General features: G+C 44.3%; 1 protein-coding gene and 1 long non-coding RNA gene across 4 annotated transcripts; one reads left to right on the top strand and one right to left on the bottom strand.

Moving 5' to 3' along the window:
- Positions 1–29865: 29865 nt before the first annotated feature.
- Positions 29866–103821, top strand: KCNJ16 (potassium inwardly rectifying channel subfamily J member 16). 3 transcript variants are annotated; one of them, XM_053297252.1, is made up of 3 exons: positions 72706–72865; positions 75069–75161; positions 101465–103821. In XM_053297252.1, exon 3 carries the CDS (start codon positions 101558–101560, stop codon positions 102815–102817), a length of 1260 nt encoding a protein of 419 aa, XP_053153227.1. In that variant the 5' UTR covers positions 72706–72865; positions 75069–75161; positions 101465–101557; the 3' UTR covers positions 102818–103821. The 3 variants fall into 3 exon arrangements, with proteins under 3 accessions (XP_053153229.1, XP_053153227.1, XP_053153228.1); XM_053297254.1 differs by lacking the exons at positions 72706–72865; positions 75069–75161 and adding an exon at positions 29866–29884; XM_053297253.1 differs by lacking the exon at positions 75069–75161 and having other exon boundaries at positions 72723–72865.
- A 21522-nt stretch (positions 103822–125343) lies between these two features.
- LOC128346061 (uncharacterized) lies at positions 125344–140635 on the bottom strand. The gene is made up of 2 exons (XR_008316759.1): positions 139906–140635; positions 125344–125464 (listed from the first exon to the last, which is right to left on the bottom strand). It is a non-coding gene; the product is annotated as an uncharacterized LOC128346061 (long non-coding RNA).
- Positions 140636–144179: the final 3544 nt, after the last annotated feature.

Below are 144179 nucleotides of genomic sequence, written 5' to 3'. Positions count from 1 at the left end.
TCAACTTTCACTCATCAGAACTTTGCAATTTTTCCATGGATTTGATTAAAAACGGACACAGTTGTTGAGGAGGCTATTCTGAGTGTAACAATGCTCCTTCTGGCATGAAGAGTAGAAGCAGAAATCTTTAAGAAGACACAGAAAGACTGGGGGAGCCGTCTGGTGAAATAACACTATGGAATGCAGTTTTACCTCTCTACCCATAATACACAGGCATTCTCATGCCTGTGTAATCCCCATATTGCAGATGTGGTGAGGTGGGGGTGGGGGAGAGATAAGGCTGAGATAATATTGGCTTATCTATAAGTACCCTTCTTTGTTGGCTTTCCATTTATTAATCCAGGATCAGAGCTGGTGTCATGCTGTTGCCATTGCACAAATGTAAGGAATGTCAGGGGCAGTGTTCTCTCTAACAGGGATTCCCAGATGTTGTTGACTACAACTCCCAGAACCCCCAGCTGTACTGGCTTTTGCTTGGGGATTCTGGGAGCTGTAGTCAACAACATCTGGGAATCCCTGTTAGAGGGAACACTGGGCAGGGGGCCTATAACTAAGGGTGTGCATTTTGGAATTTTCTTCTTTCGATTTGTATCCGAATCGAAACATCCCCATTTTGTTTTGTACCCAAATTTTCTGAGTCCGAATCAGCCCTGTTTTGTTTTGTAGCCAAATTTTCTGAATCCGAATCGATTTGGATTTTTTAAAAAGGTCCCAGGGCAAAAAGAGTGGGTGGTGGTGGTAGTGTCCAATGGGTGGAAGCAACCACGCAAATTTCAAAGGAATTAGGCAAAGGGCTGTTTTTGTGCGTGTGATTTTTTTTAAAAGTTTACACATCTTTAAGAATTTTCCCATAGGGAATAATGGGGATTCCAGCAAATGTATTGCTTCAAATCAAGGGGAAAGGGATGACCCAGAGCAGAGTGTGGTGGGTGGTAGTGCCCAATGGGGGCAAGGAAACTTCCAGAATTATTTCAAAGGAATTGGGCAAAGGGCTGATCTTTTGTGGTTTGTTGAAGTTTACGTGTCTTTAAGATTTCTCCCATAGGGAATAATGGAGGTTTCAGCAGCCCTATAATTCCACTTGGGGGGGGGTGCGTGAGGGGTTGTGTAGTGCACATAGGGTGCCAACCACCCCCATACCCACAAGCCTGTGGGGTACTGGGTTTTGTTTTTTCTGAGGTGTTCATTGTAGATTCTCTGGTAGCATATGAGATTTTCAGTGAAAAACATATGAGAGAATCTACTCTCATATGCTACCAGAGAATCTACACTCAGAACACCACAGAAACAGAAGGACCCAGTATCCCATGGGTTAGCAACCCTTCCCCTGGCCAATGTGGGGTCAGTAAAGAGTGGCAAGAAGCAAAAGAGCCAATGCGGAACAAGGAGGGAATTGTCAGCAGGTCAGCCCATGATTTAGGTCACCGATCAGAAGGCTGGAAGGGTGGGAAATTCAAAGAAATGTCAAACACAAAATGGAGACTGACTCAGAGATCACCACAAAATGGAGGTCCGAAACAACAAAACGTTTTGTAGCTGAAACAGGGACGTTTTGTTTTGTATACAAAACTTTTGGATCTGTAAAATTGGTGTTTTGTTTTGTCTACAAAACACCCGAAACAGGCTGTTTTGGGTACAAAACATTTTGTATCTGAAACGTTTTGCACATCCCTACCTATAACCTTATATTTTTCAGAGTCCGACCTCCCCCAATTCACTGAAAAATTGAAGATTTCCCTGAAATAGCTAAAAAACATTGGAACTGGAAGGAGTGGTCCCCGCCACCCATACTTATATTTTTTAACAGTCATTACTTATGAGCTTGGAGCCAAACCTCAACTTTTTCTGGATGTACAACTTCAAACTCCAGGTGAGAGTTTAATGTTTGAAGGCTCTCCCATGACGGGAAGGACTGTTCTACACAGTTTTCCCACACACCTAAAAATGTAGTTTGTGTCCAAGCATAGATTGGTAAAGTAAGGTTGGAGTGGGCTCTGGGGGCAAAAAACAATGCCCCCCTTCCTCTCCTTCCCCCCATCTCTTGAATATGTAGCACTCAAAAACAGTTACAAGTAAATCTTGCCAGAAGGGGTGGTAAGAAAATGCAAACCTTTTAAGTCCGATCCCAAGGATTCTTCCTTTTCTGGAGCCTCATGGCTAGGGCTCCGCCTAGCCATGGACTACATGGCTAGGTGTAGGAGGGCTTCTTCCTCTTCTCTTTCTGATTGGCTAGCTGGTCCTCGGGCTCAGCTCACCCCTCCCTCAACGGCCTGACCGACATGCTTAGCAGCCAAGAAAATGTTGGGCAGTACTTCCCTGGCTGCTGAGCCTTCCAATCACACTGAGGGAGGGGCTTGACTGAACATTCAGACAACCTATTCAGGAGATTGACGCCAAACATGAAGCCAAACAGAGAATGGGGAATGAATGGTAATTAGTGGTAATGGACTCAAAGTAGGGATATGGACTGGACCAAAAAGAAGATTAATGAATCTTTAAGGGAAGTGGAGTATTGGGGTTTTAAGTAGGGTTTTCATTTCTCCCTCTCAAAATTGGTAGGAATGGGTTTTTTTCAAGGAGGAAGAATGAAGAGGCTTTCCAGTTGGTACTATATGGATCTCTGATCCATCTAGTACCACAATTCAAGTTTGGGGGTGTATTATTTGATACTAAGCTGAGATGGACCCCACATATTGAATATATACTTAATAGATGTAAACCTTGACTGCAGTTACTATGAGGAATTTCTGGGAGCACTTGGGGAGCAGACCAGAAAACACTGTTACTGCTTTATCAGGCTCTTATTCAACCAGCCATAGAATATGGGAGCCAAGTTTATTTATCAGCATCTAAGACTGTTCTTTGGAAGTTAGATGTAATTCAGAATTAGGCTCTTTGTGTAGTGTGTGGTTCATTTGCTACTACTCCTTGTAATATAGTCCAGGGTATTGCTGAAGAGTGGCTGGGGGATCTCCAACGATTGTCTTAGGAGCTTTCTGTATGGGATAGGCTACGCAGGGACCCAGCAGGTTCTATTTATGGTCCTAACTGGGAGTTAGAAAATCCCCTCAGGGCCAGATTACCACATGTGCTGCAGGTTAAGCTCTGGTTGCCGTTGCACCCTCAGAGACTGGAGGTTGGTGAGGGAATTGGGGTGTGACCCTATCCTACTTGGTTGTGGCACACACCCCTCAGTGATCTCATTAGATGGCCCCAAGAGGGGCTCCAGCATTGAAAATAACTAAGGTTAGAGTATTAGAACATCCCTCAGTGGAACAATAATGGTGTAAGATATATATGGATGGTTACCGGACTGAACAAGGGGATAGAGTATCTGCTGCCTTTGTTATTCCCAATCTGAGTATTCAAAAGGGGTTCAGATTAACTGATGGATTCTGTATTATGTCAGCCGAGCTCATGACAATTCAATTAGCTCTTGAATGGGCTAAGGATGTGTACATGGAGAAAATTATGATTTTGTCTGACTCCTAGTCTGGCCTGTTGGTAATTGGGAATGGAGGACTGAAAAAGGAACCGGTGTAGTGGTTAGAGTGCTGGACTAGGACCGGGAAGACCCGAGTTCAAATCCCCATTCAGCCATGATACTAGCTGGGTGACTGTGGGCCAGTCTCTTCTCTCTCAGCCTAACCTACTTCACAGGGTTGTTGTGAGGAGAAACCTAAGTATGTAGTACATTGCTCTGGGCTCCTTGGAGGAAGAGCGGGATATAAATGTAAACATTAAATTAAATTAAATTAAAATTAAATTGTCCTTCCCCTCTGATTAGCAAGCACTCAGTAAGAAGCATGGATGCTTTGATTAAATTTCATAGGGCTCCTTCCCTGCAGGTAATGAAGAAGTGTATTCAGCAGCCAAGGAGGCTTTGGGAAGGGAGATTGTGGACTATGAATTTCTGCTTTCCCAATTTGAAGTAAAAAGCTAGACTGGAAGGTTTTTAAGGACAGAGTGGCAATGACAATGGGACACTGAACAAACTGTGTGAACACTTTATGTGATCTGTCTAAACTTCTCTGACCTAAGTCATCTTTGTGTACCTAACAGGGCACGCCAAGTGTCTATTTACTCTATGTGGCCTTTCAGAAACAGAAGACCATGTACTATGAGATTCTGGAAAATAAAAATCAGGAAATTAGAACAAGTCAAGTTTCTCAAGGCTTTGCAGCGGAAAGGTATCCGGGAAATGGTGACTCATGCAGTTTTTGGCAACTGGGAAATCCAGGATCAGGCTCTTTGTCTTCTGTGGAACTTTCTTCGAGACTCCCACTTATATGAAAGACTTTGAATAAAAGCTCTAGAACAGTATACAGCCTGTAGTAATTATGGCTCACTTGTGAGCTGCTACATTAGTCTCCTCTAAAAGGAGGAGGAGGGAATGAATGGCAGGTTAGGTGAATAGGTGGAAAGGAGAGAGCAAAAAGTGAGTTTTTGCCTGGATTGTGACCCTCAGCTCCCTGCATTTTTTCCCTGCATGCTCTGCGGTAACTACACCCCTGTCTCCAAGTTCAACAGCAAGAGGCAACAGGAGTCAACAAGAGGACATGCAGTGAAACAATACCTGTGAAATGATGCTTGTGTTTTGTGAACACTATCTAGTCCAGGAGTGGGTAGATGTAAGAATTCTGGGAACTCCCCCACCCCTTGCCAGAGCCTTGAGAGCTACCAGCATGAAACAGCAGCTCGGAGATGTGGAGTCAGTCACAAAATGGTGTCTTGGAGGAGATGGAGCCAATCACAGAAGGGTAATTTGTATAAAAATTTACACTGACAGAATAAGGGATTCTAACATCAAAACTCCGGAATTCCCAGGGAATTTTGCTGCAGGATGTGCTGCTTTGTGGGAGAAAAAACTGGAGAGAAATAATGGGAGAGAAACTCAAAGCAACCCTGATCACTCAGAGAGAGAGAAGAGAAGAGAAAGAGAGCTTTAAAATGGTGCACACATTGCGCCAGCCAGCCAGCCAGCAAATCAGATTGCAGTATTGGCTGGAAGGGAAGGGAGGGAGGAGCCAGCCCAAACTGTTGCAATAGCTACTGAACTACCCAATACTTGCCCCCGATCTAGCCTCTTTCATATTTTATACAAACATACATTGTTTATGCTTTCTCATATGAACCTCGTACACCTATTATGGATTAGCTGTATTTCTGTGTGAGATAGTGTTTAGTTTAAATTGTCTGCAAGAAACTATGGACAAACTAGTGGTATAGATAGCCCTAGGTATGGAATAATTGCTCCCACCTTGTGGGAATCATGTCAAGGCTATCAGTCTTCCTGAAATACAGAAGTAACTATATCAGTCTGTAGTGTGTAAATTATCCTTTAGTGAAATAGTTATCTTGAGAGATCAGAGAGGATATCAGTTGTAGTTATTTCTGCTTGCAAGGCTATCGTTCAGTATACTGCACCACAGGCATCAGAACAAAGAAGAAATATGAACTCTCTCATGTAGAGACAACATGGCAGGTAACATCTGACCAAGGGTGTTATGAATTGTTCCAGGAGATATGCAATTAAATCAGCCATTTGTGGAGTTGAGGCTGGTGTTCAAGCATGAGAGGTGCAGAGAAGACAAAAATGTGACAGACTTTTAGAAATAAAGCAAAATATTTTCTGATGGGATGGATAAACATCCAAGAAGGGGATGGGACTCTCCTAGCAGAGCAGAAACATGTTGAATGCATGGTTTTGTACAGGAACAAGTAAAGTGAATCAGTAGTATAGATTATATAGTTTTATAAAACCCCAAGCCAAGGAATGATACGTAAAAATCTCAGCAGACCCATAAGATGCCCATTTTATTTCTGTATGTGAGTAAAATGAGCTTGCCTTCACTTAGGCAAAAGAAAGACCTTGGAAAGGAGCTAATCACAGCAAACCAGTGGTGGTTTGCATAGAATTATATTAAAGTGCCAGAGTTACAAGACTAATATACTTCTAAACATGTTTCTTTTTATTAGACTTAGCACAAGGGCTTGTACAATTTCAATGATCTTTAATGGAGATTAGTCTAAATGGAAAATGTGTTTTTTATTTAAGCAACTAAAACCCAACAGGCACCACAGCACTGGGGATTATTGAAAGCACTGCTTTGGTGTTATGAGGCCAAAGGGTGAACAATTTATGCATTCTGTGAAGGGTAATAACCCCCCTTGAAATACAAGGCCTGGTGTGCCCATATGGTGGTTATGGAATGGAAATTGTAACTCAATTCCAACCTGCGTATTATTTACTCTGTATCATTAACACAAGTCTGACATAATTGACCATGAGAGACAATGTTTCAGTGGTATCCAGAATTAATGAAATGATAATCTGCCTCAATTATTTTATCTAATTTTCCCTACTCTGTTAGATTGTGCTTCTCAGATGGCAACTTTACACAAATAAGTTGCATCTTTTAATCACATTCCATCTGCCATGGGCGGGAGGCACTTCAGGACAGCCTGTGAAAAGTTGTCAGAAAGAAGTGAGCACAGGGAGAATGCTGACAGCCATTTGGAGGGAACACATGAGTTCCATATAGCTTGTACTAATGTATCTATGCAATTGTATTTGTATGTTTGGTTGGAATACAAAGTAATGCTTAGCAGAATTATTGTTATGATCTATGATCTATGTCTATGGTCCATTTTGTGGGTTTATGCTTGACTAACAAGCATAAGGTTGCCAGTTCGAATCCTGGCTGGTACTATATCAGGCAGCAGCGATATAGGAAGTTGCCGAAAGGCATCATCTGATACTGTGTGGGAGGAGGCAATGGTAAACTCCTCCTGTATTCTTCCAAAGAAAACCACAGGGCTCTGTGGGCACCAGAAGTCAAAATGAGCACACTTTACTTTAAAAACTCCTTACAACAGCAGACTCCTTTATGGGAATGAGGAAGCTTTTGACAGTATCGCCCCCTCAAGCCATCCAGCCTTTGAGATTGATGTTTCTCCCAGTGCCTAAAGGAGGTTCCAGTTTCTATCATGTCAGCCAACCTCAAGGGGATGCACTGGGTAACCCTCCCTTTAATAATTCAGGGTGCTTATCAGTATATCCATGCTATTTCTTAGTGTCACTCTGTGACAGATGTGTACAAACAATACAGCTATGTACTGATGTGTACTAACTGGACAACCTCTGCTGTTGAGGAATAGTGAAGAATTTCCTTTCTCACCAGTTTCTACTTGGTCCTCCCAGGTAACCAGCGAGTCCCATACTGCGCTTTTGGGTGTGTGGGTGGGCTGCCATTTTTGCCTTGCTCTGAGGCATCTGAGAGGAGGGAAGTTGCTTCAAGGCTCCACTGCTCCTCCATGCCAATCCAGCGTCCATCATTTTTCCATTCCTTTGCATGGTGCTGCAGCCAAAAGCATGGAGCAAGGCCATCCTTCCTCCCCACACACCACACTTAGAAATGCATAATACTTTGCATTGGATTTTAGGATTTGGTTGTAAGAGTCTCCAAGTAATATCTGCTAAAATTAGATCAAGGTGATCTTTGCTACTTGGGTTTCTCTTTCTCTAGGGTCATTATGTTAGGACAACTCACATAAACTCCTGGGAACATTGTCTTCATTGTAAAAACACATCATAAATATCTGAGTGAACAATAGGAAGCTTTGCCTGAAATTTTTAAAATGTTTTCCACTAGTGTTCCTCCTTGCTTGCGTATTAGATCTTTTATTTAACTATCCAGTATATACTGTGGTATCTAAATGTCTGTCCAAGTGTAATATATTCCTTTGTATACAAAAGCCCTATGAACTAATTCATAGAGGCTTATGGGACAGTCAAACAGATTTGCTAATCCAATCAAAGCTGAGCATTCAGGCTGATTTAGAAAAAGAAGTCCAAGAGTGCTTAAATCTGATGGTCTAGTCCAACCATTTATGGGTCTTATGTTACAACTAGATGCTATCCTTCCAAAACACAGGGTTATTTCCCACAATTGGTAAGAGCTTGTGGTATTTTGTGCATGGATTTTGATATTTGCTGCTTTTAAAAGGCTGTAAAAGGAAAATCAACTTGCAGTCATTTGTAGCAGATGCTATTGACCAGTTCCTTTGGAATCATAATGATCTTTCAAAAATGTTACTAATGAAGTGCTACAACGTATATGTATATTTCACAGTTTTGCATTTATTTTTCTTATCATTAGCAGGCGTGTAAGGATGAGCAATGTGTACAGCATGTGAAAATGAATTTATTTATGCAATAATAATAATAATAATAATAATAATAATATATGAATTTTACTTAAATTAAAATGTGGAGTTATTTGTCTTGTAATGAGGAAAATCATATTTCCCCTTATATCTGTTTTGTCTAGTTTGGACTGTTTGGTGGATCAGGTGAAATATGAGAGAATGAAACTGCTATACATGAAATTAATGAAGATGGAATAGATGCTTATTCTACTCTCTGCCTTAGATTAGCTCTCATAGATCTTTGTAAGAAGTAGTTGACACAATATTTGTGATTCAAACAAGCCGTTTAAGTACCAATAAGGGAACTGAGCATAGGGCTCAGACTTCCTTTAAAGATGTTTCCGCAGTCACTCTCACTCTGGTACTCACAAGCCGCTGTGGCTTGATTTGGCTTGCCAAACTCTCAGTTATGGTGCACCCTCCTTCTCCTCCCTTGGGAAAATCAAGTTCTAGGTTTCAGGTTCTTTTTTTTCTTTTTCTTTTTTGAACCCTAGTTAACATTAGCTACAGTTAGCATCAGTGTAAATATAATGCTGAATCAGGCCTAAGGACAATTGGGAAGAGGGAAATTTGCATCAGAGAACAAAGGAGGACTGATGCAAACTGAACTCCACATCCAGGCTGGATGGACCATGGTTCCGTGTTCCCTCCCCCTGCTCTTGAATCCACATTTGAACATTGGGGAGAGGGGCCTCTCTTCAGTCAGCGAGGCTACAGAGAGGCGGAGTAGCTGGCTGTGTGGGCTTCCTTCTTGACAGAATGTCAGCCTGCACAGCCGATTGGGCTGGAATGAGGGAGGAGCTTCCTCCCTCAACTTCAGTCCCGTTGGGTGCAAACTGCAGTGCCAACAGAAACTGAATTTGTGGCAGCAAAACTCCAATCTGACAGAAGGTTCAGAGTGGAGTTTGGCAAGGGAAATTGCAAGTTGGTTTCCCCACGAACTCCATTTCCTCAAGTTCAGATGTTCAGGCTAGGAAACCTCTGGTTTCCTATTTAGTCTGAACTTGGGCCCAGACTCTTCACCATGCTTAATTGATTCACAGCATTGTATCTGTCCTGGGCCTGTTTGGTTTTATTTATTTGTTTATGTAATTGATTGATTTTAGTTGTTTATAGAATGGGTTTTCAAACCAGAGGAGCTTTTCCCATTAAGATGTTCAGAACAAAAAAAAAATTGACTTCAGTTGAAAATGTAATTAAATATCCAAGTTCTATTTTTTTCTAGTCCAGTTCTTCACGTGCCCTGAGATAAAACCAATTATTTTACAAAACAAAGCTGAGACAAATTTAATTGGATTCACCCACTGGCTGATACATATCATTGGATTGCCCCAGTGAAGAGCTGGCTCCAGTTTCAGGAGAATGTATGAGTTTATGTTGGTATGTAGGTATGTATTTAAAAACAGAGTGTTCTAAAAATATAATCAGTACTAAATTGAGCATGTTCCTATTCCAAAAGGCATCTGAACCATAGAGAACTCTAATTGTTACAAAGATATTCCTTAATTAAAGAGTGTCTAGGTCAGGCCTGCTCAACATAGGCCACCCAACTGTTTTTGGAATACAACTTCCATATCCCTAGCCACAGTGGCCAATAGCCAGGGATCATGGGAGCTGTAGGCCAACATCTGCAGGAGGGCCAAGGCTGAGCAGCCCTGGTCTAGAGTATATCAATATTATTTAAATAAATGGATTCCATTAGTTTGGTTTTTTTAAAATGAAGCAGATGCTGGAACACTGCCATAAATTGCATGAACTAGAGATATGCAGTCTTTATAGCATCAACCAAAGACATTTATTGGAGTCATGAACAGGTTGTTTACAGCCTGATGATGTGCAATTAATTCTTGTACAGCCAGTTCTCTTTTAAAATGACACTTTTGAAGTGATCCTTCAGCAGGTGCTAATGAGGGTGTGTGAAATGTAGCCAGTAATGAAGCAGGAAGAAACAAGAACTATTAGGGTTGAAGATGCCACTGTGTTATGGGAGATGTTGTTTCTCTGTAGGCTGTATGCATGACTCTTCTGGCGTGGGGGGTTGGTATCTACACAACATGTCACTTCCAAACCAGACACAACCCCTCCTGCTTTGTACAACAGCCCACCAAGAGTTTGATAAACCTTCTTTGTGGTTTGCTTAGGTCTTCAGAAACAGGAGGATTGTCAAGCATCTGACAGGCCATCATAGATGATATGTAGGCTAGGTTCACCTTGGTGGACTATAGGCAGTGTTGGTCAGATCTAAACAATCCAGAAAACCTAATGTGCCTCAGGTGCTTGCTGTTTCCACATGCAGAGTTGAAATTTGGTTGCCATGGTTTTGAGATTACAACTGCTTGAAAAAGAATTGCCACAGTCTCTAAACTGCAGTGACTATATATCCACCTCCCATTCCCCATGGGGAACTGCTGGTTCATCAACCAGCATTTCTACATGATCACAGACAGGTTGCAAACCCACTGCAGGCAGTCATGTGCAGTCCAATAGGCATCATGGGTCAAAGTGATATAATAGGCCATACTGATAAATTACTAGTGATAAATGAGCAAACAGTGCTATCCAGTGTTAATTAGACAGAAACATTTGATTACACACAAGTTTGGAGACATGCAACAATGCCACTATTGTTGGTACTGTTGTTGTTACTAAGAAAAGTAAGTTACTTTTCTTAACACATCTCAGTGATTGGAATAGCAAGGGATTTAGACATCGCTGGACATGCACACGTCTTAATTATAACTAATCATCAGATTTGATTTTGATATTCTGATATTGTGGGCCATCTGAGATAGCTCCAAAAATTCCATATGTTTTGGACGTGAAGAAAAATATAAGGGAGCAATCATATTTCTCTACCATTATTGTGTGATTTTGTATTTTGCCATTGTTCTAATATATCATTCAACTCACAGTTCAGCCCACAGTTGTGATGCCAGTATAGTCCTGCTGAAAACAAACTGCAGTAAATGTGGGTTGATGGGCAAGATGGGATCACAATAAAGAAATCACACTACTCCTTCATGGGCCAAGATCTACATGGAATCACTCAAGGCACAGTTCCAGAGCTTTAGTCAAGTATATGAATTGGCTCTGCCTCACAAATGGGCATGGATAAAACTCAATGTTCAGTTCGGTCACAGGAGTGACCTGTGAATAGAGGAACAGAAAGTCAGCACTGGAAGCAGCCCTTTGGATCAGGCTATACATAAAGCCTCTTCTATGACACTCTGCATCCAAATCACAATTCCCTCAGGAGCTCCTTTTTGATTGTGCTTCATCTGTGATTACAGGGTATGAGAGCATGACAAAACAATATAAACTCAGCCTACTTCTCTGCTTTTGTGTTCATTTGCCATTGTTTTGATGCCTCATTCGGTTTTCTCTGAAAGAGTCCATTATTAATTTTTCTTTAACAGAGAAGAGCTGCATTTATAATGGTGTCACTGAGCCCCACTCCATCTCCAGCCATTCACTCTAAGGCACATGGGTTATAAATACAGCCAGAGGCAAGAGTGCAAAAGATGTTATGTAAGTTCAGTAAATGGAGCACTGAGAACTAACACTGTTTTTGAGGACAGTGAAATCAATGATAGCCTAGATGAAATCTGCTCCAAGTTTTGGGGCCTGATGGCACTGAACTTTCCAGCATTTTGGTAAATAATGACAAAGAAAATTCTTTCCAATTTCACTTTATAATCTTGTTTTTTTCTATAGTTATTCTAATTATTTCCCCTCTTATAGGGCTAATTCTTGGTATAGTTGACTTCAGAGCTTTGCATATTATTTAACCACTACCGACCAATAAACTACCAGCTGCAGTGTATTGCCTGTTCTCACTCTGTCAGTGTATCCACCTATTTATTTTTATATCATGACTGATATTTTTCATAACCTGAATACTAATATCCCTCTGAAAAATAAATAAAAATTAGTGTGAAGTGCTGTAAGGGGGGTTGTGGGGAGAGAGGGCTTAGCCCGTTGTCCCTGCAGATGATCAAACAGCAGCTCTGGGCAGCCAGATCGGCCACCCACATGACTGCCGGCTCCGTCATGGAGCCTGTGGGGGCTGCGGGGATCGGGGGCTGAGCGGCCCCCAGAAGTTCTAGGATGCCCCATGTGAGTGTGCGGGGCATCCTGGAGAGACCCCACGCCGTGCGCTCGGTCCGTTAGCCTTGGCTAAGGGGAGGCGTATTTATAAAGGCTAGCTTCCGGAAGCTGCGTGGCTCCCGTTGCAGCACACGGTCGCCCGAAAGCAGGCTAGGCTCCCTTCTCCTGCTTTTGGGTGATCGTGAGAATAGTCTCCATGTGAGGATTTCAGGGGTGTGCAGATATTTTGCTGGCAAAATGTTTCAACTCAAAATGAGCTATTTCTAGTGTTTTGAGCTTGAAACAGAACACTCTTGAAATAAAGAGCTTCTTTTGAATTCGGAGCAGAACAACCTCTGCGTTGATCAAAACGTTTCAATGTTCCAAGTACCATTTTGGAGGCCTGTTTTTCACGTGGTTTTCTGTTGCTGGCTTCTGATTGGCTTGAGATCTCTTTGCTTCTTGGATGGCTTGTTATCATACATATCAGATGTTGTCATGGGCAACTGTGATCCCATTGTCTGGGAGGAGGGAGGGAGAACACAAGAGGAGGGAATTTCAATATGTAGTCAAAGGAATTGGGAGGCAGAGAGAGAGCCCTTATACTGTGCCTCTCTTGAAGAAGAGGATACATCAAGACAGCAGGAAGGAAGGTTTGATTTTGTGGTTTATTTTCTGTGAGTGCAGCTGGTTCCATCCATAGGGAACAATGGAGAAACTTGAAACACCCCATTGTTCCCTATGGGTAGTTCCTAGGGACACCAAAGTGGGTTGTGTGGTGTTACCTACCACCCAACCCACAAAAGAAATGGGCAAATGGGCAATTTTAAACAAATTTTAACTTCTCCCCCCCAAACCTCCATAGGATCTTATGGGGTTGGTAGGTAGCACTCATCATGCCATACCCCATAACCCACTTTGGTGTCCCTAGGAGTTACATGGTGTTATTGTGTTATTGTTACATGGGCAACAATAGGATGTTTTGAGTTCCCCATTGTTCCCTATGGCTGAAACACTTGAAGCGTTTTGACTTGTGTCTTTGGGTGTGTTTTTGGAGACTGGAAAACAGCACTCTAAGGCAGTATGTTTAACCCTTTCTTCCCATGGCTTTCCCCCTAATGTAAATCCAGCCTCCTCTAAGCCATTCCATAGGAGAAAAAAAGACTGGTACAGTTTCTAAGGGTGTCTTTGGACATAGTGTGAAACCTCAGGTAGACAAACCTGTGGTTAATCTGTGAACCCCAGAATCATCCTGCAGATGATCATCCAGCCACTGTTTTGCAACCTCTGGTTTCTGAGCAGAGGGACCCCTCCCTCTTCCTGTCTGCTGAGGCTGCATCCCAGCAAACTCTGTACTGCTCACATTGCCTGGCAGGGAAAAGGCCTTTAAACCTTTCTCTTACACCACTTGCACCACTGCCTTTGCAAGAGCCCTGCAGCCATACAGTCTCAAACAAGTACAATTATTGGTACCGGGGGGATGGAGAGGGGCACTAGTTTTCTGTTATTCTGGGAAGTGATCATGATGACTTCCTAGGAAGGAGTATGTACATGAGGGTTTGATACACTGTGACAAAGATGCTCTTGGACTTGCAGACCTGAGCCAAGCAGTCCCGGAAGCCCCAACACACTCCTGCCCCCGTGTCAACTTGCTGACCAGGGATTAGCTCTTTCATGAGAGGGCTAGTCTACTGGAGAGGACCAGAGGCTTCATGAGCTTCATGTCTCCATTTGACTGCACTCTCATGAGGTACGCCATCCAACTCTAGGGAGCACCACTGATTAGGGGCTTGTGATATTTCTAGTTAATAATAGAACTCATACTTTGTACCATCCAATCTCCACTCAACTCTACAAGACTTCGAAGGAATCTGCTCCACTCCATGTGTCTGAGTGGTTTTGGGTGCATTGGGTTGGGAAAAACTGGGGATGGATCCCATGTCCACAGCCAGATGGGCTGATCTGGGACCAGCGCTGCAGCATATGTAAATCAGCCACTGCAGGGCACCTATTGTTTTCAGCTATCCCTGGCAAGGCTTGCAGCCAAGCTGGGGGGAAAAAAAGTAAAAATAAATCCACGAATATGTGATGTGGGGATACCAGACTGCTGGGGAGGGCACTTTGACTCTTGGTTTGTGGCAGTCGCTGGGACCAGGAAAGGTGGTGTTAGGGTACCCTTCCCAGGGGCTTGCAGGGATCTAGCAATCAGGTTGGGTAGCAACAGCCCTCTGGCCTGCATGCATGTCTCCATGACCGGTCACTCTTGTGAGAGAGGGGTCCTTGGGAGAAGGGGACGTACATCTATTGCATGTGTTGTTGTCACACTGGGCTTTTGAGAAGGCCCCTGTCCAAATATCACCCAGGATGGTTCTTCTCATGAGGTATGGCCGAGACTGCATGCTTGCATCCGAGGTGAAGGGCCTGGGCCCCCCTTCCCCTACAAACTTGTACCACAAAACACACACAGACACAATCACTTAACTCTAGGGGCTATCTTTTAACCCAAACTTTGGGTTATCCCTTTGATGATAGACTTTCCTTTGCCGGTGCACATAGTACCACACCAGTCTGGGGCAACTCCAAGCTGGAGGGCCAAGGCTGAACATTTGGATACATATACATATATGTGCAGACTTTGGGGGACCACTCTATAAAGTTGGCTGGAGCAGCACTGTCCATGAGAACCTTAATAATGCAGACACTGTTCAGGCATCCAGGGAAATCAATGCCCTGCTGACCAACTAGACTGCACAACACCACCTTAAAAAGGATGTTGTTGGGCAGCCGCACTTGATCAAGTGTGCTATTAATGAAAAGGTTCTTTTCTCATGTTCCCCCTCCCCTTCTGTGGATGGAAGCTGTCAAAACACCTTGTGTGGAAATGGCAGTTAAAGGTCCTTCATGCCAGGCAACGTGCCAAGGTGTGCATTGCAGGTTGCTGAAGTAATCCAAGCAAATGGACAGATGCAGACAGGAGATTTGTGGGGATATGTGTTGTCTCTTTCTTTATATGACCGCACAACAGGAAGGTTTTCATGGCCAGGGTTTCTGCAGGTTTGTGCACAGGGTCGGCACATTGGTAAGTGACGCAGTATCACTCCCCTGGCATGTGTGAACTTTTTTGGAAAACAACCGAGTTGCCCAGTTCCTGGTGTCACCAGGGCTCCATGTGCTTGTGCATATATTTTTGCAGTCCTTAATAGCTGTACAGCTCTCCTGCTATGCCCGTCTATACCCACATTCTTTTGGGGGAGTAGACAAAAGGGGGGAACCATAAGATGGAATGGAAAGCAGGCTTTCTCCATTGTGCTTCTCTCCCTTAAATGCATTAAAGCTTTGGACGAGGTGATACAGTGTCCCTGTTGCCATGCAGCAGTGGGAGGAGAAAGGAGATGGCAGGGGGTGGGGCATCAGCTCTGAGAGGCGGCCAGCGATAAATGCAGCCGTCCTAGAACTGACACATTTTGGGGCTGCTCTGAGATGGCCTCTTGTTGGTAGCAGGAGGAGCTTGCACATGAAACCCAGGTTGCAGCAGAGTCAGAATTCAGATGATACAATGCTGTCTTCAAACCTGAGGTTTCAGCAGCAAAACACACTACAAACTGAGGGTTCAAACGATGGTTTGGGGTCAAAAACCGACCTGAGTTGGGTGACGAAACCAAAGTTTCATGCATTCAGATTACTACAAACCCGAACTTCTGGCACGTTTGCCTCCAGTTTGGCGTTATGTCTGAAGGCAGCCTAATAGTGTGTTTTTTCTCCTGCTGAGTTAATAGCATTATTGGAGGGAGAGGCAATTTACATCAGGGAAAGGGTATGGGAGGAAAGAGTTAAACACTATTTTCCAGAGCAACAGTTCTTCAGCAGGGCCAATAATTAGCAAAAAACCCAAAACAAAACACCATAGGAGATCCAAATTGAGGATATTGCATATCATGCCTGGTTTGACACTCAGTATAAGGCAGCTCAGTATATGTTTTATAAAGGGAATGGAAATCAGGTTTTGAAGAAGTGTGTAAAGATGACAGTAGGGTCTAGATCATTAATCCTGGTGAGGAAGGGAGAACAGGGCAAGAAAAGAAAAGCCTCTTCTTACAGGGCAAGTGGAGAAAGTTAGACAAACAGCCAATTGCACAAATATCTGTTTCATTTCCAAGCAGTGTGTTATGCACATGCTGTGAAGCTCCAGCTTGCAAAATGACGAGGTTCATCTGTGAAACACCCCCCCCCCCATTTTCCTTTTCCCAATACGACTCCATGTTATTTTTATATCTTGCGTGCGTCGCCGTTAGTACTGCCTTTGTAGTGGTGCAGCCTCGTCTTTCCTACAGGCGAGATGTTGCCAGGGAGAGGCACCCGGCACGGTGTAGTAATTAAAGCCTTTGTAGATCATGCATATTTTAATTATGACTTGTTTTAATGTTGAAAGTATTGACTCAAGCTGCCCACATGAGACACAGCCACACATTCCATGAGGGCCAGCAGCGACGGCCAATGCATTCCTTTAGAGCTCCAAATATTAAACAGACATTCACTCATTTTGAACCTTGTCTGTTCTAAACATGTATAAATCAAGCTGTATAATGGAGGGGGGAAGGGGAATAACCCTCACATGTTGGAAAGTTGTACCAAAGTACTAAATCTGAGTGGCAAAAAGCAGTGACTGCAAATAGGAAAAAAAGAGTTAAACGTTTGCACAGAACATGAACACACCTTGTCTTTGTTAAGGGACCAGCAAGAACTTGCGTTCCATCAGTTTGGCCTCTGAGCTTCAACTCTATTCCCTGCAGGGACCCCAAAGTTCTCAGGTTTCAACCTGCACAATGGCAAAGTTCTAAGTTTGGTTGTGGTTTTTGTTAGTGAAAAGAGTGTTAAATAACACAGCAGTGCCTTAGACAAAACAAGGTGTGTAGACAGGATGGAAACGTCTCAATCTGAAAATTACCTGATAGAGGAAAAAATAATGGCTATTAAAAAAAAAAATAACAAAGTTCCAGGAATGGAAAATTCCCTCCCATGTTTCCTGCTCTCTCTCTCTTTTACTCACGTTGACCAAGGTAGGATTAGATTTCTGCTGCCAAAGGAAATACCATTTATATGCTTCTCTTTCTTAACGTTTGGTGAGGGAAGGGAACACATACATGTAGACCTTTCCTCATTCCCTTCTTTTGTTGTTTTCTTTCTGGTAGTGCTAGTCAAAGCCAAATGTTGGCCACCAGAGGCTGTCAAAAGTGATCTAAGGGCACCTCACCACACATGTCAGTATGTGAGCTCTCAAGATATGTATGAAGAGTACTTCTCTTGCCTTTATTGAATAAGAGGGTATCTGACAGGTAGTGGCGGCAGCAATGAACACAGGAGTGAATGCTAGGGGTGTGCATGGAACTGGCTGGCTCAGTTCGGTTTGAGTCTGGACTGGACTTGAACCGGACCAGGCCAGTTCAATCCGGCACCCCCTTGAAACACCCCCCTCCCTGTTTCGGTTCAGTCCTGGGGGGCGGGGGATTTGTGAACTTCTAAAAAAAATTTTTTTTTTACTTACCCACTTCGGGGTAGTTGTTGGAGGTGGTGGGTGGGGGGTCCGCAAAGGTTTCCCCTTCCCCCCACCGGCCTCCCTTGCAGCCCAAACCAGCCCATTCAGTTGGCTCTTTGGCTTGTTCAGGCCTTCTCCCTCCGACGAGGCAGCCATTTTGGAGGCTGCTGCGCCTGCAATTGGCATCTGTGTGGCCCAGGCTATGCAGAGGCCAATTGCACAGGTGCAGCAGCCTCCAAAATGGCCACCTCGCCGGAGGGGGGAAGCCCAAATGGAACTGGCTAAACGGGCTGGTTTGGACTGCAAAGGAGGCTGGCAGGTGGAGGGGGAACCTCCACGGGAATCTGGACCGCCTCCAAAAACTATCCCAAAGGGGTTAAGCTTTTTTAAAAAATAATTTATTTATTTTTTTAAATCTGCGAACCCCGCGGGCAATCAGGGGGTGTTCGGTCTGGGGTTGGACTGAACAGGGGTTGGTTCAGTTCGACCCCAAACCATCGAACCGAACAGGTTCAAGTTCAAACACGTCCAACGTCGAACCTGTTTGCACATCCCTAGTGAGGGCAGCTGGTGTCTGTTACTTGCATCTCTTTTGCCTTCCTTGCTAAGGAAACCAGAGACTGCAAAGTGGCACTAATATTTCAGCATTATAGGCCAGTAAAAAGGGGATGCCTAGTAGAAAATGGGTACTTGGAAGTACAGGAGGCTGATCCACTGAGGCAGTAGCGGATCTAAGAGTTGACTAAGGGAAAGTCAGGATCTGGATCCCTGTAGAAAAAGGGAGGAACTGCACTTGGTCTCTCCCTTCCCATTCCGGGAGCTGACAGGGAAGGCAGATTGAGACAACAATAGCATGAGGTAGGTGTCCTTGTCTCATTTGTAGGATGGGTTCTCATGATCGTGGGAATAGTGACTGAATGCTGGTTACCACATTGCAATGATCATGTGAACCTCTGCCACACTGGCAATCTCAGTTCTTTTCCTGGGGCAAAAAAAAGCAGCATCAGAAGTAGGATAGAAAAGCTTGGGATGTTCCAAACCAAAATCAACTTATCATGTGAACCCATGACTCTCACCTATCCTAGTTATCTACATGCCACATGCCTTTACCTGTGCATTGACCACAGACATCCCTGAATAGACTGAATGCTCTAGCATCCCAACCCTACTCCATTGAGCTCAAGCCTGGACACTTTCAGCTATGCTCTGCCTGGCAGCACATCATGTCACACTTAACCTGCAACTCCCACCCACACCATCACACCATCATGAGCAGACCAACACCACTCCCTAAAGCACCATGGCTCCACTCTGCTGACAGCTATGCCTACCAATCCCATGCACAATCAAGTGACTGCTAAAGATATCCACATCTGCAACATCCCCTCCACACCCCATGCCCCCCATCTTCTGCTTATGGCCACCCACATTCAAACATTCTGCACACAAAAAAACAGCTGCACTCCAGCGGGACATGCATGACCCCAAACCCTCACCTTTGCTCACATGCTCTACTCAGGCACACTGCAGCAACTTGTCAGTAGTTGCAACAACATGCCATCCCCTCCCCAGTCCCTGATACAGCAACACATCATCACAGCAAGCCCCAAGGAAGCACCCCCTCTCTTGCCCTAGGCATGGCCCCAAAGCACCAGTTGTATAGGCCCCTTAAGGGACGCAACTTGACAAGCAGTATCAGCAGCATCCTGGCATCCTGTGGGAGCCAGCTCACTATCTCCTTCCCACGGGAGAGAACTGTGAGCACAACACAGTCAACACCTGAAGGCCCCATGGCTCTACTGTTTGCATTACATTACTAGTACTATTGGTTGCTAGGAGTGTGTGAATCGATTCAGGTACAAAACCATTTGTATCCAGATCTACCTGTTTTGGGTGATTTGTGGACAAAACAAATCTCCCCTGTGCCAGCTGGCCAGATTTGTGTCCAAAACAAATCACCCAGATTTTGCACCTGAAAAAATTATAGATTCAGACCTCCATTTTCTGGTGATCTCTCTTGCTGTCTCCATTTTGTGAGAGTGTGCAGGGCATCCTGAGGAGACGCCTGAGAACGGGAGGTTTGTTTTAGCCACCCGGTGGGGGTCTCCTCATAAGTTGCCACAGCATGGAGATGCGCTGTGGTGACTCACAATCACCAAAATGGGGTTACTTAAGAAGGCAGCCAGCCAGCCACCATTCTGCCTTTCTGCCTCGTGGGAGAAGAGAGAGCGAGAGAGCCAGAGGAGCTTTGCTTTACCTTGCCTGCCTGCTGCCTAGAGTGGATTCTCTGTTTTTTGTTCCTGCTTTCCTGACTGAAGAAAAGAGAAGATAATTTTTTGCACACCCTTCCTGCTGCTGAGAGAATCACTGCCTGCGCCTGCTGTCTGTGCAAATCGATTTGGGTACAAAACTATTTGTACTTGAATCTACCTGTTTCGGGAGATTTGAGGACAAAACAAATCACCTCTGTGCTAGCTGGCCAGATTCAGACCCAAAATGAATCAGAGGTGATTCGATTTGGGTACAAATAGATTTTTAAAAATCAGTTAGTGTACATCCCTATTGGTTGCAGCCCTAAAGCGCACGTGGACACTGCCGCTGTATTTTTTGCACAGCTCCTAGTTGAGCTCCTGTTTTGCACACCTGTAATTGTCCATGAGTTGATGTATGTTACTGACTCTATGCTCCCCTCATTCCACAGCTTTACTGGTTGTTGCTACTGGTTATAGTAAGCTTGGCTTTGCTGCTGCCTGAAGGATGTACAATGGTAAGGCCTTAGGAACAGAGACAATCCACATCGAAGACGCTTAATACCCTGCTCCAAGCTACAATCTGGCTTTTTAGGCTGGCCTTGCATTACAGGACCCATGGATTTGCCAAGGGGTATTTCTTTTGCCCCATTTCTCCTCTGTATGTCCACCTGCTTCCCTCATATTCTGCTGTTCGTTACTTATGGCACCCCCACGGTCTCTTATCTTCCATTTATTATTTTCATTCACCTATTTATTCCTTCACTGCCTTCCTTTTGCTTGCCACTGGACAACCAACCAGTACTGTTAGGACACACATCAAAATACATATTAGTTATCATCCTACCCTACCCTACCCTGCCCTACCTCTCTTGAAGACTGGGGTGAGGAATGGAGCACACCATGTACTGTCGTGTGTGTGAGTAAGCAGAGTGTGATACGATTTCTGTCTCACCAGAGAGAAAATGATATGTTTAGCACCATATGCTTAGTGATACATTTTGTGGGAGAATTCAGATAATTCTGTTTCTAACTCAGTGAGTGCTAGTCCCATTAGAAGTGGATCTGGAATTTATTAAATGTAACTTCTATTGCTAGTTCTATTCCTTATTTCATGATGTGATTAAATGAATGAAGCTGGATAGGTAGATGAGTCATTGGCATATACACACTGGCAAATACCACTTTTCCGCCACTATCATGTCAGCTCAGTGTTGTCCAGCAGAACCTTTTCGAGTGGTTCGAGGCCTCCTAGGTGAGGACCCCAAAGACAATAAACCATCGGCAGCCCTCTGTGACCAATTCACATTACATTTTGGAAATAAAATTACTCATATCCATTCTGACTTGGATGCTAAGATTTTTGCGGCACTGGAACCGGATTTTGCCAGTGTACTGTCTGGCCTTGTTATGTTTGATGGTTTTCAGACTGTGTTGCCTGAGGAGGTGGACAGGCTACTTGGAAGGTTGAGGCCTACCACGTGCACCCTTGACTCTTGCCCTTCATGGTTGGTGAAGGCTTCTAGGGAGGGACTGGGTCCATGGATGGCTGGAGTGATGAATACCTCTCTAAAGCAGGGAGTGGTGCCCCCTCACCTGAAGAAGGCAATCATTAGGCCCCTCCTTTAAAAGCCCTCATTGGACCCAAATGACTTTAATAACTTTCGACCAGTTTCAAACCTTCTCTGCTTGGACAAGCATTGTGGCTTCTCAGCTCCAGGCAGTCCTGGATGAATCTGATCACTTGGATCCTTTCCAGTCTGGTTTCCAACCTGGGTGTGGGGCTGAAACTGCCTTGGTCACCCTAGTGGATGACCTACACCGGAAGATAGACAGAGGGAGTGTGACTCTGTTGATTCTTCCGGACCTCTCAGTGGCTTTCGATACCATCGGCCATGGTATCCTTCTGGGATGTCTCTCCGGGTTGGGACTTGGGGGCACAGTTATACAGTAGCTCCGCTCCTACCTGGAGGGTTGTACTCAGAAGATGGTGCTGGGGGATCCCTGCTCCACCCCTTGGACTTTGGCCTATGGAGTGCCACAGGGATCTGTACTGCCCCCTATGCTGTTTAACATCATCATCATCATCATCATCACATTTATATCCTGCTCTTCCTCCAAGGAGCTCAGCGGTGTACTACATACTTAAGTTTCTCTTTCACAACAACCCTGTGAAGTAGGTTAGGCTGAGAGAGAAGTGACTGGGCCAGAGTCACCCAGCAAGTCTCATGGCTGAATGGGTATTTGAACTCGGGTCTCCCCGGTCCTAGTCCAGCACTCTAACCACTACACCACGCTGGCTTTATTTACATGAAATGCCTGGGAAAGGTCATCTGAGGGTGTGGGCTGCAGTGCCATCAACATGCTGATGACACCCAGCTCTATCTATCTTTTAAGTCAACAAACTCCAGGGAGGCAGTGGATGCTCTGAACCGGGGCTTGGAGATTGTTCTGGACTGGATGGGGGCAAATAAGCTGAAACTTCATCCAGATAAGATGGAAGTGCTCTGAGCTGGTAGAACTGATCATCCAAGTAATGAGGTAAATCTGGTCTTGGATGGGATCACACTCCCTCTGAAAGACAAAGTCTGCAGCTTGGCGGTGCTTCTGGACCCGATGTTGTCCTTGGAAGCACATGTGGCGACGGTGTGCAGAAGCACCTTTTACCAACTACGAATGGTTAAAAAAACCTACGGCTATGCTCATGGGCGCAAGTCACTTCATGAGTATCACACCCATCTTGCGACAGGTTCATTGGTTACCAATTCCTTCCAGGCTAGATTCAGGGTGCTGGTATTGACCTTTAAAGTCCTACACGGCTTTGGGCCAGGTACCTGATGGACCGCATTAGCCCATATGAACCTGCCGGGACCCTCTGCTCATTATCTCAGGCCCTGCTCATGGCCCTGCCAATAACAAAGATCTGGTTGGTGGGGACTAGATACAGGGCCTTTTCAGTTGTGGCCCCTCGGCTTTGGAATGCCCTCCCTGAAGAGCTTCACCATGTTCCCTCCCTCAGTGTTCTTAAAAAACAACTAAAAACACATCTTTTAAAAGAGGCTTTTTATTTAATGCTCCTTCTGTGGTTATATCTGGTAGTTTCTTTAGTTTTTATAATTCTCAATTTTTAGCTTTTAGAATTTTTAATTTGAAATTTAATACTGATTGTGGTTTTTAACCTTACTTTTAACTTGTTTACATAATTTGGTTAATTTTATTGCTTTATTGTATATTGTATCTATTTTATTGTTGTGAGCTGCCCCGAGCAGTAGTGTACTGGAGGGGCAGTGTATAAATATTATTAAAAACAACAACAACAACAACAACAACTAGCTGAACCCGCACAGAGCATCTGTGCAGTAGTTTACTTACTTTTTGGAGGTTTTTTTGGGGAGAATTTGTTTGGTTGTTCAGTTGTTTCTTCAGTTTCCCTTGAGTCTCTGCTGAAGGTGATGCCACTCATTAAGTATCTTTTTGCCAGCCCAGACTCTTGCAAAGCTGCCAATTTTCAGGTTGAGGTGCTTCCTTCCTTTCTGACTGCCCTCCCGCACCATTGTACCTGCTGACACCGATGTTGCTCAGTCTTCTCTGTTCTGCCCTCTCCGTTATACGTCACTCAGTAGTTCTTTCTTGCCTCAGCCATGGCACCTATTTAAAGGAAAAGGCTGCTTTTTCGGCTTCCTAACAGCTCCACTCCCAATGTGGCCAGTTTTTGGGACAACACACTTCCCTCCTTTCTGGTCACCCCCAGCTCTCCGCCCTAAGGCTCTCCCAGAGCGGGTCAATTCCTTCCTTACAGTTGGCCCTCGGCACCTGCCTACCGGTGGAAGCACACTCCTTTCAAGCCTCTTTCAAGCACTTTCAAGCGCGGAAAGCCCTCCTTTCAACCCGGCCTCGGTACTTCGTTACCAAATCTTGCCTCCTCCGCAGCACTCACCCCCACAGAGCTCACTCCTCTCCCTCAGTCTGGCTCTCGAACGTCAGTTAAGTGACCGTTAGCTCTGAAAGGGGGTTATGCACTTCTCTCCTTTACAACTACCCTCATGCAGCTACTGTGCCCAGCCACGTTACTTGCTGCCACCAATGTCACCAAAATGCCCAAGCAATTGGGCCCCAAATCCTCCTGCCACTGCAGTGCTCACTTCAACTACCCTCATTCAGCTACTGTGCCCAGAAAAGTTACCTGCGGCTGCCGAAATGCCCGTCCGAATTTCTCACTGCCCACTCCTCTACCACTGCAGCGCTCACTCCTGGTCCTCCAAGCTAGCTGCTACTGCTGAAATGCCCACTCACAGCACTCACTCATCAAATGTCTGCCCCTGCCCACTCCTCTCCTTCAGTCCCAGGCGGAGTTCTCCCGCCCAGTGCCTGGAACTGGTCGAACTGGAACTGGAACTGGAGAGGAGAGCTGGTCTTGTGGTAGCAAGCATGACTTGTCCCCATAGCTAAGCAGGGTCTGCTCTGGTTGCATCTGAATGGGAGACTTGATGTGGGAGCACTGCAAGATATTCCCCTCAGGGGATGAAGCTGCTCTGGGAAGAGCAGAAGGTTTCAAGTTCCCTCCCTGACTTCTCCAAGATAGGGCTGAGAGAGATTCCTGCCTGCAACCTTGGAGAAGTCGCTGCCAGTCTGTGAAGACAATACTGAGCTAGATAGACCAATGGTCTGACTCAGTATATGGCAGTTTCCTATGTTCCTATCTTCCTATGAACTCTCGCTCACAGTGTGTCGCGAGAGTTCCGCTGCCAAAGCCTAGGCACTCATGGTCCCAAGTGAATTAAATATATAGATAATAAATGACATACAATCAAAAGTCAACAATAGCTAAACATGGCAGTGGTTAAAAAAGGGGACACTGAAGAAAGAAATGGAAGGTCTCATTTTTGCAGCCCAGGAACAATCACTACGAACAAATGTTATAAACCAAAAATTGATAAGACCAAGAAAGACAGTAAGTGTCGGTTATGCAAGGATGAGATGGTTGAGCACCTTGTATGTTGTTGTAAGAAAATTGCACAGACTGATGATAAGGAAAGACACAATGAGGCTCTTCACATGCTTAGTGTGAAGAGCTGTAAGTGGGGTTGCAGGGAGAGCGAGCTTAGCCCGCTCTCCCCGCAGACAATCCAAAGGGAGCCCTGGGTGGCCGGATCAGCCACCCACACAACTGCCGGCTCCGTCACAGAACCAGCGGGGGCTGTGGAGATCGAGGGCTGTGTGGCTCCCAGAAGTTCCAGGATGTCCTGTGCAAGTGCGTGGGGCATCCTGGAGAGACCCCCAAGCCTGGGAGGCTGCACAAAATTGCCCCAAAGTGAGCTAGGCTCCCTTATCCCACTTTTGGGCGATCGTGAGAATAGCCTCAATAAATTTGCTGTGATGATCCACTGGAATGTTTGCAAGAATTTTTTTATATTTTATTTAAAAAATTATAAAATATTTTATAAAATATTTCTAAATATATTAAAATATTTAAATAATTTATTTATATTTAATATGAATATAAAATATGTATAAAATATTTTATTTTATAAATATTTTATATTTTATAAAATATTTCATAATGTGTGTGTGTGTGTGTGTGTGTATATATGTGTGTGTGTGTGTGTGTGTGTGTGTGTGTGTGTGTCTTTCTTTCTTTCTAATAATCTTGTTTTAAAATTTTCTTGTGAGCCACCTTTGGATTTTCTTAATGAAAGGCGGGGTATAAATTTAACAATAAAATTAAATAAATAAATAAATTACAAACTGCCAGTAAGCAAGAATTGGTGGAATCATCCGATTGAGAAGGTCACAGAAAATGAGGAGGCAAAAATCCTTTGGGATTTTAGAATACAAACTGATAGGCATTTTGTGCACAATATGCCTGATCTGACAGTCCTCGAGAAGAATCAGGTTCTGATAATTGATATTGCAATCCCAGGGGATAGACTAGTCAACGAAAAACAATTGAAGAAAATAAATAATACAAGGTCCTTCAGATTGAAATTGAGCAGCTCTGGAAAAAGAAAATAGCAACGGGGTCAATAGTTGCTGGTGCCCTTGGTGCAGTACCAAAAGAACTTGAATACCATCTTGACACCTTGGGCATCGATAAAATTACAACATATCAACTACAGAAGGCCACACTATTCGGGGCAGCACAAATATTATGATGCTATCTTTAATTTTTCTTTAGTTATCCTAGACCCTTGGAAAGGGCCTGATAATTAAAGTACCAAATCCAGTCAATAACATCTGGTAGACTGCGTGTAAATAGCATAAATAATAATTAATATCATATGTGTGTGTGTGTGTGTGAGAGAGAGAGAGAGAGAGAGAGAGAGAGAGAGAATTCGGGGGTGAGAGGAATGATTATACTGATTTGACAGATCTTTGTTTTAATCATCTAGTGAAAAAATCCACATAGAACTAGAACAACTGGCATCATGGACTGATATGACTTCCGCAAGCTTCAAAAATCAAGCACATGTTGATCAATGATCTGGAAATGGGCTAGTTTCTTCTCAGAACCATGGCCCTCAAGGCTTTCAAATGAATGCAAGGAGACAAGTGACGGGAAAGAGCTGAGATGGCTATACCTTCCACTACTCCTCTCACTTGCCTCTGCTGATCTGAACACCTGAAAAGAGCTCATGTCTGAAAACGCTCTCTCACCATAGGATAATTGAGCAAGCCACCCTGAAGTAAGTGGGTAATGGGTATGTGTAACCAGTGATTAACAATAATCAGTGGCTAGCTAAATTCTATGCACAAATGTGTGTAATGAAACCCCAGTGGACCTAGTGGCCTTTCCTTTTAAAGGCAAGTCACTTCATGAGGAGGTGAGTTAGAACAAAGACTGGGTTGAGCATGATTAACTCTTTTTCCCACAGAGGAGGAATGCCATAGGGAGGTGCTTGGTAGCAGACAAGTGGTAGGCAGAGAAAGGGTGAAGTACACAAGACACCCTTCTGCTTTCCTGCTCTAGCCACCCCCCCCTGAAGTGACTTTAAACAAGACTGCCCATGTTTAGTTATGCCGCCAGTATCACAACACCACACAGAAGCACATTTGAAAAGACTGAGAGCAATCCATGCTTTTACCTCCTCCTAATAACTCAGAAAAAGTATGTACAAAAGGGTATTGACATCGAACTAATCTGTGTTTTGCAATATGCCTTGAATGTACACCTTAGTGAACATTTCAGATCTCCCATATGTCAGGATATGTATCTGAGGGATATGGTGTTCCTCTTCTGAACCAACTTGCCTCCTAACTAGCAGTGATCAACATGTAGCTAGTTCCATCCAATGCCCAATGCCCAACAGAAACCTAGCCCCTTGCTCTTGCTTGCTCTGGAAATTTCCACCCAAACCGAAGACTGAGAGAGAAACAAAAGACTGGCAGAAATAGGGGGTTTTATTGCCTTTATCCCTAAGCAACATTTCAATAAGAACATTTCAAACCTGCCTTGATTGCAAATAGTTGTACTCTGAATGGGATTTTTAATCCAGGAAATCTTTCTTGCCAGTGTTGCTGAAATTCTAGCCCGAATGTGCTTCAGTCCTTTTGTGTATTTTTCATCACACATTGATGGGGCAGGCATGGCAGCAGACAGACTGACTGCTGATCACCTGATTTTCAAGTCCCTACCTAAGCAGATTCCTGCGGGTGGATTATAGCTGCAAATTGGGGTAAATGTTTAACTGGGATTTCTGGAGTTTGTGGCTTTGGATTTGCCGTCTTCCTTACCCAACCCTTGTTTTTCTTTTCAGTGTCATGACTGCTGGGAGCAGGGAGCAGGGGAACAACGGTAAGTGGCTTTATATTCAATACTGCTATTACTTCTATAAACGGGCTGCAAGCAACAATGTTATTCTGCGTGATTTCTTGGTGGTGGAATTGCAGAACATCCAAACAGTGTCAATGCTATCTCAGGAAAGGAAGATAAATGACTTGGAAAATAAAAAGAACATGCACACCTGATTGGCATTAAAGGTTTTGAGGATGTAAGTGATTTGATCTTGGCCTCTATAGTAATTGGCACTTTTGGCCAAGATGATCAAAGAGTCCCTAAACTGAGATCTTTTGCCATGATGAGTAGGATTTGCTGTGACTGTAATCTTGCTCTTAGGGGAGAGTCATTAGGTAAAACAAACTATTGAAATTCTAGCTATTGATATATATGCCTCTTTACAGCATAGGATTGGTTCTAAAGGCATGTATTGTCTCCACAAATACATATCATTGGAGTAATTCATTTGAGAACTATTCAGATATCAAATCCACATGGGTTTTGAAAGATCCATAATCGGAAGCAAGCAGGAAATCTAATCTAATGGAGGAAAGCAATCATAGAGAAATTGATGTGTTGCTAAAACAAGGCTCCATGCAAGATGGATCCTAATGGCAATGTAACATTTTCCAGATGTGCCCTCTGTAGGTATTTTTCCACAGTGGAAAAATGTTCCATTGCAGTGGGCCCCTAAGTGTGTGTGTGTGTGTGTGTGTGTGTGTGTGTGTGTTGCTGTTGGGCTGAAGGTTGGCTAACTAATGATTCCCCAGGTGTGTCTTAGGGGACATAAGGAATGAAACCCTCCCTGAAAAAGGCTTGTTTGGAGAAATATGGGGACCACAACCTGAGGAGAAATTGTAACAAAAGAGAATTCATACTTAACCACTATTAAGTTAACCTTTTAAACTCTGGTGTCTCTGCTCTTCTTGTTTCATATTAATGTTAGATTGCAAATAATGTGGACAGATGTAGGCATCTGCCACTTTTGTGACTGCTAGAATCTTGTACATTATTGATGCTAAGGTATGTGTTAAAAAGTAGCAGTAATGACATGAATATAAGAAAATAAGGATTTCTGGATCAGACCAGGTCCATCTAATCCCTCTCTTTCTCCCAGTGGCTATCTAGATGTCTCTGTTGCTTATAATGAGTTTATTAATTGTTTTAAAATCAGTAGACAACATCCAGACTAATTACGCATGTGTGTAGTGGTGCTGCATGCATGCTATAGGGGAGAGACAATTTTCTGCATCCTCCCTATTCCTCTGAAGCAGACTATGACTCCTGAAAATATGTCTCTGAGAGTCATGCAGCCCTCAAGGACATCTTTTTGGGAATCACAGTGGATGGAAAAATATTGCTCCCACCCCAGATGAGCACAGTTATAGCTGCACCAGTGCTTAGGGGTGTGCATGGACTGTTTTTTAACTGTTTGGTCCAAATTTGGACAAAACTGTGGGTGCATGAACCAGTTTTGGTGGTTCAGGGGTGAGAGGGGTGAGGGCAGCACTGGGTGTTTTGTGTGTGAGAAGCATCTTTCAGAGTAAATGAGAAGGTCATTACCAGGTACTGAAGCTGCCTGTGGCAGCAGCACGGCTCTACCCCTAGCAGCTTATCTAATGGCATGGCTCTAGTCCTCAACTGGCCTCAAAACCATGCTGACCATGCAAATAGCCTTTGCACATGCATGGAGGCCAGGAGAGTGCCTGAGCTCCACCACCACCCCCCCTCCCACTGTGCTGTTGCCACTGGGATGCTGGGGGGAACACCGCCTAACTCCCATAGGCAGCTTTAGCACCTGGTAAGGATTTTCTCATTTACTTTGAAAGATGCCTCTCGTCGCCCTCCGGCGTCACCCTCACCCCTTTCACCACCAAACTGCTGAACTGGTTCACTTCAGACTGTGTTCGGTTCAATATCTGACCAGGCTCTCTTTCTGAAGGGCAGATGGATCCAAGATGAAACCACTGAAAATGCCCTGGTTCGTGGCAGACCGGTTCTAGAGCAAACCACTTCTGCACATTCCTAAAGGTAAATTTGTGTGCTTTAAGTGTGATGTCAAGTCGATTTTGACTCCTGGCCCTGTGACTCCTGGCACAGAGCCCTGTGGTTTTTCTTTGGTAGAATACAGGAGGGGTTTGCCATTGCCTCCTCCCATGCAATATGAGATGATGCCTTTCAGCATCTTCCTATATCACTGCTGCCCAATATAGTACCAGTGGGGATTCAAAGCAGCAACCTTCTGCTTGTTAGTCAAGCATGTCCCCACTGCACTGCTTAAGGTGCCTCCAGAGGTGTATCTAGGGAAAATAGCGCCTATGGCAAGCTCTGAAACTGAGCCTCTGTCCAAGCATTAAACACCCATCTTTCAGATAACTTTACCATAATATCTGCTAAAAAATACAAGTCAAGCTCATTAATCTTTTAATATTTCAAAAACTATTTAGCAGTGGATGTAGCCAGAGCAAAAAATGCTGGAAAACTACAGATTTCAGTATGCTGGGGCTCATGAAATACTCAAATACTATGTGGAGGTGTACTTGGAAAACTAAACAGAAGTGCCTTTCTAATTCTCTACTATGCATTGTAGCATCACTATTACATAAGTTTTAAAAATAAATGAAGAATGTGACTTTTCCCAGATACTCTGAAAATAATTAAAGGATATGCAGAGTAAATTGTGTCACTGCTTGTAATATATTTTAGTATTTCAGAAAATGAGAGAAAGAGAGCAAGAGATTTCCAGTGGGCATTAATACTAAGGGTTTCACACTGATTCAAAGACAAACTCACCATTAATAATCATATTATTAAGACATCACATTTAACTCACTTATCACAAGAAGCAAAGCAAGAGCAAATGAATACAATCCTAGCTCATAAGCTTCAGCTCAGTATTCACAAGCCCTGATTCTCTGTACACATAGTGCCAAACTGTATGTGTACAGTGACTTATATTCTATTAAATCTTTTTTAAAAAATTACCTATAGCCCCATCAGGAGGCATCCTAAAGGCTGGGGGTGGCGCCTGCAAAGGTTCCCCCTCCCCCTGCCAGCCTCTTAATTCACTGCCACAGCCCGTCCTGGGCTGATTTTAGGGCCTGTTCAGGCCTGCAAAGATCAGCATGGTGTCCATTTTGGAGTCCACCACGCATGCTCAAATGGCCTCTGTGAGGCCAGGCAAGGCCTAGGGCCTTGCAGGGACCATTTGAGCATGTGCGGAAGCCATTTTTAAAATAATATTTTGTTTTTAAAAATAGCCACCAAAAACAAAATGGCTGCCATGCATTCTCAAATGGCTTCTGTGAGGCATGGCATGACCTAGGGCCTAGGGACTTACAGAGGCCATTTGAGCATGCATGGTGGCCATTTTGTTTTCGGTAGCCATTTAAAAAAAATTTTAAAAAATGGTGCCCCCATTCAGGTGGCGCCCAGGGGAAGTGCCCTGCCTGCCCAACTCTAGGTATGCCTCTGGGTGCCTCTGCACATCCCTATCAGTGCTTCATTTGTCTGGATGTTGACCAGTGATTTTATTGTAATTACTCAGCCATCCTGAGTTCTTTGATAAAGAGCATCCTGAGTTCTTTGAAGCCTGCTAACTGAGCAAAAGAGACACCTTTTAAAGTGGTGATTCGCTTATATTTAGCAGGGGGAAAGCAACTGGCCCTATCCATCCCCAGCACAGCATCCCTCTAGTGGCTGTTGCTTGTATCTGCCTTATGTTTATTTTTAGATTGTAAGCCGTTTGGGGACAGGGGGCCATCTTATTTATGTTTTATTCATTTTTATATGTAAACCGCTTTGAGAACTTTGGTTGAAGAGTTGTATATAAATATAAGTAGTAGTAGTAGTAGTAGGCCATCATTTTTTACCTAAAAATGTAAAGAGCCAGTGTAGTATATTGATTAGAGTGTTCAGCTAGGACTGGGGAGCCCCGTGTTCAAATCCCCATTTAGCTATGAAACCCACTGGGTGGCTCTGGACCAGTTGCTTTTATCTCAGCCTAACCTGCCTCACAGGAATGTTGTAAGGATAAACATAACCATGTACAGCACTCTGGGCTCCTCAGAAGAAAAAGTAGGATATAAATAAATAAATAAATAAATAAATGAAATAATCTTGAGACCCTAGGGTTCAGATCCATGGCAATGTTACTTTTGAATAGGTGTGTTAGTTCCATATCAATTTCATTCCCAAATGATGCCCAAGAAACTATTCAGAAGCACCATATGTATCTTAAAAACACAGTCCCTAAAATCAGTATAACTAATAAAGAGCAGCATCTGAAGGGGCTGGTGGCTATGATTAAATAGCTGTAGGCAGAACAATGCCTCTGGAATGGGATTTCATGTTAGCCTGTTTGCCGGGAGTATATTTAGAAGTCAGGATGCTCATGATTTGATGAACAGTTGCTGTCTCATGTGACAGATGGCTTGCAAAATGATCTCTAGCAAGGCTATATAAGGTCAGATACTAAAAGTCCTTTCTCGCATTCAATAACACTGACATAAATGCTGTATTTGTGGAATGGTGTTTGCAAGACTGAGGCATCAAAATTTTCAAAATTTTATGTCATTTAATGTTTTAATTGGTTTATAGCCATGTCTTTTCCACACCTTGATAAAGGTGTTCTATCTTGTGGGGGTGCTGAGGACTAGATAAAAATGCTTTATGAGCTAGATCTGGCATATGGGTGAGCCACCAGTTGGCTGTTCCTGATGTGAAGGCAGTCCATATGCAGAAGTCAGTTTCTGTGGGTGGATTGTCTTCCCTGGGTTTGGATGGGAATCTGCCATGTCTTTTCATTCTCTGGTGAAGAACATCTCCCACAGTGTGCTCAGGGGATGGTTATGAAAGAAAACTCTCAATTTTATTTTACTTATTTATTTCAACTTTGTCTTTACATCAGATGAAGCTCTCCTGACAATCCTCAGTCTCAGCTAAAACAATTTTCTTTCAATAATAATTGAAATGACCTTTTCCCAAGAGAAAAGTATAATTATTGAACAAAAATGTCATTATCTCAGAAAGGAGACTCTGTCAGATAATTTCTGAACAGCATGTTACTTGAGATGCACCCAGAATCCTAACAACTGGTGAAATTATTGACTGATGGTGGGGGAAAAAACTACAGTGGTCCCTCGACTTACGAACTACTCGACATAAGTATTTTTCGAGTTACAAACGGCAGTTTTAGATCCGGTTTTACATGCGGTTTTTTCGACTTACAAATTTTTAGATGGGGTTTCCTCAACTTACGAATTTTACATGCGGTTTCCTTGACTTGCCTGCCTGTTTACTGCCTGTTTATTCTTGAAAAGAAATGTTCCTGTGCAGTTTGCAAGCCTTACTGGGGGTCTGGGTCTTTTTTCTAGGCTCCGGAACGCATTAATCCGTTCCCAATGCATTCCTATGGGAAACCGCTTTTCGACTTACGAACTTTTCGACTTACAAATGTGCATTCGGAACGGATTAATTTCGTAAGTAGAGGGACCACTGAATTTAAAAATTTACCTCCCCCAAAATGAAAATGAAATATTCTGCATGTACCCACCCACCCCAATCTCCTAGTATCTTATTCATTTCTTCCATGTAATTTCACAATAATGATAGTTCACTGACTGTCCCCCTTTAATATTAACTTGCTATACCTGTTTAAAAGCCAGTAAAAGAAAATGCAGTGGTTGCTGGTTCTAAATAATTGCAGGTACCCACAAATTTGACCTATTCTCAACTTAGACAGCAGATAGCATGGAGAGTCTGCATATCCTGAAATGAAAAGCATGGCACTTGGAGTAAGAGCCTGTACATCTGTAGCAGAGCCTGATCAGTTATTCTTTTAGTGGATTCATTTTTCATTATTCATGGTGAAAGTATTTTATTTACAATTATGTCTGATTCCAAACATGTTTGTTTCTTTTTCTTTTTCTTTTGGTAAGATGATTAATTATGAAAGAAGATTTTTTCCAAGTCCTACAATGTACTTAAGAACATACAATCCATAGTCAAAACATCAGGCCTATTAAAAGTGTGAGAGACTAGCACATGGTAATATCTTCTGATGACTATTTTAGGTTCTACTTGGGTAGAAAAGTTTTTTTTTTAAAGGTATGTCATCATTATCATAGGAATCATATACAATCTTGCCTTGCTCATTTCAGTTTAGCAACATGGTATGGGGGTGAAGGAGGGGAGTGGTGGAGACTGGCTCACATGTTCCACAGCATTAGAAGTGCAGAATAGGAGCTGCGTCCATGCAAGAGACTGCTGTAGAGCTCAGCCAGAGCATTGTTGAGCAGCCAAACACTCGCAGATGGGGAGGAGGGAGTGATTTTCACTGATCTCCCCTCCCCTCTAAAAGAGCTATTTCGCTGCTAGGAATATGTCCTTGCAGGCTGTACAACTTCAGCACTTTTAGAAGGAGGGGAGATCAGTTAAAATCTTTACCCACTCTGCATGTGTTTGGTCAGAGGTGCTCTTACCCCCGGACCTTGAGGCCATGGTCTGTGGCCTACAAGGTTGGGTGGGGGGGGGGCTCCAAATGGCCAGGGAGCCTCCTGTAGCCACCCTGTGCCTGCCCCGCTGCCCCCCCCCACAATGCTGTACCTCTGTGTTTTATCCCCATAATTTAAGCTGCCATGTGCATGGCCGAGGGGTGGCAGCTGGGGGTGCGCCGAGCAGGCCTCGCCTCCCCCCCTCCGCGGTGGTGGCAGAGCAATCTCTGCACCTGTCTGTTCAGCCCAGCAGCTCTTGATAACTGCGAGACACTCCAGCTTATCTGCACAATTGAAATAGATCATCGCGAGCCCGTGACATCACGGGCTTGCAACAATCTATTTCAACTGTGCAGGTGCGCTGGAGCACCTCACAATTATCAAGAGCTGATGGGCCGGATGGACAGGCTCAGTGGCCGATCCATCTGCTGTTGGTGTGGGGGGGGGGGCGAGGCCTGCTCAGCTCACCCCCCGGCTGCCACCCCTGGCTGCCACCCCTCAGCTGCACACATGTTGAATAAGATGGTCATCACATTTGGAACAGGCGCTCAAAGACCTACTAGCCTCCGATTACTTGTAGGATATTCGGGAAGTAATCATGTGTGAGAAGCAATTCCAGTTGTTCAGCATGGGCAATGGACCTCCTCCAGTCTAGATAAAATTCCCGATCACTGATGTTCAAGATCCCAGTCAGTCGGGATCCCATGCCGACTGACTGGGATTACTGCTAGCCCATGACTCACTTCTTGGTCCTCAGCCTGATATTTCCACTGGCCAGATAATGCATTTTGGGGAGAGCACACATTTCCAGAATTTTTGCTGGAAGCTTCTCCACCTTACTTCTGATTGTGAGAACCTGTCCACAAAGTGTATTAAAGTAATCCAGTTGAGATGTAGCAATGATATGGATAACCATGGTCAGGTCTCATTAGGCAGAAATTAGAATTCACCTTCTACCTGCAGGTTCACATGTGCTCACTGGAAATTTCACATGACTGTGTCACCATAGGACAAATATTGGGGGTGGAGGAAAGAGCTTGTGATTGTGAGAATCAGCCCTAGGGGTGATTTCATTAAAAGTTTGAAGACTCACTTTTCATTAAGAGTTTGAACAAAATACTATCTTTCCAAGTCCCTTCTGAAAAGCAAGATTATCTTCTTGCTAGGCCCTTTCTCCCAAATGTATGCAACCCAGAACAGTGTGTACCACAAAGAGAGAGGAGGTATGTCACACAACATAAAGGTGCTTACAGAGCAAAATGCTCCAGGCAGCTCAGAGAAGTGAACACAGCTGTCCAGCACATGATGAATGGAAAATTTCTTCCTGACCCCAAATACTGCAAACAGGGCAACCAGTTATGAGGCCATATCCCCTGCAACATCTCTCAGAGCAGCTTGTCAAACACGTTTCACACTCGGCTTGTAACAAGGCTATGGCAAATGGAAAATAGGAAAATTAAACACAGATTAGATAGATCCAACTGCTTTGTGTAATCTAGTCTCCTTGACTGGATATATTTATCTTACTATAACAATCATATCCAGACTCATGTGCACAATTTAATAAGGCCAATTCATACAAACAGAATTCATATTTTGGTTTGGGCAATGCTTCAAATTGGCAAACCCCATTCTAAATCTTTTCATTGCTTCTTATCTGTGACCTTTAATTGCTAAGTGTAAGAAATCTCCAGTCATTTGACAGATTTATACTTGGGCAAATTCTGGGCAAAAATTAGTTAAAACATTTATGATTTTAAAAAATAACATTTATAGTATGTGGACACTACCCGAAGACTAGGAAAATCTATTCTTCCTAAATTCTGGTTGAATGAGGAGAATTTCTAAGACTAATTCCAGAACTGGAGCATATACAGTTTGCATCACCTTTCAGTTATCTTCAGTTTATGTCGTCTACACTACCCTATATGTTACTGTTGTGGAGCTCTGTGCATTGAGAAAACATGGTGAATGTAATCTCAATATTATACTGTATTGAGATCCTTTTTGTGTAGAGTTTTGCTGATGATGTAGATATATATTTCTGTCCATCAGTAAGACACCAGAGAAAAATAATATTGATGCATCATACATGGATGACATCAATCTCACTTTTCCCCCTAGTGTTTTATCAAGGTCCATATGTGTTCTGGAAATGTAGATGCAGGGAAGGACACAAATAAATGGATGGAATGGGAAACTGTGCCACACACTGCATGCACAGTGTACAAAACTTGGAAATAAAAACATAGAACAAGGTAGGATTCCTAATGTATCAGTTCTGCTTAAAAACAAGATTGGGAATTCATAATTCCAAAATCTGGAGAGAAATCAGATGAGACTTTTAGAGGCACTGAAGTATCCATCCATGTAGAGTTAGGTGTGCTTAAACCAAATGATGGTGTATTTTAATCTGTGTTGGATTTATGCCATGAATTTGGACCATGGCTGGTCAAAGTGGTTGACCTCTCACACCAGCCCTAAGATGCTTAGATACAACTCCATTAGCTGTTATGTTAATTCAGTGCTCTTGAGCTCCAGTCTTAAGGGTGAAGAAGAGACAACAGAAAGCACTTTTATTGGGGGAAACAAAGCCTCCCCCTCCCATCTGTTTAATATTATGGATAGAATCATACATTTTAAAATGACCATAGCCAAGGATGAAATAATGTTCAAGATTCATAGTTGTTCATTGGTTTTTTCAGCATTTGAGAAGCATTCTTTTTTAAATTGCAAAGGGCTTACTTTTTTAAGCTGTAAAAGGATCTGCATCATAATGAATGTGCCTATGTTCTATTTATCTTTATTCATGGCCTGCTGTTGTGGTGCTGAAAGGATAGCGCCTACTCTAAAAACAACTATCAGGGCTTTAAAAACACACACACTTCATTAGGCTCAAGAGTAACTAAGCATTCTGTTCATTTGCCTATGAAGTAACTTGAACCTGTGGTCTAATTCCCAAAGGGTGCATATGTTCTTTTACATGTTCCTATGCCCAGGTATCATTTGGAGGATATTCAAGGCCATAGCCTTGCCCGATGTGTAGTAATTTTGTGAAGAGAACAGTGTTATCTATAAACCCAGAAGGCCTCAGCTCCCATTTCATTTTTTTAAAAATGCCACAAAAGTAGATTGTTCCAGAAACAAAAATATAATAAAACTATATCGATTCTAAAGGATTCTAATCTATAGATTAGAATCTATATTGATTCTAAAGTAGGACTAAATGTAGTAAAACTATATAGATTCTAAAGGCCAGTCTATCTATTCAGAACAATCATGCAATGCAGACTTCTTAAGTTTCCAGTCATGGTAATTTTTGAATGGGTGTGGTTTATTTGTTTCTTTTTTTTCTGTTTTCTTTTACACAGGGAGCATTTAAATATGCACTCTTGAGTGTCTGGTATGTTGCTAATGATTAGCTTTTCCCATTAATTTCAATAGGACTACTCATGAGTAATTTTGTCTGGATGGCAATTGCTGTAATCTATCTGCACTGATTACAATTAGTACTGCATTCTACCCTACTAATGGCTGACATGATGAGGAAAATGACTCAGAAGCAGTCCCACTGAAATTAAAAGGACAAATTAGGTAATGCCTGACTTCTCCTTTTAATTTCGATGGGACTATTTTGAGTCATTTCCCTCATTGTGTCAGCTAAGTGTTTTATGACCCATTGATTTCAAGGGAAGAACAAAAGGCATGGCTGAATTGTGCCCTAATATTTTACTGAAGATTCAAATTAAAAGAAGAGGGCAGCATGGATGGAAAATAAGCCAAAAGGTTATTCAGATAAGCCCATAATGAAACTCAGACTGAGATGTGATTTTAAAAATAGCACGTAACAAAAAGAAATTCAAGTAAAATGAAAAGTTATAGTTTGCCTGTGTAATTAATATGTACACAGAGCCTCAATAGTGGCCAGATATATTCATGCTATTGAACTTTCTTTCCAGATCTGTTGCACAGAAATAGCCTATTATGAAAAGCTTCCATCTCAATGAACACACAGAATGCTCCATCTAGTCCCTCCATCTACTTTTGGTATTCTCATTGTTGACACTGACTCCACTGATACTATACTACCCTCTTTCTCCTTTATGGCTTGATTACCTAGTCTTTGAACACAAAACTGAACTGATAATATGTGGGTATTAATATAGTGGTTCTGTAGTTCTTTCTTTCCTAGGTATTAATCTTTGCTATATCCAATAGACTGATAAATGGCTTGTATAAAATTAATGTCAACACCTACATTTAGCATGGAAATCTGTTTTATATAGACCAAATTAGATTTTATTGGTGAATGTCATTTCCCCCCTTCACCATACACAGGCTTCACCTATTCTTCTTTGAATGATTGATTTAAAAATGGCATAGATAGAGCAAGCAATAAAAGCTGCATTATTTCTAAGACTGATGCAACTGAATAAAAAAAGGAGGTGTGAGCTGGGAGTGTTTCTTTGTTTTATTTGTTTTTTTAAAAAAGATGTCTAACCAGTCCCTGGACAGGGCGGTTTGTGCACATTATATAATTATCACATCAAACACATTTGATTCCAGTTCTTCCTCCAGGCAGTTCATGATGGTCAACCCATTGTATCCACATTTATTTATTTATTTATTTTATTTTTGCATTTATATACCGCCTTTCATTAAAAAGATAACCCCAAGGCGGTTTACAAAAGTTAAAAACATACAATAAAACACATAAGTGTGTTGCAAGATTGTTTGTTGTTGTTGTTGTTGTTTTATTTTTACACTTATATCCCATTCTTCCTCCAAGGAGTTCAGAGCAGTGTACATGGTGGTTTTTTTTTTTAATCCTCACAACAACCCTGTGAGGTAGGTTTGGCTGAGAGATACATGACTGGCCCAGAGTCACCTAGTGAGTTTCATGATTGAATGGGGATTCAAACTCAGGTCTTCCCAGTTCTAGTCCAGCACTCTAACCATTATGCTATGCTGGCTCTATTTATGGTTAGGCTGGGGCATATCCAATAAGATGCCAAATGAGCTTCATGGCTGAACAAGGCTCAAGAATAGGTCTCCTTGATACAAGTCCAATACTACTCACTAAGGCTAATCACACACTCCTGTAGGAGCAGGGAGCATGGCACAGTAGAGAAGGCAGGGTTTCACCAACCTTCCCCCCAGATAATCTTCTGCTGAATCTTCGATGTGTCACCATGCACCCAGACAATTCGTGCTGCTCCGTGCAATGCGGATCAGTGGAAGATCCATCCCGACCCATTATCCCAGCATCCACATATCCCACAATGCACTGCACAATAAGCACAGTGCATTGGGGTAGACCTCCTAACACTCTAGCCACCCATCTCTGTGTGTGTGTTCTCACTTGCACCCTCAACTGTGGCTAAAGGCCAGTGTAAAAAGCTGGGTCAGGTGGGCAGGCAGGCAGTGCCAGGATCTATGCAGATCCTGGTACTTCACATGCACAGCTTAACCCAGGCTGGGATGCCCTAGCCTTAGGCTGTGTGTATGAATAACCTTACTGTATCACACTGTCCCTTAACAATTGTGGAATTTGGGATCCAGGCGGTTTATGCCATCTTTCTGGTCACCACAAACTTACTGAATATATCTGAATAAACAGACATGGGTGCCCCCGTATTCCTTCTACTTCTTTGTAGCCTACTTTCCAGTAGGCGTATGAGATCACCCGGCATTCCATGTATGTGTCTGTCCGTCTGTCTGTGTGTCCGTCCCCCCGTCAACTTAGCAATGCCTGAACCAATATGAACCCAAACAGGTAAAGTTGCAGGGACACATAGGGGCACCTCAGTGGTGTAGTTTGTGATGATGTCATCTACCCCAATTCAAGATGGCAGATGTGTAAAAGTTTGAGGCACAAGTGGGCTAACTTGTGGACTATCTAACCCATTTGAGCCAAATTTGGTGCAGTTGTAGTGAGTGACACACAGGGACACCTCAATGGCGCCATTTGTGATTATGTCCTCCACCCCATTTTAAGATTGCAGGCATGTGAACATTTGAGCTGCAATTGGGCTAACTTGTGGACCACCTAACCAATCTGAACCAAATTTGCTGCAGGTGTAGGGACACATAGGGATAGCTCAAAGGCATAGTTTGTAATGATGCCATCCACACTGATTCAAGATGTCAGACATGTGAACATCTGAGGTGCAAGTGGGAACCAAACTGGACCAAAGTTATAGGGACACATAGGGACACCTCAAATGCATAGTTTGTGATGATGCCATCCACTCCAATTCAAGATGGCAGATCATGAACATCTGAGACACAAATGGGCTAACTTGCGAATTGCCTAACCGATCTGGACGAAATCTAGTCCTCTTGTAGGGATAGTGAAAGGAAAGTAGGCAGATTAGTTCTTACTAGAACAACTTGTTAATTTCCATATACTTTCTCGCTTCCAAGAGTGTACAGTTCTGATAGGCTGGGAGTGGAGTCAGCTTGTCTTCGCCTATGATATTTAGCCCAAAGTTGTGATATTTAGCCCATACAGTATGCACATTGTGTTGACAATGTGGATATGTGCAGAGAGGGTGTGGTGGGCCAAAGGGGTCCCCCCCGCTTCACTGACCACTCCTTGCATGCCAAATTGCAACATCTGCACTGTGCAGCCTCATCCCTTCACCTTCCCCTATTGTCACTCAGCAGAACCTTTTAGTAAACACAAGAGCTGTCATGTCATGTCATGTCATTCATTCATTCATTCATTCAATCAATTTCTATACCACCCTTCCAAAAATGGCTCAGGGCAGTTTACACAGAGAAATAACAAATAAATAAGATGGATCCCTATCCCCAAAGGGCTCACAATCTAAAAAGAAATGTAAGATAGACACCAGCAACAGTCTCTGGAAGTACTGTGCTGGGGGTGGATAGGGCCAGTTTTGTCCAGTCCTCTAGCTGGCCGCAAAGCAGCAGTGGCAGAGCTTATGGATGGTTGCACTGGCAATGTGGGAAGCAGAGGGTTGCAGACAGGAGGGGAGCTCCAGAATGGGATAGGGATGCGGGCATTACAGGGTGGGGAGAGCTGTAGCTGCTTATGTGTTATTAGAGCCTGTATTTACAATTGTGCGTGTAAGAAATACAAAACAGATTTATTTGAATATGTTAAATTTTAAGCTACATTCAAGAATATTAATACAGTTTTTTCTGGCAGTGAGATATATCACTACACCTATGACCCTAACAAAATTAAACACTAACTCTGAACTGACCCTTGGCAACCTCTTGGTGAATACCTCTGGTTTAAACCTATAATCAACTAAATATGTTATCCCCTTTCTCATCTAAACTGCAAGTTACGAGAGAACGTGAACCTGATAACATTTTGCAGGCTTACATATGGTTTTCCCATGTCATGCCTGCTGGCTAAATCCTAGCACATTGAACTCTGACAACCTCATTCACTTCCTGTTGTAGTTGGTGGACGCCAGTTCTGCTCATATTCAGCTCTTCTGTCTGACTAAATGAAGTCAAACCTTTGCTTTAACTTCTCTGGCTCCAACCCTCATGTCCTCATAGTGACTAGTTCACAGTTTACTCATTCATCATATAGCTTTCCTCTGGGAAGTTTAAGGCAGTGTGCACAGAGTTATGTTATTGCCATTCCTAATTAATTGCATGTTATTGTTGCTTTACTGTAACATTGCAAGCTGCCTTGTAAAACATTTTGTGCCTAAAAGCAGAGGTATGAAATCTTTTAAATAAATCGTAAGGGTTCCCAGGCGCACCTACTTATTCAGGCATTGACCAGATCCAGACCTGCTTGGCTTCAACCAAGTTGCTGCATCATGTGCCTGCTGTGATTTAGAACACAAGTTGGTGGCGAGTAGGCATGGTGCAGTGAAGTGGACTCACACAGCCCTTGCCTACAAACCTAGTATGTCATGGTAGCAAGGGTATGAGAATGGACTATGACAGCCGCACACCTCAATCTGCCCCACCTGCCTCAAAGAAGATTCTCCCTGGGGAACTCCCATGAATGCCATGCTGAGTAGGACCACAGCAGCCTTGAAAATCTGGAGCATCACCCAATGTGTGTTGGTCTTTTCTTCTGTTTTATTATTGACTTAATGGTGTATTTTATGATCTTTGATTGTGTTTATGGATTTTGTCATTCCTAGTCACTTTGTGCCAACATTTTAGGAAAGGCAGGATAAAAACCCGTTAAATAATTCTGTGTAGTATTCAGACCAGTCTTGGGCTGTTAATACAGTTGTGATAGCATGAGACTGTTGTCCATGGTCACTGCGTGAAGATTAGTTTCCAGCTGTAGTGCAACATGTTGTTTCACAATGCTGCTCCTGCCCTGGCTCCCAATGCAGTGCCAGGGCAGGCAGGGCACGCAGGCATGCTTGTCAGGTCACGTGTCAGGTGACCAATCTGAGGGGTGTGGTGTAGTGATGTGCCCGAACTGGTTCGGAGGTCATGCTGGAGGCATCCGAACTGGTTCAGATCCGAGCCGGTCCAGCGGCCCGGCACGGAGGGGGGTTGTAGCTTTAAGGGCGGGGGGTAGTACTTCCCCCCCCCCCGCGCCGCTCTTCCCCCTCCGGTGCTGTGGTTTTTGGTAAAGTTTCTGGGGCGGCAGCGTTCCTCCCTGCCGGCCCTGCCCCTGTCATTAGCCTGCCAGAGCCTAATTAAGTAACACGCATGCACCCGTTCCGGCATGCGTGTGCACCGCATACGTCACACGATGACGTGTGATGTATGCGGAGTGTGTGCGTGGCAGCGGCGGGTGCGCACGCGCGCCGGAACGGGCACATGCGTGTTACTTACTTAGGCTCTGGCAGGCTAACAACGGGGGCAGGGCCGGCAGGGAGGAACGCTGCCGCCCCAGAAACTTTACCAAAAACCACAGCGCCGGAGGGGGAAGAGCGGCGGGGGGGGGGTAAGTACTACCCCCCACCCTTAAAGCTACAACCCCCCCGTGCCAAACCGGACCGGTTCGGAGCCATGCACATCCCTAGTGTGGTGTCTGCTCTTTAAAGGCCAGCTCCGACCCCAGCATGCAGCATTCCAGCGGAAGTGCAGCACTCATCCACCTGGTCATTTTCACAGAGGGATCAGCTGGTTACCTTTGGGGCCAAGTAGGGGAGTTGTTTGGTTTGGTTTTTTTGTTCTCACTTGATTGGCTGTACTTCAACTTTTTCACGTACTTCTCACTCAATACTTTGTGGCCCTTGATGAATCCAGGGCGGCTGTCAGTAACTAGTGTAGCCCAGTCATACTGGCAGATAAGTGCAGGTATCTAAGTTAAACTGTTGATGTTCAGCTGATGATATGACTGACTTTAAAGGGAATTTCAGGGAACAGCCTGTCAGGGTTTTGCTGCCTAGGCGTGTCTGGGAATAGAATACTCTTTGGGATTTGTTCAGCTCACCTACTCAGAGCTCTGAGGCTCGGGCAGTTTTCTCTCAGTGCAGTAAACTGTGTGGCTTTAAAGAGGTTTAGCAGTGCTAGTAGCTTCTAGCCCAGTTGTTTACCTCATGAAGGTGAGGTCAGTCTTTGTGTTAGAGGCTGGCTACCTGGGGGAGGGTTGGCATCCACATTCTAGTTATGTATTCCTGCTACTGATGTTGTAACGGTAAAGTAAAGTGTGCCGTCGAGTCAGTGCCGACTCCTGGCGACCACAAGGCCATGTGGTTGTCTTTGGTAGAATACAGGAGGGGTTTACTATTGCCATCTCCCACACAGTATGAGATAATGCCTTTCAGCATCCTCCTGTATCACCACTGCCTGATATAGATGTTTCCCATAGTCTGGGAAACGTACCAGCCGGAATTCAAACCAGCAACCCCTGGCTTGCTAGTCAAGTCATTTCCCACTGCGCCATTAGGTGGCTATTGATGTCGTAGCAGCACTGTTAATAAAGTCTGGCCCAAGTTCAGTTCATTTCTTGTGTCCCCTCTCTTATTGGATCTGGGTGCAACCTCTTGCACAAGCCCACAAATGGGGAACCCCTTGCTCAACATGCATCCAGGTAGAACACCACAGTCGCAAAAAGTCCCTCCATGAGCACTACTGTTGGTGCTTCCAAATAGATATAATGTAGATTTATTCAAACCAGAATAGTCCTGTCATTTCTGTGGCTTAAAAATTGAACACACAACATGCAAGAGAATGTGTAAATTGGCTCTACTTGTGGTTGGTATGTTATTTGGCTCAGTGTATTGCTGCTCAGATTGTCAGATTATTCACAGTTCCATTTTTATGGCTGCTGTTTTACTGCCTTTTTACTGCTGCTTTTATTACTGATTTTACTCAATTAAGCGGCTGCCTGTTTTAATGCAGTGTTTTGAGAAACCATGTTTGTATTCTGCATGAGGACTTTGGGGGTGTGATTTTGTGGCATAATGCTACTGCTCTTTGCTGACTAGATTGTTAGGTTTTCTATGGATTTTGTATTTTAATTTAATACAAATATATTTTGGTTTTGAAGGGCCCCTTCCCCAACTTTGCCCCATTGGAGCGCGTGCAATCAAAGTTTTTAAAAGCAGCCCTTCACTCCAAGCTGTGTTCAAGTTCCGGCCCACCATCCCAAACCCAAGCCGCTGAACTCTGAGTTGGTGAGTTGAGCCATCTCCTGAGCAGGGGCCATTCCCAGCACTCTGGGCTGCCAAAACCCTGAAGGGCTGTTCTCCCCCCCTCCAACCCCAAGTGTGAAATACCGTATCAGGTGCCTCACCCAGAGACTCCTGGAAGTCCCCGAGTTGATCACATGCACTGTGATCAACTTATCATTTATGCACTGTGATCAACTTCTCATTTATCAACTTAAATGTTATTGCACCAGAACGGTATGGCAAACTCCCCGAACTTCCTCATCAGTGAAGGACTCAGGTACTCTGGTACTCTGCCTTCCTGATCTGCAAACTCCCCGAACTTCCTCATCAGTGAAGGACTCAGGTACTCTGCCTCCCCTGTAGCATACCTTACACAACTGGAAATTCCAAAGCACAAGAGGGCCTTCATGCTGGTGTGTTGCCATGTTCTTCCCTCAGCCGTGCTTGAAGGACAATATAGGAAGATCCCACTCTTGGAATGTCAATGCCCTTGTTGCAACTCTGGGCAAGTAGAAACAACAGAGCATGTCCTTCTTCAGTGTTTATATTACAGGGAAATTTGCTCTACCTTCATTCTACCATTATTACGTAAATATCTTGATCATGCGGACTAATTTTACACCTCTCTACTGCTTTCTGATAACAACCCCACCACCACTTACAGGGTTGCCAGGTTCTACACAGCAGCAGTTAAAATCTGGGAAATGATGACCTCTTGTTTGTGCCCAGCACCCAACCTTATAGACGAAATCCAGCACACAGAGCGCTTCCTACAGTTTTACAATCCTACAGCCACTTGGCTTTTTACCTTGCCTTAAATTGATAAAACTCTTACTATGTCTATATGATTTTCTATGTCTTTTACTGCCTCGATGCTTTTCATATAACCTTTTAAGGCATTTCTGCTTTTCTCTTTTATGCTTTTATGTTGTTTTTTAAAATGATGCTTTTTATAAACCTTTTATAAATATTAGTACCCATTTCTTACCATTATCAAATCAAATATCTTTATTTCGGTCAGCGACCAGCATGAGATTAAAACAAATGTAGAAGAGAAGACAATCAAACTTCTACTACAAACAATAAAACCAAACAAATTTTAAAAAGTCCTCCTGAAGAACCATTATTAACTACTATCTTTTTTCATATGCTTGTATTGTGTTACTTACTCCTAGACTTCTAATATCTACTTGTATGTATGTGCAATATGTAAGTGCAACCACCCCTTATACTTTATGCTGGTCTATGACTGTAATAAAGATTCTGTTTGATTTGATGGTTTGGTTTTGATACTGCACAACACTTGTGTACCTGCAGGCAGAGAGGTGTCCCAAACATAGTGAGGCGGGACTCACGATTGGTGAGACCTGCCATAACAGGGTTTGTGGGGAGAGCGGGCTTAGCCCACTCTCCCTGCAGACGATCCCTGCTGCAGCCCTGGGCAGCCAGATCAGCCACCCACATGACGGTTTTGGACATTCAAGGAGAAGGCATGCTTCAGGAACCCATCTCCCCTTCATCCCCATCTTCATACCTTACTTTGCAGGCAAGTACCACACTTTTTTCTTTCCTTTCTTCCTCTTTATTTCTCAACCTTCCCACTTCCCTTCCCTTTCTCTTCAGCTGCCCATTTGAGTCCCTATTCCAGTTTACTTCAGATTTTTCCTGATCTAGTTTAGCAGTTGACACTTACAGTATCTCTGCTGCATTTCTTGAGAATCTCACTTTTACAAGAGAGTATATGGGCAACATGTTCCACCTGGTGGGTTTATGGTAAAGTTTATGAAGAGTTATGCAAACACCTTTTCTGGTTTTACAAGGCAATGGAGGAATTATGAACGTTAGGCATGAAGATTCCAGCAAGGATGAACAAATAGTTCCAATTCATGTTGTCATTCCCCAACAATGTAGTTTGTTGAAAAACATTTTTTTCAAGAGTAACAAAAGTGTTGCTTTTTTATCAAGCTGTTCTAAAAATTAAAAGATGGGGACAAACATTTTTTTAAAATAGGTTTTCTATGGCGCTAAAAAGTCTTTGAAATAGTTTGCTCTCCCCCACCATTGTTTTTCTTAGAGTAATTTTGTCTTCTTAGGGGAAATAATAATGTTATTGGTAGGAATATGTGAACCAGTTCGAACTTGAACCGGTTTGAATTTGAACCAGGGTGGTTCGATGGTTGGAATTTGAACCAAACTAGCCATCAGGTTCGAGCTGCAGGTTCGAATAAGAACCAAACTGGGGGTGGTACGATTCGAACCAGTTTGAACTGGTTTGAACCTCCAAAAGTGGGTGGGGTGGTAGCTGGCACCCATGGGTACCTGCCACCCAAACCCCAATCGGACACTCATATGATTTTTTATGAATTTTAGAATTTTATTTTTCTTCTTCTCTCATAGGGTATAATCGGACTTGAACCATCCCATTATTCCCTCTTGTGGAGCACCCTTGGGTGCCAACAATCACCCAAACCCCGAAGCAATTGGACACTCCTACGATTTTTAATGAATATTTGAAATATTTTCAATTATTTTTCTCATAGGGTATAATGGGACCCGAACCAGCCCATATCCCCTATTGTGGAGCACCTAAGGGCACAAAAGTGGGGTAGCTGGTAGAAACCCAGGGATGCCTACCACCCACAAAACCCCAAGGCAATCGGACACTCCTCTGATTATTGGTGAATTTTTAAAGTATTTTGGAATTCCTCATAGGGAATAATGAAGATTGCAGCAAATGTATAGCTTCACGTCAGGGGCAAATGGGTGTCCTAGAGTGGAGTGTGGTGGGTGGTAGTTCTGAAGGAGGGCCAGGAAGCTATCAGAATTATTTGAAAGGAATTGGGCAAAAGGCTGATTTTTAAGTGATTTTTGAAGTTTATGTGTCTTTAAGGTTAGCAAATGAGATTGGATTCATGGTTTGTCATTGAAAATATTATATGCTACCAAAGAATCTACACTCAGAACACTTCAGAAACAACAAAACCCAGTAATCCATGGGTTAGCAACCCATGCGGGTGGTTGGCACCCTCTGTGCACTACACCACCACCCACTCTGGGCCACCCTAGCACCCCACAATTGGCTTTAAGGTTTTTCTCCATAGGGAAGAATGGAAGTTTCAGCAGCTCCATAACTGCATTTGGGGGGTGCTGGGGTGGTCCAGAGTGAGGGTAAGTCCCATTATACCCTATGAGAGAAAAATAAAAATAAAATTCAAACATTCATAAAAAATCATACGAGTGTCCGATTGGGGTTTGGGTGGCAGGTACCCATGGGTGCCAGCTACCACCCCACCCACTTTTGGAGGTTCGAACCAGTTCTAACCAGTTCAAAACGGTTCAAATTCGAACTGAACCGGGGGGGTTGAGCAAAACCAAAACTGAACCACCCCTTCCTGGTTCAAACCCGGTTCAAATTCAAACCGAACCAGGCAAACCGGTTTTGTGCACATCCCTAGTTATTGGTGCTAATTTTAGTTCCCTTAGTATCACATCCCACACTCTCTCAGAATAAGCTAAGCACTATGAGGACTGCAGGAAACTTTAACTGCATACCTTTAGATATGGCCTATTCCTGTCTGCATTAGAAAATATTGTGCCAGTATCGAAGTTAGTTTCTTCATTAGGTGACTGCGATTAGGCTAAATACACATACCGACATCAAGGCTAATGAAGTGGAGTGGCAATTTCTGTCAACCTCTCCTTCCCTCTGAAGCTGACTGTGACTTCAGAAAATATATCCTGCATAACTCTCAGGGACATATTTTCACCGGGATGCAGCACACTGCATGTGTGCTTCCATTAGGGATGTGCACGAACCTGTTCAGAGGCCCTTTTATGGGCCTCCAAACAGTTTCAAAAACAGGGCCGGTTTGAAGTTTGACGGAGGGGGCCACTTTAAGGGTGGGGGAAGGTGCACTTACCCCTCCCGCCACTTTCCCCCCGCTGGCACTCGTTGCTGTTAAAAGCCTTCAGGATGGCAGCGTGCCTCCCTGCCGCCTTGTTGCCCTCCTAGGCCATAAATGACCGGAAGTACCGGGTGCGCATGCGCCCATCGCATGCATGTACCTGTCTGCCATGCATGCACACACACACGATGGGCGCATGCGCACCCGGTACTTCCAACCACTTCCGGCTGAGGAGGGCAACGGGGTGGCAGGGAGCCATGCTGCCACCCTAAAGGCTTTTAACAGCAATGCGTGTTGGTAGGGGGAAAGCAGTGGGAGGTGTAAGTGCACCCTCCCCCGCTCTTAAAGCAGCACCCCCGCCACCTTCAAACCGCCCAGCCGCGGTTCCGTGCACATCCCTAGCTTCAGTTGCTGCTTGTGTGCTTCATTACTCAGGATGTTTATCAGTCACTAGGTGCTCATGCCCCAATACATATATTAAGCTTTAGAGTGTCAGAGGTCTCTTCATCAGCTTGCTGCAGCATACTTACACTATGAGCCCTTTCTTGCAAGCAGAGAAAGGGCTCCGATGGGTTGAGGGGAGGAAGCCTCGAAAAGCTTGTCTCCCCCGCAGACAAGCAGGTCCTTGCATCTGGGCAGGCAGATCACTTGCCCAGACGATCGCCGATGCTGTTGGTTGCTCCAGGGGTTTGGGTGTCAGGATGTGTGCATCACCCTGAGTTGCCTCACCCCCCACTGCTCCAGTAATGCACTGTGTGAGTGTGTGGTGCATTGTGGGGATCACTCCTTCCCTCCCTGAGTCTGCTAGTGCCATAGCTGACAGACTAGCGCTCTCTCCCTTAACCTCATTTTAAAGGGAGATGTCATAGGTGGGTTTATCGCCATGGTGCCGCTGGGATCGGCCCGATCCCGGAGGTTCACACATGTATCTAAATCCGGGCTGGGCTCCCTTAGCCCGGTTTTGCATGCATGTGTGAATAGCCTCTATTACTCTTCTGGAATTTGTTTCATTATTTCCGTTGTGCAGAAGGGAAGATGCAGCTGACTCCCTCAAGGCTATTGTTCACCTGAGATTTGAATCTAATCTGCTAAACATGCAGGTACTCTTAAACTCTACCACTGTAAAGAACAGTTTTTACATGACTAATTTCTGAGTGTTTCCAGACATGTGATGTTTGCTTTACAATTTGTAGGGGGGAGGGATTCAACCTAATAGCAAAATAGAAGGAAAAGTCTGCCTGAGTCTATCACACCAGTGAGAGAGGTAATACATTTCTATATGCAGCACCGGGTAACATTCAGTTTTTCTCTTCTTGAATTATATTTTGTGTTTCTGTGTATTCAGTGGCTGCAGCTTCAAGGCTATTTGAATTAGCAATGTGTTGTGTTGATGTAAAATACTTACCCTTTGCAAATCAAAGTTTTCTTGGGTTGTAACTTAACAATTTTTGTTACCTGGCATTTGGGAAGGCTGTACTGTCTTATATGTCTTAAATATATGCAGTATATTTCCTCCTCACCTAGTCCTTAGGAAAGGAAGGGAGCAACAAAGATGTAAAAACTGCAGTTGAACTCTTCTATCAGGTTATGGGAAGTGTTAGCCGATGGAAGATCTCCTACTTTGTACCAGTGATGTTTAACTCTTGACAGTTGTTGAGTAAAACTTATACTTACCCCCTTCCCCTCCCCTCCACAAATGTATCTATTGAATGATGACAGGTATCCCATTATTTGTGACTTATCTGGTGTTTATTATGAAAACTCACCAAGTGTTTTGTGCAAGGTGGCACAAAAGTGGCATTATGAAAACTGCAGGGTGTTGTTCCCACCAGTTTTCCACCACACTGGGCATGAGATTGAACTTGCTTCTAGCATTTAATGTATTTATCTCTTCTTGGCTTTCCCTCAGGTCTGGCATGTTTTTTAAAACTGTTATGTGCTGTAGTGAAAAACAAAGTGATCTCTTATGAAATAACATAATGCCTACATGAATAAATAGAAAGAGTGGCATTCATCAGCTTGAATTCCATCTGATGAATGTATAAATGAATGAATGCATACAAAAATACAAGCATACATACATAAAAGTGTCCACTTGGACCTGAAGGACTAACAGTCCAGACTAATTGTGGCATATGTTTTTCCTAATGGAATATTATGACAGGTCTAATGACCTGCATGAAGGAAATAAACACCCAGTAAATTTGTCCGCTACCCATATTTGGCCCCTTTGGTGAATTGTGACATCAGAAAATATTTCCTGTACAGCTTGCACAGATTTTTTGATTATATCTTTGGCTTGTCCACACATGGTGCTGGAATTCCAAGGTGGTAGAGGGGACTGTACTACAATAGACTGCATATGTGGGTGGGGGGTGGGGGAGTTATGTTTTTGAGTGATCCCCTATGAGAAAAACTCCTACACACCAAAACTAAGCACAACAGAAAGAGGTTTGAGCCAGAACCTTTATTTCTGTCATTCAGGTTTTCTATTTGCAGGGAGATCCCCCCCACCACATTGTGGAATGCATTCAGAAGGTGGTATCTCCCACCAACAGCTTGGGATTGGGCAAACCATTCTAACACCCTTACAGTTTTGGTCTGCTACCTTTAAAAGACCTGGAGGGTATTCTCACGATCACTGGAAAGCAAGCTAAGGCAGCTTAGCCCGCTTTCCAGTCATCGTGAGAACCAGTGGGCTCGCAGGCGAGCCTGGTGTTTCCCTGGTGGCTAGCCTGCCAAAGTAGCCCTCCCCTTAGCCCAGGTTAGCGGAGCAAGCACTCCGCTAACCCAGGGTTCCTGACCGTGTATTTCCGCACCGTGGCTCCTCAGCATGGCAACACATGAGGAGACCCCCAGCCGGGAGGCTGCAAGCAGCTCAGCGCTTGCGCGGGGCATCCTGGAACTTCCGGGGGCCACATGGTCCCCGATCCCCGCAGCCCCTGCCGGCTCCATGATGGAGCCGCAGTCATGTATGTGGGCAGCCGCTCCGGCCACCTGGGTTGCTGCCTTGATTGTCTGCGAGGAGAGCGGGCTAAGATAGCTCTCCCCGCAGAACCCCCTCTGGCAGGTCTCACTGATCGTGAGACTCGCCTCCTGGCTTAAATGCAAAGCATTTAAGCCAGGAGCATCTAACCATTCATTTAAACTAAATTCATTTAAACTAAACAAAGCATCTAACCATTCATTTAAACTAAAGTTGCCAACTAGGAATAGAGGACATGCAACTATGCTGATCCATGAGCCGGTTCAAGTCGAACTGTCCCCCAGTTTGGTTTGAGGTTGAACCGGGCTGAACTGGTTCGATTCAGTTCATAGGATATGCATGTAAAGGGGAATCCAGTGAGGAACATAGGAACATAGGAAGCTACCATATACTGAGTCAGACCATAGGTCTATCTAGCTCAGCATTGTCAACTCAGACTGGCAGCGGTTTCTCCAAAGTTGTAGGCAGGACTCTCTCTCTCAGCCCTATCTTGGAGATGCCAGGGAGAGAACTTGGAATCCTTCTGATGCTCTTCCCAGAGTGGCTCCATCCCCTGAGGGGAATATCTTACAGTGCTCACATTTCTAGTCTCCCATTCATATGCAACCAGGGTGGACCCTGCTTAGCTAAGGGGACAAGTCATGCTTGCTACCACAAGACCAGCTCTCCTCTCCCCTTTGCAAACAAAGGGGGGAATCCTGTCTTTAAAATACTTCTAATGGTGACTTGCGGGGCGGGGAGGCAGCAAGATGGCATCTCATCATTTCTGGCGGCTCCTCCAAACTCCAGACCGAGTCCAGCACTCCAGTGCAGCCTGATTCTGGCCTCCAGGCATGTGCAGATTCCATCTGCGTGACCTCCAGGCAGGGCCAGATTAAGCTAGTGCGGGGCCTGTAGCAAAAAAGGGGCCCTAAATTTTTTAAAATGCACATAAATATTAAAACATAAATTATTTACTTGCATAGTAAAGTAATTAAATTTTTTCATTTGCTGTATTTGGGAGTATGGGAGACCAAGTCACAAACTCACACTTACTACAACAACAGCGTACATTTATATACCGTTTTTCAATCAAAATTCTCAAAGTGGTTTACATAGAAAAGCAAAGAGTGGCTAGATGATTCTCTCTGTCTCCAAAGGGCTCACACTCTAAAAAGAAAAATGTGGTAGGCACCAGCAACAGCCACTGGACAAATGCTGTGCTGGGCCTTCTCTTAAAAGGCACATTTAGCAGGAAAAGGGATGTTTTATCTAATCTGGATCAAATAAAACAGGTAAAGTTTTAACTTTAATTCCCAGTTGGAAGCCGGGTGTGCGGGGCCTTCAAAAACGCAGGGCCCGTTGCAAATGCTACATTTGCTACTATGCCGCCATAGCCTCCAGGCATGCACGGAGGTCAGACATGGGCCATGCTGGAGCGCCAGAACCAGTCCAGAGTTTGCAGGAGCTGCCACCGCCACCACCACAGGTGGTTAGGTGCACCCTCACTACCCCACAGCCACCATTCGAAGTATTTAAAGGCAGGGTTCCCCCCTTTGCTTGTAAAGAGGAATCCTCATTGGATTCCCCTTTACAAGCATTCCTCTCGAAATGAATCGAACTGGTTCTGAACCAGTTCTTTTGGAAGTGCGGTTGGTTTGATTCGGTTTGATTTGGAACTGAGTTTGGTGGACTGGTACCCCTTTTTGTGAGGTTGGTCCAGTTTGAGTTCAAAGCAGTCCAACCAGCCTGGTTCTATCTGAACTAGGTTTAAATAGAACCATTCCTGCACATCCCTACCCAGCACAGCATTCCTTCCATAGTAGATGCTGGTGTTACTCTTGCGTTTCTTTTTAGATTGTGAGCCCTTTGGGGACAGGTAAGCATCTTATTATTTATTTTTATATGAAAACCACTGTGAAACCTTCTCTTGAAAAGTGATCTATACAAGTTTGTGGTCATAGAGAGAACATCAAGCGAGTGGGAGACCGTGCATGCACCACTGTGCCAGCATTCAAAGGGGCTGGCTCGGTAGCTAGCTGGCTGCCCTGCCTCAAGCCAAGAGCTGAAGTTGCTGGCCTGGCTGGGGAGAGCAGGCTGGGTGACCCCGTGGAAGAGGAGGACAGAGGACTGTGTGTGTGGAAAACCTGACCAGGAGATGAATTTGTGGTTAAGAAGCAGGGACCTGGATAACTCTTCACCTAGACAGCAGACTGAGCAGACATACAGCTCACCTGGTCATCAGCTTCACAGTGGTAAGCTCAGCTGTATTTATTCTCAAATTATCCATTTTTTTAATGAAAACATGCATATATAATACCAATAAACATCTGCAAATGTTATGCAAAGTGGAGACTTTTGAGGAGACTATTTCTGTCAAAAGCATCTTCTATCTCCACTTTTTTGGTGATGACCTTTTTCACCATTTGGACCTGGCAACCCTAATTTAATCCATCTTGTAGTTTATGGAATGCTTTTAAAAGTTTAGATAATTATGGATACATTGTTCCCCATGTGACTTCCTTTCACACCTGGACTATACTTCTCCTGCTTTCGTTCTCAATTAGAATCAAGCTCATTCATATATTTTTTTCAGAGATTTGTCTAGTTCTTTTTAAAACCACATGTTGTTGGCCATCCCTTTGTCCCATGCTAAAATCTGTTTCAGAACTCAATGTGATGTGTAAGAAAACAAATTATACGTGTTTGTTTTTGATTTGCTTTATAGTTGTGTGACAAGATACTCCATACTTTTTCTGTTATGTGAAAGAATACTAGACAGCTGTTCTCTATTCATTCTTTTTCTCCAGACAGCTCATGAATAAATATTGTTTTAAGTGCAGTATTTCGGTTGTCGCTCATTTCATTTATGTGGGTCCAGGAGGGTCATGTGGTTGCCAAAGCAAGAATCCAACATGGAATCAGAATCCTTTTTGCAACCTGAGGAATGCAGTTCAACAAGCGTTGCAAAAACTCAAAGTATTTTTATTACGATGAAAAATAGCATCTCCATGGTAGCGGCCTGTGATTTATAGTGTCCGTCTTGACCAGGGCAATGCTGTTTTTACAAGGGTGGCAATTGTTTAATGGGAGTTAAATAAAATGTCAGATGAAACAATTTATAATGAATATAATGGTGAAATAATATGTAATGGTTTGATTTTAAATGGAGCTGGACTATTTAACAGCTGGGGCTGTGGGTAACAGCCATGAACTCTATGCACTGTTTATAGAAATGGGATTAGTGGGCTTTGAAGGAGTGAAGTCCCAATTCTGCAGTGAATCAGAACTCAGTCTCACAGCCTCAGGTGTTCAGCCTGTTCACTACCATTCTGCTCTAGCCAAATGAAGTGGGGTGTGGGTGGGGACTCTATAAGCAGATCAGCCAGAGCTGCAAGAGCACCTTGAACATCAATAGGCTATGTACGGTCATAAGAGCACATCATGCCCTTGAAGAATATCTGGAAACTGCAGCTAGTGCAAAATGCGGCACTAGCATTTTCTTGTGTTTAAATTTTTGGTGTAAACCGCATTGGGATTGCTTTAATGAAAGGCGGTAACAATCAATCAATCAGTCAATCAATCAATCAATCAATCAATGTGATCTGAGCCGACCTGACCCCCTATGCTAGGTGATGTTGACTCTATGCTGTGGCCAGTCCTGCTTCTTTCATCTGAGCAACAAAAAGACTTTCTTTTGTCGTCTCCACAGACTTGCCCTGCAACACCTAGCCTTTGCCAGTGTTGCACCTTATTTCACTCTTTGGACCTTGCCCCTATTAACTCACCAGAAACGTGTTCTGACATGACTGCTGAATATTATATTAACTTGTTATAGGAAAGGTTCATGGACAGGTTTTCAGCTTAATCCAACTTCTGGGAGAGGGCTGGAGTATGTAACTCTGAATCAATGTTTTGCTTCACAGGCCTTCCTATTATTTCAGAGTAAGGATTTGTTGCATGAAGAATTGTTGTGGACTTTTCCCTTAGGTAAAAAATTTCCGTCACAGCAACTTGGTCAGTTTCACTATGCCTCTGAGTGACAGCACAGAGATTTATCTTACTCAAGGATTATTGTGAACCATCACAGAGAATTTGGATTCTCTGCTATGGGAATGTTCTGTGATCACTAATAAAAACAATTTTTGTCCCAGGCTGGAACTGATCTGAATGTATGTACCAGAAATGCATGTTACATTACATACATTTCTGTATGTTATGAGGCACGATCATAGTTAGTTGACGCAGACAACTAACATCTATAATCTTAGATTTGATCAAGGGAGGTGGAGACCCGTTGCCTATGATTCCCGGTCCTCTGACCAGCTTTTCAGCCAGCCACAGGACTGAATATCAGGAGCAAGCATGGCTCCTCTGCCTGACTTTTGGCAGAACAAAAAATTGTGAGAACAAATCCATAGAAGTGCATGAATTCACACATAACCAAACATGATTGCTTAAAGTAGGTTCAAGCTGAGGAATCCAGCTGCGCATATATTGTGTTTTGGAATTGTAGACTCACATAGGTCACTTTCACTTGAGCACTCTTATATGTATGGTGGATTTTGTTTTGTTTTTTCTTTCATTTGAGTGATCCCATGTATTTGTATTTACAGAATTTTTAAAATAATTTTGATAAGGTATTGAAATGAGTGATTGGCTGACATGCCCCATAACGTTACGAGGGCAGAACAGGAGGTCTGTCCTTGCAAGAAGCCAGTAAACTAACTGCATGCTAACTAACTGTAAACCTAACTGCACCGGGCTGTTGTGAAGAGAAACTGAAGTATGCAGTACACCACTCTGGGCTCCTTGTAGGAAGAGTGGGATATAAAATGTAAAACAATAATAAAATAATAATGCAAGGCTTGTCTGGCAACACAGCTTTTGGGGGCCGGGGAAGCCATTTTTGCTTCTCCCCCCTCCTTGCAAAAGTTCTTTTTTTCCATCCAGGAGAGACTTGTGAGAGATTGCTCCTGCTTTTCATGCAACAAGTGCCAGGCCCTTCAGATCTCCATGGCTGGCGTCATCCTTGGCTGCCCCATGGCTCCTGCCTCTCCTCCTCTCTCAGAGTCCTCAGAGGGCCAGCCTATCTGAAATCTCCTCTTGCAAGATCATGGCTTCTGAGATGCACACACACTCTCTCTCCCATCCTGTTGAGTTGATGTTCTTTTGCACAGACCCCAGCCCAGCATGAGCCCGCAGCTCAAAAAAATAAAATAAAATAAAGCTATGGCCCCCTGCTGTTGCAGTAGTTGCGGTATGCTTAAACTGGCCATGGCACCAGCAAGGACATTCATATGTCCTAAATCACACAGCTCTAAGAAAATGTAAGCTCTAAGAGAAGGGAATATGTTGCACAGATGCAATGTTATGCAAAGAAAACTTAGATTGCTCAGCCCCCTGTGAAAAAGGTCATGGGCTGGATCCTAAGTGGTCCAAGTGCAATGGCTTTCATGGAAGCAATCTTCTCTCCTGCCTCGCCACTGCCTGTCTTTCAACTCCCTGACCCCTCTGAAAAGCCAGCCTTGAGGGTCAGAAGGGCCTCAGGCATGTTAAAGGGTGCAACATAGGAAGCTGCTGATGGAGAGGATAATACCTGGAAACTGGGCACAGGTACCTTCCGCAAGCAGTGCTCCTCTCACAGAATGTGCTTGCACCCAGCTTTGGGGGATTTCCTCCTCTCACTGCAGCTTCCTGCACTGCATTCCACAATTTTTTTTGAAGTGCTTTTCGGGGGCTCAAGTTACTGCAATAGGGGAAGGGAAGTTTGTTTGCATGAGAGCATCTTAGGATCCAACCCAGTAACTTGATTACAAATATTTATTTAGTTCAACAGGTACATCTAGGTTTTGATGATTTACTTTCATCAGCTTATATACATTTGTTTTCATTGGCACTGGGAGCATTAAAGTAAAATCATTGAATCCTTGAATTCTGGGTGTTCTGTCCTTCCAACCCCTGACACTAACCCAGGTATTTTAGCAAAAAAGAGAACATTTGGCCCCTTCTGAAGAACATTGGACCCCTTCTATAGCCCATGGTCTTTACCAGACCATTTCTAGCAGAGTAACTTGTGTCATCCAAATTATAGTGTGCTGTAGACAGAGAGTGAAGCCTAAAAATGAGGTTAGTAAGGTGCAGCAGGGAAGTAACTTGCCCAGGGATCAAGAGGTTGCTGGTTTAAATCACTGCTGGTATGTTTCCCAGACTATGGGAAACTCTTATATCAGGCAGCAGTGATATAGGAAGGTGCTGAAAGGCATCATCTCATACTGTGTGGGAGGAGGCAATGGTAAACCCCTCCTGTACCCTACCAAGAAAACCACTTGGCTCTGTGGTTGCCAGGAGTCGACGCCGACTTGACGGCACAACTTTACTTTAAGAAAGATCTATGTCTTATTAGATTCAAACATACATTTGATCTCCCCAGTGATGACATGAAGCTGCCTTCTGCCTTTCTTTCAAATCAGTTTCCCCCTACAATCCATGTGTCTCTGTGGTGTGCATTTTCCCTCCTTTATTAACAGGAGGGTCCCCTGGGCCTTGCAATAAAACTTCAGCTCTGCCCAGACAAACTGTGCTCTTTCCTTGGACTCTTGGACTGTGCTCTTTCAATTAAGAAAATGAAGAATTGATTTGGACAATGGCACAACTTGCTTCTTTGTTCCTGAGTAGGAAGTGGGCTTGGATGTTAGTGAGGACTTCATAAACAGCTCAGAGTGTGTGTGAGGAAGAATGTCCTCCAAATGGAGTTCTGTAATCTGTAGGTAAGAACAAAGAGATCTGAGCATTTCATTTGGAAAACACTGCAAGACTCAATGGCTGTCATTGGGTCAGAAGTACCAATAAGCGTTAAGGCGTTGTTTGATTTCTCTTGTTGACACTCCTGCTGTTGCACTTCAAGCTGGTCTGTGTATGGAGATAGCAATGTCAGCGTTTTAAAAAAATGTTTGTGCTAACAATGAGCTGCAAGATAACTTCATCCATTTAGTATTTGCTGGGAGCGAAGATTCCTCTTTTCTTTTTTCCTCAGGATGCTTTGTGACGTCACTGGCCTCAATTTGTTTTTCACCACTCCTAACATTGCTGGCTCCCTTCCAAACTGTTGTCTGTTATCTCGGCTTCCTGCACTGAGTGTAAACTCAATAAACATGACAGTTGTCCGCTGCTGCAGCAAAATAAAAGCACTGCCAGCTCTTGTTATACTGTCTGCTTAATCCTTCCATGGGAATAGACCACTTGATATACTTGACATATTCCACATGTGAAGAACATCAACCTCTTTCAGGTTCTGCCAGTGGTATAGAGTTACTTATTCAGCTGGACATGCACTTAAACCTCATTGCTTCTAATGCCCACATACTGAATTCCTAATTACCATTTTTTTGGTCAAAAATAGCTGTCAATATGCATTTATTTCAGCCGTGAATGATTTAAATCCCAAATGAATTTTTCTACATTTCTAGTGGTGTCACATTACTGTCACGGCACAGAAAACAGAAATAAGTATTAAATTGTGTTACGTATCTGTAAGGCTGGGCCTGGATTAGCCAATGTTGCCTCCATTTCTAATGGGTTGGGCTGTATTTAGCTTCTCTTTGCTATTGGCCTTTGTTTCTGATAACCCCAAAGGTATCAGGACATCTGGATGTTTCATGGCTAGGACAAGCTTGAACTTTCCCTGCCTTGTGTCCAATACCAAAAAGCCATCTCAGTCGCCTGATGTTCTCTTTCCTAGATAACATTGAACACTGGGGTCAATTTTAGGCTTCCTTGGTGTAACATCCTTGGCATTAGGGTCTTTGGAGGTCCATTCTTCAGTCCTGGAACCAGAGAGAACCAAATGCCACTCTGCGCCAAATGCTGAAGAGACAGAAAAAATCCTGGTTTTCTAACCTAGAAATGACTGCCTTGTGCTATGGATTATTCTGTGGCCAGTCAAGCTATAAATCTTTGCCTCTCTTGTCAGCTAAGAGAAGCTGGAGACAAAATAACGCTTTTCATTTATCTGATTGCAGTTTGTGTACTTTGATATAATAAACCTAATGTCTTGGTTAAATAAATCTGCATGTTCTGATTGTGAGGTGAAGGGTTGCACTAAGCTTATCCCACCCATATGAATAACTTTTAGCTTTTTGGCCAAGGGACTAAGAAATATGACATTGAGGCTGTTCACACGTGCAGCCAAGAGTAGGCCAGGGCATCGAAGCCCACTTTTGCCAATGCATGTGACCCTATAGCAGCCAGGGGGCTGCTGATGGCACCGTGGTGGCAAACCCACCTGTGGAGCCTGCTGCTTAAACAGGGTTGAGTGAGTGCTCCCTTAGCCCCATTTTTGTAATCGTGTGTAGTGCCGGCTGCTCATAGCTGGCGCTGCAACATAGATGGGCACTCGCCCAGTGCAGTGGGGATCCCTGTGCATGAGCACAGTGCATTGTGGGAGTTCCACGGGCCAGCATGGCACATCCCAGGTCCCTAACCTCTGTGCTGTCAGGGGCAGCTGCAATCATCCGGATGTGCAATCAGCGCACCAAGGAACAATGGAGGAATCATCTGTGGGGAAGGTATGTTTGAGCAGCACACTGCCAAGCCCTTCTCACAGATCATGAGAAAGGGCTCGTTGTCCTTTCGAGGTGAGGCTTTGTACTTGGAAACTGGCACAATGATACGTCGGTGCCAAGTCTCTTAACTGAAGCATCTATCCCTGTCACTGGTGGCTGCTACTGACTTCTAGAGTACTTTAGTATGAATTTAGGCCCACTGTTAAAGTTAGTGCAATTAGATCCCTGTCTGGTCCTTTTTTATCAAGTGAACCCTTGGGGTGCTGAGGGAAGGAAAAGAAGAAGGAATTTCGGGGACATCACAAAGATCCTCAGGGACATCACAGATCTGTTGCTGCTTTTGAATGATTTTTATTTTTAATTTTTATTCTTTTTACATTTATATCCTGCTCAAGGAGCTCATGCTTATTTTTATCATCACAACAACCCTATGAGGTAGGTTAGGCTGAGAGATACATGACTGGCCCAGAGTCACTCAGTGAGTTTCATGGTTGAATGGGGATTCAAACCCGAGTCTTCCCAGTCCTAGTCCAACACAGTAACCACTATGCTATATTGTGGAACATCATTCTATGCACCCACACTGGTGAGGTTGCATAGATTGATGTTCTGCAGGATCACCAAGCAAATGTGTTGTTGTTGTTGTTGTTGTTGTTTAAATAATAATAATGAGAAAAGCAAATCATGTACTTGGCCAGTCAAGAAGTTGGCCTTCTGCAAAGCTGAAACAAAAGAAGAAAAAACTGAGATAAATTCAGAGAGGATCAGAGAAAGACCCAGAAGTAAGTGGTATGAATGAGACATGGAAAAAATTTGGAAGGAACCAAGAGGAATCCTATTAAAGTAGCCCTATGCAGATGTCCCCCATTGTTTCTTTGAATTATTTTTATCGCACTTATATGTGGCTGATATATGACCTCATAACTCCTCTACTTTACTCCACTTAATCCCATAGTTAAGCCCGCCATCTGGGAAAGGCCCAGGTGGAAGATTTTGGTGTTCAGTGGTTGAGAACCACTGCTCTAGAGTACGTATCTGTTCCTTCAGATATCTTTGTAGGACTTCTAAAGTTCAGACTTGCACTTGTTTGAATTGTGCCTGGAATCATATAGTCAGCCAGTGCAGAGCTTCTATGGTTCTATATAATCTCTGCAAGCAGACTCCAACAGGTGCCTTGCAGCCACATTTTGCTTCCACTGAGGTTTTCAAACACATCCGGCACATAATCCCTTCACTCAGGGATGATCAGAAGGGCTTTTGTGGAAGTTGTGTTTGCACATGTGAAAGAGCCCCAAGAATGCTTGTGACCTGGTTGTTGGACAGGTTTAGGTTTCAAAGGACCCACCCACATTTTGAATGACAGCTTTATGTTTCAGTGTTGGATCCATGCACAGTAGGTGAATGTCATAATCTCAGTATGACAAAGAGTTGCCATCTAGAGACTTTCATAGAGGACATGCAAATATTTTGGGGTCCAAAAAGCTAGCTTTCTTTCTTTCTTTCTTTCTTTCTTTCTTTCTTTCTTTCTTTCTTTCTTTCTTTCTTTCTTTCTTTTTGCATGTGTTGTGGTGTCCAAAGTTCTGGGGAGTAGCTGGAACATTTTGTTTGCTCAGAACACTTGGCTCTCATGAGCATCTTTCCCTGCTCTCTCTCCTTCCCCTTCCTACTGACCATCCATCCCGTGGGAAAGCCAGAGTGGAGGTGCTGCTTCAGTGGCAGGTTGCAGAACCACGTAATGCAGGAGCATGGATAGGTGGGCCCAACAGGTGCAGCTTCCTTCCTACATGTGGTGGCAGTGGCAGCGGCAGTGAGAAGTTAGCAGTTAGCTAACTCTACTCAGTAAGCAGTTAGCTAACTAACTTTACTCAATTAGCAGCTAGCCCACTAACAATAAAAAGGCACCTTTTAAAGTGATGAATCTTTTCTGTTTATTATGGGGGAGAGCAACTGGCCCTATCCAAGCCCAGCACAGTTGGGCATGTGCGAGCCGGCTCGACATCGAAGAGGTAGGCTCGAGGGGGGTTGGGGCAAGCCAAACCAGGCCTGGTTGGGCTCAAACTGGCTCAAAACTTATTGGTAAGGTCCAGTAACAATCTAGTAAGGATTCCTCTTTACCAGTAAGGGGATGAACCAAAGTTATAGTGAGTTGGGGTGGGAGGGGAGTGATTTTTTTAACCTTACAAATATAACTAGTTGTACACCACCTAGAGCCCCTGGATGGGGTGGTTTGTAACTGTAATAAAATACATAAATAATAAATATATAATATCAATAATCATATGCGGAGTGGAGACTTCTGGGGAGACTTTTTTTTTTTTTTTTTTGTAAAAAGCATCTTCTATTTCCACCTTTTTGTTGATGGATATTGACTTTCCCCCCCATCTGGACCAGGCAACCCTAAAATTCCCAAGCATGTCAAGGAGTGCAGCCCAATCTTTTCAAAATAAAATCAAGCACCATTTCAACAATCTGAAAACTGTATAGGCCAGACGCCCTTCATGCTTTATATTACCCTGGAGAGTTACGCTTCAATTCTCAAAGGTATTTCTCTGGCATGAATGTCACTCACTTCTGTGGAGTTTGCTCCAGCACAACATTTTTAAACTGTTAATGTGTAATACACCTTATAGACTGTAAAACATTAGATTGTAATACATTAACTTCACAAAGGTCAATTGTATCTACAAGGAAGGCCAAGATAAGTTGTTTTCCAAAACATTCTTCAGGAGTTGCTTAATGGCAATAAAACTACTTCGAGGCCACTTTGGGCAGTTTTTACTTGTGCATGTTGTTATTTCTAATGTTTTATTTAGATATCTCAGTTAACGTCTTTGTGATAAGATCTGCTCATTCATTTCATCATGTTTGCCTTTGAGGAATAAAATGAGGCTCTGACTGACATAACAACACTATAAAGTGAACTTATTCCAAACCAAAATTAATAAGGGGTGGAACAGCTGACTTGGCAACAGACTGAAATGCACATCAGCCTCCTATTTGCTAACTAGTCAACAATTCTAAAAAAAAAAGGCTCAAAAAAGACATTATTACTTTTAGACATTAGTTAACATGACTTTTTTGTTGTTGTTGTTGTTACACTCAGATCCTGCCCTTTCTCAGTGGAGCTCAGGGCTGTGTGTATGTGTTTATCTCAGGTTTCCTCACAACAGCCCCGTGAAGAAGGTTAGGCTGAGTGATAGTGAAAGGCTCAAGGTCACTCTATGAATGTCATGCTGAGAAGGGACTGGAACCCATGTCCTCCTCTTCCCTCTTCCCCTCCTCCAGTGTTTTATCTCTCTGGCCTGCTGCATGGCCAGCCACTTTTTCCGGCTGCCCACCGCTTTCTTCCCCCCATGCCACTCCCCCCCCGCTTTTGGTTTCCCTGCCCCCCCTCGCTGCTTTCGCTGTCTTTCCCCACCCCCCGCTGCTGCTTTCTCTCATTACCCACCCACCTGCCTATCCGTTCACTGGCCTTTCCGTTGGCCTTGTGTTCCCCACCACCATTGTTTTCCTCTCCCCCTCCCCTCGCTCACGAACTCTCAAGAGAGCTGACACGCATGGGATTAGTGATGGGAACATCTTAGAGAATCATATATATAGATACTGTTATGATTGTTACAACAAAAGCTTCAGCTCACAAAACACTCTGAGGCCATTCACACGATTGTAGAAAATCAGGCTAGCCCGATTTTCTACAATTGTGAGAACCACCGGGCTCGGCTGAGAGGCCGGTGTTTCATGAGCGGCCTACCCCTTAAACCGGGTTTGCAGAGCGAGTGCTCTGCAACCCCGGGTTTTTTTAATCATGAGTAGCTGCGGTGCACCTCCGCGCCATGGTTACTCATGAGTAGACCCTCGGTGGGAGGCTGAAAAGCAGCCTCCCGGCTCGGGGGTCTCCCCAGTGTGTCCTGCGTGCTTGCGCAGGGCATACTGGAGCTTCTGGGGGCCGTGTGGTCCCTGAACTCCCCAGCCCCCGCCAGCTCTGTCATGGAGCCGGCAATTGTGTGGGCAGCCAATACGGCCGCCCAGGGCTCCCACCCTGCTCGTTTGTGGGGAGAGTGGGCTTAGGCCGCTGTCTTCCCTTCCCTTCCCAAACCAGGTCTCACTGATCATGAGACTTGGCTCAATGATACCATATGGTATCCGATTGGCCATAGTATTGTTATGTTTATATAATACTGAAGTCTACTGTGAGGAGGAGAAGCAGCAGTTGGATACAATGGCTAACTCACATTGTACAAACAGTGGGATAGGTTTATATGAGTACAGTATTTGCCTTTTTATCCACCAATCTAGTACAAGAAATAAGGAATTGCTCTATATTGATTCAGCCTTTCCTCTCCTCAACCTTATCCCCATTCTCCATTATCTAGGGTGGGAGATGGTTTTGACAAGTCAGTTAAAGGGAGTATGGCTCTGCTACTCAGTGACTTTCCAGAGTTTCCCTGCATTTATCTCATTGGAGGTGGTTATCCCATCTCCATCATGCCAAGTTTTGAATTCATCCCAGAACTTGGCTCTTTTCAACTGGCTCAAAGGCTGCACAATTCTGTTTTTTAGAGCAGTTCTTTACATTCAAACAATACATTTTGAGAGGCTATAAAAAATCAGCTCTAAAGAAAAATATTATTGAAAGAAGGAAAAGTATAATTAAAACCTGTGTGAGCTTCACGCTGCAACAGGGAACCAAAGTCAAGGCTGCCAGTTTGCCCAAAATGACCATTCTCCATATAAACATAATGGCCTTGGGCCATTTGGGGGCCACCACTGGGTCCCATCCTTTTACCACTGGGCTCTACCCTGTACCAGATTTCCACCCCCACCACACACACACATACTTTTCATGGGTTTGCAGTCTTGTGGAATCACTCTGTCCCACCCCAGAACTCTCTGGTCTTTGGATGCATCAACTCTGGCAGCCTTGGCCAAAGTGCAATCAAAAAGGCAAAATATGGACTCAAAGAGTGGCAAAGTTTTTCAAACAGTTACTCACTTACTCAAGATTTTGGATAATATCCTAAGAAAAAGTTCCATTCACACAAGGCTGAGTTGCGTTTTGCCTATTCCTCCTTCCTACTGCAGCCTCACCACGTGCTGATGTTTCTCACAGGGTACAAGGGCTACCAGCCACCTAATGGTGCAGCGGGGAAGCCTAGGGAGCAAGAGGTTGCTGGTTCGAATCTCTGCTGGTATGTTTCCCAGACTATGGGAAACACCTATATGAGGTGTTTATATCCCTATATCCCACCTATGGGAAACACCCAGACTATGGGAGACACCAGACTATGGGAAACACCTATATCGGGTGGGCAGCAGTGATATAGGAAGATGCTGAAAGGCATCATCTCATACTGTGCGGGAGACAGAAATGGTAAACCCCTCCTGAATCCTTCCAAAGACAACCACAGGGCTCTGTGGTCACCAGGAGTTGACATTGACTCGGCGACACAACTTTACTTTTACTTTACAAGGGCTACAGAAGAAGGGGGATCAGCAAAAGCTCTTTACTGCATGAATGGAGCATCTCCATGTGCAGGTGTTGACCTTGAATATAACCTTTCATTCATTCTGACAGATGCTTATTTCTTTTCATGCTTGTACAGTAGACGTTAGGCTTCATACCAGGCTTTGAAACTTCACTTTTTTAGTAGGAATATTCATTACAGTCCTAACAGAATGAAACCAAGGGCTCAGTCCAATACTGTCTTCATACCCCATATTTACTCTCTTCTATAATGTTTTGGGTCTTAGTTTTTTTTTAAAAAAGACTTCTCTTTGTAAGCATATAGAGCATGCTGTGTTAAACATCATGTTAAAATACAATTGATTTTGTAGTACAGGCGGTATTTAATAATTAGTATCCAACTTATATAATATACCCTTTGCAGTAAAACAGTCAACTAGCTATAACTGAAACAGTTATGGTAGAAACACTGAAGAAATGTTACCCACAACACTCTTAACATAATCACCTGTAGCTCCGCATAACACTGAGGATAGACACAACACCACTGACATCACTCTCTATGGAAAATATTACAACTACACATGGCATATGAGACAGGAAGCCAAGAGAACAGAATCTGATCTTTAGGCATGGAACCTTGAAAGCTTTTGGCTTGCAGATTTGCAAACCCAAAAGGAAAACAGCTGAGGATTTTGAACAAACCTTCAACTGCACAGTGTTTGATGAGAAACGTTCTCCGCCATCTCAGATGGTGAAATGATAATGCATACTGTATAGGCTCTGCTGTACAAATTAACGTAAAAGGATTTATGAGAAGGAGAAGTTTGAAGCAAATCCTTATTTTAGTATCATGTGGACCACTCTTTACAATGAAATGGTTTAGCTTTAGCTAATATTCTGCAATATTATCTAGCTGATCATAGCTGCACCACGAATATACTTTTCTTTCCTTCTCTTGTGTTGAAGGGTGGTTGGAGCTAGACATTAGGCTCAATAAAGGCTGTCACCAAAAAGAGCATCTCCATGTTGAGTTCCTTCTCTCCACTTTCCCCATGTCACTGAAGCACACTTTCCCGATGTCAGCAAAGAATGATGACACCTTAAAAACTAACACATTTGCTGTGGCATAAGCTTTCATGAGTCATAGCCCGCTTCATCAGATGCATCTGATGATATTCGTGCCAAAATTGTTGCCACAAAATTCTGTGTTTTTGCTGAAACAGCTCCCCTCTGGAATGTATCCATGCCATTTCTCTGAGGTGGAATTCACTTCAATTCCACCAGCAGCAGCCAATTATTTGGAGCGGGGGAAGGGAAGTGCAAATGTAATGCTGTAACATCAACATGGTTGTTTGCCTAAACATTAGTTGGGAGGGGGTTTGTTTCCAGCAGCAACCCTTTGTGGAACATCTAGTTCCTTTACTGCATGATTTTTTTGTTTTTAGGAGAGAACTGTTTCTATTAAGAGAGCTTTTGAAAAATGGCAATCAATCAATTTCACTTAACTGGCTAGTGCTGGCCTTCTTGTGCTAGCCATATTTAGAGAATTGGGGGAAGAGGGAACATATCAGAAACCTGTCCAGGAACAAAGACTTACTACACCACATAAGAACAGCCCTATTGGATCCGGCCCAAGGCCCATCTAGACCAGCATCCAGTTTCACAAAGTGGCCCACCTGATGCCTTTGTAAGCCACAGGCAGGAGTTGAGGGCATGCCCTCCTTCCTGCTTTACTCCCCTGCAACTGGTACTCAGAGGGATCCTGCCTTTGAGGCTGGAGGTGGCCTATAGCCCTCCGACTAGCAGCCAATGATAGACCTCTCCTGTCTTTGGTAGAATACAGGAGAGGTTTACCATTGCCTCCTCCTGTGCTGTTTGAGATGATGCCTTTCAGTATCTTCCTATATTGCTGCTGCCCGATATAGGTGTTTCCCATATTCTGGGAAACATACCAGCGGGGATTTGAACCAGCAACCTCTGGCTTTAGTCAAGTCATTTCCTGCTGTGCCATTAGGTGGCTTGAATCAGACCATGGCCCATCTAAATCAGTATTGTTGACATTGACTGGTGGTAGCTCTGCAGGGTTTCAGATGGGGTATCTCCTAGCTTTGCCTAGAGATACTAGGGCCACTTTCAGATGTCACAAGAAACTTGAGGCTTCACCTCCTCTGATGGGTGAATTATTGGAACTGCAGTTCCTGGACCCAACTGTGGCTCTGATTCCTCCTCCAAATCTCTGATTGAACACTTGGTTGCAAGTAAGGTTCACTTACCTAACTGAGGGTCCAGAGGCTGCATCAATGTCATATGGTTTGTGAGAGAGGTTTCCTTTTTCCGAAACTGGAGTTAAGGAAGAAAGCTTCTCCAGCTGCTGGAATCCCATTGGCTGGCGCGGCTTTCCTTCATGGGTCGAAGGAAGACCACGCAACCAGTTACACCCACTTTGCAGACTCTCAGACTGCAAATCACAATCATCTGGGTGCACGCTGGGGACTCCAAGGGAAACTGCAGGTCTGTTGGGCCCACGGTTCGAAGATACATCCGTAGGCAACCCTGGGCTTGAACTTGTGGTACCTTCATGGAGAGCATGTGCTTTACCACTCAGTTATTGTCCCATCTACTACAGTCCTTTAAGCTTCCCCTCAAATCCTTGTTAATATTTTTAAACAAAACATTACTGCAGGATCCAGCATAGCTCCCTCCCGTTTTGCTTATCTCCTCACCCTGCAAAAACCAAACCAAACCCTGGTCCATGCCTTGCCTGTAACCTCTTTGCGCATCAGAAAATGATGCTCATCAGAATGAGCATCAGAAAATAGGGTAGGATGGAAGAGAGGGATCCATTCCGTGCACATCCCTAATCTGTTCATGTTAACTGTCATGTATTAGGGTTTATTTTGTCATGTGCCTGGGTTTATTTTGGCAGCAGGATTCCAGCATCTATGGTAAAATAGGCATGTGCAACTTCACACATGATAGATTGTTTGCACAGCTGTGCATGGGGTTCTGTCTACACCTGTACATGCTTGCATAAAGAAAGGGTTACAGAATTTAGCTAAAAGTTATTGCAACACTGTTTGCTCCATTCAACAAACACAGAATCCTTTTAGGAGAAAAACATTCATGATAACGTTTTAAAAATGTATTCAGAAATATTAAGAGGACAGATGGATGGAGAGTCAGATAAGGACAAGTGATTTCGTCATCAGTTCAGGACAGGTTGTTGAGGTTTTCCTCATTGTGAAAGTGTCTCATTGTGAAAGAAATTTTACATTTCTTTCCTGCCTGGGAAAGCCGAGTTCTACGTCTTGGAAAAATGTGTGTGTTATGCACGGTGCTAAAAGAACCAAAATGGAACACTGCGTCCATTGTGACAGTTTTGGATGGGGACAGCGGCAGCAAGACATTCAGGAAGAGATGTCAGAAGGACAGAATGGATAGGATGGAACACAGTAAATTGTTAGAATACAGATGGGATGGGCTGGAGGAATTCGTGTCGAGATGTTCCAGCCCTTTGTGTGAATGAGATGACCCAGCTGGAAGTTGGAAGCGACTCAAGGGGAAGATCAGCAGCCAAGAAGAATATTTTCCATGTGTGTCCCTTTCTGTATTAGTCCAGTACTGACAGTATACGTTTCTCTAGTACCATAAGTAATGCAAGTACTATTCTACTTGTATTAGTATAAGTAAAATATGTGGTATTAACATTGTTTGTTCTTTGGCTTAAACCATTTAATTTTCTGCTGCCCAAACTGCTCTGCCTAAGATTTTCATCTCTCACCTTGCTTTCTTTTTGAGCCTTGGCCATCTAAGCCCAGGGATGTCAACTGCTGTCTCATGGTCTGCAGCCCCACTTTTCAGTCCCCTTCACCTATTCCCTGTGCTAGGTGGGATCTAAATGGCACCACATCTCACCTGCAGACAGCCCTCTGAGCAGCAAATGAGAGGCATCTTGTTCCCTGCTTGTAGTGATGCCTGCTATGTGAAAAATGGTAATGCATGTTCCTTTTCCCTATTCCCCAAGGGATTTTGCTTGGGAAGCAAGGCTAGACAGTCCAAATGGAGCTTAAGAGAGTTGCTCTCTGTTTCTTCCCTGGGTCAAAGGTGCTTCTCCTGTCTGGATATTGAAGATCACCCAGAGACCCCTGCATCATAACAAAGGCCACTGAGATGATCTCCTCTTCCTCACTGAGAGAGGTGGCCTAGCTCCATGATAAGTAGCACTTCAAGCATAAACTGTTTGTCCAGCAATGTGGACTCTGGCAACAGGCTAGCTGATCCAAAGCTAGTGCTGTCTCTCCCACAGCTGACAGATGCCCTTCTCAGCAGGAAATGGGGAAAAGTCCCACAGCTGCATTTGCTGATGATAGACTTGGGAGTGGTGGCACAGGATACAGCCCAGAGATGTTCCATATCTATTAGTTCTTTGCCAGTCTGCTCCTTCTAGGCACTTTCCAGACTAGACCCTGCAACAGGGTCACAACACATCTCTGAAGTGTGCTTCCACACTTCCTCTGTCGTGATACCGCAGTCCCGACAAAAGCACCAGGGTGCTGTTCATGTGTCAGATGCCCTGTTTAGAATTTAATTGCTGCAACTTAGTGCTACAATGTCATTTATCTGGTGTAAAAAAACGTGTTTTTTTTCCTTCAGGCTGTTATTTTTCACGAGACTGCTCCCCCTTCAGGTTTTACGTTTTGAAAGCGATTTGCCTGAACGGAGCATTTTGCCGCTTTTTGAGCGGCTAGTCTGGAAAGCGCCCTAGAGGCCTTTGGGCTCTGCGGCGGGCCCCGCTTCTGGTCTAGGAGACTTAGTGAAGCCAGGCGTGGAAAAGGAAGGAGGAGGGAAAAGACACCCTGAGTAAGGTGGGAAGGGGACACTGAGATATCTGTGGGGCTCTGGGCTGTAAGCAGAGCAAGAGTACAGTATGCATGAATATCCTCTGCACTGCCCTCGTGTATAGTACTTTTCTGAGCAAGTGGGGTGACTCTGCTCCTTCCTTGCTTCCTCCCTCTCCTATGCAGTGAGCATCCATTTGGGGGCTGAATTCTTTCTGGCCAAGCTGCTGAGATGAATGCTGTCTTCACTTTGGAGGGGGCATCTTCTGCTCAAGCAGCTTGGCTGGGTAGAACCCAGATCCCCAGGTTTAAGAAGCTGGCCGTCATGGATCTATCCCAGGGCTGCACAGCTTTGGCCCTCTGACCTGTCTTTGGACTACAGCTCCCATAATCCTAAGCCACAGTGCCAATAGGATTTGTGGGAGTTGTAGGCCAACATCGGCAGGAGGACTGAAGTTGTGCAGCCCCAATCTATCCCTTACATAACACACCTCTAAGGATAAAACCCTGATGGTCCTCCCACACACCAACACAGAACTAGTTTGCCAGAGAACAGAGTTTGCTTTGTTTTCTCCCTGACCAGTGATCCTTTTCTTGCACCTGCATGTGGCGCAGTCTAGCAAGCAGGTGTGCATGGAGTCCTTGTGCTGCTCCATTTTAAACTGGCTTCTGTTGCCACGGCACAAGCAGTAGTTGCACCGCTGTTGGGGTGGGTTTTGGGGGGTGGTTTGGGTTTTAAAAAAACACCCCTATTGGTATACTGCCTCAAACACAAGTCTTTTGTGCAGGAACAGTGTCAGTGCAGCAGTATTCCACCTGTGCCATCTTTCAGGGCAGAATGGGGTCAGTCTGAGATGGAACCAAGCAGTGTTCTCTCTAATTTTTTTCCTCGGCAGGTGGAATGAGTTTTGTTCTGGGTGGCAGTATCAGGGCAGTGTGTGTGCATGTGCATTCAGAGTGAGAACTTCCAGATTCAACCTGAGCAGGATCTAAAATTAACTGAGCAGACATTTAAAAAAATGTGTGAGCCCATGCACATGCTCACGCCTTAGAGGGAACACTGGAACCTAGTGCTCATCGCTGAACATGATTGTTCAATGTTGTTAATTGGTTGTTTTTCTTATTTATTTCTACATGCCAACACTCTTAATAGAAGAGCATCTTCCCCTATTTTTCAGCCCTCCCAAAATTATTGCCAGAACAGGAGGGTGGCTGGTGCATTTTGCGGGGTGCACTTTCTCTTCTCAGAGATGCCCCCCTGCCTTGTCTCAGCCCTAGTTCATCTCATGTCCTCCATTATGGTGTATGAAGAATCCTTTAGATGAGCTCTAGGAAATTTTGACCAGAAGCAGTAGAAATTCTGGAACTCTTTTTATAAGCAGAGGCTCACAGAAAACACACCCAGATTACATTAATTGTCTGCCTCCTAGGTGGCTGGCATGCTGTATATTTTTAGAGTGCAGTGCCACATTTGTTTGTTTGTTTGTTTGTTTGTTTGCTTGCTTGCTTGCTTGCTTGCTTGCTTGCTTGCTTGCTTGCTTGCTTGTTTGTTTGAGGCACTTATATGCCACATCCTCTGTCAAGCTAATGCTTGAAGTGTTGCCCAAAATAAAAAACACAACTATAGACTCAATTAAAATTCAATCCATAGTGTGGTTTAAAAAAAAAAAAATCTAAAGCATACAGCCTTAAAAACTTAAACTAAAGGACCAGCAAAAATTAGAACAGACAAAATCAACCAGAACATCAGAACCAAATTTAGGGAGAAAGTCCCATTTTTTTAAAAAAGCTAAGAGCAAAGCCACAACAGTGATTCAGACTGACTGACCTTTTACATGCGCGCGCTCTCTCTCTCTCAAAAAACACACACAAACACACACACAAAAAACCACTTTTTGGAAGTCTCTCGCGCTTAATGCGGAAGTGCAACTCTGAATGACTGCCAGTTCTATTGTGAAGTGCTCGTTTGTCCTAAATACTCAATGAGTTGTGGGAGCCAAGGTTGCTTAGCACCCCATAGAATCAAGCCCTCAACACTGAAAGGCTAGCTGAACTGTAGCTTTCTGGGGTGGGGTGTGGAAATAAATAAGAAAATGAAGACGAACTCAGTTTTGTTCCAGCTCAGTAATTGCTGTGATTCTAGCTAGCAGGCAACCCTGTGCTGGTGGTGCAGCTGCCCTCTTGGCCAACAGACTGGTGAGTGGATTGGGGACCCCCCAGAGCTAAAGGCATAACAGCAAGTATTTAAGAGGTAGTTGGGTGGTTGTAACAGATATTTATATCCCGTGTGTGGATTTCCCCCTGATACACCCCCCGCCCAATAATGCAAAATTGGAGGCTGATGAAAACTAAAATTAGGATTATTATTTTTTGTTAAGTCTCACAACTGCTGCAATATTCTAGCTATATTTCATAAGCTCTGCACTGCAAAGGATGAGAGAGAGAGAGAGAGAGAGAGAGAGAGAGAGAGAGAGAGAGAGAGATGGATCTCAAGTGTTTGGCCAAAGTTTCCACCCTGGGTGCAAAGGATGATTGATTCAGTTTGAATATGAGAAAGATCAGCTTTTCAGCAAGCTAACCATACTGAGCTTCTCTGCAGAGCAGCTGAACTGTGGGCTTGGGAACCACACACTATTCTCCAGCAATTAACATGAGCTAAAAGACAAATTTCAAGATCGGATCATGACCACTCCCCCTTCCCTCCATATCCAGGCATGCATAGGTGTTCCAAAGGAGAAAGCAGCTTTGGTGTAACAGTGATCTGTAGAGCCACAAGACATGATTCTTGGGGTTCCGGGGCCAAAAAACAGTGCTGATGAGAGGGAGAAATCTGGACTGGAGAGGCATGAAAACTAGAGTTGCAGCAGTGCAGGCATAAGAGAAGTTGTTGAGAAAGATGGGAGACGATGTGACAAATGTTTGTAAGAGAGCTGTTGGGGAAGGGTAGATAGGAACAACAGGAGTTAAAAGAGTTGTGGTAGCAAGAGATTGTGTGTGAGGTGTAGGCCCAGGGATGATGGTCTGATCAGAATCCTGGATCTTCTGTGAGCAGAGTTTAGTGACTCTTCTGGCTCAGTTCAGGGGAGTAGCTAGGGGAGAGGGGACCCATGTTCATCCATCTCCCCCGTGGCCCTTTGGAGTGAGGGAGATAATGAAGAAAACTGGGAGGGGTGGAGCTAGGGGGCCCTCAGGAGCTGGGGGCCTGGGTTCTTTGAACTCATCCACTCAATTATAGCTACGCCCCTGGCCCAGTTAGCATTGCTGATCTTTTCATGATCTTATGGGCCAGACCAAAAGTACTTAGTGTTTCTTCCTCTTCTGATACCAGCTTCTTTTTCCTGTGAATTCCCTGTTATGAAGTAAGCCACTTATAAATTTGCAGCCTACAAACCCTGTCTTGGCTGTCCTTCTGTTCCAACTCTTCTTCTCTTCTTGGCCCCCCAAGCCTCTCCTTGGCTTCCCTAGTCTCACCTGTCCTGCTGCCCATTTCCCTTCACAGTTGCCTGACCTGCCAGCCTTCACTGACCTCAGTCTGCCTCATGGCCTCTGATCTTCATTTTGCTCTCTCAGCCAGACACCTTAGTTTACCTTCCCTCATTGGAAGGGACTTTCTCCATCATGTGGCACAGTGCCTTCGGTTACTCTTGAGGAAATTTTTAGCTAACATCTAGAAGTAGGTCTCTACTGGATAGTTTTTGCAAGACTGTTTCTAGTAAATATACTGAGAGCAGTGGCGCACTTACCCCTGGACTTTGGGCCCCAAGTCCAGGGACGCCACACCCCCTGGGAGCCCCAAATCCTCTTTAGTCTCTCCTGGGTGGAATGGTTTGTGCCCTCATGAACCTACATGTTGAAAAATGATGCTTAACTTGCAGCGGGGGTGGGGGTTGGGAGGCCTATTCACACGTGCACTTTTAGGTCCAGGCTTCAAAATTGCCTAGGTGCACCTTTGACTGTGAGTGCCTTGCATAATCAGCACCTCCTTAGTGCTTTCCTCCAAGTTGTTCGATGCTCTAGTTCTTAGTACTTCATAAAACAAGTACTAATTTGAGACTGATGTCCTTAGCATTATCAATTACTGTTCAGACAACCTATCTTATTTATTCTTTCTCTTTTCCTCGGTGCCTATGCACATCTGCTTGCTACACACACATCTCCAAATTGGGACTCTATGTGTGTGATATTGAAAGAGATGAATAGACAACTGTGGCGGGGGGGGGAGTTCAGATGTGAACTCTGGGAAGAACTAATTGCAGCTGGAATTTCCAAAACATGCAACTGGTGACTATTGACATTTTGGTAATAAGAACAGGCAAATAGAATTTATATTAATTCCAGCTTTAGATCCCACATTCTTTGGAGTCTTAGAGAAATTATATGAAATTTATCACAACTACAGGCGTATGCCAAAAAGAAGAAGAAGAAGAAGAAGAAGCTTCAGAAGTTACATAAATTTTAATGAAGAGTTTTCTAGGATCCAAAACTGAATGAAGTAAGTGATGTAAATATATTTTCTTCCAAATATATACCAGTGGTGCACATTAGAATAGAATCTATAGCATGTATGAATCTTGACAGGAAGGAACTTTTCTTGAGGTCAGTTTTGAAGCTACACACACACACACACACACACACACCAGGCTAAGGAAGCCCAGCCCGGTTTTTGGTCTGCATGTGTACTGCTGGGAACCATGTGGTTCCTGGCGACGGCACGGCAGCAAACCCACTTAGGGAGCCTGCCACTTAGCCCAGGTTTTGGCCAAGAGGGTGTCCAAAAAGCAGGTTAAATGCTTGTGTGTCAGTGCCGTTCGGCTTTGCACCACACCTACAAGTAGCTTCCCGGTTGGCATAGGGAGGCTCCCCATAATACACTGCGCACTCGCGCAGTGCATTAGGAAAGGTCTGGGGGCATCCCAGCCTTCAAACCTTGCTGCTCCCTCCCTGCTATCAGGAGAAGCCACCAATTGTCTGGGCAGATCCAACCACCCAGCAACATGGATGCGATCATTTGTGGGGGAGGTAAGCTTTTCACAGCTTCCTCCCTTCACCCCATCCGAGCCCATTCTCAAGCCATGAGAATGGGCTCATTGATTAGCAACCCTGAGTTGTTTTGACTTCTCCTCTCGTGTGGCTTATTTGCTGTGGGCTAATTTATTTAACTATACTGTAAGTTGTGGGTACCTTTTGTTTGTTCCTTTTGTTGCTCCTGCCCTTTCATCTGAGTACACAATAATCTGGATTATAGGAGTTAATGTGAATGCTACTGTGCAGTGTAAATATAAGATGCACGATCCCAGCCTTGAGAAAAGCATCAAATTAGATGATCTTTCAAATTCTCCACTGTAGTTTGGTGATTTTCTTACTGCATTTATGGGAGAAGAGTTTAGGGTTGTCAGAATGCAACAGCTGCACAAAACAGAAGAGCCGTGATCCACTTGCTGCTTTGTGTATGGACCTCCCCTCCTAACAAGTAGTCAGTGTTGATTTTGCCATCACTCCTTGGGGGAAGGGATTGACTCATCCTGTCCCCCGACCTTCAAACAGATTATCTGCATTATCAATGCCAAAAACACTAACCAACTTTCCAGTGAGTGTGAATGAGTTTATGATGCAGCAGGAATCCCTTCAAGTTAGATGTGAGGTTTTGTTTTCATTAGATGCAACATTATTTTGCTTGCGTGGGCTGCATCCATGTTAGATGAGGCCAACACTATGACAAATGTACCAAACGTCCTGGCCTGATCCCATCAGTCTGTGACTGTTTTGTTACATAATCAGGATGCATGGCTTAAAAAATCTATTTTCTTTCCAAAAATGCTTCCCCATATTATTTCTAAAATAATATCCATGTCTGGTATAGCTGAAATAAACATTTCCACAAATTTGGCGGAATTTCAAAAAATGATGTAAAATTTTAAAAACTGGAATATTTTCAAATGTTTCTTTTGAAATTTCATTTTGAGAAATGTATAACTTAAACCATGTGGATGACTTGTAAGGCAATAATGTTAGGTATTAATAAGTTGTCTAATTCAAAACATTTAGACGTAAGGCATGATCCAGTCTACGTTAGTCATGACTAAGCACTATTGAAATAAATGAGAAATAACTACTTAAGTTGTATTGATTTCAATTGGACTTAACCATGTTTAATTTAGTCTGGATCTTGCCCCTTGTCCGCCACCCCCCCCCCCAAACCCTCTCTAGATCCAACAGGATCCACATTTGGGAATGTTTGGGGCAGGGAAAGAAAGCACTTAAAATAGAACATCCAATTGAATTTTTATGAGCATATTCAACTTGGGAGAATTAACTTGAGAATCCTGTCCCAAATGTGTTTTATCTGCAGTCTATATAATTGGCAGTTGCCTTTTCTTGGCAGCTATACTTTGTGTGCTGCCCACCAGAATGGGATAGTGTAGTGATAGTTTATAACTACTATGTCTAAAGACATTCTTTTAGAATGTCAATAAAGTTATGTTCTGTGCCAGACCTTATTGTATTGTCTTGTATTGATGGTAGGGTTGCCAATTAGGGATTTCTATAGAGAACTAGTAACTATTTTGGGGGCCAAATTACTTCTTTCTTTCTTTCTTTCTTTCTTTCTTTCTTTCTTTCTTTCTTTCTTTCTTTCTTTCTTTCTTTCTTTTTTTCTTTTTCTTTTTCTTTTTCTTTTTCTTTTTCTTTTTCTTTTTCTTTTTTTTTGCATCAGGTGGAATAGAGGCTATTTGGGGGAACAAACAGCTTTCTCTTTTTTTTGGCATGTGTTGTGGTGTCTGATGTTCTGGGGAGCAGCGGGGACATTGCTCAGAACACTTTGCTCTCATAAGCAGCTTCTTTTCCTCTGTCTTCTTCCCCTTCCTACTGACCATCTATCCAATGGGAGGGTCAGAGTGGAGGTTCTGCTTCAGTGGCAGGTTGCAGAACCACGTGATGCAGGAGCACATATAGGTGGGTCCAGCAGCTGCAGCTTGCTTCCTTCATGTGGAGGCAGTGGCAATGAGAAGTTAGCAGTTAGCTAACTAACTTTACTCAGCAGTTACTCCTGATAACTGAGTAAAAAGGCACCTTTTAAAATGGTGAGTCTCTTCTATTGATCATGGGGAGAACAACTGGCCCTATCCAACCCCAGCACAGCATTCCTTCAGTGTTTCTTTTAGACTGTGAGCCCTTTGGGGACAGGGGAGCATTTTATTATGATTCATTTTTCTATGAAATGTTTGTAGTCATAGAGAACAGCAAGTGAATGGAAAATTGTGCATGCGCCACTGCACCAGCATGCAAAGAACCTGGCTGCCCTGCCTCTAGCCAAGAGGTGAAGCTAGGGAGAGCAGGCTGGGTGACCCATGGGGGAGAGGACTGTGTGTGTGGTAAACCTAACCAGGTGAGGAATTGATGGTTAAGCAGCATTAGCCTTGAGAACTCTGCACCTAGACAGCAGACTGAGAAGGCATTCAGCTCACCTGGTCAACAGCTTCACACTGGTGAGCTGTATTTATTCTCAAAGTATCCCATTTCTATCAAAATATGCATATATAATACCGATAAACATATGCAAATCTTACGCAAAGTGTAGACTATGGGAGCCTTTTTTTGGTGCAAAGCGTTCTCTATTTCCTTTACTCTTTGTGGTGATGGATGTCGACTTTTCTCACCATCTGGACCTGGCAACACTAACTGATGGACCCAAGATCATTACAGATAAGGCTTGTCCTGCTGACCTCTTGAAAGGCAGACTGCCTGAGTTAATCTAGGTAAACTGAGGAGAAGGCGAGGCAGAAACTCTCAGGGTTTGGCCAGCAATCTGGGTATTATCTTGACATAATTTGAAAGCTGGAGGAGGGAGATGCAAGCAAAAATAGCATCCAGTCCTCCACTCACAACCCCAAGTTGCAATGCTTAGAATGGCTGATCGCACAGATGACCCCCATCATGTGGAGAATCTTCATCTCTCTACTAAGAATGCAGACTGGAGCCTTTTACACATCATGGTGGACTTCCATATGCTTAGCCATTCTAATAATTGTGTGTGTGTGCATGAGATATCACCTTCATCAGCATCCTCAAGGCAATTACAACATGTACTGCAGCTCACAGCATTAAGTGTTTTTGAGCAATATTTTTGAGCAGTTTTTGAGCAATGTAACATGGGGAGGCTGTGCACACCAGCAGCCCTACCTAGGTTAGGGCAGCCCTACCTGGGTAGAGCTGCTCATGTGCAGCACTGGGACTGAGGCCGATCCCGGCGCTGCCTCCACAAACCTGAGTTTTTATCCAGGCTTTTACCTGGGTTAAAGGGCGCAAGTGTGCCCTTTACCCAGGTACAGGGTCATGTGTGTGCTTGGGCTGACTCATGGGGGAATCCCTTATTGCACCACACTCATACTGCTTGCTCAGTGTGTTTTGGGATTCCTGGAGACCGGGACTCATTTTCCTGTGGATTGTATGGGCATGCAAGTAACGCGTCCCGTACGTCACCCTAGATCATCTGAGGGGAAGTTATGCTCAGTCTTGCCTTCCCCCCCTCCAACCCCATGCTCTCCCCGCCCACAGTACATGGTTGTGTGCATGACCTTAGAATGTTCTCTGTTCCAGGCAAGTGCGTAAAATTATATATATCATAAACAGCTGAAATATCTGTCTGAAAAAGGTTTAAAGTGATCTCTTTTATCACACACACACCTCACCTGATATGACGGAGTTGCTTTCTCAGCTCAATAATATATACATTTTCTTATTTGTAACAAAACAATGTTTTATATAGTGTGTGTGTGTGTGTGTGTGTGTGTGTGTGTGTGTGTGTATCACACAAACACACACACACACACCCCAATGTTAGGAAACAGATGCCACTCAGCCTCTATACCAATCCACTGTTGATAACTTGTTGGTTAAAGTGGCAAAACCCCACTCTGTTAAAAGAGGAAAATGTAACATTTGGACTGTGTTAACATAAAGTGGTCTAACCTGATCCTGTCATTGTTGGTGATCTGCCTTTATCTATTATTGAAATGTATTAATAGATTACATCATGTCTTATTGAGACAAACTCTTCTACTATTGTCTGCCAGCAAGAATCGGAAGTGAGGATTGGGGTCTTCTGTGTTCCAAAACCTGAATGCAACCATAAGTCTCCTTGGGCAAAAAACATCTGGAGAGATAGACTAAAACTTTCTAAACGAGATCAAAGTGTAAATTTATTAATAAAAATCACTAGGAATGAGCAGAACCATTAGGTTCTGCTTCAAATAGTCTGGGCAGTGAGCATGAATCCATTCTGTTCTGTCACATGTCCACTCCAGGAAAACAAAAAGAGGCCTAATAGAATGATCTCCCACAAATAGCTTGCCCCCCACTCCTTTATTACATGACCCATGGTTGAATCAGAAATTAAAATAATCAGTTTTAAGCTTGCTTACTTGAAAATGTACTCCATCCAAGCCAACAGGACAGTAATGATTACCTTTCAAGCAGATGCCAAAAACAATAACAACAACAACAAAACCCCTTCTATACAAGAGCTTTATCCCACCAACAGCACAATGCTGCACTCTCCCCAGTGTTGGGGGGTGGGTTTTAATGGAAACTGAGCCCTGTGAAGCCTCAGCACCATCTTGGAAGGTGCACACAGAGTGCTAGGAAGTATAGCCCTTCCCACACTTTCCCCATAGAGCTGCCGAGGTCTACACTGCCCAGCACTGCATGCATGCTTTCCAAAATGGCACTGGGGCTCAACAGGGCTCCATTTCCTGTCAAGGAGACCCACCAATGCTGGCCAAAATATGCCTCTGCATGGTGCCATATTGCATCCTCTTCATCTTCAGCCAGTTTCTCACAGGCCTAATAAACAGCCGCACTTAGGGTTGATGGGGGCCACTACTGGTTACTGGGCCTTGCAATTACAAACCCTTAATTGCGAGAGGACTTATGTGAGGGGGAAATGTTTAGGATGGGAGGGTTAATGTAAAATAACATAATACATTTATATATAATTATATTTATATAATTTAATATATTAAATATAGTATATATCTTTCAAAAATCTAACATAATACAAAACTCATCCTCCCAGAAATGTGCTTTGCCTCATCTGTACCACCACCCCCACGCTCGTATCTTTTTTCCCTTGTGTTCTCACTGCTTCTTGACATATTAGAGTTCTTTGAGGAGCTGAAGTGAGGCTTAGCATGGCCCGGGGAAGCTTCCTTGGGCCAGATTCTCTCATCTGCCTGAAGCCTTTAGGCCCATTCACACATTACGCTCAACACTCATACAAGTGTACACAGGTACAGATCAGTACACGGGTACAGTCATTCACATGTTATGCTGAAGGCAGGTACAGAAGTACACTTCCTATCTGTACCATGGCATTTGAAGGCCCTATACCCAGGTTCACATTTAAAATGAACAAAGGTACAGTCATGCACACAAACACATGTACAAGTGTATAGACATCTGGGACTGCTCTGGAAATGCTTCCACCCCAACAGGAGCCATGTTCTGGCCCAAATTCTTGTTGAGAATCTTGAGATGGAGCTGTGCCATTTCATTCTTAAAAACTTTAAATATATGAAGTGGCTGGCCAACCAAATGAACTTTCATTCAGTATTGATCAAACCTCCTTGCAAGGAACCCAGGACATTGTTCTGTAAGGAGGCTTGGAATCTCTAGTGGAATTTCTCACACCCTCAAAACAACACATAACAAAGCAAAGCAAAACAAAGCCTTATCCTCCCGCCCCCATGTTTGAAGTCAAAAAGGCTATACTGCTTTTAATCTGTGGCGCACAGATCTTCGTCTTTAGGTTTGCTCAGAGGAAGGCTGTTTGATGCTGCCTTAGACTAACTTGTCCACATGACCCAGCGGCAAGCCCAGAACATGTACCCAGCTTCCGAGTGAGGTGGAGAGAAAACACTCCACACACCTCCTGCCTCTGTATGCAGCTTGCAGATGATCATTCATTCCCCCCCTCCTTTTATCTTGCTTGTAATGGTGGTAAATCATGATGGTAAATCGGGAGCACACATGGCTCCCAAATTAGGTGAGAACAGTCCTGCTGCTGGTTTGATCTGAGATTGTGCCAGTTCTTTAGGAAATCAAACTTGGGCCAAGATCCTACTTACAAGGGAATAAGCCTAATTTAACTCCTGGTTTTCAGGCAGCCATCACCATTAGCTACAGTCTTGTGGCCCATCTAATGCTGGAGGTCAAATCAAATGAGACTAGCAATGATCCCTTCTAGCTCTGGAAGCCATGGCTCCGTCTTCCTCAGAAACTAGCTCCAGTCAACTTCTGAAGTCTTCCTCTATCCTTCTGACAACTCTCAGTGGCCAAGTACCTCTCCTCTTAGGATCTGGTTTCAGTTAGATAAATTAAATGTCACTGCAAGCTGTTCCTGTGCAACAGCACAGATGCATGACATTCGAGTCTGAATAACAGCCTCCTGCTCCATGCTATTTATGTCTGACTTTCAAATGTTTAATAAACACTTTTATATTGGCATATTAAAGCATCTCTCTTTATTGAGACTGATACAAGTAGTATTTTGCCCCTTCCAAACACAGATTCCAGCTTATTCTAAGCATATTTATCTTTCCAAGTTTAAACTCTTGTACTTTACTTTGATCTCTTTTTAGAGCACAGAGGAATAAAAAAAACTTTCAAAATGAAGGGACAGCTAAGTTTTTGAATCCCTTTTTCTAAATCTTTCAAATGTTGCTGGGGCTGTCACCATTACATTCAGAACGGTGGCCTCATTAAGGTGAAAATGTACGGTGAAAAATGAGGTCTCACTATACTGAAGAAAAGTAGACACGTGGGGTGGGCATGGGATAAGAAGGATATGGGGTAAACGATCTGCATTCCATCAGCTTCCAAGTATTTTATATCCAGGATGCACACTTGCGTATGTTCCAGAAACTTGAATTAACATTTATGCTGTCAAATCCTAACAGTAGAGTACAAACTCTAGTGTTCCCATGTGAGTTTATTTCCTTATAAACATCTCTTTGTTTGTAGATGTATAACCTACACATGCAAAAAGGGTATGGTTCGGCATTCAGCTTCCTTTGAAAAGCAGGAATATCCATTTTAGTTTTGTCTTTTTAATTGGTCTATACTCTATTTCAGCCACTAGCTCTTCAGATTTGGGGCAGGTATAATCAGGTATAATACTACTCCTGTATTATAGCATAATAATATATGGGACTACATGCCTGCTAGGAACTGGCCGTGCACTGTCTATTGGAGCAAAGAGGTTTTTCCTTTGTGCCAGTGGTTGCTGCACATGCATGCCCATGATAAGAGAATGGGAGAGGGCAGGGTTTCTGACAGCCCCTTTACCCGTTTATATTATGTTTCTCTTCAGTGCACGAGCTGTGGACACTAGTGTTACCTTGTGCATATGGCATGGAAATCTAAAACGGTTTCTACCTATAGGAAGCTGTGTCTGGTGATTTCGGCTGCTTCGTTGGCTTGGCTGTGGTGATAAAAAGTAGGGAATTTAGATCCTATATTACACAGAAATTTGCTGAATGTTTCAGCTGATGGATCCAGAATAGATTACCCAAGAAAAATATATTAAGGTCAAAGTGGAGAGCTCACTAAAATGTTCATCTTAGTGTGCTACAGTAGTACAAAAGGCAAATTTAGTGTTAAAAATAGAGATGTGTGGGCTCTCCCTTGTTCACCTCAAATGAGCTTGGAAATAATCCAGTGTCTTTGCCAAAATGTTGGGAAATAATCAGACTACTTTGGAACTGGAAGTCAACCTCTTTTTGCTCTCCTCCTTATTAGCCCTCCGCCTTCTAAGAGTATCCACAACAAAAGGAACAAGAAAATAGATAGGAGAAGCAGCACATTAACTATACCACAACAGTTAAGCATCACTATAGCTAACAACAAGTAGGAAAAAAAACAAAAGCAAAAGCAGGCTTTGAAGGTTGTAGAGATCACTGAACACAAATTGAGTTGTCCCATGGAATGCACTGCCACAAAATGTGGTAGCTGCCACTAACTTAAATAACTTTTGAAAGGGTAAACAGATTCATTAAAAGGAGGCGTATCAGTGGAGCTTAGCCATAACAACTGAATGCAACTTCTAGAGGCACTATCCCAAACACCAGGCCTGCATCACTTTGGTCTTCCAGCTGCTGCTGGACTACCAACTCACATCATCACTGAACTACTTTTACTCAGCCTTCGTACTGGTCAACAGCTGGATGTGAACCTTGTTTTAGATGGGGTGGCGCTGCCCCCGAAGGAGCTTGTACATGATTTGGGGGTCCTTTTGGACTCGCACCTCCTGCTTGAACAGCAGGTGGAGGCTGCTGCCAGAAGTGCGTTTGCCAGCTCCATCTGATTCGTCAATTACACCCTTACCTTGATCGGCAAGCATTAATGACAGTGACCCATGCCCTTGTTATCTCCCGCCTAGATTATTGTAATGCCCTCTATCTAGGGTTACCTTTGAGGACAATCGGAAAGCTACAATGGGTCCAGAATGCAGCGGCTCGTTTACTTATGGGTGCCAGAAAATATGACAGGGTAACACCTCTCCTGCAGTCATTGCACTGGTTGTCTATTCCCTACCGAGTTCAATTTAAGGTCCTGGTTTTGACCTTCAAAGCCTTGCGGGGTTTGGCACCTGTCTACCTACAGACCCACCTCTCCCATCCAGTTACATCCTGTCCGGTCAGATCTGCTCAGATGGCCTTTTTGTTGGTCCCCAATTTCCAAGAGGTTTGGGGTGCTAGGACCCGTGAAAATGCCTTCTCAGTTGCTGCCGCGCTTCTCTGGAATGCCCTTCTTCTGCAGCTTCATTTAGCTCCTTCCTTGTTGATTTTTAAATCTTTATTGAAGACTTTTCTTTTTTGCCAGGCTTTTAACCTGTAGTTTACCTATTTGTTTTTTCCCCTTTTTCTTTTTTGTTAGTTAGTTTAGTTTTATTTAGAATGTAATTTTAATGCTGTCTTGTTTTGCATGTTTTTGTACACCGCCCAGAGTCTTCCGAGTGGGCAGTATATCAAATGTTTCAAATAAATAAATAAATAAATAAATCATCCCCAGCCACAGTGGCTAATAGGCAGGGATGATGGAAGTTGTCCAACAGCTGGTGAGCAAAAGTTGTGCAGCCCTGTCTAAGATTACCCATTGCTGAGAGCAAACACCACAGATACCACCACCATCTCCTCCTCCTCCTGTCCCTCCTCTCTCTCTCACTCTCGCTCTCGCTCTTAGTGTGATGTGGGGATTATTATTTTTATAGCCTTGCTTTCAGAGTGCAGAGTGCCCTCACAAGTAATAGATTATGTTTGTTTGTTCATGGCTGAGCAGGGATTTGAACCTGGGTCTTTCATAACCAAACTCAGGACTCTCTATCCACAGCAACTCTATGGTCTAGATGTGCACCATCAGATGCCTATTTGAAATGTTCTGTTTGTTATCTCTGACACATTCAGTTGTGTGTAGGCTCCAGCCACAAGCTAAAACAAAAGTTACAACAAGAACAGATAATGTTGAAATGGTTACATTATCTGTGATTTCATTCTGCACCTAGTTACAGTCATCCTGTTTCAAAGGTGTGACAACTTGCTGTAAAGTGGCAGCTACAGTAACAGCCATCCATAGTCTGTGCAAAATACATTGTGCATGGTAAAATAGTTGTTTGGGTGTCTGATTTCTTAGGTATGAGCAGCTATGTCCATAGCAAGGAGTTGCAATAATTGTGTAGTGCATCTTAGATCTAACATAGCAAGATGGTCAATCAGCACAGCAAGTGGAAACAGTGTCCTTCCAGGAAGGAAAATTAAGATTACATATGAAGACAACCTTTGTTGATAAGAGAGTTTAGGCAGAGTTACAAGTTAGTAAGGGAAGTTGTGAATATGGAGCACATAGGATAAGCATCTGTCAAGGATGTTTTAGGTAATCAAGCTGCAATGTGTTGTTCAAAATCTATTCTTCAGATCTGATTTATAGGCACTTTTGGAATCACACCCATAAGTTATTCTATCTGCTTGTGGTGATACTTAGGAGAAAATTCATTAAGTATATTATATTATACTTGGAGAGGGGACTCCTATTACAGTGCAAAAGAGGGGCTGCTAGCTTCAGGGGCTTTTCTAGCTCTAGAATTCTACTACCCTAATATTGCAAGGGGAGTAAAATAGACAGTTTCTTTATAATTTGTTGTCCTGATTTATTTCATTTATTTAAAAAAGGTTTATTCCACCTCTCCACAAGCTCACAGTGGCTTCCAATAATAATCCAGAAACATTAATTAGAAACAGAATAGTAAGCAAAAGATTAAAACAACAGATCTAATCATGTGGCATCAGATTAATCCTTAATCCCTCATATCAGCATCTCTCCCAAATTCATACTAGGAAATGCCCTCCTAAACAGATGCATTTTACAACTTGTCCCAAAGGCCAGAAGGGAAGCCCATGAGTGTGTAATTATATTGTTTGTCTGTCTGTTTATCACATTTCTACATGGCCCCAAACTTCCATCTCTGGGTGGTTTACAACAACATAATTAATAGAAGGCATCTTTTTTCCACTGAGGCAAAAACCAAGGAAAATGAACAATGTAGCTTAGCTGCATGAACATTTTCAGATTTCTAAGGTCATTGCGCATGATCTGGAGAAAAAGAGAGGTCCTGTTTCAATAAAGGGTATTTAAGCACACAGACCTTTTACATACCACTGATCTCAGTGTGGTGTGAGCAGCCCCCACGCAAGCAAAGTTCCCCTTCTCACAGACGGGAGAGGGAAGCCCCTACACATCCATGGCCCTTAGCCTCTTTGGATTGCAGCCATTCGTTTCAGAGAAACCTGTACCTGAGGAAGTCAAAATCACATTTACATACAGCCAATCATGGGGAAAGCTTCATTTAAGATTCTGCTTGCCGAAACAAACTTTTGTTCTTAAAAGAGAAGTAACATTCGTCAATGGGCCGACTCCAAGACAACATGAAATGTTCCAGCGCTTCACACATCTTCGTCTCGGAACAGAAAGCCTCCCTAGGTTACACAACTTTATTGAGAGGGGATAAAAAACCTGAAGCTCTTTCCAAACCTCACTGATGGGTAAAGGGAAAGTGTGACGCGACTACTAAACCAAAGCTTGAGTGGAATTCATTGCATGCTTCGGGGATTATAGAGGGAAAGCCCCCAATTTCAAAGCAAAGTCTTGGGTTGTTTTCCTTTTGATGTAATCAGTTTCTGAGAAGAGAATTATTTTGGAACTTGGGATTCCATGTTATTTTTTTTTTTCATATTTTATGACTAGACTCTTCACTGAATATCCGTTGGTTATAATTCATTATTTCTAGTTCCCATAAAGACTGGGAAATGGCATAAGAATGGGTCTTACAAGAACTGCAGGGTTGTGTCAAGGGATTGTAATCTTGCTGTTGTGGCCAATAGGTGTCGGTTTTTATGGGTTTGGTGGTACATAAAGTGAGGGTTTTGGAGCAGCCCTAAACCATGATTAAATCAACTTTAGCATTAGTAGCATGAGCCCTAGCCTCACACACTCCAGCCTCCCCTTTGCACATGATGGAAGGACATTAGCTGTCACCATCCCTGGTTAAAACAAACTGTGGTTTGTCGTTTTGTCTAAATGGTCATTTGCAGTTTGTTCTAACAGTTTGTGAATGAGCCAGGATATCAAACCAGGATATGATCGGGGGTTTTGAACCAGGCATGGCAATTTCCCTTTTTGCAGTGCAAAAAGCGGAGAGGAAGTGCAGAAGCCTGAGTTTTGTGCTAGTATAGGAAGTCCTCAGATTTATGACACAATTGGTTCCTGAGAACTATGTCTTAAGTCCAGATGTCTTAACTCAGAACCCATTTTCCCATAGGAAATAAATGGGGATTTGGTTCCTTAACCTAGGCCAGATATCCTACTTTTTTTCTGCCATCAAAGCTGGTGGTGTGTTAGTCACAGATATGCAGCAGAGAAGGTGATGGAGAGTCAGAGGTTGCTCACCTTTCCCACCCACTCCCTTCCTAGTCACTTCTTGACTCTTGCTCACTTTTCTGTGGAAGGGAGGCAACTGGGCAGCTCACCTCCATTTCCTCCTCTTCCTCCTGGGCAATGGTTAGTCAGGAGGGTGGGCAAGAAGTAATGTGTGGGCTGGGAATGGACTGGGCTCTTTCTGTCTCCTGATCACAGCACAGCAGTTGTCCCAGAGGAGGAGGAGTGGAGGCAGCAGTGGTGGAGGCAGGGGGAACCTCTTGGATGGGTGAGTCAGCCAATCTCTCTGCTGCCAGGACTGCCACTCTCAATTACAATGTGAACTTAGCTGTCATTATCACCTTCTCCTCTAGCTAATGCAGCCTAGAGGAAGCCTCTGAAGGGGCTAAAGGTTAAAAAAATTAAAAATATGCCAACACCCCCCTTCCCTGGACTGGACCGAACCGGGGGCGGTTCTAAAGGAGTGCTGGACTGAACTGGTCCAGTCAGGTTCAAGTCTGGTCTGGACTCAAACTGAACCGGTCCAGTCAGTTCTGTGCACATCCCTACTGGAGGCCAGGCATCTGGGTATCCCACAATGGGTATCTGGGTATCCCACAATGCACCATGTGTGGTACATTTGGAGGATTATTCAGGCTGCATGCAGGAGACACAGGATCCCAGCAGCCAGGTTAAAGGAGCTCTTGCTCTCTTAACCTCAGCTAAGAGCTGGGCTTAAAAGTAAGGTTTGACTGGGCAGGAGTGCTGAGATCCACGTGGATTGTGTTGCTCCACATAAGCAGCCTAGCCCAGGCTAGGGTGCTCTAGCCTGAGTTAGGCTGCTCGTGAGAACAGCTTCATATTTGCATATAGCACTCAGGGTTTGCCAGGTTTCCAGAACAATAGCCACATCTATAGTAATGTGACAGATGGTGCAGATTGGTGGTAATTAAATACAAGGACCATAATTAAATACATGGTTAGTAAACACCAACAGACTTCTCAAACTCACTGGGACAAGAGAATCTGAGATAGGAAGCAACCTTTGGCACTGGCGGCCTTATGAACTCCAAAGGCTTAATGGCTTGAAGTCACAGAGTGCTGTCAGAAGCCTCTTCTGCACACTGCAGCACTCTTAAGGATGGCTGGAGGTGAGGTCTCCTGAACAAGGCTGACAGCAAGAAACAACTTTGTGAGCTCTTTACTAACAATAGGGACTAGCATTGGGAGGTGGCAAGGTGTGGGGAGAAAGTCATAACAGAGTGAAGCAGCTGGTGAGAATGTAATTGTTAATTAATAAAGTAGCCCTGAGTTCATAATTTCGCCTTGTATCTTCATATTTGTGAGTGTAGGGACAGATATGATACTGTAATTTTAAAAGAAAGAAAGAAAAAAGAGAGGAAAACACAAACAATGGCCCCATTCACACATAATGCCAAACCGGAGCTGAATGGGACAGAGGTTGGAATTCTTGTCCATTTGAATGAATGAAACTGCGGTTTTACGCCCCAAGGGACCTGTGGTTTCCTTTGCCAAACTCCAATATGAACCTTCAGTTTGTAGTCAGTTTTGCTGCTCCAACCTGAGGTTTGAAAGTGGCAGTGTTACATCTGAATACAGACACTGCCATGACTGTGGTTTTGTGCTGTTCCTGGGACCAAAGTCATAGAGAGGGCAGCCCAGACCCACCCAGGAAAGCACCCGCTCCATGCCTGCCGTGCTTCTCTCTCTCCAAGCATTCCCTCCCTCCCCCGGTCTCTGCATTCTTCAAGCCATTGCCTGGCAACAAGAACTCTGCCTTGTCCCATCCTCAGCTTCTAATCCTGTCAAAAGGGGAAATTCACATTGAGGGATGCCCGCTTTCCACTGTGTCCCTTGTTCCCCCCTCTGGAAACCAGAAGAGAAAGGTGGAGGGATGGAAGGCTGGGCACTGTGTGTTGGTCACCCAAAATAAATCAATAAAACAGTATGTTCACAAGCACATTTAGTCACGGTGGCACCATAAATCGGGCAACCTGATTAGATCGCTGGAAAAATAATATATGACAGGGCAGTGATTTTCAGGGTCAGCTTTAAAGGTAGTCCCACCCCGGAATTCTTGAATGTCTCTGCTCTATTTTTTGTACACTAATGCTGGGGAAGGGGGGTCCATCACCTTCCTCTTGGATAAAGAGTATACTCTATGGCATGAGAAAAGCTGTCCGTGGTACAAAGGGATGCAAGGTGCAATGATGCACCTTCTCCCAAGGACAGAGTCAAAAGCCATGGAGACATGAGAGCGGGCTGGATGGCAGATGCTGCCCAGTCTGGTCGATCCACACAAGCAAGCCACGGGGATAAGTGGCAAGCCGACATGGGGGCAGGAGAGGGCATGGTTGTTCCTGGACTCCTTTGCCAGGGTCTGCCATTGCAAGAGCATCTTTGGTCACAGTGGATCATACCCTAGCAGTGTTCCCTCTAAGGTATGCACATGTGCATGTTCTCACACATTTCCTGATGTCCACTCAGTTAATTTTAGATCCTGCTCAGTTTAAATCAGGAGGGTCCCACTCTGAATGCATGCGTACACACACTGCCTTGATAGTGCCACCCAGATCAAAGCTGATTCTGCAGACAGATGAAAAAAATAGAGACAGCACTGGACCCCCGGATCCTTTGCCCTCCCTCATATACATATTATCTCCTAGAAAGTTATCATGATCCCTTCCTGGAGTAACAGAAAAATAGTGCCCTTTTGCATCACCCTGTTGCCAGAAATCGTGTTTGTGCAAGACTGTTTTGGTTGGGAGCTCTTATGAGGGCAGCAACTGCAGTCAGAATAAGGGCTTAAATACCATTTAAAGGGATTTAAATGCCCTTTCCTTGCCGAGGCCAGTCAGTCCATTCTGAAAAGGCATGATTGCACTCAGCACACTCTCTTGAAGATCATGGCCAGTGACTGCTGCCCTGCAGATGTTCTCACACCTTGTACACACTCTGGCCACATGAGCACTACAGAGCTTGCTGGGATGAGGACTCAGTGGACTAGGAAGAGGGAGGGGCTGTCCTTCCCTGAAACTGGAGATTGGCGGCCTATGGTTGGATGAATGTCTGTGATGCAATTCATGGTTACAAAAATTAATCTTGGGTTCATCTACTGTGGTTTCCCGTTATGTGCAAATGCGGCCAATACCATGACTCAGCATGGCTCCAGCTTCTGTCCCCTGCTAACTGAGCAAAGAGGCACCTTTTCAAAGTGGTGATCCTCTTTATTGAGCAGGGGGAGAGTAACTGGCCCTATCCACCTCCAGCACAGTACCTCCAGTGACTGTTGCTGGTGTCTGTCTTATGTTCTTTTTAGATTGTGAGCCCTTTGGGGACTTATTTACTTATTTATTATTTCTCCATGTAAACCACTTTGGAAACTTTTGTTGAAAAGTGGTATATAAATATGTTGTTGTTGTTGTTTAAGCAGAGTTTAACAACCCTTGCTAACTGGGCAAAGAGGCAACTTTAAAGTGGAGTCTCTCTCATTTTTAGGAGTGGGAGAACAACTCTGCCTGTTCAGCCCAAGCACAGCATCTCTCCAATGGCTGTTGGTGGTGTTGACCTTTTATTTCTTTTAAAATTGTGGACTCTTTTGGCACAGGGAACCATCTTATTTTGCTAACATAAATAAGCAAATGAAACGAAAGGGGCATTTAGGTAAATGGGTGAAGTTTTACAAATCCATTTTCTTTGAAGTGAGGTTTTTTTTAATTTTAGTTTCCTGCTCTGAGGATGCCCCCACAGAACTCCAGAACTGTTTCCCTGAGTTCAAAACTTCATCTTGATACTTCCGTTTAAAGAGGATATCAACTGTTTGAAGGTTATTTATTTATATCTATGTAAACTGCTTTGGGAACTTTTGTTGAATATTCTCTGTTGTCTATATGTGTATGAGGAGCTGTGTCCAGTGTGCACTCTTCTGCTACAGCCTTTAATAAAGGCAATGTTCATCATTACTTCCATGCAGCTTTCCCCCCTTTGAGGTTTTTGATATTCGATTTTGTTTTCTCTTCTCATGACTGAGTTTTTCATGCAGTTTGGGTGCAGGGTCTGGTTTCGTTTTCTTTAAAAAGCCAAAACTGTAAGGGGCAGGCTGGGGTTATATGCAACCATACTCAGATCTAGATTAGAAGGCCGTGGTCTCCAGCCCAGTAGTCTTGAGGTCAGGTTTTGAAGCTGGAGTTGTAGCCTGAATTACAGCATGGCAGACAAAATGTTCATCTCTGTTGACTGAGCAAGGGCAGAAAGCCTAGCTTTAGTACCAGACATGACCACCACCAAATATTTATATATCACTTTCCAACAAAAGTTTCCAAAGCATTTTACCCAGAGGAATAATAATAAATAAGATGGATCCCTGTCCCCAAAGGGCTCACAATCTTAAAAGAAATGTATGATAGATACCAGCAACAGTCACTGGACCAGTCTTAGACGCTTTGTACGGTTTGGCCTGCCAGTCAATGAGCTGATGTTGCACGTCCCTAATCCATTATCCATTCGTTGACAACCCATTGCATGTTCCTGTTCAGAGTTAGGACTCAAAGTCCTAGGGTTCTTGGGGGAGGCAACAGGCACTTGCTTAAGAACATAACAACAGCCCTGCTGCATCAAGCCCAAGGACCATCTAGTCCAGCATCCTGTTTCGTACAGTGGCCCACCAGATGCCTCTGGGAGCCACAGGCAGGAGTTGAGGGCATGCCCTCTCTCCTGCTGTTACTCCCCTACAACTGGTACTCAGAGGCATCCTGCCTTTGAGGCTGGAGGTGGCCTTTAGCCCTCAACTAGTAGCCGTTGATAAGACTTCTCCTCCGACTTCTCCTCCATAAATCTCCTTGTATTTTAAAACGTCCATCATAAATTTGAGATCTCAGATCTTCTTTGCATAACATTGCCTGTTTTGCCCTGATGTCTGCCCCCATCCAAGATCTTTTCTTTCTTTTTTTTAGTTCTGGCTCACACCCACATGACACTCATTTGTAGTTCTTACATCAACTGTTGTTTGATCCCATCAACAAGAAAAAACTATTTTAACCCAAGTTTGTTTATAAATAGGAGATTTCTGGCCTTTAGTTGTAGCTCACTTCCTTTTCACACCTCTCATTGTGGAGCTCCTTACAATACTACAACGGTTTCCAATTGCTGTTTGTTTTTCAAATACATCTTATTAAAATGTCGGTTCATGAGAGAGCAGTGGATGAAAAACGGCAAGGGGTGTTTCAAGCCACAGTTACAGCAAGTCATATGAATATTTCCAACAAGTGTGTTCCAAGAAGTATTTTTGGAAGCATGAATGTTATGTTTTTTAATGAAGGCCACATTTTGAGGATACGACACCATATGTCACATTCATTCTTGTACCAAAAAAGAAAAGGAAAGTATGCTAGGCTTTTAAGTGTTTTGGAAAAGTGTATCTGCATGGCTGCCATGAGTCTTTGCATGGCTGAGAAATTCTTGGTCTTTTAGCACATCCCAGACAATATGTACTACACTTCATAGGACAGATGCTTTACAACTTGCAGCTTGGGGAGAAAAATACAACCATTGTAGAATTCACTGGCATTTCAAACTCAGTTTGTAAGGCTGTCATGGGTAAAAATGATACATATAAGGACCAAGCTACGTCTTATGGTGGTGATTCTCTTTATTTACATGATGGTGATTCTCTTTATTTAGCAGGGGGAGAGTAACTGGTCCTATCCACCCCCAGCACAGTACCTCCAGTGACTGTTGTTGGTGTCTATCTTACGTTTCTTTTTAGATTGTGAGCCGTTTGGGGAAAGGATCCATCTTATTTATTATTTATCTATGTAAACTGCTTTGGAAACTTTGTTGAAAAGCGAAATATAAATATCTGTTGTTATACAGAGCACCTAGAGGATGCTAGAAAGGAAACAGTAGCCTCCGTGGCGAAGCTGGTCCACTGGGAGTCTATTACACCTAGAACAGTTTATTTCATGGGCCGGATGTACAAATGCAGCAGAATGAGGTGGTACAGTGCAGACATAGTAGTAAAGTCTGTACCACAGTGGGTGGGGGAATGTTATTTTTGAATGTTCATGTAAAAATAACTCCCTGCAAAATCTGGCTCATAAGAGAGAAAGCTTTATCTGTTCTGCTGCTTTTCTAGTTATAGGGAGTTTTTAACATAGGAGAGCCTTAAAAAATGTTGGTGCCATTCACACTGGGTGGGCGGGTGGGCAGGGGAAAGGCTGTTCCAACTCACCTTCTCCACCAGACGATGATTGAAATGTTGCTGGGAGCGTGGACTGCATTCCCAGATGATCTGCACTGTGTGGTTCAGTGCGGAGCTCCGGAGGCCTCTAGATATCCCACAATGCACCACATGACATGCATGGTGCATTGGGGGTTTCCTTCAGGAGATGGGCTTTCTAGGACCCTTTCTTTATGTCAGCTGGGTGCAGCCCCAGCACACACACAATCCTGGAGCCTGGGTTAAGGACTCGCTTGAGCATTTAACCCTGGCTAAAAGCCAGGTTAGAAAACTGGGCTAGGCAATGCTGCCCTGCTGGGATTGGGCCCAATCCTGGTAGTTTTCACGCACAGTCTGAACCAGGCTGGGCTTCCTTAGCGTGGTTAGGATGCGCATGAGAACAGCCTCATTATCTCTCATCTGGGGTTGGAAGATGTATAGTATAGATGTATATGATCGGTTTCAGTTTGTTCCAACTCATTATTAGTAATGTTGGCTTTGCTGGTGATCCTGTTGATGCCCTCGTTGAGAATTGGAACAACTTGATCACCAAGGCAGTAGACACGATTGCTCCCAAGCATCCCCTCCGACCTGCTTCAAATTTGGCCCCTTGGTATATGGAAGATCTACGGAGGCTGAAACGGCAAGGTAGGCGACTGGAGCACAAGTGGAGGAAGACTCAACTTGAATCTGACAGACATTAGAGCACATCTAAAGATGTGCTCTAGTAGACATAGAGCACATCTAAAGATCTATGCTCAGGCAATATGTGCAGCAAAGAGGCGGTTCTTTTCTGCCCGTATTGCCTCTGTTAATTCATGTCCAGCGGAGTTGTTCAGGGTTGTGAGGGGATTAGTATCTGCCCCCACTCCCTTGAACCAGAATTTGGAGTCATCAGTTACCTGCTGTAATGTGTTTAAAGAGTTTTTCGCAGACAAAATCTCTCGGATTCTGGCCAACCTAGATGGAGACTCCACAATTAATTTGATGTCTGAGCTGGAGGTGCCCAACAACTTCTCTTATATGATTCGACTGGATCGGTTTCAGTTTGTGACTCCTGAGGATGTGGACAAGCTGCTTGGAGCGATGAGGCCTGGTTTATTTTAAAATATCTGGTTTAAATATCTGGTTAAATATCTGGTTAAAATATATGTCTGGTTAAATATCTGGTTAATGTTAAATATCTGGTTAAATTATCTGGTTAAAATATCTGGTTTATTTTAAAATTAAAATCCCAATTTCGGGATTTTAATCACTGTAATTGTTTAATTGTTGTTTTAAAATGTTTTTAAATTGTTAATTGTTATATTGTTTTTTAATTTGTTGTAGCTCTTTACTGTTTTAGTGGTTCGTTTTAATTGTAAACCACCCTGAGCCATTTTGGAAGGGCGGTATACAAATCAAATAAATAATAATAATAATAATAATTATTATTCTACAAACTCATTCTGCCACATATGTAGACCAAGCCATAGTTTGCTCAGATTCTGTGGGTAGTTTTCATATCAGTACCACACATTCTTGATGGTACCTGACAGTAGCATGGAAATTCTCCACATGATTTGAGCAAGAAAGGTGGACATTGCAGACATTGCACAGAATAATGTAGACATATTCTTCAGTGTTCTCTATGTGGGGAGTTTAACTTGCCGTCTGTACGTAAGGAGTCACACACACTTCTTTCTCACTCAACACTGGTAACAAAGTTAGGGCTGATGAGTAGAGATGAAGGAGCAATTTTGCTATGTTCACTCTCAAGTGGGCACTTTGATAGAAAGCAGCTACTAAATTGCTTGGCCATTGTAGTTTTGCTCCTTCACACACTGCTCTCTCTTTCTCCTGACCAGAATGTAGGCCAGGTTCCTAATAATTTTTCAGGTATCAGTCATAGAGAGGGAGATCCTGTGCTTGTTTTCCTTTTGTTTCCCTGCTTAGTCTCATTGGCACTCAACACATAAAATGATGCTGGACATTACTAAATGGAAATATCCTTTAATGCATTCCATGATGTGGGGTCCTGGGAAGGAATATAAAAAACAGCATAGAACCTGCCTGTCCTTCCATTTGGCACTCTCCCAGTTCACTTGTCTCCTGGACAGCTCCATCTTCTTAGTTTCTTGGTGCTCAAAACTGGAAGTGGTGAAAGAAAAGTGGGAGTTGAGCTGTGAGCTTACGGGCTAAATGATTCTTTGAGGCTCTACAAACGATCTGTGTGTAGAGCCTGGGAGCATTCATGGATAGTCATGTGCACCGACCGGTTCGGAGGCCATTCTAAAGGCCTCCAGACCGGTCCGGACACGGGGTGGTTTTGGTTCGGGTGAGGGGTTCTAAAAGAGTATGGGGGGGCTTTACTTATCCCCTCAAGAATGCGGCCGTATTTATTTGAGTAAGCGGGCGGCATACCTCCCTGCCGCCCGCTTCATTCCCCCTCCTCTCGGCGCGGCTCGGCTGCTTCCTCCTCCTTTTGAAATCTCAATCGGGCGGCAGGGTATCTCCCAGTCCCTGCTGCCCGGCTCTTCAATGCCCCCGGCTCGGCTGGCGGCTGCCCCCTGAGCAGCCCCAAGACCCCTGGCGCCCCTTCCCTTCCCATACTCAAGGGGTCGGCAGGAGAACTCCCCTGCCGACCCCGTCCCCGTCCCCTTCCGGGCTGCAAATGGCTTCTAGGAAGCCTTTTGCGCACCTGCGCAAAAGGCTTCCTAGAAGCCATTTGAAGCCCAGCCGGGGAAGCGGACGGCAGGGAGTTCTCCCGCCGCCCACTCTCTAAAGTTTGCCGCCCGATTGAGATTTTAAAAGGAGGAGGAAGCAGCCGAGCCGCGCCGAGAGGAGGGGGAATGAAGCGGGCAGCAGGGAGGTATGCCGCCCACTTACCCAAATAAATACGGCTGCATTCTTGAGGGGGTAAGTAAAGCCCCCCCATACTCTTTTGGAACACCCCACCCCAGTGCCGGACCGCAACTCCGCGGTTCCGTGCACACCCCTATTCATGGAGCCGGTGGGGGCTATGGGGATCGGGGGCTGCATAGCCCCCAGAAGTCCCAGGATGCCACGCAAGAGGGCGCGGGGCATTCTGGGGGGGGGTTTCCTGATACTGGGAGGCTGCTTCTAGCCTCCCAGTCAGGGGGGGTCTACCCATGTGTCGCTGCGCACCGTGCCGGCACACAAGCAGGAAAATAAGGTTAATGGAATTCCTGATTCATTAACCTCGTTTATGGGGAGGGTGTTTTAGGCAGGCTAGCCACCTTGGGAGCACCAGGCTCATCTGTGAGCCTGGTGGTTCCCACAATCACTGGAAGGTGAGCTAAGCTCCCTTGGCCTGCTTTCCAGTGATCGTGGGAATAGCCTCTTTATGTTGAATGTGCCATTTGGCCCTGCTTGGTTGGTGTAAGTTAAAGAGCTGCCATGGGGCCTCAGTTAAATTTTGTACACCGCTTAGAGATGTGGTGTCAAAATATGATAAATAAATAAATAATAAATAATAATGAATAAATTAAGATTGCAACAGATTGCAACAGTGCCAATTATTTTTCAGAAGTCACCCAGCTGGTAACATTTGCCTCCGTTCCCTTGTTCAATTGAGGATATGTTCCTGAAACAGATATTGTGAACCGCCTAGGGACTTTTTTTGTATGGGGTGGTATATGAATGTACTAAATGAATAATAAATAAATAGATAAATATTAAAGCTTCTGTGGAGATAATATAGGTGCATACATATTTTTTCCACTGCAGCACTAGTTGCAGTTTGGGAAGAGTTGATTGGGGAAATAGCACAGTGGGAAGGGCTAACCTACCTATGTCCCAGCCACAAACACTGCTTTAATCAAATTCAGGAAAGTGAGAAATGAAATGAAAATGAAAATATCAGGACATCGTAGCTCCCCTGCATCATATGAGTTTGGCTCCCTGGGCTCAGACACAGCTAGGCACAGACTGGAATAAACACTATGCCAGATAGCTCTATGTCGCTTTATGGTTTCTAGTCCTCATGCAAGAGATCTTTAATTGAATATGGCTATATGGAATATAGATATACATACATATAATGATATAAGTATTATATATTTATTATATTATATAGGTTATAATATAATTATACATACATACAAAACATATTCATGGCTATATAAATCACTATGGCTTTGTGACTTTCTAGATCTACATTTTCAATAAAATAGATAACCAGGAATTTAAAACAACATTAAGCCAATTTTGAGACTGTGTGTTGAAGTTAAGGGATAAAAGGAGGTGGAGGTGGTGGGGGCTCCGTGTTGTCATTCCTTTCTACCTGCTAATGGTAGACTTGAGACTTGGCTGAAGTTAATTTGTAATGTGTCTGGGTTTGTCTGGAGATGGGGAGGCAGGGGGTGCCTTCGTTGACTGTGGGGCACCTATACCGGCAGTGGTGGGGAATAGAAGAAGTAACGTTGGCAGGTCAGCAAGCCGTTCCAGGGGAAGGGTAGTCAGAAATTTAATAGCTGTTTCCCCTTCCGGCTGTCCTGCCAGCTCTTTGACCTCAGGGATCATTGCCAACAATCCATATAGCCTTACCTTGCTCCTCTGCAATGCCAGGTCAGTCCAAAATAAGGCTGAACTCATCCATGGTTTGATTATGGATGAAGGGGCCGACCTGGTATGTATCACCGAGACTTGGTTGGGGGAGGCTAGTGGTCCAGTCTGGTCCCACCTTCTCCTGCCAGGATACTCTGTAGAGGAGCAGGTGAGGGGACGTGGGCGGGGAGATGGAGTGGCTGTGGTCTATAAGGATAACATCTCCCTTACCAGGGTCCCTGTTAGGGTATCAGACCTTATTGTATGTGTATAGTTAAGTTTGCGGACCAGGGATAGATTGGGACTTCTGTTGGTGTACCGATCGCCCTGCTGCCCAACGGAATCCCTTACTGAGCTCACGGACTTGGTTGCGGAACTCGCGTTGGAGTCTCCCAGACTCTTGGTGCTGGGGGACTTTAACGTTCATTTCAGGACCAATTTGTCCGGGGCAGCTCAGGAGTAAATAGTGGCCATGACAACTATGGGCCTATCCCAAGTGGACTCTGGATCAACACATATTGCAGGTCACACACCTGATTTGGTCTTTTACTCTGATAAGGGTGGTGTTCCATGGGTGGGGACTCCTGTGATTTCCCCATTGTCATGGATGGACCACCATCTGGTTAAGGTTGGACTTACAACCACTTCCCACCTCTGCAGGGGCGAGGGGCCTATTAGAATGGTCCGCCCAAAGAGGTTATTGGATCCAGTAGGATTCCAAGAAGCCTTGGAGGGATTTAATGTTGGCTTTGCCGGTAATCCTGTTGATGCCCTAGTTGACAACTTGCTCACCAGGGCAGTAGACATGATTGCTTCCAAGCGTCCCCTCCGACCCGCTTCAAAATTGGCCCCTTAGTATACGGAAGATCTATGGGGGCTGAAGCGGCAAGGTAGGCGACTGGAGCGCAAGTGGAGAAAGACTCGACTCGAATGCGACAGATTACAACATAGAGCACATTTAAAGATTCATGCTCAGGCGATACTTGTGGAAAAGAAGCGGTTCTTTTCTGCCCATATTGCCTCTGTGAGTTCACATCCAGCGGAGTTGTTCAGGGTTGTGAGGGGACTAGTATATGCTCCTCCTCCCTTGAACCAGAATTTGGAGTCACCTGCTGCGATGTGTTTAAAGAGTATTTCACAGATAAAATCTCTCAGATTCGGGCCGACTTAGATGGAGACTCCACAATTAATTTGATGTCTGAACTGGAGCCTCTTATGCAATTCGACTAGATCAATTTCAGTTTGTGACTCCTGAGGATGTGGACAAGCTGCTTGGAGCGATGAGGCCTGCCACTTGTTCTCTTGACCCTTGTCCAACATGGCTCATTTTATCTAGCAGAGAGGTTATTGTAGGCAGCCTGGTGGAAATCATAAATGCTTCTCTGAGGGAGAGCAGGATGCCTCCTTGTCTTAAGGAGGCAATCATTAGACCTCTTCTAAAGAAGCCTGCATTTGATCCCTCAGAGCTGAGCAATTATAGGCCTGTCTCCAACCTCCCATGGTTGGGCAAGGTAATTGAGAGGGTGGTGGCCTCTCAGCTCCAGGCGGTCTGGGAGGAAGCTGATTATCTAGACCCATTTCAAACTGGTTTTCAGGCGGGCTATGAGGTGGAGATTGCCTTGGTTGGCCTGATGGATGATCTCCAATTGGGAATTGACAGAGGAAGTGTGACTCTGTTGGTCCTTTTGGATCTCTCAGCAGCTTTCGATACTATTGACCATAGTATCCTTCTGGAACGTCTGAGGGTATTGGGGGTGGGAGGCACTGTTTTACAGTGGTTCCGCTCCTACCTCTCGGACAGATTTCAGATGGTGTCGATTGGAGGTTGTTGCTCTTCAAATTCTGAGCTTAAGTATGGTGTCCCTCAAGGCTCCATACTCTCTCCAATGCTTTTAACATCTACATGAAACCGCTGGGAGAGATCATCAGGGGATTTGGAGCTGAGTGTTACCAGTACGCTGATGATACCCAGATCTACTTCTCCATGTCAACTTATTCAGGAGCTGGCATATCCTCCCTAAATGCCTGCCTCTCAGCGGTAATGGGCTGGATGAGGGAGAATAAACTGAAGCTGCATCCAGATAAGACGGAGGTATTTATTGTGCGGGGTCAGGACTCTAGAGACAATTTTGATCTGCCTGTTCTAGATGGGGTCACACTTCCCCAAAAGGAACAGGTTCTCAGTCTGGGAGTTCCTCTGGATTCACACCTCTCCCTGGTTTCTCAGGTTGAGGCGGTGGCCTGAGGTGCTTTCTATCAACTCAGGTGATATGCCAGCTCTGCCTATTTCTTGAGATCAATGACCTCAAAACAGTGGTACATCTGTTGGTGACCTCCAGACTTGACTTTTGTAATGCGCTCTACATGGGGCTGCCTTTGTACGTAATCCGGAAACTTCAGTTGGTTCAGAATGCGGCAGCCAGGTTGGTCTCTGGGTCATCTCGGAGAGACCATATTACTCTTTTGCTGATGGAGTTACACTGGCTGCCAATAGGTTTCAGGGCAAAATACAAAGTGCTAGTTATAACTTATAAATCCCTAAACAGCTTAGGCCCTGGGTATTTAAGAGAGCGCCTTCTTCACTATGAGCTCCTCCATCCACTGAGGTCATCTGAGGAGGTCCGTCTCCAGTTACCGGCAACTCGTCTGATGGCTACACAGAGACGGGCCTTCTTGGTTGTTCCCCCGAGATTGTGGAATGCACTCCCCACTAAAATACGATCCTCCCCATCTCTGGCAATTTTTAAAAAACATCTAAAAACCAAGCTTTTTAACCAAGCTTTCTCAGCCTTTTAAAATTTGTTGGTTTTAATTTTGTGATTGATTTTAAATTGTTGAATTGTTTTAACTTTTTATATGTGTTTTAATTGCTTTATGTTAACCTCCCAGAGATGAAAGTTTGTGCGGTATATAAATGTGATGAATGGATGAATGGATGAATGAATAAATAAATAAATAAATAATGTGCTTGATGCATGTGGCCATAACAATCTAGTCTGGGACACAAACCAAAATATCTACTATTTATTCTTTGGTTTCTTCTGCAGGTTATAAATGAAGAGAGAGGGAGAGGGAGCAGCTGGTGATTGACATATTTAACGTGTTTCCTAAACGAATTACATTGTGCAGATTCAAGAAGCATGGCTGAGCCTGGGGATAAGCTTATCGTGGAAGGGAATAAACTTAGACACGCACAGAGTTACCAAGAAACAACTTCAATAGGGATTAAACGAATGCAAAAGCGATTTCTCCAGAAAGATGGAAGCTGCAATGTGTACTTCAAGCACATATTTGGGGAGTGGGAGAGCTACGTGGCCGATATTTTCACCACATTAGTGGACATCAAATGGCGCCACATGTTTGTCATCTTCTCATTATCCTACATCCTGTCCTGGTTGTTCTTTGGCTTGGTCTTTTGGCTAATTGCACTCCAGCATGGTGATCTGTCACCTGATGATGAAGTCACCCCTTGTGTTGATAATGTTCATAGTTTTACAGGGGCATTCTTATTCTCTCTTGAAACCCAAACCACCATTGGCTATGGCTCACGCTGTGTCACTGAAGAGTGCTCCGCAGCCATCGTGACAGTGGTCCTACAGTCAGTGTTAGGCTGTATCATTGATACATTCATCATTGGAGCTGCCTTGGCCAAAATGGCCACTGCCCGAAAGCGAGCTCAGACGATCCGCTTCAGCTACTATGCTACAGTAGGCTTAAGAGATGGCAAACTCTGCCTGATGTGGCGTGTAGGTGATTTCCGGCCCAATCATATGGTAGAAGGTGCAGTTAGAGCTCAGCTCTTGCGGTATGTAGAAGATAGAGTGGGAAGGATGACATTGGAATACAAGGACTTGAAACTGTTACATGACCAGATCATCCTTGCTACTCCAGTGACCATTGTGCATGAGATTAACCAGGACAGCCCATTGTATGAGCTAGACAGGAAAGCTCTGGCCAAGGACAACTTTGAGATCCTGGTTACATTTGTCTACATCGGAGACTCAACTGGAACATCACATCAGTCAAGAAGTTCATATGTTCCTCGAGAGATTCTTTGGGGCCACAGATTCAACGATGTCCTGCAACTGAAGAAAAAATACTATAAAGTCAACTGCCTCCAATTTGAAGAAACCACAGAGGTTTATGCTCCTTATTGTAGTGCCAAGCACTTAGACAGAAAGGAGCAAGAATATACATTTGAAAAGGCAGCAGATGGAGAACCTGGAACATCATCCTCAACAGGAGTCAAAGTCCGGTCATTTAGTGCTGATGCTTTAATCACCCATTCTGAAATTTATGAAGATGCAGCCAAAGCTCCTAATCAAGTTAGTGCTACGGAGCTGCCCTATGAGAAAGCTCTGGTGACTTTAAGCAGAATTTCAATGGAAGCCCAGATCTAGCAATCTACTACAATCACTGCTGCTAACTTCTGTGGTGCTCTGGCAGTTTTCAAGCGCACAAGTTTCACTTAGGTACTTATGGGCCTGATCTTCAAATCAAATCATACATGGAAGAACATTGGTACTCATTTTCAGCTGATAGTTTAATATTACTTTATCTCCTCCAAAGTTATCCCTGACATTATTAATTCTTTATGGCAGTAAAGTAATTCTAAAAAGTATGCTCAATAATGCACAACACTACCACTGGAGGATATCTTATCAATAAAAATGCCAGTGCTTACCACTGAATCCACAAAGTGCTTATAACAAGTTATCTGAGTTTAAACTGTATTGGTCTCATTTAATCGTATGATATAGATACAGTAATTTTGAAGTGTTCCAGGTGAATAGGTTTTTGGATGGAGGAAAAGTTCACTAAATTTGGGAATTTCAGAAGTATTGATTTGTGCACTGCAACATAATTTAAATTGGCCCTCTATATGCCAACTGCACTGCATCCAACATTTCTTATGAGTAGGTGAAATAAGTAGAAAAAACTTCAGTTTTTGAAACATGTCAGGTTTTTTGTAAATGTGTTTTCTCTTTGGTGGATAGGTTTTTCTTTTTTCTTTTAAGAAACAAGATCAAAGATCTTCCATTTGCTTTTGGGTTCTGCACAAAGAATGAGACAAAAAAAGGTCACTTACACAGAGTTTGAAAAAAGTAGTTCAATTTGCCAAAGTCATAACTGAAAGCACCTTATTTGCTTGCACTTTCATTGTGCTGATTAACATTTTAATAACTACTTATTTGTTTTCAGAATGTAAAGCCAATCATATCAAAACCTAAATATGGTTTGAGTATTTCCACAGAACAACTTATCATCATCTAATCATTCTGTATTCAGAATATGTTCAAAATTCATTCTGCACATCTGAAAAAAAAAGATTTGTAACTTGGAAGTAATGATGTAATAGCAGACGTTATTTAAAACATGAATATATAAATGCACTTCCACCCACTATTTTGCATCTTCTTTCATTTTGCTCTGAATCCATTAGATAGATACAGGGCCTGTTTGGACATTGGTGTCCAGCCAGCCCACCCACTGCACAATTAGAAGCAATGATGCACATGTCCTGCCCTCTCATCTGGCATATCATTCTACCCTATGTACCCATGTGTAGGGATATGCACGAAGTTTCTTCAGCACCGGCGGGGGTAGTCCTTTAAGGGCAGGGGAGGGTGCACTTACCCCTCCCGCCGCATATCCCCCGCCGGTGCTCCGTCACTGTTAAGCCCCTCGGGGCAGCAGCGTTCCTCCCTGCCGCCCCATTTCTGTCATCGGCCGGAAGTGGCCGGAAGAAGCAAGCACGCGTGCGCCCGTTGCGGGCGTGCACGCGCCCGTCTGCCGTGCGGGTGCGCACGCACAACGGGCGCACGCACGCTTGCTTCTTCCGGCCACTTCCGGCCGATGACAGAAACGGGGCAGCAGGGAGGAACACTGCTGCCCCAAGGGGCTTAACAGTGACGGAGCACCGGCGGGGGATATGCGGCGGGAGGGGTAAGTGCACCCTCCCCCGACCTTAAAGGACTACCCCCGCTGGTGCCGAAGCACCGAAACGGCCCCCGGAGCCGAAACGTTTTGGAGGCCTCCATAATGGCCTCCGAAATGTTTCGGGCACAAGCCTACTCATGTGAGGGGAAGACTGTTCTCCTAAATGCAGTTTCAATTGGTCCAGGGCTGATTCCAATTGGAATTGCACCATTAGGGACAATTCAGATGTTCTGCCCCCATGTGAGGGCAGAATGACATGCTGGGTGGGTGGGGGAGTCATGTACACTTTTGCTTCTAGTCATGCAGTGGGTGGGGTGTATTTATTGTCCCAAGCTCTCCTAGGCCAATCTTATCTTATGCTCTACCCTCTTCTGTTCTGCAAGCCTGAAACCTGGATCCTTGAACCCGACTGATCAGTGGCATCAGACATGGCAGGTTGAGGAATCTCAGCTACCACTCAGAGCATCCTCAGGCTGTTTAGGTAACCTCGGTTGTGACTGAACCTGATCACCTAAATAACTTCCCAAGTCTCCTTTTGCTCTCTGGTCTGAGCATCTAGAATGCATATGCCATATTTTATCCTAAGCTTCAGTCTTGTATTTTACAACAAGCAGCCTGTGGGCCATATGACAGGTCCACAAAGCCTCTGTCTTCCCTCTCATCACTATTTACTCACATTGTTTCCTCCTCTTTCTGTGGAAATGGGTACAAGCACAATGTGAATGAAACAAAAAACAAACCATCCACACACCATGGCGATCATGAATAAGAACCAGTCATGGCTAGAATGACTGGAACATGAAAACAGGGACTGTTTTAGAACAGCAGCTTGGAGGTGGAACTGGCCTACCCAGTAATATAACGAAGTAGCACTATTCCAAACTCACCCTTTGACTCTACCCCATTCTCCGCTTCCTTGCATAATCCCTCGTTTGAGTCCTGCTTGTTCCATTGCCTGTACTGTCCCTCTTGCATAAAGTGCATCAATCAAAGGAATCCCTTTGATCACAAATGTGTATTGATGCCTTAACTGTTGCCAACTTTCTGGTGTGGCCTGCCTCAGCTGCTACTGCAGCTACTACAAGTGAAACTCGGAAAATTAGAATATCGTGTAAAAGTCCATTAATTTCAGTAATGCAAATTAAAAGGTGAAACTGATATATGAGACAGATGCATTACATGCAAAGCGAGATAAGTCAAGCCTTAATTTGTTATAATTGTGATGATCATGGCGTACAGCTCATGAAAACCCCAAATCCACAATCTCAGAAAATTAGAATATTACATGGAACCAAGAAGACAAGGATTGAAGAATAGAACAATATCGGACCTCTGAAAAGGATAAGCATGCATATGTATTCAGTACTTGGTTTGGGCCCCTTTTGCAGCAATTACTGCCTCAATGCGGCGTGGCATGGATGCTATCAGCCTGTGGCACTGATGCAGTATTATGGAAGACCAGGATGCTTCATTAGCGGCCTTCAGCTCTTCTGCATTGTTTGGTCTCATGTCTCTCATCCTTCTCTTGGCAATGCCCCATAGATTCTCTATGGGGTCAGGTCAGGTGAGTTTGCTGGCCAATCAAGCACAGTATACTGTATACTTTTCAGAGGTCCGATATTGTTCTATTCTTCAATCCTTGTCTTCTTGGTTCCATGTAATATTCTAATTTTCTGAGATTGTGGATTGGGGCTTTTCATGAGCTGTACGCCATGATCATCACAATTATAACAAATTAAGGCTTGACTTATCTCGCTTTGCATGTAATGCGTCTGTCTCATATATCAGTTTCACCTTTTAATTTGCATTACTGAAATTAATGGACTTTTGCATGATATTCTAATTTTCCGAGTTTCACCTGTATATAAGACTAGAACAGGGCCTGAGTGTATTTTAGAGAGGGCCCATAGCTCAGTGTCAGAGCATCTTCTTTGTACTCAGAAGGTCCTAGGTTAACTTCCTGGTATCACCAAGCAGGCATGGCAAAGACCGGTAGAGAGCCACTGCCTATCAGTGCAGGCAATACTGAGCTAGAGGACAGACCAATGGTCTGCCTTCCATCTTCTGATCAGGTGGCTTCATACGTTCATATCCCACACTACAAGTGTACATATCTGGGGCAGGAATTCAAAAATGGGTTTATTCCCTCAGTAGGTTTATTCCCTATATAACTAGGGTTGCCTTTTGCGTGGGGGTGGGGCTGGCCTTAAGTACTGCTATAATTTTGACAGTGACCTCACAGGCAGGAGTTTAGCGGTTGATGGTTTCCCCACCACTTATTTGCGCACCAGGAAAAACTTCACCTGCTAACTTTCTGAATCACAAGCTGCTGTTAAAGACAATGAGGCTGTTCACACGACCACAAAGGGGTGGGTTATGGGAAAGGCAAGAACCGCTAAGGTGAGCATGACCTCATTGGCTGACATTCTAATAGGTGCATGCAGCCGTAAGAAATATGCGTCCAGCGAATTCACTCCCATTTCTGAAGCAGAGGTGCTCACACAGGCAGGAGCAGGGGATAATTTTTGCCAATCTCCCCATTCCCTACAAAAGTTGCAACTGATGCTTAATTCTGAATCCAGACAGTGTGCTGATATTCCTGTATTCTGATTCTTGCTTTATGTGCAGTTCACAATAAACCTTGAACTTCCTGGAAACTATTTCAGGTTCCATTATACAATGGAATTCTGGGCTTCTTAAAATGTCTCAAGAAACCTGTAAGATGAAGCTGGATTTAAACCAACGTGACTTCAAAATTGTTCAAAAGTTAGTCCCAGGATAAAGCTCACTTTTTCCCTAGAAGAGAACTGGTACCTTGCAGGAATCTATATGCGTTTTTGACAGCTTGTGCAATCTGTGGTTCTTGCCTTTTCTTTTTCTTTTTGAAAGGTAATTGCTGTTAAGTGCCTACATTAAGATGAAACTTAAATATTCTGTTTCACGTACTGGTGCTACCAAGCCAAAAGGGCACGATGCACACAAATGCATCACAGACTATTCTAACCTGTGCTCTGTAGCAGCCACCTATGCTGAAATATTTGGGGTCATCTGGCTGCCACCTTGTGGCCATAAAAGATACAGGATTCAACAGACCATGTTCAATGCATTCGATTCATGTTTGTGGTCCGGACATTGAGTGAAATATTGCCGGGCAGTACTACATGTAGGCAAAACAGCTCATTGTAATTTCTACTTCTCACCCCAGAGATGCCCATACTCTGATGGGTGCCTGTTGCCTTATTATGTAAAGCAGCTTGCTTTCTGAGTACTGCAGATACTGAAGTTTTATTCCCCATTTTTTTAATTCTTTCATTCTTTCAGTGACTTAACGTTATCTTTCAGATTTACAAACCAAGTCAGAAATGTATAACACAATGATTCATAAAGTCTGCTATACTTGAAAAACCTTTTGATTTCCTCTTCCTTTGTCACATTTCATCCCAGCTAACTGAGCCCTCACTCTTCCTCTGTCACTACAATACTAACATCAGTGTGGGAAATCAACACTTGCCACTTGCAGTGGTGGGTTTAGCAGATCTTCCTGAATCATATGGAATGGGGCACATTTACTTTATATGGCACACAACCAGGCAGGGAATAAGCATGCAGACAGCAGGGTGTAGACAGGCTCACGTATGCATCCGGATGATGCCATCATCCCACAGGCTTCAGGATCATTCCAAAGCCATGCATGAGTCTGCATAACTTGATACACCTTAAGATTTGCCTCTAAATTTTGCTGTGTAGTGTTAGGAAATGCAATGTGAATTGCAAAAGATCTGTAGCAATTGTTTGGAAATGTAAGAGTTTTCATAAAATAAGCACCTTTTGTAAGATTTGGGTGGATCACACATCTCTAAGTTGACCCTAACATAAAGGTGAAATGGAAAAGTGAGATATGCAAGAATGTCAAGGGCATCTGCAATGCATTTTCTAGGATTAGAAACATTCAGCTGATAAGCAGAATAGAATGACAGACTTGCCCCATTTGCTAAGTATTGAATGACAGGTCACTCTGGCTGCTACAACCCATATCTTTAGGATTGGGCTCCAGTGTTTATTTACTGCCTGCGTGCTTCTCACATTATAGCAAACTACACCCCAAAATTCCATTGACTCCTGAAGTATTATTACATTGAAATTTCTTTATCAAGCAAACACATCTTGTCCAGTGCAAAGGGCAGGCAGCATTAACAATACTATTTGATATGGCTGTTTATGGCAAATGGTTACTGACTTTTGATGCAAACTGTCTATTTGTACAGTATAAAACCAGAAAACAATTGTCCAGTGTTATCCAATTGGAGAGACAGAATGTGATGAACAATCTAATGATCAGTTTAATTCAAGTCCTTGTCCTCTGTACATTATACTTAGTTGATGCTATGAATAATATCAAGTCTCATCCCGAATTCTTCCATACAGCAGGATCTTGGAGTAGGGGGTGTTGTTTGGTCAGGCTAAGAATACACAGCAAGTTAAAACTGGTTGTGCTCTGCAAGGAACATCTTTAAGAGAGCAGCAGTCTATTTTTGGCACAGCATAGTTACACGAAGGGGGTATCCATTACAAGAAACTAAATGCTGCCAGTCCACTTCCATTAGCACGTTGTGATAAATGAGGAGTCCTTCTTAAGAACTTTTAAAGCAATTCTCCGAACAAACTCAAGCCAGGGAATTTTAGAATGGTTTTCATCTCAAAGTCACCCACACAGAGCTCAAAGGTATGGTAAGCAGGTAGGTTCCTCCTATGCCCATACTGTATGCTAGGGATCCTCAACACTGGGTCCCCAGATGCTCTTGGACTTCAACTCCCATAATCCCCAGCCCCAGTGGCCTTTGGTTGGGGATTGTGGGAGTTGAAGTCCAATGACATCTAGGGACCCAATATTGAGAATCCCTGCTCTATGCAACAACCCACAGAAAAATATTTGTGTTGAACTTGGTTGGCACACAACTGTGTATTATCCTGACATTTTTCAGGTTTGTGTGCAATATAGACACTGGCCACCTCCCAACACAGAGTAAAGTGTTCTAAAGCCCACTGAAATCACAGCTGATGTGGAGCAGGGTGGGAAAACGGGGTATGCCCCTTGTACTTTTTAATCAGGTGTAACTTGTAACCCCTGCTAACTTGGCAAAGAGGCACCTTTTATATATGGTGATTCTCTTTATTTAGCAGGGGGAGAGTAACTGGCCCTATCGACCCCCAGCACAGTACCTCCAATGACTGTTGCTGGTGTCTGTCTTACATTTCTTTTTAGATTGTGACCCCTTTGGGGACAGGGAGCCATCTTAATTATTTATTATTTCTCTGTGTAAACCACCCTGAGCCGTTTTTGGAAGGGCTGTATGGAAATCCAATAAATAATAAATGAATTTTAAAAAGATAATCTAGAATCAGATAAAATAAAACCTGAGAGATAATGCCTCAAGAGAAGCCAATTGAAATGTCAACTGAGTGGTTCTTTCCACAATGGTCTCCTTATTCAGAAAACTTTAACAGTCAGCATTGGTCCTGTATATTCCAGTAGATGTTTCCTTCTATCTATCTATATCTATATCTATATCTATATCTATATTTATTTATATTTATATTTATATATTTTAAACCAACCACACAGAAAACAACTTTCCAACTGTATGGGAACTGGCTATGAACAGTTCTACCACATGTTAAGAAATTGCTCAGATCTGTCAGCTACCCAGGTCACTGTTCTGATGTGCGCTTATAGCATGGCTCGAACCTTGGTCAGTCTTGGAGAGTCACAAGAGTCATGTTGTGACTACGGAAGCACACCCAGTGCTTCTGACAAATAGGTCCTGTATATAAAGCAGTTGGCATGAGGAAGTAGCTTTCATTTGGTCAGTTTGAATCTTCAGTGGTGTGAAGACTTGGTGGGTAAGTTGGAAGAAGGTGCAAATGAGCAGCAAATATGCTTGTGGTCCCTGAGGAGCAGATTAGGGTTCAAGGGATGGCTAGTGGCCCACATCCTGTGCAGCATAAGTAGGGTGGAAGAGAGCAGTGTGACTGTGGAAAAGCTGTCTTGGAGCCCAGCCAGTGTGTTGCAGAGCAGCCAAATGTGAATGGAGTGGGAGACATTTTCACTGCTCTCTCCTCCCCTTAAAAGTACCTTTTGACTTCAGAAATATGACCCTCAGGGACATATTTCTGAAGCCAAAATGTACTTTTGGAGGGAGAGCAATGAAAATCACTCTCCCTCTCCCTTCACACACTTTTGGCTGTTCAGCAACATGCTGGCTGATGTCCGATACAGCATTGCTGCAGGGACACTGCTCTGTTCTGCCCTACTAGCACTGTGCAGAATGTGAGCCAGTGTCTTAATAACAAATCTCATCAGTTTGGTGTAAGTTCATAAATCTGAAGATCTCAGTTGGGTGGGTGGTGGACACTGGGGCAGGGGGAGGGTACAGAGTAGAAGGTGGCATAAAAGCTCCCATCACGACTGTCTAGCATCCTGCGCAGCCAACCGACTGCACGCTCTACCCCCGCCACTCAGCTGGCTGATGTGCATACCTGATGGTATGCAAGGGGTCAGCTTGCCATGCTGATCCTTAGAATGGCTGCAGTGCATGGACATTGGCCAGCTGAGTGGTGGGGGTGGGGTGTGCAGTAGGTGCAGGATGCCAGGCAGTGGGAGCTGTTGTACAAACCACAAAACAATCTATACTTTCTGAGAGAGAGAAAGATACTTGTCTTCCCAATTTGCTTAGGTGTGAATGTCCTTCAATCTATATCTCAAGTCGGAGAGAAATATATTTTAAGTAATTATGCCTTTTTCAATGAGGCCAATCAAAAACCACAAATTGTGTGTGTGTGTGTGTGTGTGTCTGTCTGTATATCTATCTATCTATCTATCTATCTATCTATCAAAATATAGTTAATGATTAAGATGTAATTTATTTTGCATTGATTACTTGGAACTAAGGCCCTTTGAATTTAATGGGACTTCCACCTTGGTAAGAGTGCTTAGATCTTAGACCCTAAGATCTTCTTTGGAGGCCCTCCTCCGGGTGCCCCTGGCAAACGAGGTGAGGTGGATGGCCACGAGGGAGAGGGCCTTTTCAGTGGTTGCACCCCATTTATGGAATAGCTTCCCCAGTGAGGTTCACCTGGCTTAATCACTTTGTTCTTTTAGATGCCAGGTAAAGAACTTTTTGTTCACACTGGGCTTTTAAATTCAGGTTTTCAGATTTGTTCTGATTTTTAACTAATTTTAACAGGAGTTTTTAAGTTGTTTTGTATTATATTTTGTATTTTCTTTTTACTTTTTTGTCCGTTATTATTTAATGTGTGATGTTACCCTGCTAACTTGGCAAAGAGGCACCTTTTAACGTGGTGATCAGGGGCGGAGCCACCATTGGGCCAACGGGTTCAAAGAACCCAGGCCGGTGACCAATCAGGAGCCACGAGAGCGGCCCCGACACACACCCCGCGTCTGACGTCAGACGCGGGGGGCGGTAGTTTAGCTCCCGAGCGGGGGCCACACGGCCCCTTCGGGAACTAAACTAAGGCTGGTGCTGCGTTTGCAGCACCAGCCAGGAGCGGCTTTTCCCTGCAAAGGCAGGGAAGAGTCGCTCCTGGCTGCGTGCTGCAAATGCAGCGCCAACCTAACTAGCTCCTGAAGGGGCTGCACGGCCCCTTCAGGAGCTAAGACTGGTGCTGCGTTCGCAACACAGCCCAGGAGCGGCTCTTCCCTGCAGGGAAGAGCCACTCCTGGGCTGTGCTGCGAAAGCAGCACCAGCCTTCTTCTAACTGCCGAAGGGGCCGCGCGGCCCCTTCTGCAGTTACAATTGAGCTGACTCCCAAGTCCTGAATGGAGCCTCAAGGCTCTGTTTGGGAGCCAGGCCACGCCCCCCACGTCTGACGTCAGATGCGGGGGCGTGGCTATCCCCTGCGTCTGACGTCAGACACAGGGGGCGGGGCTATCGGGGCACCCGCCGCGGCCACACACGGGCTGCCGGTGGGCTAGCTACACCCTTGGTGGTGATTCTCTTTATTTAGCAGGGGGAGAGTAACTGGCCCTATCCACCCCCAGCACAGTACCTCTAGTGACTGTTGCTGGTGTATATCTTATGTTTCCTTTTAGATTGTGAGCCCTCTGGGGAGAGGGAGCCATCTTATTTATTTATTGTTTCTCTGTGTAAACCGCCTTGAGCCATTTTTGGAAGGGCGGTATAGAAATCGAATTATTATTATTATTATTATTATTATTATTAATAATAATAATAATGTGTTTTTATTGTATGTTTTAATGCTCTGTTGTGAGCTGCTCAGAGAACAATTTGTTATGGGGTGGCTAACAAATAAAATTGGTATTACTGTTGTGGTTGTGGTTGTTGTTATTATTATTATTAGGTTTAAGAGAATAAGTCAAATCAAAGCAACCTGAATTTTAGATCTCAACTATTACATTTTGATTTGGATGACAAACGACAGATGATTGAATATGCAAATCTAAAAAGCTACTTCAGCGTTCTGAATATGAAAGATCAACAGCACTATGATTAAATTAAACAAAAAATTAAATGTAGCTGCATTTTCTCTAGATTCATTAGCTCAAAACTGCAGCATTGACCAATGCTTCAATTTGAAATGATCCAGGACACTGGAAATTATTTGCAAAAATGCTTTGGAAAGCAATTTCCAGTGAAAAATGATATAATTAAAAAGTGCTCTTTTAAAGCAGAGGGAAACATCTATTTGCCTCCTGAAACCTCATTTCTGAGTCAGTTGTCTTCATATAATAGCAAGACGGAATGTAGAAATGTTAAAGCTTTGTCTTAGTGACCATCTCAGAAACCTGAAGATTAAGGGCCAAAGTACATGTCACATGGGATGCATGCTTAAGAGGTGTACTTAAGCCTAGCAAATTTTGCTTTTTAAAACAAAAAGCAGCTGCAGGAGGCCTCGATCTGGATTAAGACTGTGAGTGTGTGTTGGTGGTGTGTGTGTATGTGTGTGTGTGTGTGTGCGTTTTACTCCTGTGTCATTTTCCCACCCGGAATCTCACTCAAACTATTTGCTGCAAGTACCTGCTGAGAGTGGGCAATTTCTAGAAGGAAAAATCACGGGGGTGGGGTGGGGTTAACTCCCTCTCCTCATGTGTTGCAGTCCCAATCTGGATCCCATGACTGCTTCTTGTTTAAAAAGAGGCATTGACAGGCTTAAGCTTGCCTCCTAATTACTTGCTCTACATATAGTGTAGTTGGTTTGGTCCTAAGATATGCTTGGTATCTTCACCGCAAGCTGCCTGCTTCTATGACTGCAATGTCTAATGATTTTCTTGAATACTTCTATTTGAATATTTAGTAAGAATGACATAATCCTTCCCTCTATCCGCCAACCGTCACAACAATGTTTGCTAATAGGATTTGGGCATTAACACAAATAATATTAGACAATCAAAGCTGACTTTTAAACTATTACGGTGATTATCAAGTAATAGCTGGCTCATGCCTGCTGGGTGCAGCAAGCGGAATGATGATCTGTAACATAGAAACGCTAATCCCTAACATTGATTTTATAGTACACAGACGTTAGTCTGCTACTGGAGGAGTCTGAGAAGCACCGCTTGCTCCCCACAGATTAAACATTCAAGGGAGTGAAAGGTCTGAACTCTCCATCATGATTTTGCCAGGTATAGAGGTCATTCTCACAACCAGATCTACCCAGGCTAGCGCAGTGCTATCTGGGTAGCGCTGGTTGTGAGAACTGCTGGGATCAGTCCCAGCCCTGGAATTCCTTGACTGGGTAGCCCAGGTTTCGTACCCAGATGAAAAGTGAGGTAGGAGGGCATACATGTGCCCTCCTGACCCACCGCCTGGTTGTGTGCGTGCACAGGCTGCTGGCAGTTCTGTTTGGGCTGCTTGCAGCCATTGTGACCATAGAGGCCAGGGGGAGGAGCAACCTAGCCTCAGGGATTTCCATAATGCACCATGCTGCTCACATGGATCTCTTGAGGCTGGGTTTTATTCCCCCAGCCTCCAGATCACGGCACTGCTCGCTGCAGTAGCGATCATGTGGGTGTGCAAGCAATGTGGCTTGTGGGGGAAGATAGGAATGATCTTGTCTCCTGCCCCACCCTCCCAAGCCCCACCCAAAGCACTCATATAAACAACCTTACAATCTGGAAGGTGAGAGCTTAGGGAGCAATGTACCCTGGAAATGCTGGGCACAGCTGAGGAGCAACAGGAACCTACAGAGCTTCTCAGAGTTGTCCGCAGTAGTGCACCCAGGCAACCTGGGTGCCTGGACCGCCCCTGCCGTGAGCCCTCCCCCCCACCGCTGCGAGCCCTCCTCCCCAATATGCCAGCTGCCCATGTGGGCAGCTGGGGGTGGGGTGAGGCGAGCAGGCCTCCCCCACCCCGATGGTGGGCAGAGTGGGAATGGTCGACCCTCTGGCTCAGCAGCCTCTTAGAACTGTGAGGTGCTCCAGTGTGCCTGCACAGTTTGAATATAGTGTTGCAAGCCTGTGACATCCTGTGGCAGCAGCAGGAGGCTCCCCCACTGGCCTTTGGAGGCCCCCGCCCGGGCCTTGGAAGCCCCCAGGGTTACAGCGCCTGTGGTTGTCCCAGTTACCAATATTGCTTATGTCACACCAATTATCTAGTCCCAGTGGCGGGTGTCAGGGCTGCCATGCAACTGTGGTGGGGGGGGGGGCTACTCTTAAAATCACTTGCAATTGGTTTCAGGCTGTATCTGAGGCACTGTAAAATGGTAAAAGGAAACACAAGCACACATGATGTCAAAGCACTGTAACTATAACTATTAAGGCTAGGAGAATACATCCCAATGAAGCTTTAAACTGTCCAGTGTTCTTTTGTAGCTGCTTGGAATGCTAGCCGGGCCATTCTGAATGTGTTAAACTTAAAGAAACTAAGATATGCAAAGGTATTGGAGCATTTGTTGCTCAAATATGTTATTAAATGTTTCCTTAAAAAAAAAAAAAACTTAACCATAAGTTGTGTCTCTCCACACATGCACCCACTGCCTTTCTGTCAAAGCCAAAATAACACTTTCTATTGTGCTTATAAGATTATACAAATGGGGCATTGTACAATTGTTGGTGAGCTCCCAGAAAGCACCACTTCATCTTTCTCCACCCCTTCTGTCTCTCCATTCCATCTAAATAGAGCAATTAGTTGACCACTCAACAAGTGCCATGCACTGCCCTACCAGAAATCATTCCTCTAGCATCACTCCGATGCCCATGCCTGAACCTCTCCAGATTAAACAAAATGATCACCAGCACTGCACTGCCCTTTTCTCCTCTCACAGTCCCAGCATATCCCGACACTTGGTGCCTGGGGACCAGTTTGGATCATACGTATATCAGCCCCTCGGGGTCATGTAGAGGTGGACAGTGTGCACGCATGTCTTCTCCACCAGTGTGCCATCAGTCTATCGCATAATCATGTGGAGGATGGTTCATCCAAAGTGCACACATATGCTCCTCCCTCATACGATTCCAAGGTGTCTGTGAACATAGCATCCGAACTCGCCCTCGGCTGGCCTTTGAAGTGGAGATAAAATTAACAGATGGCTGCAATATTAATCTTCCTTCTTTCAGTTTCTGCTTGGAGAGAGAGGAAGGCCTAGAGCCAGAGCAGCCTGAGGGGAGGGAGGGCCTTTTGGCAGGGTCCAAGCCAGCGGGGAGGACTTGGAGAAACTGATAAATTTTATCAGGGCCCAAGAAAATTTGATTGAGGTATTGCAAGCAAGCAAGCAAGCCCATTACCACAAGGGGGAAACTGCAGCTAAATTGTAGTACAGTACATGATGCTTAGGAAGGTTTAGGTGAAAAGATGTCTTGCTATATAGGATTTCCATATCTTCTAAGATCTTCAGGTCCCATTCAAAGCAGATTGCTGCAGCACAAGCAACATTCATCTCAGTGGTGGTGAGCTGTTGGTGACCTGCACCTTTCTCCAGAACAGTACAGAGAGTCCGGATTAGGCTGGAGCCTGTGGCTGTTCTCTTATTAGGAATGATCTCAGAGATCTCCATAGGCTTCCTGTTGCTGACTAGTCTAGGGGGCACCAGAGCTCCCTAATTTCCTTATGTCCTGCCCGCTGCTCAGTCAGTGCATTTAGAATCCCGGGGAATTCCCCCTCTTCTCCCTTCTCTTCTAAACAGGCTGCAGTTCCTGTTTAAACTTACATGTTATTCAAATAAAAGTCCAACACTCAAGGAGGTGAAAAGTTCCTTTCTGGAAGCTGTGCAGAACTGAGTCTTGTCTCCTGTCGCAACAGGTTCCTCATGCTACATCGGCAGCCCATGGAGCTACTTAACTGTTTTAGAGACTGTAGCTGTGTTTCGACAAGCTTTTGCGAACCCTTATCAGTCAGCCTGTGAATTTATACTGGAAGAAGGACGCTTCTTTAGGGTTGCCACGTCCAGATGGTGAAAAAAGTCGATATCCATCACAAAAAAGGTGGAAATAGAGGATGCTTTGCACACACAAAAAGTCTCCATTTTGCACAAAATTTGTATATGTTTATATTATATTCTATACGCATAATTTGATACAAATTGGGTAATTTGAGAATAAATACAGCTCACCACTGTGAAGCTGTTGACCAGGTGAGCTGAATGCCTTCTCAGTCTGCTGTCTAGGTGCAGAGTTCTCCAGGCCCCTGCTTCTTAACCGTCAATTCATCTCCTGGTTAGGTTTACCACACACACAGTCCTCTGTCCTCCTCCCCACGAGTCATGGACAGGCCAGCAAATTTATTTTTATTTATTTAAAATGTTTATACCTCCTCCCCCAGTACACTACTGCTGGGATTCACCTCTTGGCTCAAGGCAGGATAGCCAGCTAGCTGCCGAGCCAGCCTCTTTGCATATTGACGCAGTGGTGCGTGCACAGTCCCCCACTCACTTGCGATTACGATTATGATCACTCTACGATTACAAACATTTGTATTCGGGTTTTCAACAAAAGTTTTCATAGTGGTTCTCAAAGAAAAATAAATAATATAATGCTCCCCTATTCCAAAAAGAAACGCAAGGTAACACCAGCACCAGCCACTGAAGGAATGCTGTGCTGCCGTTGGATAGGGCCAGTTGCTCTCCCCATGTTAAATAAGAAAGACTCACTACTTTAAAAGGAACATTTTTACTGTTAGCAGGGGCAGCTGCTAATTAAGTCAAGTTAAAGCTAACTGCTAACTTCTCACTGCTGCCACCACCACCACCACCATCACATGAAGCTGCACCTGCTGGGCCCACCTATGGCTGGGCCCTCCTGCATCACATGGCTCTGCAACCTGCCACTGAAGCACAACCTCCACTCTGACTCTCCCATTGGATGGATGGCCAGTAGGAAAGGGAGGGAGACAGAGGAAGAGAAGCTGCTCATGAGAGCAAAGTGTGCTGATCAAAAGAAATGTTCCAGCTGCTCCCCAGAACTTCAGACACCACAACACATGGGGTGGGGGGGAACAAAACTGCTTGGTCCTCAAAATAGTCTCTATATTCCTCCTAATGAGGGGGGGGAAAGGTCATTTGGTCCCCCAAATAGCTGCATGTCCTCTATAAAAGGCCCTAGCTGGCAATCCTGCTCTTCCTGTGATCTAATCAATATGCATCCATATAAAAGCTGGCAAACCTGGAAATATAGATCTGATTGCACTCACCTTCATCTTCAGTTTTACAAACCTATTAGAAGAATAGTAGCATTAGTATCTGGGGAATTTAAGGGAGAGGATGAAAGCACATTCACACATTGTGTTATGTAAAACTGCTGGCTCTTAACCCTTTTCCTTCCAGGAATTGTCAGCTCTCTTGATTTAGCTCAGGGAAGGAGGGATGAGTATGTTTCCACCACTCCAAGTTTTATTAACTATTAACTTGGTTTCCCTTGGTACACACTTGAAATCAAGAAAAAAAATCATTTCCTTTCATAAAAATATTATTAGTAATTTCCAGTATTTCTCAACTCATATAAACGATCACATTATGAGCTTTTTGAGCATTATCAGAACAGAATGCTATTAGAAACCACATGGGCATCAGCCCCATTCAGACATTTTGCTCCCCATACAGCTCACGATTACAATTCCAAGAGCAGGTAGAAAGTCCAAGCTGCCCTGGAGTTGTTGCTCAGCCCCTCTCTTCAGCTGCTCATGATTAAAGCGGCGATCATCTGCAGAGGTACTCACTGTAACCGTGAGGGAAGGTGCTTCTGTGATTGGCAGCCCAGGGAGACCCAAGCAGCAGAAAACCACTGCTGTAACCATGAGGGCTGAAGAGAGGGGGTGAATGACAGCTTTGGGGCGGGGCTTCCTACGCACTTTTGAAGCTGTAACCGTGAGCTGTTTGGGGAGGAAAACATCTGAATGGGGCTATCTTGTCTACCCAAATCAGTGACTGGTTGTTACATGAAGCCCCGTTTCACTTTGAGTACAGGTGAAACTCGGAAAATTAGAATATCGTGCAAAAGTCCATTAATTTCAGTAATGCAAATTAAAAGGTGAAACTGATATATGAGACAGACGCATTACATGCAAAGCGAGGTAAGTCAAGCCTTAATTTGTTATAATTGTGATGATCATGGCGTACAGCTCATGAAAACCCCAAATCCACAATCTCAGAAAATTAGAATATTACATGGAACCAAGAAGACAAGGATTGAAGAATAGAACAATATCAGACCTCGAAAAGTATACAGTGTACTGTGCTTGATTGGCCAGCAAACTCGCCTGACCTGACCCCATAGAGAATCTATGGGGCATTGCCGAGAGAAGGATGAGAGACATGAGACCAAACAATGCAGAAGAGCTGAAGGCCGCTAATGAAGCATCCTGGTCTTCCATAACACCTTATCAGTGCCACAGGCTGATAGCATCCATGCCATGCCGCATTGAGGCAGTAATTGCTGCAAAAGGGGCCCAAACCAAGTACTGAATACATATGCATGCTTATACTTTTCAGAGGTCCGATATTCTAATTTTCCGAGTTTCACCTGTAGCTACCTTTTTAGTAGGCCTACCTTTCTGCTTTAACCATGGCCAGACACACTGGCTGCCTTTGGACATAATGCGAAACTGGGGGCAACTGTGGCAGAGGTTCAAGAATTTGGTCATCCGAATGTGGGAACCCACAGTCTCTAAACCCAACCATGGGTCGGTTTTAGCCCCCAAACCTGAATTGGAACCTTCGGTTACCTTTAAGTTTTGCTGCCAAAACCTTAGGTCAAAAAGCAGCATCGTGTCATCCAGATTCAGGTGCAATGTCCAACCAGAGTTGAGGGAAGGAAGCTCCTCCCTCTCTCCTTCATAATTAGCTGCCACGGCTGTCCTTCATGCAACAGAGGAAGCCCAGGCAGCCTGTACTTCCCCTTTTGCAGTCTCTCAGACTGCAGATCAGGATTGCACGGGGGGATTGGAGTAAAACTGCAGGTCCACTGGACCCACAGTTTGCCATTATAAGCAAAGGCAGCCACAGAAATGAAGTGGGTGAAGCTTATTCCATCTCTCATCTCCATGCCAGGAAAAAACTATACACTAAGACCACATTCTCACCTAACTTGAAACCAGAGGTTAAGGGACCTCCAGTTTCATTTTAAGTATGTCCAAATGCGAGCAACCACAGTTTCGCAGGAAAATGGACCCCTCCCCAACACAGATTTGTACCTTTGGTATGTAGTGAGATCCACCACCTGAACCTCCATTCCGTGGTACCAGCATTACGTCCGAATGCTGGCAGTGCAGTCTGGTTTCTCTGCAAATGGAGTTGAGGGAGGAAGCTCTTCCCTCGCTCCAGCTGCTATTGGCTGATGGGGCTGTCCTTCAGTAAAGAAAGAAGCCCCGGCAGCCAGTTTCCCCTCCTCTCTGCAGTCAGCGAGACAGCAGAGACGGATCTCTCCTGAAGTCCAAATTTGGGTGGGAGAGTGGAAGGAAGGGGGCATGGAACCCCGCAGTTCCACATTACATTTGAAGGTGATCAATATTCCTTCTCTTTGTCTGGCTGTTATTATGATATAGATTCATGGCAAGAAAAAAGAGTGGCAACACTACTTTCACTAAACCACATTTTGAGTCCCAGCAAGACCCAAATCCTAACAATTACCCTATGCTATCAAAAACAGCAATCATCATCTCACCATTCATCATCTCAGCTGCAACACAAGATAAATGTGAGTGAAGAAAAGATGTGAATCGTATTAACAGAAACAACTGGGTTGCTTATTTTGAATGCCTTGCTGCCATTGTTTGCAATTTCCACAGGTTGCCACTGGCGGGAGCTAGGAATATTATTTGCCAGCAGCTATTTTGCACTGCAGTTGGAAGTGTTGAATAATCATGTCATATGCATTCATGTGTGGATCAGCCTTTAGGCTCTGATCTGGTGCAGCCACAAATTCAGAAGTGCAGGTACTCTCCATGACAGCTGCCATAGCCACGACCACCCCAGCAGCCATGCCCCATAGACATGCCCCCAAGTGCAACATGCCCAATATGAAACACCCCAAAATTACCTTTATATAATGAGCCCATTCTCACAACACAAGCTACCTGGGTAGGAGGGAATTAACCCAGGCAGCTCTTGTTGTCCGGACCACTGGGAGGCTTCCTGACCTAGCTGCTCCAGGCTTGGGTAGCCCAAATCTACTACCCAAATACAAAGTGAGGTAGGAGGAAAATGGAACCCGTCCTACCTCACTTTGTGGTTGTTTGGAGCACTGCAGCACTTCAAACAGCTGCCGGGAGTGGCAGCCACAGAGTCCCGGAGAAAGCAAGGCCAGCGAGAGGAGCTCTGCTGCAACTGCTTCAGGCTGCCTCACTGCTGCTCTTGCAGTGCATTGGGAGATATGGGAGGACTTCCTCCTCCTGACCCCACTTTGGGAGCCTGCCACTGTGCTGGTCATATGGGTGCGCAAGCAGAGAAACCCAAAGGAGGCTCCGATCATCTGGGGGAAGTCTGGAAGGATCCTGCCTTCCCCCAGCCATGACACTTCTGGTCATGTGAACAAACTCAATTTGTATATTTAATGCAATTTTATGGTATTGTTTTGTCTGCAAACATGCAGGCTATAAGAAACTCCTTTGTAAAGGAAAACTGCCCCAAGTATACTGAACTATGTTAGCATCACCAGTGCTAATAAATGATATTTGTTATTTATTTATTTATGTATGTATGTAAACAGCTTTGGGAACTTTGGTTAAAAGCGGTATATAAATACTCATCTTATATGAATACAAATAAAAGTTCATATATAAAGTTCAGTGGGCACCCATAATGATTTGTTTTGGTCCCCCACCCCACATCCATATTATAGTTGCACATTATGGTAGCACTATGTGTGCTGAATTTGAATGTAAGCAGAGCAACCAATGATTTTTAAAGAATTTTAATGAAATGCAGTAACACTAGAGAATCCACTCCTTGTGTGCATTCCCCCTCTCCAAATTAATTGCATGTTTCATAGCAAACAGGATTCCATATCAGCTTGGGGGCTTTTAACTCCTCACCTCACCCAATGATACAATATAATTCCAGCATCGCTCAAGAGAAAGAAAGTTCTCAAATTCATATTTTAGTTGCACATTATAGCAGCACTATGTGTACTGAATTTGAATTTAAACTGTGCAACCAATGATTTTTAAAGGATTTGTAATTAAATGCAGAGAATTTACTCATGCGCATTTCCAGACCCACCCCCCAAATTAATTTCCAGTTTCATAGCAAGGAGGATTTCCCCAGTTCCAAGTCAGCTCTGGGGCTTTAACTCCCCATCTCACCCTACAAAATTAACCCAAGTCTACCTACCTCAATCCGAGGCTCAGCACAAATTCTAGCCAGGACCTGGCTCTCCCTGTCTTCAGTCCAAGCCCCAAAGCAGGCAGTGTCGACTAGACTTCATTTAGAGAGACACAGCTGAGTAGCTTTTCCTCCTCCCTTGCTTCCAAGCCCTCACTTCTACCCAGATTTTCCTCTTAACTTGCTTCCACACAACCGGAAATCTGGAGTTTTTTATTGTGTGAATGACCTCCATGTCTTCTGAATTTTTTTAAAAATGTCAGTGAACAAATTTGGCAATAACTGTGAAGTAAAACAAAAAAATGTGGCAACACAATTTGGAGAAACAAAAGTCTGTCATCCCAGTCCACAACATTGATGACAAGTAGCTACCTGTGATGCAGGCATAGCAAAAGGAGTTAAGGCTATAAGTATGTTGGGCTTTTGTAGGCAATCTCTGGAATACTGGCAGTAGTAAATCCTTTTGTGTATACACAGTGGACATCCCCTGCTAACTGGGCAAAGAGGCACCTTTATTGAGCAGGAGGAGAGTAACTGGCCCTATCCACCCCCAGCACAGTACCTCCAGTGACTGTTGCTGGTCTCTATCTTGTGTTTTTTTTAGAATGTGAGCCCTTTGGGGACAGGGATCCATCTTCTTTATTTATTATTTCTCTGTGTAAACCACTCTGAGCCATTTTTGGAAGGGCGGTATAGAAATGGAATTATTATTAATAACAACAACAACAGCAACAACAACATTGACAATAAAATTCAGCCATCCCAGGTCCTTGGGAAGGACTTGATGTCTGGATAAAACAAACCAGTCAATAACACCTGTCTGACTGTGTAAACAAGAAATAATAATACAGAGCATACAAGGTGGACTGAGGGATGGAGTCGGAGGGTTTGGGATGGGGCTGGCATGTGAAGGGTAAAGTATGGGTTGGGTAAAAGGAAATAAATGTGAAGGGTGAGTAAATAAATATGCATCTAGTGGAGGGTGTGTGTGTGTATACACAGACCATGGTAGGGATGTGCACAAACTGGTCCATGCACTCCCAGGAGGTGGGGGGAGGTTACCTTTAAGGAGCCAGGAGGGTTCCAATCCCTCCCCGCCATTGCATTTCCCTTGCTGGCGCTGTTTCCAAAAATGCTGATATGGGGCTGCTGCACACCTCCTTGCAGCCCCAGTCAGTGTCATACTGGAAGTGGCTGGGGTGTGTGCGCATGCCAGCGGGGAAAATACAGCAGGGGAAATGGGCACCCTCACCGCTCCTTAAAGGGAACCCACCCACCTCCAAACCGGTCTGAACGCCGGACCCCCGGACCGGTTTTTGCACATCCCTAGACCATGGTGGACTAAGAAATGACATGAGAAGGGTGGGTAAAAGAACCCTAGTGAACTTAGCACCTAGGCAGGATACAAATCAACTGGTCATTGGCTTCTCCACAGTGATGAGTTATATTTATTCTCAAATTGACTTGTTTTTATTCAAAGATGCATATATAATAAACATATGGGAATTGTATGCAAAGTGGAGAGTTTGGCAAATAGAGACAACTATTGCCACTTTTTGGGTGACTATTTTTTTCATCTGGACCTGGCCACCTGAAGTACATTGCAAACCAACATCTTTGGTAGAAGGCATTTTGACATACAGGGGGAAACACTATTACTTTCTATTCTGTCTTATAGGGTAGGGAGGTTCTGTACAAGCTGAATGTTCTGGGTTGTGAAATTACATTGCTTATTTGTGGTTGTTTTTAATGTGATCTTGTGCTGTCTGTCTTGCAAGCAAAACCCAGCAGATTCCACTTCCATTGGCCCGGAGCTCCAGAAATCCATGTTTCTATCTGCAAGACTTCTCTGCACAGTAGGCAGAGTCAGAGGTTGAATAGCTGGAGTTCTTCTGCACTGTCTCATTCAAAATAAGTGTTCAGGGTGAACTTATCAAAATACTGGAGATGGTGCTTCAGCAGACTTGGGGCACTGTTAGGGACATGTTGTCAGTTAGCTAAATAGTATGAGTGGCCAGTACTTTGTTAGGCAGATTGCTGGTTAATCGCCTAGGATGGCTGGCTGATCATTGTTAGGAGATGGTCCTTGATACCTGGAGAAATCTCCCTCCATGGTTTTGAAGAAGATGGTGACAGCTGAGAGCAGCTGTCTGTGTGATAAGAAATAGCAGCTTGGAAGAGACAGAAAAAGGGTTATGCAAGTGTGAGATACTGGAAGCACCTTCTGGGTGCAAGACCTCTCTCGAGGCATCTGATGTGAAGTAGCAGTTCTGCTGCCTTGTAGGAGTACCTGCTGTCATCTCCACTTATGCTCTACTTGTATATTTGTAAGTAGGAGAGTGCCTTCTCCTTTGTGACCTTTACTGCTTACTAAGATGACCACCTATGGTTGCCAGTAGGTGGTAACCCAGGTTTAGGCCTTCTCTATAGCTGCTCCAAGACTTTGGGACATACTCACAGCTGGAATAAGAGCTTCAGCATCCCTGGCAATAGCTGTCCATCCAGGTGGGGGCAGTAAATGAGCCACAGGTGCAGCTCACTCACACTCTCCTCTGCCTGCCCCAGCTGCCTCACCTACCCTACCGCCAGGTAAACCCTAAGCATGCAGGCTGATCATTTGTGCAGTTCCTCAACCCAGGTGAATGACCAGCCCACACACCCGGGGTTAACATGGCGGTAGGGAGGCACGGCAGAATGAGGCAGCTGGAGCAGGAAGAGAAGAGTGGGAATGAGTCACACCTGAGGCTTGTTTACAGTCCTCCTGCCACACCTGGATGGACCACTACTGGTCTCTACCCTTCAGAAAGAATCTGAAGACACACTCCTGTCTAGCTAGGCTTTTAGATCCTTTAGTTTTTCAATTGTTTTAAAACGTTTGTATCACTTTTGATTATTTTGCTTGTTTTAATCTTTGTGCCTTGAATTCTGAATTCTTTGTGAACTACCGAGACACACAGGTTTTTGGTAGCATATAAGTGTTTTAAATACATAAATAAAATAAGTACCAAGAACATCATATTCCTTTGTGTTCTCTCACTCAAAAGAAACCAAATCCTGTAATGTTGTCCCAAGAACCTTTCATTGCTTAGGGAAGTGTACCACAATATTCTATTGTACATATTCTTGGGGGTGCCATTTTCATTTTCTTCAGTGCCAAAATGTGGGTTTATGAAAAGAAGCAGCAGAGACCTGCAACAAGAAGTGTTCAATCCTTTTATTGAACAGACTTGAACTACAATCTGAGAATCCAAGAATTTTGTATCACAACACATTGTTACTTCTCCTTTTCCCAAGGCAAAGTTTGAGGTCCATGGCCAGATCTTTAGAAAGAGAGGCAAATATGAAAAACAGTCTGAGAACATGAATGATTTTAAACACATTGTTAAGTTTTGTATTAATTATTCAAAGCTGTGTCAACTAGAGTTATACTTTTATGAGGTTTCCTCCCCCTCTAATATTATTTGGGATAATACTGAAAACTGTAGAAAAAGAACAAAGCAATTCCTAAGCACAGCTACCGTTATATCTGGGTTTCAGGAGGTGGGGGTGAATGTAAAAATCATTGGGGCGATTCTCACGACCAACAAAAATAGGGCTAGGAGAGCCTAGCCCGATTTTTGTTGGTCGTAAGAACCACCGGGCTCACAGCCGAGCCCGGTGGTTCTTGAGCGGGTAACCCACTCGAGAACCCCTGCTAAAAAACAGGTTTGTGGAGCGAGCGCTCCAGCAAACCTGTTTTTAGGCTCGTGAGTAGCCATGGTGCGGCTTCATGCTGTGCCTACTCACGAGTAGACCCCTGGCTGGAAGGTGAAAAGCTGCCTCCCAGCTCAGGGGTCTCCCCAGTATGCCCTGCGTGCTCGTGCAGGGCATACTGGGGCTTGCGGGGGCCGCACAGCCCCCGCTCCCCCCCACCAGCTCCGTCACAGAGCCAGCCATCATGTGGGTGGCCGATCCGGCCGCCCAGGGCTCCCTGCCCACCCATCTGCAGGGAGAGCGGGCTTAGCCCGCTCTCCCTGCAGTTTTAACAAAAGCGGGTCTTACGGATCGTGAGACCTGCCTCATGGTATGATAAACATAAGACTGGGTTTTAACATAAAAACAGTAGGAAAATAGGACACTTTTAAAATATAAAGGAGACATTGTTATATACTCTGAAGTATGAATGGCTGGCTGGGATGAATGGCAACTTACAAAGAAAACAAACCTTCACCTTTCAGCAAGGGTTAACTTTTCAACTGTATCTCACCCCTCCTTTTGTAGCTGAGTAATGCAACAGGAAACTTTTTTTAACAAACTTTTCACATAACATCAACTTCCTTGTGTGTTAGTAATTAAGGAAACATTCCTTGTCCAATAGATGGGTTTGCTAACAACTGTCAGTGTCTCTGAATCTGCAGCCCTGAAGCCTCTCCTTGGCCTACTGTAAATTTTTATTTGGGGAAAGGCATACACCATTCACTCCAATGTGAGAAGAGGCAGGGGCTAAGATTGGCAGGACCCTTTATGGATCTGTTAAATTTATATCCCGTCCTCCTTTCAAGCTGCTCAGACCCTGAGAGCAAGACTGCTGAGCAGCTTATGTCTCAGGGACATCAAGTAAATTTCACTGCTTTGCAAGTATTTCAATCTGGGTTTCTCATACCCAAGCCCAAGACTTGAGGGCCTATGCCACACCATTGACACACAAGCGATGCTTTGTCACTACCTCACACGCTACATTTGAACAGCAGTAAAGGCACCTAATGGTGCAGCAGGAAAATGACTTGCCTGGGGAGCAAGAGGTTGCCGGTTGGAATCCCCGCTTACAATTGCAGTTAGATATTGCACAGAGGACTCCAAAGCTACTCCGAGGGAAATCTCATGCATCCCAGCTAAGCATGCATACCATTGCACCCTTAAGCTTTATAATGTTTTTATACATTTGAGTAGTATCGTTTAATGCATTAGTTCTCTTTCTGTTTGATAATTTGTTCATCTCAGTGGTAAGCTGCTCTGAGCTGTTAGAGATTGGCAGGATGGGAATGTAATTAATAAATAAAATATTTATGTGATTATACACCTGGGGGTAAAACAGAACAAAAAGTAGCCTTTCCCAATTGATATTTTGTATCCATTGAAAGTGTGGTGTTTACTCTAGAAACAAGGGTCAATAAGGGCTTTGAAAAAACTAATAAGGTATTTTCCTCATAATGCCCAACATATGGAAGCATGATAGCTCTGTAACATCTTTATCTAATAAACTGTATTTAGAAAATGACTAAAGTCTGCTATATTTATGTACACAATCTAAAATGATTAGCTCATTATGTTGAAGACTGAGAAATATATATGCACCTACTGCAAATATTATGTCAGATTATTTCTGCTAAAAAGCATTGCTTGGAAGAAGATCCAAGGTGAGCCATACTCCTAAAGTAATAGGCTTCAATCTCCATCACCATTTTACCACAACACTTCTCTGTTTGCTTATATAGCTGTATAGAACATTTATGACCTTTCATGCATTAGTTACAAGGCACTGCACAGATATGTACTTAACTCTTCCATTCAAGGTAATGTCATTCAAGAAGTTCTTAATTGAGGCTATAATTCTAAATATTAGGGAGTAAGTCTAACGGAATATATTTGGTTGGATTGTGAACTATGCGCTGTGCTGGATTATGTTTTACATGTTTTGTCATTGGTCACAATAGCTGCAGTGCTTCCATAGTGTGATTACAGGAAGCACAGCAAATGCTGAGAAAGAAACAGGAATCGAAGTCCCTAGGCTTCTAGGAGTGTGAAAGCTGGCTTGGCTTCAGCTGGGCTTGATGTCGAGCTGGATTAGCTTGACAGGTTCAGGATCTAACTGGACCAGCCTTGGCCTGATTCGAGCTGAGCTGGCTTGGAACTCTACTGGTAAAGGGGAATCCAATAAGGATTCCCCATTAGCAGTAAGGGGGGGGGGGCATGGGGGACTTCTGCAAGCATAAATCAGGCGGGATGGGAGTAAAAAAGTACCTTTAAAGTGCTGGTGGTGGCGCCCACCGCAGGGGTGTATATGACAAGAGTCCCCCCCCCCCCCCGTCAGCCCTCCCCTGAGTTGCCTGGGCCGGTTCAGACCTCTGCATAGGTGTGAAGATCACTAAAATGGCCACTGTGCATGCATGGACAAACAGCAAAAAGCAAAAACAGCCCAGATCTGCTTAAAGGTTTGAAGATGTCAACTAGGTGACAAGTGATGCCAGCTCTCCAAATCAGATGCAAATCAGATGCAAAATGGCTGAGATGCATTTAAAAATGGTCCCATACTACATCAAAGGTGTACTACCTATGAATATGAGGACTCTACTTAGCCAGGGCAGGTAGAAGTCACCGGCCAAATTCAGACTTAACACTAAACTGGAGGTTGGCAAACCCATGGTTTCAGTTTTAAACTATAAATTGCACCATGGGTGTAAATTGTTCAGCCACGGTCCGTCAACCTCCAGTTCCAGGAGAGAGGAGCCCCTCCCTGCTCTTCACCCACCGAGACTGATCCCAGCAAGCTCCGCAACCAGACTGCAGGCAAAAAAGCATTAGCATGTTAGTGGAGTGGCCCCAATTGGCCATGAGCTGTAATGGAGCATGCCGAGAGAGATTGTACATTTTCGGAGAGGTCCACCTGCCTTTGGCATGAGCATGAGGAAAGTTACCCCTGCTAACTTGGCAAAGAGGCACCTTTTAATGTGGTGATTCTCTTTATTTAGCAGGGGGAGGGTAACTAGCCCTATCCCCCACAGCACAGTACTTCCAGTGACTGTTGCTGGTGTCTATCTTATGTTTCATTTCAGATTGAGAGCCCTTTGGGGACAGGGATCCATTTTATTTATCTTATTTATTTGTTATTTCTCTGTGTAAACCACCCTGAGCCATTTTTGGAAGGGTAGTATAGTAAATAAATAAATAAATAAATTTAAATCCCTTTAAATGCCATGCCATGCCAGAGCTTCTTCAGACAGTGATGGCACTACCACGCCGAAAAGAGCCCTGCACCCTGCACAAGCACAAAATTGGGGGGGTGGGGTTCTGGGGGGGCACTATTTCCCTGTTACTCAGAAAAGGGAAGACTTCCTAGGAGGGAATATATACACAAAGGATCCGGGGGTGGGGAGAGGGAGGGTCTGTCCCACTGTGTTCCAGGATGCTGCTGAAAGGGATCACTCCATCAAAGCAGTCCATACAGGCCAAACTACATTCCTGCTCCGCTGCCAGTGGGCTATCCCTCTCATGAGAGGGCTAGTCTACTGGGGAGGACCATGTGGCTGTGACCCCGCTAAGTCTCCCATCAGACTGTACACTAACGATTTGAACTAACCCAACAAAGGAGGCACAACTCTCCATTGTATGCTGCAACCCCACCCCACTTCCCCTTCCCCTTCTTGCACACACCCAAGGAGATTTTGATACTCTATGTGTCAGAGCCTGGCCGTGTGTGCAGATAAGAGGGGAACACTGGAAGCGTGGATGGATCTTTAAACCCATTCAAAATCCCCAGGTCCGGCCCGGTGTTGTGCTGTATGCAGATCTGCCGACACACGGAATCGTGGGAGAGGGGAGCCCCAATTTCCAGGGACCTCCAGGAAAGCGAGGAAGCTATTTTAGGGCACAAGCAAGGGTACACATGCCCACATGGAGCCGGGTCTCATGATCACTGAGACTCAGTTTGCGAGAGTGAGTGGGGAGAGCGGGCTAAGCTCACTCTTCCTGCACACGAGCAGAGCGGGAGTACTGGGCGGAGCCGGCGGGGGCAATCGACCCCCAGAAGCTACAGCATGCCCTGAGCGAGTGTGACCCCTCGTGGGGTCTCCTTGTGAGTAGCCGCAGCTACTCACAATAAAAAAACGGGTTTGCAGAGCGTTCCTGCCCCGGTTTTAAGGGTGGGCTACTTGAGCGGGTTACCCGCTCAAGAACCACCGGGCTCGTAGCTGAGCCTGGTGGTTCTCATGACTGCAGAAAATCGGGCTAGCGGAGGCTAGCTCGATTTTCTGCAATCGTGTGAATAGCCTCATGGGCGGATAGGATAGCAGGAGGAATGCTTTGATAGCTACTTGGTGGTAGTCACCAAGACAGGGAGAGCAGTTGCCAGGGTACCCATGCCTGCCTGCAGCTTTCCTCCATAGAGCATCTGGGTTCAATATAGCGCCCCCATGGCCTGACACTCTCATGAGAGAGTAGTCTGTGAGAGAAGGGGTTGTTTTATCTTTGTGCATTATTAGCTATTCTGCTTGGCAACTCTCTCCCCTCTGATGGTTCTTCTTATGAGTTGTGTGGGGGTGTCCCTGTGGCCTGACACTCTTGTGAGAGAGCCGTCCGTGGGAGAAAGGGTTGCTTTGTTGTCACACATGATTAGAGATTTTGTCATCACTCATGATTAGAGATTGTGGCCATCACTCTCCTTGCAGACGGTTCTTCTCATGAGCTTTTAAGGGAGTGTCTTCATGGTCTGGCACTTTCTTGAGTGAGCGTGGTCCGCCCTGACATCCACTGTCATCACATATGAAAAACCTTCCTTCTCAGTGATGGCCGTGCTGATCCTGCTGCCTCCAGCCATGCTCATGAGTAAGCCTAGGGACCGCAAACCCCCAAGGGGAAGGGGCTGGGTCCCACTTCCCCAACCTTTCTGTGAAAAAAATAGAACTTGGCTACTCAATAACCCTTGACGGGGACTGCCTTTTAAACCCATCCCCAGGTACCCCCCTCCCAGCAATCTGTTCCCGTCCCGGTGCTATGATGGGGTGCCCTGCTTATGTTGCCACCTGGAGTGTCTGTGCTTGTGAACATACATCATTGTTGCTTCATTCTCAGGGAGCAAACCACCCAGTTATCCCTTCCATTTTCCCTCCTGCTTGCCAAGTGGGGGGATTAAGGGACAGAGTGGGAAGAGGGAATGCTCCTGTGTGACTGTCGTGCTTGACAGGCTGACAAGCTCGGGATGGGATGTGGCGATGTCCATGTTGCCGAGCAACTCCATAGGTGGATAGGTGACAGGAGGAGCAGGGCTGGTACTAGAGATGCGACCAGCGAGAAGCTTGTGCAAAGCTGGATTATAAGTGTCTTGATTTATTCCTGGCTCAAGCTGTGCATCGTATTCTCCTGCTGAAATATGTGTTAATAGTCTGCTACACCTATTGTGCATATAAACTACAAGCTACGTAAACAGCTCTATCCCTATGGAAATCAAACATTTTCCAATGCTAAAATCTATACTACTTTCACCATGGGTGGGAGGGGGGAGATTTACCAGAAAGATTCAAGTTTTTCTTTTTAAATATCAGAAACAGTTCTTATCAGAATGCTTTTAAGTATTTTACAAAATATAAATAATGATGAAATATTAAAGGTAATAAAGCAATACAGGTTTGATAATCTGCAAGTATATATCAGAGTTTGTAATTCTTGCAGAATCCTACATCTTAAATTTACCTTCTTCATAATTTGATAATCTCTCTTAATCAAAATATTATTTTTGAGTCAGTAAACATAGTTCCATTCTGAACTAATTGTAAAAAAAACAAAAGCAAAGCAAACAAACCCTGAATCAAATTCCCAAATGTCTTCTCTCATTCTAACAAAACCAACCAGATCTTCTTTTCCCACCTGGTCTCCATATGTGACAAATGGTAACATTTCAGCCCAAGATGAGTGTTGCAGCTGAAAGTGTTAGTAATTACAATCTTCCAGATTCACAGTATTGTGATCTGTGAACTTTCCACTCTGCAAACCACCCTTCCCATATTTTACAGTTCTGCCACAAAAGAGGAGATCTAGTGAAGCATTCCATTTGCGAGGATCAGGAATTTCTTAGCTCTCAAAGAACAGCAGATGAGTTGTTCTTGAAATGAGAGCAGCTAACTCTGGATCTAACTGTATCACTCCCTGATGCCCATAACCACTGTTGTCATACCCACAGGATGAAGATGGCAAGAACCTTCGGCAGAACATCACATCATTGTTTATCTTAGCATATGTTTTAGACTAGGCCCTATAAAGGAAAGGGTAGGTTGTTTTTTCAGAACTTTTGATATTTGCAAGTTTTAAAAACACAGTGGACTAACTCTGCTTTTGCAATCTGAACATAAAATAAATGAAAACTGATGATGGTGATGATGACGAAGATGCAGTCCTGGTGACCTTCACAACATCATATCCATCTTTTACTGTTTAAATGTAAATTTTGTATAGGGCAACAATACAGATTTATCTCATGTCAGGGGTTGCTGATTGTCTTAAGATCATAAAAACATAAGAACAGACTTGCTAGACCAGGCCCAAGGCATATCCAGTCCAACATCCTGTTTCACAAAGTGGCCCACCAGATGCCTCTGAGAACACCACAGGCAAGAAGTGAGGGCATGCCCTCTCTTCTGTTGTTACTTCCCTGGAACTGGTATTCAGAGGCATCTTGCCTCTGAGGCTGGAGGCCTACCAATCTAATAGCCACTGACAGATCTGTCCTCCATGAATTTGTCTAAGCCCATTTTAAAGCCATCCAAACTCTTGGCCATCACTACATCCTGTGGCAGAGAATTCCAAAGATTAATTATGCACTTGGTGAAAATGTACTTTCTTTTGTTGGTCCTAAAATTCCCAACTTTCAGTTTCATGGAATGACTCCTAGTTCTAGTGTTGTTAGAGAGGAGAAAAATTTCTCTCCATCCACTCTCTCTGTTCCATGCATAATTTTATACACCTCTATCACGTCTCCCCATAGTTGCCTCTTTTCCAAACTAAAAAGCCACAGATGCTGTAGCCTTGCCTCATAAGGAAGGTGCTCCAGGCCCTGATAATCTTGGTTGCCCTCTTCTGCACCTTTTCCAGTTCTACCATGTCCTTCTGAAGATACAGCAACCAGAACTGCACACAATACTCCAAATGTGGCCACACCATCAATTATAAGGGCATTATAATATTAGCATTTTTATTTTCAATTCCCACCCTAATGATCCCTAACATGAAATTTGCCTTTTTTCACAGCTGCCATGCACTGAGTCAACACTTTCAACATGCTGTCCACCGTGACCCCAAGATCTCTCTTCTGGTAAGTCACCCACAGCTCAAACCCCATCAGTGTATATGTGAAGTTGGGGTGGGGTGGGGTTTTTTTGCCCCAATACACATCACTTTACACTTGCTTACAATGAAATGCATTTGCTATTTTGTCACTCACTCACCCAGTCTGGAGAGGTCCTTTTGGAGCTCCTCACAATCTGCTGTGGATTTCACTACCCTAAGTAGTTTAGTGTCATCTGCAAATTTGGCCATTTCACGGCTTACCCCAGCTTTTAGATCATTTATGAACAAAGACCACTGGTCCCAGTACATATCCTTGGAATACTCCACTTCTTGTTCCCTCCATTGTGAAAACTAACATTTTATTCCTACCCTCGTTTCCTGTCCTTCAACCAGTTACCAATCCACATATGAACCTGTCCCCTTATCCCATGACTGCTAAGTTTACTCAAGAGCCTTTGGTGGGAGCTAACAAGTAGAGTCAGGAAAGATATTAAAAGGAAGACTTCCTTCAGAAAATGGAAGTCCTTCCCAAATGAAGAGAACAGGAAGGAACATAAACTCTGGCAAAGGAAATGCAAGGAGAAAATAAGGAATGCAAAAAGAAAGTTTGAGGAGCATATAGCTAGAAGTGTCAAGGGGAATAACAGAAACTTTAAATATATCAGGAGCAGAAAACCTGCCAGGGAGGTGGTTGGACCCTTAGGTGATGCAGGCATGAAAGGGATTATTAAGGAGGATAGGGAGGGTGAATGAGTTCTTTGCACCCGTCTCCATGGAGGAGGATGCTGATGACTATATACCCACTCTAGAACTGAGCTGGACTTGTGCTTTCCCCCCACTTTCTTGTTGATTTATTTAGGTATGTATTTGCTTGCTTGCTGTCTTTTTAAAGAGATAAATCAAAGGTTTGCTGCCTCTCCTGGTCCGAGCCTTGTCTCCCCAAGAGCTGCTTCCAAAAAGAAGCTCTTAGATTGAGGTGCATAGCACAAAGCACTCTGAGGAACATTTTGGGGTTGTTGTTTTTTTACCAAATCAAGGACACATCACTACATATACATGAATTGTGGGAAGGGCACTTTGTTGACAATTTTAATTTCCAACCCATTCTCTTTTTTCCTCTGCCCTCTATAGAACACTACTGGTCTCTCAGAGCCCATCTCTATTAACTCTCTCTCTATTCCACACAGCACTCTTTTTCAACCCCATAGTACACATCCTGTTCTCTCTCTTTCTCTACTAAGGATTTGCGCTCACATCTGCTATTCCTCTTTTTGTTCCCTATCGAAACATCTCTCTGCAGTCCCATTTTTCAGTTACAACCCCCTTGAGTCTCTATGAGCCACCATTTTTGTAGTCCAAATTCTTCTGTTTCCCCATTCAAAGTTCCTTCTATGGCCCCATGTCTCAATTCCCTCTTTTCTCTCTTTTTCTGGGCGGAGGGGAAGAAAAATATGCTTTAGGGACTGAAGATATGGGTTATTAGGTTTGCTGGAGGGAGTTCATCAAGATGACGGGGGGCTTTTCAAATGCTTAGAAGGGGTGTGAGATATGGGGAGAGGGCAACTGTCCCTAACACTCCCTAAATGGTGCCCGTGTGTACTATATTCTGGTGTATTTGCATCTTTCTGACCTACATGCCTCACACTCTCCTCTGCCCACCTACTTATCTACCATCTTCACTGTGTCATGGTATACCAGCATTTTAAATTTCCCATGACTAGGAGCACAGCCACTGATCCATGATTCCTCATAATAATCAGGGGGCTTTGGGGCGGGGAATCTAATTGTGAAATTCAGGTTGGTGCCCCCCCCCCCAATTTCTCTTTCCAAGGTTCTCTCTGAAAGGAATGGAATGAACACAATTTCCAAGAAGATGAGTATTCTCAGCGTGCAGTCAGACAGCCGGTCTAAGTGTATAGTAGTTTCAGCATACATTATCTATCCTGAAAACAAATGCTTCAGAATAAAATAAATGTTAAAACTAATCCCACAACACTTTAAAATGTATCTCTTATCTGATAACCATGTGATGTCTGTGACATAACTATAGCATTTGTAGCACAATGGTTAATTCACCTCTTTCAAAAGTCGCATCAGTGTGATTTGATAACCCACTCATTGCTATGTGGATAAGAAACTAGAAATACATTTTAGTGCAGACAACAGATATTCTAAAAGGCTAAAACACAGAGAATTCTCCTTTGGTTTTCCTTTCCAATGATACTCTTGTTGGGCAGCTTAATTCCAGGTAATTTTGAGTGTATAGGACTGACTTAGGTATTACATCTAATGGAGTGATTTGTTGATTTCATGGACAATTGTGCAAGATATGCCATTTCTCTCTTGTGACTGATTTGTGAAGTAGGTAGTTACAGCAGTTCATTGGGGGTGGGCAGGTGGGAATCACTTGCAGGCTGAGTGTCATGCACTCATAGGAATGTATGAGATAGCACAGATGTGCTCACTGCCCACAAGACCTGGAGTGTGTGTGCTTTGCAAGAGGGGGAGATATCATTTATGATTATTAAAAATATGTATATACTACTTTTCACCTCCTGCTCAATGCAGCAAATCCAGAGCTCCAGCAGCATCCCCAGCAGATGTCTGCCCAGTCTCTGCTTCAAGACATGAAGCAAGGGAGAACTCCATCTCCACCCATGCACTGGTAACTGATTCCATTGTCAAACAGTTCCTACCATTAGAAAGGTTCTCCTAGTGTTCAGTCAAAAATATACTGGAGAACCTCATTCATCACGGGCCCAGCACCTGCGGTTTCATGTAACCGCTGGAAAAAAGGTGGGGGAGGGTTAAACCCATGTATCCACAGGTTGAGGGTGGCCAGAAATAACCTTGGAGGTGATTTCCCGCTGCCATTTTGTGTTTGGGAGAGATCAGGAGCTATTTTATGGCTCATCCCACCCCCCCCATCCCATGATTTCAGCTGATTTTTTTACTCTTGTGGGGCATTGCTGGCCTGCTGGGGAACCACAAAGCATGGTAGGCCACTCCCCTCCCACGTTTCTAGGACCATTTTACCCATTTTCCAGACATTTGGGGGGCCTCCGGGAATTTAACCCCTAGATTAACTTTGCCCCAATTATTCAGTATTCACAGTTTCTGTGGAATTCCTGCAAATACTGAGGTTCTCCTATACTGTCCTGTAATTTAAGTCCATTAAATCTAGTACTACCTTCTGGGCAGCAGAGGTGTTTGTTTGTTTGTTTCCGTGTTAACAGCTCTTCAATTTTTGAAGGATGCTATCATTCTGCACCCCCCACCCTCAAGTCTTCTTCAGGCTGAGCATATCTAGTTCCTTTCTTCATACAGCTTGTTTGCCAGACCCCTGATCTTTTTTATTGCCCTCCTCTGAACCCATTCCAATTTGTTTACATCCTCCTTAATGTGTGGCAACAAGAACTGGACATAGTGTTCTAGATGAGGTCGGACTAGCATGGAATAAAGTGAAACTATGGTTCCATTAATGCAGCCTAAAGTCACATTAGGCTTTTTTGCAGCTACATCACACTGGTGACTTGATGTTCAGCTTATGATCAACTGCAGTCTCAAGATCCTTTCCACATGCCCCCTGAAGCAAGGTATTCCCCTCCTATACCTGTGCATTTGATTTTTGTTTTGTTTTGCCTAAGTGCAACTCTGCTTCTGTCTAAGGTGAATTTCATTTTATTAGTTTCAGTCCAGTTTTCCATTCTGTCAAGGTCATTATGAATTTCATTCCTGCCTTCTCAAGTGTTAATCATCCTCTTCCATTTTGTGTCATCTGAACATTTGCTGAGGACTTTTTCCACCCCTTCCTCTAAGTCATTAATAAAAATGTTGAGGTTGAAAGCTGGTTTCAGGATAGAGTCCTGCAAAAACCTCCCTCCATTGTAATGAAGAACCATTGATAGTAACTCTTTGAGAACTTTTCTAACCAGTTGTGAATCCACTTGACACTATTATCTAACCTGCAGCTTCAAACGAATTGCTGAAATCAAGATAAATCACGTCCACAGCATCTCCACAGTCCACTAAGCTATTAACCCCATTTAAAAAATGATGTAAGATTAATTTGGAAGATTAATTCTTGACAAATTCATGCTGACTTGATTGCTATAATTATTAGATTGTTTTCAAGATGCTCACAGATGACTGCTTTAAAATCCATTCTAGTATCTTCCCTAGTATCAAAGTCAGACGGACTGGTCTGTCATTTCATGGATTCTCCTTTCCCCACAGTCCTTTTGGATGGACAGTGTTGTTAGCCCATCTCTAGCCTTGAGGCACCTCATTTGTTTTGCAAGATTTCTTCATGATAATAGTCGAAAGTTCTGAGAGTACCCCACAATGCAGTTCATCCATCCCTGAAGTCTTGAACTCATTTATGGTAGAATGGCATTTCCTGACCAAATCCTTATCAGCCTTGAACTGCAATCCTGACCCTTCACCATTCAAGCTGCTTTTGTCAGGTTGACAAAAACTTCCCTTTCAGGAGATAATAGAAGCAAAAGAGGAGTTGAGCAGCTTTACCTCCTCTTTGCCACCTGTTAACATTTCATTATCCTTATCAAACAGCAAGCCTACTGTTTCCTTCCTGTTTTTCCAAACATGCCTGGAAAAGCCCTTTGTTGAAGTCCCTCATTACTACTAATTTTTGCTTCCTTGAAGGATTGTAATCTGTTTCAAGAACGCATTATGCACATCCTCTCCTCCAAACTGTGGTCTGTAGTAGACTCCAGCTATGTGTTGTTTTTTTTTAATCTTCTTAATTTATTTTTACCCACATGTTCTCCATTGGGGTGCCATGTTCACTCTCTTAGATTTCTGTGAAGGTGTACACATTGATGACACATGTTACCCCCCCTCACATTTTGTTGTATGTATTCCTTTTAATAAGTTTTATGCTTCAATTGGGACACAAGACATCCCAAGAGTCTTCCCTCCAAGTACCAGCTATACCTATCAAACCATCTTTAACTCCCTCTACTAGGAATTCCAGGTCATTTATTTCCCATTCGCACCTTAATGCATAGCCATCTCAAGCCATGGCTATTATGCTCCAGTGCCCCATGCTCTTTCACTGTGGGATTTGCTAAGCAGTCCCACAACTTCCCCAGTTTTCCCTGCAGCACCTAAATCTCTATCTAGTGCTTTCCTTTGTGCCTTTAGGCTTTGGTCCCACAGCCCACCCAACCAGGATTGTGCCCCCAGTTTCAAATGTCTGATTATTCTAACCTGCCGCCTTGCTGTTTTAAAGCTGGCAATGATAAAGTAATGATCTTAACTCTTTCGAACTTTAAGTTTTGTGTAGGACCACCCAGCTTATGCTCCTCATTCCAAAGCACCGAGCATTCTCTCCCCCGTCACCAACTCCCTTCGTAGCAACCCCTCCACCAGGCCTTCCTTGCTCTCAGCGGCGTGGCGAGGAGAGACAGCGAGCGAGTAGTGTTACGCCTGCCCTCCACTCACCCGCACCGTCCTCGCCAGCACTCCTGCCCTCCACCCAGAGGTGTAGTTAGGGGAGCGGGTCGTGTTCACCCCTCTCCCAAGGGAGGGCGATCATGAAGAAAATAGGGCGGGGTGGATCTGGGGGGGGGTCCCTCAGGAGCTTGGGGGCCGGGTTCTTTGAACCCATCCGCTCAACTATAGCTATGCCCCGGCGTCCACCCCATCGCCCGGGCTCCCAGGCCCCTCCTGATTCCATCGGACCCGGAAGCCCCTGGGAATGAAGGCGCCTGCGCGCCCTCCTTCCCCAGCAGGCTCCTGGCTCGAAGAAAGCAGGGGGCGCTGGCGGTGACGGAGCGGGTGGGCTGCCTGTGGGGCCGGTGGACAGAAGCAGCGCGGCGGCCGGCGGATTGAGGAGCAGGCGCTGCAGGGGTGGGGTAGGGAGGCGGCGAGCGGGCGCTTGTGTCCGTCTGCCCTATTTTAGTTCGGCCCTTGCTTGCTTGCTCGGGAAGTTGCGCGCTCTCTCCTTCCCGTCACCTCCCTTCATTAATATGTCAAAAGTGCACCAATCTCAATCCAGTCTCTCCCGGGAACTTGCTTCGCTTTGCTCCACCTCCCTCCTGGTTTCATTCTGTCACTCTCGGCAAGCCCCTCCGCAACACACACAGTGCGCGTTCTTCTTCCACTCCCCGCCCTTTTCCTTCCCCAGCCTTAACAGCCCACCTCGAGTCAAGCCTGACTCAGGCCCCTCGGCCCCCTGCAGCGGCCTGGACGATTTCTCCCGATATGATGCTCCTCCTATTTCCCTGCTTCTTTCTTAGCAACAAACCTTTATTCCCTTCCTCCGAGCATCCTCCCCGTCTTTCCCCACGATAATCCCCGCAAGCTGACCACCCGCCCCTTTCCACACCTCTTTCCTCACCGCATTTGACCTCTTCTCTGCCCCGCTTGCTTAAGTTTGCCACCTTTCCCGCGACAGAAATCCTATGCCTTCCAAGGATAAGAATTCTGTTCCTCTAGCACTGCATCTTCCAGGCCGGGAACCCCCGCACCTGCTAAAATATCCCGAAGCAGAGAGCGCTCATTCTTCCTCCTCCCTACTTTGCGGCACTTGAGTTCCTTATAACGGTTCCCGACTTGCTTTTTTGCCCGTTATTTTGCCCGCTATACACAGAGCTGCCTCCGACGGATAGGATACGCCTCCCCCCCCCCCCCCCGCCACAGCCTCAGGCTCCGCTCCATCGTTCCACCCTGACACGCTCTTCTTCTTCCCCGTCATCCCTACCTTCGAGTCCACTCCGCTTCTTGTCTCCTCGGCAACTCCAGCTTCCCCTGCCCTTCCTTCTCTGGGACTAGGGGCTCTGCTGCCGCCTTGCTGCCCCTGGGCAAACTTGTCCAGAGAGTCAAGTGTTTAAGGCACCTTTGCTCAGAGCACAGGACTCGTTGCTCACATTGGGGGGGCGGGGGGGGGGCGGGGTGAGGGAGCCAACCAACCCTCCAGTCGCTCGGGTTCACCCACTCCACCTCCTCTCTCTTGGGTGTCACTCCCACCCCAGTCCTTTTGCATTCCCTGCATATGGCTGGACCCCAGCGACGTGGGAAGTCCACCCCCTGCCTCTCTCCTCGCCTCGCGTCCGCAGCCACCTGCTTGGCAAAAGCCTGCAGCTCCTTGTCCTGCGGTAAGCGGCAGTGATCCTAAGCCTCGAGAAGCAGAAAGGCTGGGCAGACCTCCGTAAAAGATCCTGTTCCCTGCGAGGGGTGCAGCATCCCGGATCTTCTCCCACTCCCACCCCCACCCCACGGCGCAGGTGGATTGTGCCTCTGGTGGACACTTTCCGGACAAATTTTATAGACGTTAAGAGCGCGACAGCCTTTGCATTTGAATTTCTGCAGAGGCTCTGGGCTGGAGGATGCGGAGGTCGGCGCCGCGGGAGGAAGTCGTGATATACCCCCAAGTCTTTTTGGTTTTGTCCCCTCCCATGTGAAAAAGAGCAGTTCCGTCCCCCTCGCTCTCCTCTCAAGGAATCCCAGGCCTAAGACGCGGCAACGCCGCTCAGCTCCAGGATCTACTGAGACAGCCCCTTGATTCTCATTGGCCTTGCGAAGCCCCCGTGGGCGGAGAAAGAGGAGCCGGTATTAAAAATCACATGGATAGCCTCAAACGAGAGGCAGTAGCTTATTCAGTTGTTTCACTTGCAAAGAGTGCAGCTAGCGGCGTGCTGGGGCTAGAGAGTTTGGGGATGGTTTTGTTCACCACTGGATCTTACCCTCTTTTAACAAAATATAATTGCCCATCTTAAAATTCGCCGACAGGTAAGGAAGATTTTCTTTGTAACTTGGAACTTCACTTTCTCTTTTAAAAATCATCTCATCTATTCAGTACACTCCTCAAGCATTCAATGCAAAATATGACGTAGTCCTCCAGATCAGTATCTCTGACATATTCTTAACATTTTCTGGATTCATTGCTTGCTAGAAGCAGAAGGAATGCTACAAAGCTACAAACTCTGTTTCAGGCACCGGATCCAGCCTCTCCTTTCTGAAATAGTAGCAGGTAGACTTGGTTGGTATTGCTGTGTCTGTGCTCTCGACTTTCACTGCATGACGCTGTCTTTGCAATAAACTGGTTTGGATAGAAGTTGGCAAGGAATGCTGCCAGCTGTGAGCTCTGGATTATTTTTGCTATTTCCTGTCTTGCCTGGGATTGCAAATATGCTGCGATTTAGGAAAAGGTCACAGCATCTAGACCCTTAGGTCCTCACGATGTTCTGAGACATTTTTCTCTTCGCATGAAAACTGCGCTTTTTCCAAGATTTACCAAACCTACTTGTGGAATTTTATTTTTAAACCTTTTTTTAAATGCTAGGAGCATGAAAAAGTTTTTCCGTGTCTTAGGGTTTTGGAGATATTGCATCAGTTTAGCTTGATTCATCACACTTAAAAAAATAAACGAAATCAGGAACAAATCATTTTGATATCAAAACAGTTTTGTGCTTGTGCAGAACATTTAGAGCATGTAGTGGCTTCTGCAGCTATAAAGCTATTGTTAAGAATGAAAAGGATACACCTCTTCTTCCTTATCCCCCCCCCAATATTTCTACTTTCCAGGTGTTTTTTTCCTAGCTGCATATATTTTCTGTACTCTGTCGCTTACCTTTTTACATTAGTTTGCTTTTCCATCCTCAAGCGGCTTGTCAACGACACCCCCTGGTGATTACTCTGTCATCTGTAGTTACTTTGTCATCATCTAGAAATATCTTGCCATCTCCTCCAAAGGAACAGGATGTCAGATCAAAGGACACACATCTCTTCCCCTTTCTCCACACACCCTTTTCTTACATCTGCACTCTCTGCTTTTTCTTAGCCACCTTCGTTGTTTTGTTTATGGAAAGAAAGCTTCGATCATAATGTAGTGATATATTAGAGAACTCTATGCATTGGCTTTTAACAGAACATAGTACAAAAATGGAATAGATTTGAGATTCATAGCCTGCAGTAATGGGAGACTGAAAAGACTAACTGAACGACTTCCACGAGGTGCATATACTCTGATTTGCGCTCTGGCTTATAGCCATTCTGTTTACCCAGGACACAGGAAGGTAGCAGTTAGGTTTACTTAGCAACATGTGCTTTGCACAGCCTCAGCAGAGGTGTGTGGTGACAACTGGGGAATAAGGGCTGTGTGCTCATTAACACTCTCTCCTTCTCTCTCTCTCTCTCTCTCTCTCTCTCTCCTTCTAACATTTCAAATCTCTGATCAGCCTGAGTCCTCCCCCTCACCCAGTCCCTTTTAAACTTAATTCTCTCCTGTTTCATCAATGCAATTTTCAGCTGTTAATGTGAATGTGTTAAACTTCATGAGCTTGTTCCAAGCTTGCTCTTCAAAGCAGCTGACTCAAATTCAGACTCCATCCTTTGCATATTTTTTCCTCTGACTCTATCAACATCTGCTTGCAATGTCTGTAGCCCCCCCCCCTTAAGATTACTTTCCTAACCTAAAAAGGCAGTTGGATGTATTAAAGGTAATGCATTGGCCTTTTAAAAATGAGGCATATTTAAGTGGTAGCAAGCTAGTCCTGTATACAGTAGCAGCTTTAATCAGTAGAGGAGATTGGCATGCCATTTGAGCTTTCATCCTTGGAGAGGCTGATCTTGATCATATATTGGGCATGAAGTAACCAGATCTGTAGTATAGCTTTCTGGCAAGTAGGTTAGCATACAGCTTATGTTTTTCTCAAAAACAGAGTGTGGGAAGCCTGGTAGTGGGTGGGAGAAGGGGATAAAGGTTGAAAAGGAGGAGAGAGAGAAACCCTGCAGACATCTGTCCATCTTCCAGTATGATGACTTGTTTTATGTGGTGATTATGACAGGCTCTGGTAATGCAAGGATGCATTGGCAAGGAACAGTGTAGACTTTGGCTATGTGAACAAAGGGGCACTGCCAGATGTAATGTGGGATATCCACTTTGTGTAGTGAGGCTGATGTGTCCTCTTCCATTGCTGAAGAAGTGTGTGTGTGTGAGTGTGTGTGTGTGTGTGTGTGAGAGAGAGAGAGAGAGAGAGAGAGAGAGAGAGAGAGAGAGAGAGAGAGAGATTGGGGTGTGAAATTAAGAATTCGCTGAGAACGCTTTACTGATTGGGCTATATGCAGGAAAGCATTTTACAAGGTTCATCCCAAATTCCATATCTATAATGTTCATTCGGAGTGTAATGTTACCCGCCCACTTCATCCCCTCCTATTTGTATCCTAGTTACTTATGCAGCCATGCACAATTAATGCTGTTAAAAGAGAGAAAATAGTTATTCTATAACCAAAGCTGCTACAAGTGGTGTGCGGTGTCCCGGAGGCTTGTTGCATAAACTCACAGATGCAGTCTATAAATTCTGGGAAGTGTTGTATTCCAGAGCCTTTATTAAGGATCACTTTAGCGAAACTAGGTGCAGACTCTGCTTCCAGAGGCTGTGGTAAAACTCTATTAGCTAATAATACCATGCAAATGTACAACATATGGAACAATTACTATTACTGGTAGTGGAAACCTGCCAGTAATAGGTATTTGGTGCTATTTCTAGGATTCTAAATGCAGCAAGCATTTCATAGGAAGCTGGTATTATGTTTGAGTGATGTGTGGAATTCAAACAAATGCCCAGAGGTCAAGGTGGCTTTGGAAAGTCTCATATAGTCATCCCTTCAGATTTTATAGTTGTCTTGTTTTCTTCCTTTTAAATGCAAAGAAGACTCCCCTCCAAATGTTATGCGGTTTCTCATGACGTGAAAGAAAATGCAACTTAAACATGGGGGCACAACATGGTAGTGATTGTAGGATGTGGTTTTTGAAAATGATTGATCTGCAAATCAATTAACTTCTTTTGTGTGGAACATAGGGTAATTTGACTTCCTCTTGTGTCGATCTTCAGATTGTGTTTATGAGCCAGCAACAGTAAAATAGTACAAATTGAATGCTGAAACTACTTTTGCCTTAGGAGACTGAAACACAAATCAGGGGCTGGAGGAAAATTGAACTTTGTCTTGCATGCATACTATGACACAGTTATAAGG

The sequence above is a fragment of the Hemicordylus capensis genome, chromosome 2 (assembly GCF_027244095.1).
Source record: "Hemicordylus capensis ecotype Gifberg chromosome 2, rHemCap1.1.pri, whole genome shotgun sequence".
Taxonomy (NCBI): domain Eukaryota; kingdom Metazoa; phylum Chordata; class Lepidosauria; order Squamata; family Cordylidae; genus Hemicordylus; species Hemicordylus capensis.
This window is presented reverse-complemented; position numbering and strand designations above follow the sequence as displayed.

Excerpts from the sequence above, each read along its gene's own strand:
- KCNJ16 (XM_053297254.1), top strand. The coding sequence starts at position 101,558 with ATGGCTGAGCCTGGGGATAAGCTTATCGTGGAAGGGAATAAACTTAGA.